Source organism: Thermobia domestica, chromosome 4 (assembly GCF_964235325.1).
Source record: "Thermobia domestica chromosome 4, izTheDome1.hap1.1, whole genome shotgun sequence".
NCBI lineage: Eukaryota > Metazoa > Arthropoda > Insecta > Zygentoma > Lepismatidae > Thermobia > Thermobia domestica.
In genome coordinates, this window is record NC_137457.1 from 302,865,636 (window position 1) to 302,997,378 (window position 131,743).

General features: G+C 37.0%; 1 protein-coding gene across 4 annotated transcripts; it reads left to right on the forward strand.

The window, feature by feature from the left end:
• The first annotated feature begins 30,247 nt into the window (after positions 1-30,247).
• Positions 30,248-107,871, forward strand: LOC145684264 (uncharacterized). 4 transcript variants are annotated; one of them, XM_081756393.1, is made up of 10 exons: positions 30,248-30,332; positions 57,828-57,924; positions 66,777-66,903; positions 71,663-71,801; positions 78,164-78,247; positions 81,860-82,005; positions 86,983-87,192; positions 90,840-90,965; positions 95,552-95,607; positions 107,746-107,871. In XM_081756393.1, exons 2-10 carry the CDS (start codon positions 57,832-57,834, stop codon positions 107,803-107,805), a joined length of 1,041 nt encoding a protein of 346 aa, XP_081612519.1. In that variant the 5' UTR covers positions 30,248-30,332; positions 57,828-57,831; the 3' UTR covers positions 107,806-107,871. The 4 variants fall into 4 exon arrangements, with proteins under 4 accessions (XP_081612519.1, XP_081612520.1, XP_081612518.1 ...); XM_081756394.1 differs by lacking the exon at positions 30,248-30,332 and adding an exon at positions 30,356-30,379; XM_081756392.1 differs by lacking the exon at positions 30,248-30,332 and adding an exon at positions 30,487-30,600 and having other exon boundaries at positions 107,749-107,871.
• Positions 107,872-131,743: the final 23,872 nt, after the last annotated feature.

A 131,743-nucleotide genomic window follows, 5' to 3' on the forward strand; every position in this document is an offset into this window, starting at 1 on the left:
GTTATTCTTAAATGACTGAAGCGAGGTAATCTTACCATAATGTCTTAAAAGCTGGCAATTTGGGGTTCCAGGAAATCATTTGGGGCATAGCTGCAAAACTATGGGACCTACCATAGTCGGGTCAAGACTTCAATTAGGAACAAGTACATACCCTATCCAAATATCCGTGTTTCACGATCCTGTGGTACTTCTACAACAATTTTTATGGAGGTAGTTGGTGTGTACTTCAAATTATATGGCCGTAGCCAAACTCCCTTTATAAAAATTGTTGCGCGAGTAGGTTAAGATTCTGAAACATATTTTTGGATAGCGCATGTATTAGTTCCTACGTGAAGTCTTGATCCGACTACGGTAGGTCTCATAGTTTTGGAGCTATGGACCTTTAAAGTTCATTTTTTCATATTTTTGGCAGCCTATAACTCCGAAAGGAAGCATTTGTGCATCCAGATTGGTCTATACTTTTTGTCTAATCTTGGTATCAGGAATCACCTCCCAAACGTTGTCGGTGTTGTTTTGAAATACCCTGTATATTCAACGAACTTGAAAAGTTCGTTACTGAATTCTCTATGTCTGTGTGTCTGTCTGTCTGTCTCTTATTTGCGATTTTTCAATTTTGAATCCTGCATTCGATAGAGCATCAAAAACTATCAGAGAAAGTGATTAAATTTTTCGCGTCTCTCTCACCGTTCCCGAGATATTGAAAAAAAAAAAAATGGCCGATTTCCAGAGATTTAAGGAGAAATATCTCGTGAACCATGTCATAGAGAGATTATACTGGTGTTGATCAATATCTAAAAGGATGGTAAATATTTTGGTACCAAATAATAACCGATGGCTACTGTCCAACAGGCTACTGGTTTGGCCAATGGCCAGTTGACCAGTGGCCAACAATTAATATCGGCACCAAAATTTACCATCCTCTTAGGTATTGATTAACACCAATATCATCTCTATGAATTACCGTTCCCGTGATATTGGCCAAAAATGGCCAATTTCTAGATATTTAAGGAGCCATAGCTCGGGAACCATAAGTTGAAGAGAGAGGATATTGATGTTGATCAATACCTAAGGGGATGGTAAATATTTTCGTACCAAATAATAACCGGTGGCCACTTTCCAACTGGCCAGTGGTTTGGTCAATGGCCAGTTGGATAGTGGCCATCAATTAATATCGGTACGAAAACATTTAGCATTCTATTAGGGATTGACTAACATCAATATCATCTCTCTATGACTTACCGTTCCCGTGATATTGACCAAAAGATAGATCCGATTTCGGGAGATTTAAGGAGCGAAATCTTGGGAACCGTAAGTCACACAGAGATCACGTTGGTGTTGATCAATACTTAAGAGAATGTTGAATATTTTGGTACCAAATAGTAACCGGTGGCCACTGATTAACTGTCTACTGGGCAACTGGCCACCGTTCTCCACTATTTTGGCCAAAAAAGTTCGAATTTCTAGATATTTAAGCAGTTATATCTCCAGAACTGTAGGTCATAGAGAGATGATATTTTGCTAATTTTTGCAAGAAAGAGAAGAAGGTGCGGGTAAAAAGATTTACTTTAACATCTAGAAACAATGACAGTTATCCTTCCCGCTGCATCTCTCCATTGCTTTTTAAGTTCGTTCTGGCAATGCTCTTGGAGCATTCTCAACTGGTTTTATTATATGGCCACAAACATAGTAGCACTTTCTGCACAAAAATGTTCTTAACCTTTACAAGATGGGGCTCTCAGGGCTTTAAATTCTCCGTGGCGGAGCCCTTTAAGCTGCAAGAAGGAAAAATATAAAATAATGTGATTAAACGTCACGTGATAGGTGTTACATGAACAAAACACAACGTGTTAAGCGAAAAACCATTCATTCTCTTCGTGCTATGCACAATTGTGTGTGATGAAATCTAGACAGACAGGGTTTGTAGTGCCACAAGAAAGTAACTAGTCCCATGAGCAACATGTTACTGATCCGCCAAAACTGATTAACATCTATGAGTATAGGGATGCGCACGAGACGAGTCGAGACAGGATTTTCCTGACAAAATTCGAGTCGAGACACGGCTCTTCCAATATAAAAATATATATTTTTCGAGTCTTGACATCACTTTTACAGCACATTTTCGAGTCGAGACAGCCATAAATCTTGTCTCGTGCGCATCCCTAATGAGTAACATACTTATTATATTAGCCTTGTAAAGGTTAATGTCTTTTTTATATCGTATCCTACCACATTTTTACACACACAAACATATATATATATATATATATATATATATATTACCGTTTACTGTAAATATTGCTTAGCAATTGATCACCACACACCATTGCTACAACTAACCGTATTTTAATTGTATTACATAGTTTCTTTATTGTTTTACTATATTTGCACAAAGAAAATGTACCGCGGTGGTTTGGAGCTGAAGAAAGCTAGTATTTCAAACAGAGGCAGATTAGTAGTATAAATGGTTAGACTGCCGAAAGAATATCATGAACAAAAACAGTGCTCGAAAATTTTTCTTCTGATCTACGTACCAGTTTTCAAAACTTGGCAATATAATAATACAAATACAGTTTGATACATGGACCTATATATTTTTTGGATTTAAATTATGTAAACGCCAGACTTGTATTTCCAGTCATCATAGATATCCGCGGTGCTCGGGACTTTTCGAATATTAGCAAAAATGTTACTCCTTTGAAACTTCAACTTTTCTTTTCAACAATCTCACACGAAATAGTGTTCTTAGCATACGAACATATTTATATTTTTCTCTCGTCATCTCTAATTATGAGTAATGTTTGGAATGTAGTGGTATTCTTGCTATTAGAGCGTTTTGCGTCATTGCGTTTTGTACGTTTTCTGAGATCCATAAGGGAAAACAAAATCAGAAAAATCTAATGCTTGAAGACAGGGATGTATGCAGGGGGTGGGTCCTGATCCTCCCCGAAATTTCGATTTTTGTGTAAATTTAGCCTAATTTTAGGGACAATTTTAGGAATTTTAATATAAAATAGTCTCATATTGAGTTTGGACCCCTCCCGAAATAAGTTCCTTCGTACGCTACTGCTCGAAGAGTTAAAATCCTCTAACTTTCGTTAGTGTGCATTGGTTTCCCTTCTATGAATTTACTCATTGGAACAGAATATTGTGTGCATTACTCGTCCTTATGACATATCACAAGTTTTCGAAGGTCATTCAGTAATCAGAGGACACAGTGGATAAATGGTGCAGTGCTGACCTCTAGTGTGAGGTGTCGCTGGTTCGATTCCAGGCCATGCAAATTTATAGTGGTCAACATTGTGTTCGTGAGTTTTCTCAGGATTCTAGCATTTCCTCCCACATGACCAATACACCAGTTATTTTATAATAATTAACTTTCATTAACAATCCGTTTCTGTTACCCTATAGAGTATAAACTTGAAATTACAACCAATTCATTTGTCCACGTAACCTTACGTAAAAAGTAATAGTTTATTGGAATTGGGAATTCGAGGTCGTAACTGTTAGGTAAGTGACGGAAAATTATTGGTTGGCCATCATACATGCGTTGACCCAACGTATTTTCCAATATTATTTCAGCAATTTCCAACCAATGCTGACCAACAGCTAGGGTCTAATATTGCTCACCCGACGAGAAATTTCTTGTCTAGTCTCGAAAACGAAAAATAACTTCGAGACGAGATGAGAAATTTCACCAACCTTGTGGGCACTACCAGTTACATAATATAAAACAATAACTTGATAAAGTGGTTGTACAAATACAATGAAGAGACATTAACCAAGAAAATTTTGTCGCTTTTTGTGAAGCTGTGTGTTGAATTGCCCTCCCACAGTGAGCTTAATGCGAATGGAGATAAGGCGAAGCTCTGTTGTTGGTGTGGGTATAACCAACATACTACCTGGTTGTAGCAGTTCAGTTACACCCTGAATTTGCGTAAGAACAGACTTTATTATATATGCACGTTTGAAGGTAACATGTTATTACACAATATATGCTCCGATAATAAATATGATTTGAATGTTGTACCACACCTTTCGTAGATCTACCATGACGCGGAAGGGTTCTGATAATTTCTAGATGAAATTAGGGGAAAAAATAATAAACCATAAATTTTGTTCATACATTTACGAAACGAAATGAGACCAGAAAAGTTTTATCGAAAATCGAGACGAGACTAGATTTTCACAAAATTTACGAGAAAATCTTATTTCTCGTCTTGTCTCGTGGGCAACAATACCAACAGCCTACGAAGGGCGTAGTAAATGTGGTGGTAAGGAAATAAACGTTCCGTATAGGTTATCCTCAATGTCGGAAATTCACACTAAACTTCAAATCAATCAGAATTAGTGTATCGTATCCAAGGATGTTATAAATAGAGGATCTGCCCATATGTATCTTCATCCTATTAAATCCGATGAAGCCAAAAAAACAACCGAGCATCGGCACGTGTGATTGGCTACTCTCGTTTCTGCCATCGTCTGATTGGCTACTTTCGTTTCCGCCATGATTGTTGGCTGAAAACATTGCGATCCTATTGGGCGGAGTGGGCAGAGTAGGGGTGGCGAAACTGTGACGTATGGCTTCAAGATTTTGTTGTAAGGGCATATCCTCTATTTTATAAGATCCTTGATCGTATCAACGTTTCATAAAAACTATTGCAAGTGAAAAGTTATGTCACACAGGACTAATTCGGGACATGGGACATTTAAACAAACAAAGAGACTTTCCTCTATAAAATGGTGACAGTTGGCAACCTTAATGTCAGGCAATTGTGCTTTACTGGATGTAACTCTTATATTCACAGTCAGACGTTATTCCACGTGAACAAGTAAAATTGATTACTTTACAAAGCATGTGCTGACACATGCTCTCAGGTATTCCTTCTTCAGTTTGTTTTTCATTTTCATTTTGTCTGTCTACAATAAACCAGGATGTCTATTTGAATTCAACACTTGATTTTTAGTCATTGTGTTAGCTTACTTTTCACATAACCATGATGATTTATTGCTGTTATGTTTTTTCTATTTCGTCGCGATCAGGAAATTCCACTATCACCATCATCTTTTGTCGTGGAGTGGATTACAGAATAGTCTGTGCACTCGTTCTGAAAGGTCAATGTCAATATGACTGTATTCTTTCTCTTCTTCTTCTTTATTTGCTCATGTTAAGTTTTCTTCGAATATCAAATTGATGCAACAATAAATGTGTGACGTGTCAAATACTGTTAATCAACTTCCTTATTTGTGTTCAAAGGTAAATTATTGCCAGTACAAAAGTTCGTACGTTATTCATTGTTATTATGACTTAATTTCAAACAAAGAACAAAAACACTCTTATTTAATTATGTTGGCAAATTGTTAATGCACACAAAAGCAGGGTCGTTTCAAAAAGTAATAGAGAAGGTATTTCCTTTGTGGTGTGATCATACAAGTAAATCCCCGCGAACAGGAAATTGACATATTAATTCTCGCAACTGCTAAAAACATTATTTGTGAACTTCTTCCTTACTCGCAGTCCTTCAACTTTAATTATTTTATGCCTTAAGGAACTCGACCTCTCCTCGATAGTCTAGCACCAATGACTAGCCGGTCTGCCTTTGATGTATGAGATCCTGAGTTCAATGTCTGGGGTAGGACATTGAATGTACTACTATACTGGCTCAGATTCCATTTTTAATCTCCAGGCGACCTCATTCGGAATTAGTTTGTGTCAACGTAACACAAAATGTTAGATTTAACTTGCAACTAACGTCATAGCGGTTATAATTGATTTTTGTATTTATATGTTGCAGTGCGATCCTCAAATTTTGCTATGATCGATCCCAGGTCTCTTCCTATGTAGGACGACCAGTGTCAACGCTAGTTTTAATTTCCTAATGGGGTGCGAATGGAGAAACAAACTTTAGGGAAATAGCTGTTTCTTTTTCGTTTTTTTTCTTTCTTTTCTATACCAAAAAGGATAGTTTTATACTGACTTCATTACAATACAACATATTTGGAGATATATATGTGTATACTTCAGGGAGGCGCTCACTCCCTCTGACGTCATCATTGAGGTCGAGATCTAGTAGCTGTCGCTGCCTACACAGGACGTAAATACTTATCAATCACCTTCAAAGCAGCACACTTGATAGACCCGTGGCCTAATGGTCAGCATGGTTGGGAAATGGAAATTGCAAAGTTATTAAAAAAAAAAAAAAAAAAAAACTGACTCAATGTATTTAAATGTATATTAGCCAACTAACCATTTGTCGTTATTTATCCAACAGTTTGGACTTCAAACTCCAAATTACAATTTTACTTCTTTTTTCGTAGGTTCCTTGAGACTTGAGTTGCTGGGCAAAACAGCCAATTACAACGGAGAACCAATGTTGGCAGGTGGCTAGCCTACCGTTTCCTACTGTTGGGCCTATCGTATGATCTGCTAGAGTAATCTAAATATTCAACAAGGCAGCCAATTATAAAACAGAACCAACGTTGGCAGGTGGCTAGCCTATAGTTTCCCATTGTTGGGCCTAGTGCATATCCTGCTAGGGCACAGTTAGTATGGAAGTTGAAGAGTAAGGCGATGTAGAGTTATTTAAAAAGGACTTAATCGTTTCTACAAAAATGCACTTACCAGCTCTCTATTATTTACATGTGAGGAGTGAATTTTAAAACCGATTTCACATAGCAGTTGTCATGGGCTCATCGGCCAAGGCCAAGAGTGGCTACTATTGGAGGCGGCAATTTTCTCAAACTAGTATTTTTTTTCATACTCCAGTTCTGGAATTTTCTGAGATGTATCATATAAGTATGATACAGCTTTTGAATTTTATAAATTCCAAGTAAAAAATCTGTTTGAGAAGAAAGACGTAAATATTATTTTAGTTATGAATTTACATCGGTATTTGTTGACATTGAAGGGACAGAAAAGAATGTTAAATATAGTCTGGCCATAATATATAAATTTTCATTCAAATGGCAAGAGAATAAACTCTGAAACTTTCAACTAGTTCAACACTAAAGTTATTTTTGTTATTTTTCTGCTTGTGCAGAATATAGGAGACATACTTCTATTTGTTTGCTTGGACATTATCAGATACACAAAAATACAAACGTTTGTACCTTTCCTTGGTGTTTTAGTGGTTGTGGAGCGTGGTCTCGACTCCCTAGTTCGATTAGCGGTAGAAGAGTATTAAATTAATTGCGATGTAGATTCGATTTCCACTTTAAACTATAGGTCCGTGGATCTCATTCCGTACCGCCTCAGTAAAAATTATGGAGCGTAAAGCAATGGAAAATTTACAAAAGTAAACTATAATTGCTATGCTCTATGCAGTGACATAACTAGGGAAGGAGAAATGGGGCTTGTGCCCCGATCGCCGGATTGGGAGGGCGCAAAATTGAGCAAATATTTGGGGGAGAGTTTTGGTTTGGTTGGTCAGGGGACGCTAAAGCGAGGACTTGCCCCGGACGACAACTAGCCTATAACTCGACAAGTTTCAAACCAAAATGCGCAGATCGCTGCGGAGCACTTCGTATTCCGCCATCCTCCCCACTACTCTTCCATCCACTGGTCTGGCTTTGAAAGTTCCAGTGATACTAACTCAGCAAACTTATGTTACAACAAATATCACCTGCTTAAATGTTTGAAGTCCGAATCTTATTATTTTTTTTTTTTTAGTAAGTAAGCAACCTCATGGTAGAGGACTGCACAAGCTCGGGCCTAGAGCCGTGCTGGGCTGTAAATTTTTAAATAAACAATGAGACCAGGTAAGACTCAGGAGCATATGCACACAACGATATTTCTCGGGACCTTTTCGGGCATAATACAACGATATTTTCTGGAGAACTTTTAACGCACACCTAAATTTGTAACTTAAGATGTCCACACTTAAAATCACTGTGTAATTCAGAGAAAAGCTGTGTAGTAGAGAAAAAAACTAAAAGTAACAGAAATAAATATGCTTAGCTTGTCTGAGTGAAAATACTGCTTCTTACACTGAATTAAAGGAACAAGAGCATTGGAAACAACGTGTTTTGGTTTTTTCTTCAAGACAATGTCAGTTTATATTATATGAGAATTTATATAATGACTTTTTTTAAAAGAGAATTCATAGTTAACTAAATATAAAGGATAACCTTTATTTCCTTGTTGTCTCTGAATCATGAAAGCTTTTAAACTGCAAAATTAAACATCTAATTGTTGCAAATAAAAATACAATTTTGCCTTAATTGTTAAGTCTTTGTAATTCGGGCTTATTTCGGGCTCATTTGATTATCACATGGGGTCGGGCCTAAATGCTAAAACATATTTCTAACTGGGGTCGGGCCTCATATTATTAATTCACGGGCCGGGCCCGTGCAGACTACCTCATGGACGCACTGTAAGCAGTGACACTTTCCGACGGGGCGATCCCTTCACGGCTTCTGAAAGGAAAATTTCTCTTTTTGTTATTTTTTTCATTGGTACGAACTGGCACAGTCAATATACAGCACTTACACTCAAATGTCGTAGAAAATCCTCAGACCATTCCGCTCCCTGCAGATTGCAACACTGCAAAACATCATCGTCGTGGAGAAGGGGGTGGGGAAATGTAGGATTAGGTGCGCAACAGCTAGGCTGCAGCGTTCTGTTTACAAACCTTTTTACTTATAGTTTTGTCGCTCTTGCTATGCCTATTATCGCAAACTAAAACGCGACTAATTTTGTGCCACCTTGAATCAAAGCATTATGGAATGGGATCCCATGTCTCACATAACCTCAGTAGGCTATTGAAAAGGAACATTTAAAAAAATGCACACATTTTGTTGTATCAATAATATTGTAATAAATTTTAGGTAAATATTGAAATATTTAATCTGTATTTATAATGTAGGAATGGGGAGCTCAAGTGTCTTATAAGAACAAACAAATGAGAATATTTATGTATAGTGGCGGATCTAGAAGGTAAAAACTAGGGGGGGAGGACAGCCAGAACCCAGACTATGGCAGGTATATCATAAGCTTACTATAAACTTTCAAAAATATATAAATAACACCTTAAATTATTTTTGTCACTCAAAAACTGGGGGCCTAAGTAAGCCGCTCTTTATGTAAGAAAATATGAATTTATATTCATTAGTTTCACTTCAAAATATAATTTAACAGACGAAGGGTATAAGCGAAACACGGCCACAACACTGAAAAAATTGGCGAAACTCAACTGACCAATACATCATATAGAATACTAACAGCACATGTGAAAACTGAACACAGTCCTATATTGAAACGGCCAAAGATACTGTTTGCCTTGTGAGAGTCGTTTTAGCGTATGATTAGCATCATACTAAAGGCCTGACTACTGCAGGATACACATGTTAGTCGAACTATTTAGCATGACACTAATCACGCTTCAGAACGACTCTGCATAAGGCCTTATATATTTAATAAATCTTGTGGTCTTTTCAAACTTTAAAAACGCTCTCCTGCAAACTTTTGCTTTTTTGTGGCCATGATCGTTTCCCCCCTGCACCCTTTAAATGACATTCTAGAAAGTGCTTTTTCCAAGGAAAAACACATGAGAAAGAACTACCTAGAAGGAGAAGGAAAAGAAAAGATCCTAACGGTATAAGACGGAGGTCCCTAATTTTGAAGAATGCATACAAAACAGGACCCTTCGATATATATAGACCTTCTGACGGCATATAATGATAAGTAAGACGTATACTTCAGTTGTACGACGTTTCCTTTTTTCAGTACTTTTCAACATATTTTTTCCAAGTCCTTTTTTAAAAATTATATTAGACCCTACTATCGTTCATATTTCAGCACAAAACACCGCGGTGATCCTAGCAGATAGCTGCTACCTCCGTAACAGAAAAATCTCAGGGTTGCCAGTGTATACAAAGACAAATAAACAACCCCCTGTAACTCACTCAAATCATATAGAACGCAGTAGTAATTTATACTATGATATACATCACCATATTTATATTATAGTTGTGCTGAAGCGGCCTCCACGTTATCAATAATTATTTAAAGATTAAAACACAAATCAAAATTTTACATATTTTCCCATATCAGCTAATATATCACGAGTTACCCCCCTCGGAATATAATGATCTTGGTATCATGTAGTCTACAGATATATACCTTCATATATATATTATCGTCTTGTTGAAGCGGCTTTCAGTTTATCACTAATTAATTAATCAATTAAAACGAAAAGTCAAAATTTTACATATTTTCCCATATCAGCTAATATATCACGAGTTACCCCCCTCGGAATATAATGATCTTGGTATCATGTAGTCTACAGATATATACCTTCATATCTATATTATCGTCTTGTTGAAGCGGCTTTCAGTTTATCACTAATTAATTAATCAATTAAAACGAAAAGTCAAAATTTTACATATTTTCCCATATCAGCTAATATATCACGAGTTACCCCCTCGGAATATAGTGATCTTGGTATCATGTAGTCTACAGATATATACCTTGATATCTATATTATCGTCTTGTTGAAGCGGCTTTCAGTTTATCACTAATTAATTAATCAATTAAAACGAAAAGTCAAAATTTTACATATTTTCCCATATCAGCTAATATATCACGAGTTACCCCCCTCGGAATAAAATAATCTTGGTATCATGTAATCTACAGATATATACCTTCATATCTATATTATCGTCTTGTTGAAGCGGCTTTCAGTTTATCACTAATTAATTAATCAATTAAAACGAAAAGTCAAAATTTTACATATTTTCCCATATCAGCTAATATATCACGAGTTACCCCCCTCGGAATAAAATGATCTTGGTATCATGTAATCTACAAATATATACCTTCATAACTATATCATCGTCTTGTTGAAGCGGCTTTCAGTTTGTCACTAATTAATTAATCAATTAAAACGAAAAGTCAAAATTTTACATATTTTCCTATATCAGCTAATATATCACGAGTTACCCCCCTCGGAATATAGTGATCTTGGTATCATGTAGTCTACAGATATATACCTTGATATCTATATTATCGTCTTGTTGAAGCGGCTTTCAGTTTATCACTAATTAATTAATAAATTAAAAAGAAAAGTCAAAATTTTACATATTTTCTCCTATCAGCTCATACATCACGAGTTACCCCCCTCGGAATATAATGATCTTGGTATCATGGAATCTACAGATATATACTTTCATATCTATATTATCGTCTTGTTGAAGCGGCTTTCAGTTTATCACTAATTAATTAATTAATTAAAACGAAAAGTCAATATTTTACATATTTTCCTATATCAGCTCATATATCACGAGTTACCCCCCTCGGGATATAATGATCTTGGTATCATGTAATCTACAGATACATACCTTCATATCTATATTATCGTCTTGTTGAAGCGGCTCTCAGTTTATCATTAATTAATTAATTAATTAAAACGAAAAGTCAAAATTTTACATATTTTCCTATATCAGCTCATATATCACGAGTTACCCCCCTCGGAATATAATGATCTTGGTATCATGTAATCTACAGATATATACCTTCATATCTATATTATCGCCTTGTTGAAGCGGCTTTCAGTTTATCACTAATTATTTAATAAATTAAAACGAAAAGTCAAAATTTTACATATTTTCCCATATCAGCTCATATATCACGAGTTACCCCACTCGGAACATAATGATCTTGGTATCATGGAATCTACAGATATATACCTTCATATCTATATTATCGTCTTGTTGTAGCGGCTTTCAGTTTATCACTAATTAATTAATTAATTAAAACGAAAAGTCAAAATTTTACATATTTTCCCATATCAGCTCATATATCACGAGTTACCCCCCTCGGAATAAAACGATCTTAGTATCATGTAATCTACAGATATATACCTTCATATCTATATTATCGTGCTGTTGAAGCGGCTTACAGATTATCACTAATTAATTAATCAATTAAAACGAAAAGTCAAAATTGTACATATTTTCCCATATCAGCTCATATATCACGAGTTAGCCCCCTCGGAATATAATGATCTTGGTATCATGTAATCTACAGATATTTACCTTCATATCTATATTATCGTCTTGTTGAAGCGGCTTTCAGTTTATCACTAATTAATTAATTAATTAATTAAAACGAAGTCAATATTTTACATATTTTCCCATATCAGCTCATATATCACGAGTTACCCCCCTCGGAATATAATGATCTTGGTATCATGTAATCTACAGATATATACCTTCATAACTATATCATCGTCTTGTTGAAGCGGCTTTCAGTTTGTCACTAATTAATTAATCAATTAAAACGAAAAGTCAAAATTTTACATATTTTCCTATATCAGCTAATATATCACGAGTTACCCCCCTCGGAATATAGTGATCTTGGTATCATGTAGTCTACAGATATATACCTTGATATCTATATTATCGTCTTGTTGAAGCGGCTTTCAGTTTATCACTAATTAATTAATCAATTAAAACGAAAAGTCAAAATTTTACATATTTTCCCATATCAGCTAATATATCACGAGTTACCCCCCTCGGAATAAAATGATCTGGGGGTAACTCGTGATATATTAGCTGATATGGGAAAATATGTAAAATTTTGACTTTTCGTTTTAATTGATTAATTAATTAGTGATAAACTGAAAGCCGCTTCAACAAGACGATAATATAGATATCAAGGTATATATCTGTAGACTACATGATACCAAGATCACTATATTCCGAGGGGGGTAACTCGTGATATATTAGCTGATATAGGAAAATATGTAAAATTTTGACTTTTCGTTTTAATTGATTAATTAATTAGTGACAAACTGAAAGCCGCTTCAACAAGACGATGATATAGTTATGAAGGTATATATCTGTAGATTACATGATACCAAGATCATTTTATTCCGAGGGGGGTAACTCGTGATATATTAGCTGATATGGGAAAATATGTAAAATTTTGACTTTTCGTTTTAATTGATTAATTAATTAGTGATAAACTGAAAGCCGCTTCAACAAGACGATAATATAGATATGAAGGTATATATCTGTAGATTACATGATACCAAGATCATTTTATTCCGAGGGGGGTAACTCGTGATATATTAGCTGATATGGGAAAATATGTAAAATTTTGACTTTTCGTTTTAATTGATTAATTAATTAGTGATAAACTGAAAGCCGCTTCAACAAGACGATAATATAGATATGAAGGTATATATCTGTAGATTACATGATACCAAGATCATTTTATTCCGAAGGGGGTAACTCGTGATATATTAGCTGATATGGGAAAATATGTAAAATTTTGACTTTTCGTTTTAATTGATTAATTAATTAGTGATAAACTGAAAGTCGCTTCAACAAGACGATAATATAGATATGAAGGTATATATCTGTAGATTACATGATACCAAGATTATTTTATTCCGAGGGGGGTAACTCGTGATATATTAGCTGATATGGGAAAATATGTAAAATTTTGACTTTTCGTTTTAATTGATTAATTAATTAGTGATAAACTGAAAGCCGCTTCAACAAGACGATAATATAGATATCAAGGTATATATCTGTAGACTACATGATACCAAGATCACTTTATTCCGAGGGGGTAACTCGTGATATATTAGCTGATATGGGAAAATATGTAAAATTTTGACTTTTCGTTTTAATTGATTAATTAATTAGTGATAAACTGAAAGCCGCTTCAACAAGACGATAATATATATATGAAGGTATATATCTGTAGATTACATGATACCAAGATCATTTTATTCCGAGGGGGGTAACTCGTGATATATTAGCTGATATGGGAAAATATGTAAAATTTTGACTTTTCGTTTTAATTGATTAATTAATTAGTGATAAACTGAAAGCCGCTTCAACAAGACGATAATATAGATATGAAGGTATATATCTGTAGATTACATGATACCAAGATCATTTTATTCCGAGGGGGGTAACTCGTGATATATTAGCTGATATGGGAAAATATGTAAAATTTTGACTTTTCGTTTTAATTGATTAATTAATTAGTGATAAACTGAAAGCCGCTTCAACAAGCCGATAATATATATATGAAGGTATATATCTGTAGATTCCATGATACCAAGATCATTATATTCCGAGGGGGGTAACTCGTGATATATCAGCTGATATAGGAAAATATGTAAAATTTTGACTTTTCGTTTTGATTGATTAATTAATTAGTGATAAACTGAAAGCCGCTTCAACAAGACGATAATATAGATATGAAGGTATGTATCTGTAGATTACATGATACCAAGATCATTATATCCCGAGGGGGGTAACTCGTGATATATGAGCTGATATAGGAAAATATGTAAAATATTGACTTTTCGTTTTAATTAATTAATTAATTAGTGATAAACTGAAAGCCGCTTCAACAAGACGATAATATAGATATGAAAGTATATATCTGTAGATTCCATGATACCAGGATCATTATATTCCGAGGGGGGTAACTCGTGATATATGAGCTGATAGGAGAAAATATGTAAAATTTTGACTTTTCTTTTTAATTTATTAATTAATTAGTGATAAACTGAAAGCCGCTTCAACAAGCCGATAATATATATATGAAGGTATATATCTGTAGATTCCATGATACCAAGATCATTATATTCCGAGGGGGGTAACTCGTGATATATCAGCTGATATAGGAAAATATGTAAAATTTTGACTTTTCGTTTTGATTGATTAATTAATTAGTGATAAACTGAAAGCCGCTTCAACAAGACGATAATATAGATATGAAGGTATATATCTGTAGATTACATGATACCAAGATCATTTTATTCCGAGGGGGGTAACTCGTGATATATGAGCTGATATGGGAGAATATGTAAAATTTTGATTTTTGTTTTAATTTTTTAATTAATTATTGATAACGTGAAGGCCGCTTCAGCACAATTATAATATAAATATGGTGGTGTATATCAGAGTATAAATAACTACTGCGTTCTATATGATTTGAGAGAGTTACAGGGGGTTGTTTATTTGTCTTTGTATACACTGGCAACCCTGAAATTTTTCCTTTACGGAGGTAGCAGATATCTGCTAAGATCACCGCGGTGCACAAAACAGCAATTTAGTTGCTATAGCAGAGGCAATAAAAAGTCTTCCTCGCCTGGGCTCCCTCTCTACCAGTGATACCAACCCGTGAAAAATATCCCACTTTGTGGGATTTTTCGACTTTAATTTTCAGAATAAAGAAAATTTTCGTTAAAATTTGCAGTATATATGGGTTTTCTCATATGTATATCTCATCAACGCCAACAATTTTTTATTGAGTTTTACGTCCCACAGTTATGTCGGTTAGGCTAAAGAAGACGGTGGTGATGAGAGATGAATCAAATGGTGGAATGAAGAAAGTGGGAGTAAACGGGAGAACCCCGAGAAAACCCCCCACATACGGTGTTTGTTCACCACAAAGTTCACTTGGCTTGCCTATGAGCGGGAAGTAGGCTAATGACGTTCGAATAAAAATGAAACCAGTGTTAAGTGTCAAACTTAGTTATTTGAATAACGGAATAACTGAAGAATGAAGTTTGTTTAGTTTCATTACGTTCAGTAGAACATTAGGGCACAAAGGCGTGATGAAGATGCTAAATTCTGACAACAAAATGTGTTTATTTTCATAAATAATTTCAACAGTCTCTTTTAATTAAAGACAATACTTATTAGGAGTTTAGAAGGTCGCAATTTACGAACAAAGCAGAAGGTGGATCACTACCCGGAAGTCAGTACATATTTTAGCTCATTCCCTTAACTACTGCGCAATGAAACGTTACATATTATAAATATTGCACTATAAGCTAGAATATTGTTTCAGCTACAGTGCAAGATACTGATTCATTTGGTTGTGTCTCCTGATATCGAAAAATGTAACAAATAAAGGAAAATATTTGATTCGTGTTACAATAAGCACAAAAGATGGCAGTTGCTGTTAGATCTTACTAAAAGTACTCCATTTCATGAAAGGTTTATTTGTATGTGTAAAGTATTTTAAAATAATAATCTTATCACGAAATAGATATATTGTTTGACCGTTTTTCGTGTTGTTTTATATTTTACTTAAACATTAAATTACATTTAAGGAAATAGATTTTAAGACGAAACTTGCGCAGAACGCCATAATGCGTTATTGTCAAATTTGTACGTTTACTGTAGTAGTCACAATTAAAAGATTCCTGGATTCTAGTGTTGCAGTTCAAGGAGAGAAATCGCGGTCAGGGTCGAAAAATAATTTCTCCAGTAAGTATCTAAGCAGAATTCCATGATTAGTCCCTTTATAATTTGGTATCAGTAAACACTCGACACTATCTGGCAATGCGCACTATTCAAGAAGCGTTTAGCATAGCACCATTTCAATTTTCATGTTCTATAAATTTTGAAATTTTTGTATTGTAGCGCGTGGAAAATTAAGAGCAAAATAGGAATTTCTGCCTTTCAAGGTGAAATTTTATACGGTTCTAGGTTGATATTACTGCCCTCAAACTTCTTGTGACAAGTACGGAAAGGTTAGAAAATAGATAAAACGTTACGACACCGAAGATCTTGTCCCTGCTACGAAAGAAAGAAAGAAATCCTGTAGTAGATATATTGTTCGGATTCTTTTTATTCTGCCTTCCTCCACTAAAAGATAATTTTCGCTATATCAAAATCATATCATATAAGAACTTGAAGAGCACAAACCATCTGGAAAACTCGCTAATAAAGGAAAACAGAATAAAGAGTATTTTCTGTTATATGCAAAAACTATTTATACAGAATAGCTAAAAAATAAATAAATAAAATAAAACTGCGTAATTGTGAATAGCTTTGAAATGTATCGATGGGAACGTGTCATTTTTGGTAGTGTTATATTTTCTGTTCTGTTGTTACATTACATCTCGATAATCGTTTTCCATCTATTGTGTAGATGACGTTAAAAACACTCTTGTTACCTTGCAACCATAACGGATCCATTGTCGTTGAGTCGAATAACCAACTCCTGCGCTGACTGTCGACATTCTAAACTGGGACTGTTCCATTCAGTCTGTTGCTCGACCTTCGCAAATTGGATCAGCTTTACTGACACATATTCCGGAGTAAATAAAGTCAACACTGCCTCTAGGTCAGCAGCTACTCGATTCGAAATTCGTGTTTGGCATCCGATTCATTCAGCCTGAAAATAGACAGATGTGCAGACAAGGGCGCCCATCAGGGGTCAAGATGGGGCACTCGCCCCCTCCTTCCTAAGAGGAAATTGTACTTGGGAATATTGAAAACTCAATAGAATTTTTACATTAGTTACAGCAAAATTTGAAACTATATTTGAAACGTCGCTTATACTCCCCCCCTTGGAAACCACAACATGGGCGCCCTTGTGTGCAGATATATTTTTTATGATCTATATATTCAGGAAGTTAAGAATATGAGGTTTTAAATAATACGACATAGTAGTAGCCTATACTGATAGCATATTTCATGTCCATAACTATGTGTCAAAGTAAAAGTACTCAGAATTTTATATCATTTGTTTTCAAGAACATAATACATGACGATATTCTACTAGTTATACAAACCACCAGGTAATCATATCCTCCAAGATATGGCCACTTTATTTTGTGCTGCACGAGACATGTTCTATTTAATCACATGCCGCCTTGAATACCGTTTTCCAAAAAGCGTTCAAATAGATTAATTAGTAGAAAAAGCAACCTATCGTGTTTCATACTGTCGAAGACTTTCCCCAATTCTATAATATAGACACTATTCGTACCCTTGTTCTATTGTTTTAGCAATGAAATCAGTATTTACACCGAAATCTGTTATTATCAATATGCCCTTAACGAAACTGTTAGAATTCTTTTAGAGACGATTTGAGATGATTCATTGTATGCTGATATATAAAAAAAGTTTCAGATATTTATGCGAACGTTCTGAAGATCAAAATAGATCTATGATTTTCAACCTCACCTTTATTTTTACGAAATTTCGAAATAGGAGATACTCTATACTTTTACATTTACTGAAATAACTAATTTTCAAAAAGATACGTAAATAATATATTTAATGGTATCATGAAATAATTTACACAGCCCGTCACAATGTTAAGTTGAGACTCCAACGGGGTCTATAGCACTTCCTGATTTTGATTACAATCTTGCTTAGAAATCCATTAGGTGTTTGTCAATTGCAACAATCGTGTGAACAAGTGCAGTTTCATAGTGCTCAGTGAAGGAGGGGTGTCCAAGTAAGATTTTTTTTTTTTTTTTTTACATAACATTACTTATACATGCACTTTATTCACTCTACTTAATACATCACACACTTCATACATTTACACCCTTTCCACACAGATCTATCTTAAAGGACAAGTCTGTAGAGTACTTCTGTCCCCATGAAACCATACGGCGAAGACTAAAATCAGCCTGTCGAAGAACTTGTCCTGTGACGAAGGTTCTCACAGAGGCTCACGAGGCGAGACAATTATAGTGGGGACAGTAGAATATTGAATACTATATACTAAAAACTAAATACTAAAAGAAATATTAAAAACCAAAACCCTGTGGAAAATAGCTTTTCCTACTACCTTATCCCACTGTAAAAAATGAGGTGTTGAAACAACACAAAATGACTTTAGCGTATTTTACTTGTGTGTATTTCAGCACCAAGTTTTTTTAAGGCTAGCCATGGGCTAGCAACCTCTAAGAAGGCTACACCCTCTTTAGGGAAGGGAGTTGAGAGGATCACTATGGTAGTGAAGGATTGGTTGTTGGGCTATGGGCTGTGTTATTTATTTATTAAACTTTATTATTATCTTCATCATTCTGGTGGAAAGGTCTTTATGATCTTTACGATCATAAACATATTTGCGGTTATCCTTGAACATAAACAAGCTATAGACATGAGCATAAATACAACAAGCTTTATAATACAGAAATAGGTGTAGAAGCACATTCATATATAATCACAATCACATACACATTGAAAGGATAGAAAACATTCATAATCAGTTAGAGTAGAAAACACAATATAACGTGTGTGAGAAATTTAATACAAGAGACAAAAAGCAAAGAAAGAGAAATATAAGGCTTGATGAAAATGAATGATGAGGTGAAGTGCACTTGACGCCACAACATAACATAAGTTTGTTAGACGAATGAGGTTATCTTCTGCCTAGGGGTAGCTCTAGGCTAATGGAGACGTGGTGAACCCTGTTAGTGAAATGGAATCACTGTGCATAGGATGGACAAAGATGGGGAAGATGGACATGCAAACGATAGTCTTCGAGGATCTGGAGTTCGAGATGGTCTGGAGGGAATGTGTAACAATATAGTGTAAAGAGAAGATGAAGTGGAGTATTATGGTAGCGTGCAGGTGATGAGTGAAGTGCAAGATGGTGCATAGTTTCAAATAAAAGAGGATGGTGATGAGTGTAGCGTTGAGTGATGAATTCTAAGCGAAGACTTTCAAGATGGTAGCTGAGTATAGGAAATTATATTAAGTAATATAAATCACGGGTTGGGCTGGGGAGAGAAATGCGGAAGGCAATACGGAAAGCATGTCTTTCTAAAATGGTTAGTTTCTGGTAGTATGGGGAAGGAGCGGAGATCCATGCCGGAAAACCATTAGTGAGAATGGGTCGAAGGAAAGCTTTGTATGTGTGGATAACAACGAGTGTTTTGAGTCCCCAGGTTGTGCCAGTGAGTCATTTGAGGAGATTTAGGCGGTTATAGGCTTTAGTTTTAACATGAGTAAGATGAGGCTTCCAAGTTAAATGATGGTCGAAAATGATACCTAAGTATGTAACGGTTCGTGTGGGAATGATGGGCGTATTATGTACATGAAGTGAGAGAAGAGATGGATTCCGGTAGACTTTAGTGCGTTTACGAGGTGGTATGAATACAATAGCTTGAGTTTTTGTGGCGTTAATTTTGAGTCTCCATTTAGAACACCAGTGGGTGAAACGATCGACGGCTATTTGGAGTGAGAGGTTGATATCCTGAATAGTTTTGCCAAGAGCAAGAAAGGCTGTATCATCTGCATATTGAAACAGGTGGACGTCGGTAGGAAGATGTGGAAGGTCGGCAACAAACAGGATGTACAATAATGGGGAAAGAGCAGAACCTTGAGGAAAATTGGATGAGATAGCTGTTCGTTAATGGCAATGTAAGATATGCGACAGACGAGAAAATGATAAATGATGCGAATGTATGCCATCGGAATTCGAAATTTAATGAGTATAAATTAACGCAATATGCCAAACCTTGTCGAAAGCTTTTTCAAGATCGAAAAGGACAAGACAAGATGGTTGAATAAAGTTGTAATGATTTGTTATGAGGGTTGGGAGACGAAGTAACTGATCGTTAATAGAGAAAGAAGGACGGAAACCAGCTTGATGAGTCGGTAGTAGTTGACGGTCTAGGAAATATGGCTGTAGGCGTTTCACAAGAATGCGCTCGAATATTTTGCTGAAAGTAGATGTTAACTGAATAGGTCAGTAAGAAGAAACATCAGACGGTGGTCTAGCTGGTTTGGGAAACATGAGGGTCTTGGATACTTTCCAGTATGTAGGGGAAAAACCTGTGCGTAATATGAACGTATAAATGAATGTCAGAAGGGTGAGTAGTAGAGCGGGGCTTTCTTTAATATGCCGATAAGTGATGGAATCGAAGCCTGGTGAGGTATTGCGTTTGTGCTGGATGACAGAGGTGATTTCTGATACTGTGATGGGAGTGGTAAGAACATGATTGGGAAGTGTATGAGATACATGAAGTTGAAGTGAAAGACAGTTAAGATCAATTTGATCTACTAGATGATTGTTGCCTATGGTATCTAATTCTGAGGGTGTGAAAATAGTTTGGAGATAGTCCACAAAGGCATTGGCTTTTTCGGTGTCGGAATGCAATGGCGTATTGTTTAAAAGAATCGGATATGAAGTCTTCGAGTGTTTGCCAGAGAGGGCATTGAACCGTTTCCAGTTGCGAGTAGGATGAGTTGTATCGGATAAGTGCTTACAAGTTTTAACCCACTGGCGCAATTTGTAAGCAAAAACATAGTTGTGGACCGTGCGTTGAAGTTAGTGATGAAGTCTTAGAGCTTTTGAATTTCTGGTGCGAAGAAATTCGCGGTAAGACTGACGTGATCGACGGACTAAGGCTAGATATTGTGGTGGTAGTTTTGGACGATATGGGATTGATTCAAGTTGAGGGATATAAAGTGCAGATGCCTGTTGAATGGAAGCGGTTATGAGAGCAACCCGGTGTGTAAGTTCGTCTGGTGAGGTAGGGGTTCGGAATCGACCAAGGTATTTTCAAGATAGGAACGATATTGAGGCCAGTCGGCTTTGTCATAACGAATGATGAAGGTAAGGATTGTGCAGGAGCAAGACCAGAATGATACATGAGCTTGATGGGTGCATGATCACTGCCGATTAAGTCCAGAACATCTATAGTGCAACGATTAATGATGGTATTTGAAACAATTGCTATATCGGGAGTGGTATTGCAGATAGGGCGAGTACAGCGAGGAAGATTGAGAATAGTGCCTGTAGTATGGACTGTGATAAAGTCAGTAAAGGAAGTTTGGTCGGCGTGTGAACGACTATGAAAATTGACATCGGCCAGAATAATGAAGTGCTTATAAGTATTTGAAATGTGTGAGAAGTCATGAGGTATACGGAGGCCGGGGCGCACATAGATGGTAGCAAGAGTGAGAGCGATATTACGAAAATATAATGTGGTGATGACATATTCTGGGAGATGCAAGATAGGACATTTCTGTGATCGAAATGGGAGTGTGTGTCGAAAACCTATTGCAGCTCCACCATTGGCTCTGAGGGCTGGTATATGACTGTCGTGGCGGAGTAAAGTGTACCGAGAAATAGAACAAGAGGAAGTGGGTTTAAGAAAGGTTTCATTAAGGAGGAAAGCTGTGACGTTTTCTTATAGCAAGAGTGTTTCGAATACCACTTTCTGCTTAAGAAGAGAGTGAATGTTGAGAAACAGAATAACAATATCCATTATGAATACGATTATACAGATGTTTCGAGTCGAGTTGTGTGGAAGTGGACGTAGCTGTCTGAATAAGTGGGGTATAATGAGACATGAAACGTAGATTTCGCAGCAGCTATGATTTGTTGAAGGACGTGCTGACGTTGAAAAGGATGAATATTTTGTAAAGTTAGGGCAAGAAGTTTGCTAACCGTGACGGGATCGTTAACTGAGTTGTCAGTGGAAGTAGATGACTCGACAGTTTTCAGAGGAACAACGAGTTCAGGGCGGGACTCCTGAGCGGTAGGTTTGCCTTTGCACTTATGCCTATAAGCTGGGTGTTGATCAGTCCAAGTTGGACATTTAGGCTGTGCCATATTAGGACAAACTGGAGTCTGATGAGGTCCAGAGCAAAAGCCGCAAACGGTCGGATTTGGACAGGCTGATGTGTGATGTGAATTATATTGCTGACATTTTTCACATCGTAGCGGCAAAGGTGTAGAAGACCTGGAGGGCTCAACACGATTTTCCGTTCATAAATATATGCTCCATGGGTGAGCAAATTGTCAATAGTGTCCTGGGAGAATGTAAGAATACGCACCATATAGGTGGCACCAGCATTGCTTCTGATTCGAACAGCCTTTTGGATAGTATGCCCTTCATACTGAAGCTCTTTTTGAACCTCCTCATCGGTGTAAGAGGGGTCAACTCCACGAATAACAACTGAAAGAAGTGGAGATCGCTTTGGTGGAGGCGTTTGTTTACGTTTGGTGGAGTTGAGGGATATAATCGTGCCTGCTTGCCAAAGATCTCAAATGAGGCTTTATTTCGAATGAGTATGGCGAAATTAGGATCTGATGATTTTAATATAATGCCATTACGTGATTTGACGACTTGGGACAAAGAAGCACTCGGTAAGTACTTGCGAAGTTAAATAGTCACGAATTTCCGTTGGAGTACTTAGTACCAAAGTTTTGCAGCAGAAATGAGTAAAGTATCGGATGAGTTGGTGAGGAAGATGAAAGATGAGAGGAATGATTGATGTCTGTCGGCTGGGCTTCCATGTCAGAAGTATTCGGAAAATTATCTCGATGTTGTTTCTTTGCCGGATGGCGAGGCTGTTTAACAGAATCCGCATATAGGTGTTGACTATGGTGATCTGGATCTCGTGGAGACATTGGAAGCAGTAGAGGCAGTAGAACTGCCTGATTCCGTACGCTTTCTGTTGTTGAAATCCTTCCGCTTGATCACTTTCACAGCCGAAGCAGATGGAACGGCAAACACAGGAGGAAGGATAGTTCCATAGTTCCATAATTTCTTGAACAATTCTCAAATTCTGCAAACTGGGTGATACACATAATTCTACATAATTATCATATTCAAATTACTGCACTAACTTCATCAGTTTAATAATATAACTCTTTGTCAACTTTATTTCTTTAGAAAGATACTTTCAGGCATTTAACATGTTAATCTATGTTTGTACATGCTTTTCCCCAGGTTCACATGATGTAAGATCAGCCCATTAAAGCAGGTTCAAGAGTAAGTACACTGAAGGACGATATGAGAAACATCAGATTAGGCTATATGCAGAACAACAGAGAACAGGAACAATACAATGCACAGGGGCGTAAATAACAGCCTCGGGGAGGCCCCCTGACAAAGACAGTTATGCCACTGAAAATGAACCTTGAAGTAATAAAGAATTAGATTACAAGAACTTAAGGCATTTATTCCGAAATTGGTCGTCCGCTTTGTTTTCGACTAAAAGCGTAATAACAGGTGCGAAAATTTAAAAATCACCAATTTTAGGACCGCTTTAAAAAAGTGTAACAAAGTAGGCTAAGGTAGGGTCGAGTAGAGTAAGGCAAGGTTAAGTAGGTTAGGGAAGGATAGATTTACTTTAGGGTTAGGGAAGTTTGGATAATTGATGTTTCTCTCCTTATACCCGCAGAGAAAAGCCTCTATCTAAATCTTCAACTAATAGGAATCCTAATGTATCCAATGAACTAACAGCATTGAATCATACAGCTCCAACTAATAGAAATCCTGATGTATCCAATAAACTAACATCATTGAGTCATACAGCTCAACAATTATCTCTTAAACATACCGTGATGATGTATACAATAAACTAACAGCATTGAATCACTGTAAAAAAAATGCTAGCTACTATCTACTCTTACAAAACATAAATGTTTCTCGTTTCTCATTCTTTTTTAGAGAATATTGTTATGCAAATATGTAACACGTTAGATCTTTTATATATACACGATATGGAAGTTGATTCTCGACTGCTTTTCATAATTCATTGGAGCTACCATACAATAAATTACATTTTCTCTACAATCTAATAATGTGGTACATGTTACAAATTATAATGCTGTCTCACAATAATCTCTATTTTCTTCAATATATTCTGAATTTAATAAAAGAAATAAAAAATGATATTAAAATACAGGTATATGAAATGTTAAAATTAAAATATTAAAAGGCCTATGTTTAGCAGAAGGGGTCCAGCTCTTTTCTCTAAAAAAAAAAAAAAAAATGTTACAATTTTGGTAATTTCTGTTCACATTAAGTTAGTTTAGGGTAGTTTCGGTTAGGTTAGATTAGTTTAGGTTGCGTTATATTAGTGTAGGGATCCCTCATAATTTTCCAAAAAAAAAAAAAAAAAAAGAATTTCGCTTATTTCTACTAAGATTAGTTTAGGTTAGTTTATGTTGGGTTAGGTTAGATTTAGTTACTTATGTTACGTCTAAGTACTTCATTATTCCTTTCTCCTGTAAAGTTTCTGTTTTTACGTGCTTTTAGACCCCTTGTACTAAACATACTCCTATTAAAATTTATAGTATTAAAATTATAATATTCTATAAAATTAGTATATTACATTTTATTACTATCTAATTATTATAATATTAAAATCTAATATTCTAATTTTAATATTTTAATTATATATGTATAATATAGTATTGATGCTAAGAGCAACTTAATCCACTTCACAAACTGAAGGGACCTTGTGCAGTCATTTTGAAGTATGATTAGCGTCATGCTAAAAGCCTGACTACTGCAGGAAACATATGTTAGTCGAACTCTTTAGTATGACACTAATCACGAGTCAGAACGACTTTGCATAAGGCCTAAGACATCTATTGCAGGTTTCAGATGAGAAACGATATGGTCTTGTGTTGGCTTCACACGGCGTCCAATTGGCATTGAGCGGTGTTGACAGTTCGCGACAAGCAGTTCTGCACGCTGTCTTCTCGTGCTACTGCGAATCTTGAAAATAACACAGGCGCTACTTAGAAATATTGTACTAGCACATTAACTGCTTACTTAACCAAATAGAGAAAAGAATTACGAACAAATACGTGAAAACTACATCTTTCTATGTCAACTGGTTGTCATGATAGACGCTTTGAAAGGTTTCCATATAAAATAATTAGTAAAACGAGCGTTGAGTCCCGCGTTTAATTTCCAGTGGATTTTGTTTCGATTTGCAAATAGAACTCACAGCTTTTATTACAGGATAATCAGGGGTGTAGCCAGCAGGTTGTTCTAGGAGAACATTACTTTTAGGGGGAGGCAAGCTTTTCACATATTAAAAGCAGAACAAATTACCTCTTTCACAACATGAAAGCATTTTAACTCACCATACATACATACATACTATGCGCATATTATATTTTCACAATGCTTCCTTATCAAAAGACGGATTTTGACAGTACTAAAGTTAAAAACTGGAGTGCAAAATATGAATCAATAAGCTATTCATAAGAAAATAAATGTTGTTTATAGCAGTCTGTTTATCTGACTTTGTGTTTATGTAGGTTAAAATACTAAAGGGAAAAAAACTCGAAAAAAAATATTAACTCCGATATTATTATGCAATAATATAGTAGTGAGTTGACAGTGCGCCCAGTTAGGGAAATGAGAATATAAAGCATATGATTAATTTTAGTTGTTTCAATTAAGTATAGAAACCGTATTGATGATGATTGTTTTTTTTTTTTTTTAAATTTTCATATTTTATTATAAAGTCCTTCATTTACATTAACTGTTAAATAAGTTTATTAAACATATACCAGACGAACCTCATTTTGGAGCTGGAAATAGTTTGGAAAGACAGAGCCCCCTTTTTCCCCCCTAGCTATATACCTTTGCAATCTGATTCATATACTGTATATACGCCTAACATCGTAGGAATAAAGCATGGGAAGTTTGTAATTTGTTTTGAAATTTACTTCAAGACCCTTTCTTATTCGACAGAAGGAACGCAGTATGTTTTCTGTTTCTTTCACGTTCCACTGCCTTATTATGTGCGACTTTTAACACCCTCTTTTCTCCTCTATAAGGGAATCAAAAGCATCAGGCGTCTGGATGGTATCATAAATTATCGTAACCCAAAACAAACTCTATCATATCGAGTTGCTTAGGAATCAGATGGATTACTTTCGTGGCACCTACACCAAGCCCAAGCGGGTTACTTGTTATGAAAACGAGCAAAGGGGGCTAGTTGTGTAGGAACTAACTTAAGAGAATTCATCAGTGTCTCGTTGCTTTCTTTCGTGGTAGTTCGTTTATTCTCCAAAATTATAGTTGACAATGTCTTTAAGCAAACCGAGTACAGCAGAAGTTTTATTTTCTGTCTTCCCTTTTTTCTTTTTCTTTCAAGTGCTACGAAGTCAAGCTCGAAAAATTATTTTTTGTGTTTACAGTTTTTGGAACCCATAAAAATAAATTTACAAGACTCAGATTCAGACAAAGACGAAATATTAACTGACATAGATGATAGTGAAAGGAGGGTTGAAGACAAGTGTTTAGCATTTCCACTGGAAAAGTTAACATATAAGTAATTTAGTTGCTATATATACTTCTAGAATGCGCAGTCAAAATTCTTGAGTTTGCTGGAATAGAACATTTACATTGTGAATAATGTTGCCAATGTATGTGTCATAATCTCAACTGGAGGAAGAGCGAGAAGTGAAAGGGGAGTCCGAAATCCGGCAATACCGCGCGGAATATCGTGCTCCATTGGCCACTGCCCGTGATGCTTTACATCTGGAACACGCTGTAATCAACGATGACTTTTAACATTAATTTTACATTTAGTAGCAAGTATTTTTAGGTTAGTTATTCTTTATATATATGCAAAATGTTATCAACCTTAGAAGTTGCGCGATTCCTGCGGTATTTTTAAATTGTCATGTTTTCTGGTGGATTTCCAGTAACATTTTGTGATTTTTTGAATAGTCTTGTTGGTAGCACTGGGAACAAGAGAAAGTTGAGATAAAAACAATGATGCCAACCCATGCAAAATTCCCATTTCGTGGGATGTTTACTAATTTCCGAAAAAGAGAAAGTGAATTTTCTTCGAAATCGCCAACATACGGGGTTTCATATAGGCCTACTGTATACGAAATCCATTCTGAGGGCCGAAATTAGATGTAATAGACCATATCCAGAAGTGACTTTACGTGTGATTAGCGTTGTATTAAGGATTTGTCTAACGCATAATTATAATTTTCGTGTAAGAGGAACAATTTGATTATGTAATGTCCACCCATTTCAAGTTTGAATCACGGGCGTCTCTGGCGCGGGGGTAGGTCTGGAACGTGTCCCTCCCAATATTTCGAAGTACAAAATATTCAATATTTCATTCTAATTTCATTTATTTACTAACAATAGAATAATATATAAATAATAATATATATATATTTGGAATATAATATTCAGGCTGTGAAACGATTATAACAGAGCTCTTGAGATACCTTAGGATGTCTGTGAAGCTAAGCAGAAACGTAACAAATGAAATCGAAGATAATAAACAGATTGGGCTAAGTAGTAGGGATGTCCAGAACCGGTTTCTGGTGGAACCGGTTTTCGGCTCTGAACGGATCCGGTTCTTTAAGATCCGGTTCCGGAACCGGTTTTCAGATCCAGATCTGTAACCGGTTTCCAAGATCCGGTACGGAACCGGATTTTCGGATCCATGTCCGGAACCGGTTCCTAAGATCCTGTTCTGAAACCGGGTTTTTGGATTCAGGTCTGAAACCGAAACTTTGTGGCCATCTCTATTAAGCAGTACGATTTAAATCACTTTCTTTAATGCCCCTCCTCCAAATTTTACATGCCAGAGACGCCAGTGGTTTGAATAGAGATTTAAGGGAGAAGATGGTACACATTCTTAGAACACTAAATCGATTCAAAGAAACCCTTCTCGCTATCTGCTATTAATTTTGCTCTATGTAAATCAATATTGAATCTGGGGATCGCGGAGGCTGAGTGTTGGAGCGTTTACCCCTGGTGCATTGGGTCCTTGGTTCGATCCAAGTGCACGCCAAGTTAACTTTGTGGTGGACACATTCGGAGTGCGAGGGTTTTTTTTTTTGATTTCCCGTTTCCTCCTACTTTCTTCATTCTACCATTTCCTTCATTTCTTATCATCACCGTCTCCTTTAGCCTAGCCGGCATAATCGTGGGAAGTAAAACTAAGATTGCATTTCATTGAAACCGGAATCTATAGTAGATTTCCGGTTTGAATAGAGGATTAAGGGTGGACATTTAATGTATTCTTGGGACGTTTAGGCGATTGCAGAAAACAGCATCTCCTCTCTATTGCAGTTTTTGTTCTGTAGCAATCACCTTAAAAAAGCAAATTATTAATTTTTACCACTTCTAATTTGAACATCTGCTCAAAAAAAAAAAAAACTCAATTCCTAACTTTTGACGGTCTACATTTTCACCAAATTTGGTGAAGATTCATCAAATAAGTCTTGAGGTTTTTTCTCCTGGACAAACGTACAAAGGAATAAACATGGTAAATATATAAAAGAGTTGCGGTAAACCAAACTCCTTTAAAATACATCCGCTAAAACTACAAATGAGGATCCCTATCTATGCAAACCTTTACTTGCTATTAGTATTCTGGGAAATTTAAAAACAAAATGGGATTTTCCGGCTCTAGTAAAGGGATTTTAAAACTTTTCACGTTGGCATCACTGTGGTCAATCGCGGAGAGCAGTGATGCCAATTGAAGGGAAATTTCCCTTGGCGCAGGGAAATTTTGAGTAAATTTTAGAGAAAAGGGAAAAAGGGAAATTGCTTGTAATATCTCAATATTGCAGGGAAATTTGAACCTCTCTTCAATCATTTATAGATTGAATGTATTTACGTATCTAATTAATCTCATTAAAATTCCGTATAAATTCAACATCCTATTTGTTCCAAACACAATCCGTTGCACATATTTCACATAAATTCTCACAAGTTATCTTGCTTTGCATTCGTTAATATTTATCAACATTACACTTCGATCAACATATTCAGTTAAATTCGATTATTCGAAACATTACAACAATGCTTATTTAAAATCTTTTATCAAAATTAATCTTCCGATTGTTGAATTAAATGCAATGCAATAAGATTAAATATTTCTCAATTAAATTATCACTCCAACTATTATAACAGTTTGGTTTTCCCAATCAGAAGATGTTTTTCCCAACCAAAAAATTGATTCTGAAGAGGATTAATCAATGTAAGAGAAGAAAATCTGCGTGTCGTGAATGTACATATGTATATATGGGCGAATACTGGGTCATTAGTGTATGTGTGTTTGTGTAAGTTTACAGATTTCCTGGTGACTGTGTGCACAGAATTATAAATTCTTAAGAATTCCGCATTTCTAAACTTTGTATTGTACTTACGAACATTCCTCGTGTACAGCCAAAGACAGTAGCAGGTAGAGTTTTCTTTGTAACTTCGTATTCGTTTCAGTAAATATGGGAGTGTTGTTCTTATGTAAGTACATACCAAATATATACTTAATAATTTCTTTGTACCTTAGGTTACATTAATATTAAAATCTATCATGATATCTATAATAAAAATTAGTTACGTAATATTTATTTTATATTTTTATGATTTATTTAGGTTGTCCGTCCTGACCGAGGTGTTTATAGGGTTTTTCCTTAATCACACCAGGCAAATGCAGAGATTGCACCTTTAACTTAGGTCCTGGGCTATACCTTTCCATATCCTTTCCTCTCCTCTATAGTGACGCCTTAGATGCCTAAACAACAAATCAAGTTCAAATTCTGCGTAAGCTCAAAGGAAGGTTGTCAGGTGTCTGCTTGTATGTGATTATAAGATTGCGGTGAGGGGGTGGAAGCGAAAACGATTAAAAATACGTTTACTAAATACAGTACTTGAACGTTTTGGATGAAGGGAAATTTTGTCCGGAAAAGGGAAATTCTGAAGCTTGTGAAGGGAAAATGGCTCTGAAGGAATTGGCATCACTGGCGGAGAGTGTATGTGTATGTCAGGTGTATGCTGATAAGTGCAAGTGTGTGTGGCATATATTACAAGGTAATATCAAATATTTCTTAAGTGTTGAAAGTCCTCTGATTTGTGTAGTAAATGTTATGTATTTGTAGATTAAGTTTGCATAGTTTACTTTATATTTGTGGTTTCCAACGTTTATAGTACCGTAATGGGTAATAGTAGTCATTGGAACAACCTTCAAAGTACTGATATTAGAAAGTATAAATATAAAAGAAATGACGTATTTTAGTTGTTTTCTTCCAAATTTCAACAATAGTCTAAGAAATTTCTTTTTGTGGATTTCAGCTATCAGGTGAGAGGGTCTTGTATGATTTAAACGGGACGTGTAATTGTATTTTGATCACGTTTAATGGAGCAGAAGTAAATATGCACATTGTAAATGCTTCTCTCCTTCCGTAAACGAATGGGAATACAGCTGAGCGTAATTGTGATGTCAATTCACAGTACTGATTAAGAGTAATCCGTCAGAAAAATTGTAATGTTATGGTTAAAGATTAGTAACTGCATATGAGAGGACTGTATTAGAAATTGAGAATAAATTTTACAATAAACGCTCCAGCTGCGCATCGATAAATAGGACCGTTTTAAAAGGGTATAATAGAGTAGGGTTGGACAGAGTAAGATATAGATAAGTAGGGTATGGGGTAGAACAGGTTAGCTTAAGGTTAGGTAAGTTTTGACCCATTTTAGTACAATTAATAGAGTAGTTTTTTTTTTTTGTTTTGTTTGTTTCTGAATGAGTATACCAGCTGGAACGGGCATCGTAAAGTTAACCCGCGAGGCTATATGGGACGTGGACCTACAGCTTAACGTGGGGGTCCAAATCACAAGCTCCCACCAGGAATCGAACCCGGCCTCGCACGCCAAAGGCGTGGGGTTAAGTTACCCCTCCGCTTTTTATAAAAATCAGGAAAATTTACAGGAGAAATGAGGTAAGAAATGATAATTTGAAGTTGATATTTGATGTTTAGGAATGGAAATTCGGCAGGAGAGTTATGTTTAATACGAGAAAAGATATATGGAAGTTAGTACTATTTGCCGGATGCGGAAGCATTCGGGGAAGGTTTCAGCAGCATGGTAGTTGTAAAATATGGCGAGTATGGCGAACAGCTGTAACTGATGCGCAAAAATAATGAAGAAAACCTTTTAAAATTGTGTGAATCCCACGGAGTACTGAAGTTAAGTGAAATATAACAATTTTTAATACTTTAAGCACTGTTTTTTGTATGTTGCAAAGTCCAAGGGCAACTCTGTACTGGAGGGGCAACTCTAAACTTAAGCCAAGGCGTGGATGCTAACCACTTAGCCACGGCGGAGGTCTCAACACAGTGTAGGAGAGCTGTGTTTTATACGTACTACTGTAGGGTTAGGCTTGTCTGAAACCACGATAAGTGCTATTGCACGGATAAAATGATTGGGTGCATATGAAAGACTTCTATCTTAGGTATTACTTCCCCGCCTATACATTATTTTATCACTATATAGGATAGCTGTATTTTATGTTTACAAGTGTAGCATTGATAGTGTGGAACCTTTATAAGTGCTATGGAAACTCGTATAAATGCGAAAACCACATATATAAGTGCTTTTAAATACAACATACAATCACTAAGCTAACTTAACCTAACCATATCTACCCTACTAATTCAACATAAGCTACCTACTAATCAAAACTTAGCTAACCCAAATTAACGTTTCCCTTTACTACTAAACTTACCTAACCCAACCTAATATACTCTACTATAGGGTTGGATGGTTTAAACCAGCTGGTTAAAAAAAAAAAAAAAAAAACTGGTTTAAACCAAACAAAGAACGAAAAATGCTTAAATCGTGTGAACTTCATAGTGATGTTTTCACATATAAAACCATCTGCATTATGTTTATGTACTTTTCACCTTTTAATCAACGGGTCCCGTGTTCAATTCTCGGTCGAACCACAACCCATCTTTCAAGTGTAAATAAAGTAGGGATTCGAGGTGTTCCTTTAAGCGAAAGTCTTCTCCGTGATAACCTTGGTATTTCATAAGGATGTTAAGCCAAAACATACGAAACGAAACCAAATTATATATTTCTACTTGCCTGAATGCCTGTTGTTTTATAAAGAAGCCAAGGTTGCTTAAATATATTGATAGAAATTGGCAAAATTTATCAACTGCCTACGCAGCTTCCAGCATCAGCTTGGATTTGACTTTGTTTTAAATTTATTGAATGATATCTACATACCAAATTTGAAATTTAATACCTCAGTTTTAGCGTAGTGATTATGATACGTTGACCTTAAAATTTTATATACAAATACATTTAAAGTAATAACAGGATTTTCGCAATGGGTAAGGCAGGAGATTCTCGATTTATATATAATTGTATAATATTTTTACTTGTGTAACTGTTTCTTTTTGTTCTTCTGAAATGACTCTTGACAATTATATTAACAACTAGACCTATGTGAAGATCAGGAGTCCCTCTTGAGTGAGTCGGTAATCGCATTTGTGACCAACTAGTCCCGGTTTCGTGTCGAAATGGGCTATTTTTCTTGGATGAAACCGAGAAGCGGTTTGGATTCCGCTTTACGCTTATGTGACCCTATCCAGCATAACCTTGTTGTTGCATAATAACACAAGGCGAAACGAACTAATTTCTGTCCATATCTAATATAAATACATAGAGTAAATTATTTAAACAAAAAGAAAAACGGGTTTAAACCCAAAAAACTTGGTTTATTGTTTTTTTTTTTTCAATAAAAGCCATGGTTTTTGCCAACCCTGCTCTACTATACCATAACATGCTGGTGCGTGTTTTTTTCTGCATCATTAATCGTTTTCATAGCACAACAGTTTGCACGCATATTACGATTACTTGCGCATGCGCCAAGGAAAATGCGAAATATCTACAAGAATCATTTAAACCCATAAAAGTGTAAGAAATTGGGTAATCCATGTGCTTAATCGTCGTGTATTAAAATTTAGTGATTTCAGTGTGTTTCAGCATAAAAATAATGAAACTCTTGGACACACCCACAAAAAAATTTGCCACTGTTTTAAACTAAGTACTCAGTTTGCGGTTATTATGTTCGAATAAATGGCAACACGGTAGTGAAGTCACCCAAGATTAATCTCGAAGGTGGCCAGTCACGACTTTTGTGTAGCGGTGTTAACAGGACGCTTTTTTTACGAGAGTAACATAGTACATAACTTCAGTAGTACTACATGTCATAAAACTACACTGCAAGGAACAAACCAACCTGTGCTAGGTAGCTATAAAAGGCACGTATGTTATCCAAATGAGTCAGGACAGGGCGAAGCTGTTGGATTGCGGAAGCCTCAACAACAGCTTAAATTTCGAAACATATTAGCAACATAGCAATGCAACAAATTGGGAATATGTTTAAATTAGAATGAATGAAAAAAAAATCGTGGATGATACCTACAGACAGTGGCGTATTTATGGGGGTGGCTTCTGGGCTTAAGCCTCCCGCGAAATTTTATTTACTGTATTAAAATAAATTAAATATCTTGCAGAATTTTCATATTTCCAGGACTAAAGTTAGCAAAGTCGCCCCTCCCCTCCGACACAAAATCGTAAGTACGCACTGCCTACAGGCATTTTCATAGATTCCAGAAAACAGTAGCGTCATTCAGATTTCCCAGGGGGTCAAGAATGTCCAACGACGTAAGACTTTTACCTTTTTATTGGTATACAATTAAAAAGCATATGCTTCTTAAACTGAGGGAGGGGAATTGCCCCTGCCGGAAAATATCTCATAATTTGTTTCACTCACTTTGTAGGCATGGAATGATCTTAGTAATCACCGCAGTTTGAAGCATAATGGTTGTCATTCACAGGTTCAGGTTCGAAACATGATAGATATAGAAGAAATTAAGTTTTTCATGGCTGATATGTCCTTCTAGAATCTATAAAATTATAATTTATTTCACTCGTCTGGTAGAAGTATAACAATCTTGAATGATACCATCCAATCCGTAGGCTACATTTAGAAGGATTCGGGTCAACACAACGCAAAGAATGCGTCCAGGTTTAGCCCCAATTTTGTCTCCCCATGAATTTGCCCAAGCGTGATTGCAGTCGATAGCTTCCGATGAGTAGAACACGACTGTAAAGGAACCAAAATGGTCAGATGCACCGTTCCTGAGATATCGCGTTCCATAAATGTGGGATGCTACGAGATAGCGCTAGCATCGAGGTTGAGATCAACGTGACACTTTAGTTTATGAAACTCAATCAGAACAATACCCATCATCGGAAGCATTTTCAATGTGAACATCCTACTTTACGTGCTCCCAGTTGTAGGCAATGATTGCTGTTCTACCTACCTTTGCTTTGTCCGTCAGCACAAATATGTAGTGCTCGGGTCGATTGCGATATCTCGACTTAATTTTTGCCTTAACCAAAATGGGCTCCGCAACGTTGAAGTCTCGGAAATCAATCTGAACGCTAACCTTTGGAACGCGATATCGCAGGGACGGTGCATCTGACCACTCTGGTTCCTTCAAAAGTGTGTTCTACGCATCGGAAGCTATCGGTTGCACTCAAGTTCTGGCAAATTCTTGGGGAGATGAAATTGGGGCTCCAGGGTAATGCTTTGTTGGCCGCACTATTGAATTTAGTTGTGGTACTCAGCATAGACGTATTACGTAAGTATTTGAGTCAAGGCATTTTCTTAAGTGGTTTAATACGATGATTAGTATTTACATCAACAAAAGTGCATTAGTTAATTAGGAGACGTTAACTGACATTTGAATTTAAAGTAATCCTAATTGTGGAGATGCGAACTATAATTAATGGTTTCAGTTCTTCATGGTTTTCAATAAATTCCTAATTAAGAACAGAACGATCTTTGACACGTAAATAAAGGAACTCCTGCTCCAAATTCGCGGCTAGTCGCGTTCGAAATTAATCATGGGTAACTTCACTAATATATTAGAACACGAAAGATTTATTTTTGTGCATTAGCAACTTTTGTGTGCGTGTGAAAAATGAAATGAAATCTGTGAGTTTTACGTCCCACGCCTATGCCGGTTAGGCTAAAGGAGACGATGGTGGAATGAAGAAAGTGGGAGGAAACGGGTGATCCCGAGAAAACCCACGCATACGGTGTTTGTCCACCACAAAGTGTGTGTATGTGTGTCCGCGAGTTTCATTTAGGGTTGGTAAAAACCATGGTTTTTATTGAAAAAAAAAAACCTGTTTTTTGGGTTTAAACCACGTTTTTCTGGTTTAAATAATTTGCTCTATGTATTTATACCACATATGGGCAAAAACAATTTTTTTTCGCCTTAGTGTTATTATGCAACAACCGGCTTATGCTAGAGGGGATCACATAAGCTTAAAGTGGAATCCAAACCGGTTCTCGGCTTACATGCGAGAGAAATTGTCCTCCGTTTGAATTCGGAACTGGGACTTAATTGGCCACAAATGCGATACGTCTGCTGACCAGGGTGGATTGATTTAAATCAGTCTGATTTAAATCACTTGATTTTTTTAATAAAAATCGTTGAATTAAATCGAATTCCGAAATAAATTAATTTAAAGTGAAAATAAGTAAAATCCCGTTTCTGTTCTGTTATTTCGATTATGGAAGTTAATAATCATAATACAGTGAGACTCAAATGTCACTGTAATGCAGAAAACAAGTGTCATGCAGAGGATGATTAGGGAAAATCCCGTTTTGAACAGGTAGCGGAGCAATCCTGCTTTCTTCTTTTCGTAACATTTGGGTTTGGGTTTTAAAATCGTTAACTATTCCAACGGGGAAATCACCATCGACATTTAAAACGAAAATTCTTTTTGTGCGTGTCTGTTTATTTGTTCCCAGATAATAGGGCATATTTAGAGGGGTCCTATCCGCTCTCCTTTTTTTTTTTTTGGTTAATTTTATAACTTTAAGCGAAATATATGTATTTCATGTCGCAAGCTAGTTCTGAGTTTTTAAAAATAGGCCCCTGCCAAATACTAGTAACTTTTGTGAAAAAAAGTGTCATTTTGATAAACGATGTACTTTTTCTGTGTTTTACCTTTTAAATTATATCACCTATTCATTATTCGATTAAAAAAGTACCAATAAGGCTTTTTACTTCGTTTTCTTCAAGACTGGAAGCATTTTAGAACACGTTACATATGCTTTCACGCCTTTCTGCGGTGAGGCATAGTGTGTGATGACGTCATAAATTTAAAAATATCTTTTTGTTATGCGTATTATTATTATTATTAATTGGCGGATTACATTTTGCATTCAGGAGACTGAAATTTTGCACACTCGTTCAGTGCACCCCTTAATAATTTTCAGATCTCTGCGTGGAAACAGCGGGGTCCAGAGGGGCAAAAATGTTTAAAAAAGGATATTTTTAACAAAAAAGATATTTTTCGTGATTTTCCCGCCTCAGATGGAGACATATGAATGGTACCGTTTGACAGGCTGTTCCATTCTGAAGAAAATCATGTACGTACTATGCTCCTAGGATGACTCAGGAAACTATTACCTGAGATCCTGTTTTACACGGGAATCGGGTATTTGGGGAATATTATTTTTCGCGAGCTTACTTTTGCACCTACAAAATTTAAATTTTGCACAATTACTCGGTGGACCCCTCAGTATTTTTCAGATTTGTTTCAGATCTCTGTCTTAAAACAGGGGGAGGAATCCACGGAGGTAAAAATTAAAAAAAAAAATTAACAGAAAATTCCTTTTTTCGTGTTTTACCCACCCCAGATACGTGAAATGAAATGAAATCTTTGAGTTTTACGTCCCACGGTTATGCCGGTTAGGCTAAAGGAGACGGTGATTATGAGAAATGGTGTAATAAAAAAGTGGGAGGAAACGGAAGAACCCCGAGAAAACCCACGAGCACGGTGTTTGTCCACCACAAAGCCCAAACGGCGTCAGCTGGGATCGAACCAGGGACCCCAAGCAGCGAAGGTGAACGCTGTACCACTGAGCCCCCGCGCCCCCGCCCCAGATACATGATGAAGACATTTGAAGGGCGCCGTTTGAAAATTTGTTTTATTCTGAAGACAATAATGTACGAATCATGATCCTAGGATAAATAGGGATGTCTGAGGAAATTTTTATATTACATCCGGGTCATCTGGGGCATTGTGGGAATGTTCTTAGCTCAATAGTTTCCTCACCCTTACTACTCAAGATAGAAGCTTGAAATTTTGTACACACATTTAGTACACCCCTTAGTATTTCCCTGTTGATTTTGAGATCTGTGCTTTAAAACAGGGGAATCCAGAGGGGATCAATTTAAAAAAAAAAAGAAAAAAATGCCGATTAGTCTCAAAATTTCCCGCTTCAGGGACATGATAATGTGGTCGTTCAACGTACAAGGCCGTTCAACGAGCACATTGCCCGGTAACGAGAGGAGTACCCGCGTCTTTTACCTGCAAAATTATTTTGACGAAAGTAGATGATGAAATCTAGGGATGCAATTGGAAACGAAACACCTCGTTCGACTTTCGAGAATATATTTGCGAATTACATATTTACAAAGTTAAGGAATGATATTTTGAAAAGGAAAAGAAAAAAAATTATAGTCAGCTACTTAACTTTCGATAACTGCTGGATTAATAGTCCACTTTCACTTTGTTGGTTATAACATTTTCATGCACAAGTTCAGCACTGTCCAGCTACTTAAGTTTCGGAAACTGCTGGGTTAATAGTCCACTTTCGCTTTGTTGGTTGTAACATTTTCATGCACAAGTTCAGCACTGTCACTTTTCAATAACACATTCCAAACTAGGATCTTCTATGGGCCTCCTCCGCTGCTGCCTGCCGGACTCGAACCAAGACGTAGAAGAAGTAGAAGGGCGAGTCATGCTTGGACTGTCCTTTATAGGTAGTAGACAGCACGTGGCTAGGAGTGTTGCCAGATCCCACGACGAGAACGTGTGGTACCAGCTCCTACCACACGATGGTGCTCCCAGAGGACGCCATCCACTGGACATGGCGAGAACTCACGGTTAATCTCTGTGAAAAATTTGTTTAAAACACAACATTTAGCGATTTTGATACACACACCGTATATGCAGAGTCAGTACATTTTCACAGTTGACCGTATTTTTTTTTATAACAAAGGATTATAATAGTAAAACTGAACACACACACACTAGTAATAGTACCATAGTTCCTACTATTTTCTCCGTCGTATCATATATATTTACAGGTAAGGTCTCCAGTTTTTTTTTTTTCTACACACTGAAACTCACGAATTCCGTTTAAACTACGTAACGCTGTTTGTTTTTTTTTTTTACTGTCACACACAAATTCTCCTGAAAGTTAGGAAGCGTATGTAACCCATAGATTTTTTTTTTGTCGATAACAAGTTCACAGAAAACTTGGCACTTTGGGGGTGTCTAATTCACGTCTAGGCACTTCATGCTGTTAGGAATTCCATTCAATTTTCAAATACTCTATGTTGCATTAACAAACGTCCTTATGGTAGCTGACAATAACTTTTGGGGAGTGGAAAGACGGCGGGAAATGGTGCACGGAGAGAGAAGAAGAGGAAGTTTCAATGTACGTTATGTATATTCGCAATCTTCTTCTCAAGTTGTCGAAGTGTGTCCCCTTTCACGCATTTTGCAGCGAGTTTCAACCAAGCCAACTTGGTTGAAGGTGATGGGAGCCACAACTTCATATTGTGCACGCTATGAGTTCCTATTGATTTCCCTGTAAGCGCGTCGCAAAGCTCGAATACTTTGGTGCCTACTTCTCTGAAACAAAGATACGGTCCCCGAAACAGATCGAAAAACTTCGAAATTTTTCGGTCAAGAAAACTACTCGTCGGGTGCTGACGAAGAAAGACTAGATCGAATGTTTCAACTTTCCGTTTAATGTCTTCTACGGCATTTATCCGTTCATTTCGCCTGCGCTTGCGATCTCTTCTTCTAAAGTCTGCAAGAAGTAACTTGCGATCCCATGTTTCTGTTTCATCCTTTAGACTATGGTTATTCAGTGGGACTTTAAAATATTTCTCAACATCCCGCACGGGATCCTGATTAAGGTGCAGCTCGGCGGGAGAAATTCCCAAGGATGCTGATCCTGAATTGTTAAGCAGTATTACAATTTGTGCAACATATTCTGGCCATTTTTCATGTCTGTCTGAGCAAAACAAACGGAATAAACGGGAAACGTTCGAGTGTTCTCTCTCTACCGGACTACTTTGAGGATGATAGGGAGAACAGTGTTTTATTTTGACACCATGTTTCTGCATGACCTCAAGAAAACGTTTCGATGTAAACTGTGCTCCATTATCGGTCAAAATAATTTCAGGGGTTCCGAGATGAGTGAAATAAAACGATTCCAAATGATTGGCAATTGAAACACTAGTGGCAGACTTGAGACAGTATGCTTGCAAATACCTAGTATAAACATCTAACACAGTCAACAGATATTTTTCGCCTCTGGGTCCACGAGGGAGGGGGCCATACAAATCACACGAGACCAATTCACCTTTGCGAGAAGGTGTAATGGATTGCATAGGCAGAGCAACTGGAATTGTATAAGATTTGGTGCGCATGCAGATCACACAGTCCCTCACATAATTACGAATATCTCGACTCATGAAGGGCCAGTGAAACGCTTTTGAAATCAGGCTGAAATATCTATCTCGACCAAAATGGCCATTGTTATGGTAACATTCGATTACTTTGCTGACAAAAGCACGAGGAAGACAAATTCTCCAGCGTTCCGGGAAATGGAAATCTCTTATGAGTAATACACCACGTTCCAGCTTATATTGGTCTTTCCATTTTCGCCTGCTAGCAGCAGTGGGGACACCACTTTCTTCACTCTTCTGACTCGGCGTAAGGAAAGAAATTTTATCCGCGTACGCTGGGTCTTCACGCTGCATTTCAATTAATTGTTGCGTAGATACGTTGATGACGTCCTCTCTTAAAACTTGAAGGGCGTGTGCGCGAACTATTTTCTGTTCGGGGGTTGGCAACACGCGCGTAAGAGCGTCTGGGTTATCATTCAGCCTACCTGGGATGAATTCGACGTCAAAATGGAATTTCTGTAACTGCAGAGACCAACGCAACAAACGATTATTCCATGTTTTTATTTTCTGCAGATACAGTAAGCTTTTGTGATCACAGCGGATTGTAAACGGGTGTCCGTCCAAATACGATTCCCACTTTTTTACTGCGTATATGATACTAAGGCATTCGAGTTCAGAGATCGAATAATGAGATTCACAGTCAGTTAATAGCCTACTGACGTAAGCAATCACTCGTTTGTCTTCTCCTTCATACTGATAGAGCACTGCAGCAATCGCCCGTAAATTTGCATCACTTTGCAAGTAGAAGCGTTTCTTGAAATCCGGATATGATAACATTACATCTTTGATGACGGCGTCTTTAAGCTGTGCAAAAGATTCATCGTGAGCACTAGTCCACTGCCATTTCTTCTTTGCTTTGAGGAGATCATACAAAGGAGAAGCAATGATTGCGAATCCTTCTATAAAGCGAGAATGCCACGAGAATATGCCTAATACGTGCCTAAGCTCCTTAAGATTAGTGGGTTTGGGAAGAGCGTTGATAGATTGCACTGCATCCGGGTCTTTCCTGTATCCACTAGGGGAAACAATAAAACTAAGGAATTTAAGTTCAGACACAAAAAATGAACATTTTGCAATGTTGAGAGTCATGCCAGCTACTTTTATCTTTTCAAGAAGAGCGTCCAATGCACTCAAGTGATCGTCTGTCGACTGACTCACCAAACAGACATCATCAATATAACGAATTATACTACACATTAAACTTTCTCCTAGAACCTGCTGCAAACACATGTTTAAGGCGCTAGAACCATTTTTCTGACCAAAAGGCAACGAAGTGTATTGTAGCAATTCTCCCTCAAATAAAAACGCGGTGAAAGGGCGGGAGTTTTCAGTAAGACGTAGTTGTAAATAGGAATTGCAAAAATCAAACTAAGAAAAGACTACGTTACCATGGAAACGAGCTAATAGATCTTCCATACGCTCTGACCTAACATGCTGTAATGGTGTTACTTCATTTGGCGCCCTTAGATCTACTACAAGCCTACAAGATATACTATCGGAGCCAGGGGGAGGCTTTTTTGGAACAACATGTAAAGGATTCAAATGACAAGACTTACTAGGTTCCAAAATACCCAATGATTTTAATCTGGATATTTCCTCTCTTACCGCATTCCTATATTTATGAGGTATGGGGTATGGGCGTCGAACGATAGGCCCTGTGGCTTGAATACCAAGATCATACTCGAAATTTACACACTGCCCTGGGAATTTAGCAAATACTTCCCTGTGCGTCATCAAAATATCTAAAAGACGCTTCTTGTCACTTCCGGTAGCCATTTGAGACCGGGCTACCGTTTCAAAAATCTCCTCATCAGATGCAAATAATTCAGGGCACGCATGAAAATCCACGCCTCTACCATTAAAAATGCTTCCACCCTGATTTTCTTTCGCACTATTTTCATTAACAAAACGCGACACAGAAATATTGCAGATAGTTTCGCGATCTACACTCAAAACTTCTTCATAGTAGGAAGGATCACTTTCGTCGCTTAATGGTTCCTTGTTTAACGAATCCATATTGTCATTGACGATTTCCACAGGAGGGGATGTTTCAACACTTTGTATGCCTATCTTATTCACTGGCCTCTGAGGGTCAGCCACAGGTAGAAGCCTACAAATAGCTTCAAATTCAGCAGTGGAAAATTGTACAGTCTGATCACGAAAATTAAGTATTGAGCGTAACTGAGACATTATGTCTAACCCCAGAATAATATCTTCTGACAAGTCCGTCACTACGAGAAAGTGTGCGAATAGCTCAATCTCACCCAAATGAATAGGTAAAAGAACTCGTCCCTTGACTATACTTTTCTTTCGGCCTGAAAAATCGACAAGAGTGACGTTAGGTGCTGGTGTGAGCCGTGGCGAGGAAACAAATGAACTAACACTTTTCCAAACCCTTTCCTTTATCAGTGACGCATCGGACCCCGTGTCCAATAATGCAATATACTCTTTCTGCAAAACACGCATTTTAATACGAGCTGAAGCGTCACGCCGTAAAAACTCCAAAGTCTGTTCACCATTTCTACTCTGCTGCTCATCACTCACGTCATCTTCATCGTAAGAGAGATCTGCACGCTGACACAATAGTGCAGCCCTTACCTTATAAGTAACTGAATTCACACTTTCTTGTATTTCTGAAGATGAGGGATTGTTCTGACTTGAAAATGCTGGACCCGCGGTAACCCTCTTACCCGAGCCATTTACGTGATGTTTAAATTATCATTGCAAGAAGAATTTTGAGTTCGTTGATTTGTGTTAGTGGATGTTTCGTTCGTACGAGAGTGTTGCGTGTCAGGATCAGGTGAGTTGGAACGATCAGACCCCAAAGAATCGGAACTCCGTCGTGACTGGTTGCGATTCCGGTTCCGGTTCCGGTTCCTCCGACGAGTTCGATTGCGCGATTCTGTTTGGGAATTATCTGTACGAATATTGGCGGTACGCCGTTCCATCTGACGTTCACCTTGCCAACGCGACCTGTAAGGCTGATTCTGGACCTGTGACTGTCGGTTATCCGTAGAATGCACAGACAATGACTCTAGTCGCTGAATGCATGCTGCAAAGTCTGAGAATTTTTCGTGATGAGACGCAACTAAGTAATTTTGAAATCTCACTGGCAAAAGTGGAATCAACGATGAAATGATTTCTACCTCAGAGATGGATGGGGATAAGGCTTTCATTTCTTGAAACCTACTCATAATGAATGATTCGACGGATTGATGTTTTCCAGAAGAAAATTTCTCAGTTCGCAGGTTGGTTAACTTATTCGCGACAACAAATGTATTCTGATAATGACTCACAAATTCCGTACGAAATTGTGCAAATGTCACAAATTTCTCTTTGTTTAGCATAAACCATCTCAGCGCATCCGATTCTAACACAAATTCGACCATTTCTAAGTATTGAGACGAATGGATGCTTAAAAACTGCATTTCCCGCTCAAATTTCTGCAAAAATATAGATGGCAAAACGTCCGAGGGGGAGCCTGAAAATTTTGAGAGAGATTTTAAATCTGACAAACTCAGGCGAGGGGGACGCTGAGAACGAACGCTCTCCTCATTGTCATGTTCTGAAATCACACTATTATGTACCTCGTCTTCCACAGAATGCTGGGCCTTTATCAGCTGCGGAGGTGAATGCGAACGGCTGGGCCGGGAATCGGGCTGTGCACGTTCAGATGTTGGCAGGGCAGTACTTCCGGAAATGCCAGCGGTAGAGTGTGAGTGTAATTGTCCCGACTGTTCTGACGGTCGGTTCCCTCCATTAGGATTAATGGGGTTAGCCACAATCTGGGAGACAATATCTTGCAAGGCACGCATCCGACGGTTTGTCTCGACCAGATTAGAGTGCAAATCATCGTGACTCAGTTGAATACTCTCAACCTGAGTCCTTACATCACACAAAGCCGCGTCTACGTACTGCCCAGCCTCATTCGCCGTTGTTCTTGAATAGTGCATGGCTTTCATTGAAAATTGCTTCGAACAATCTCGAATTTCGCACAAAAATTCTCGGAATTTCTGTGCCTCATTTTTTTTGTGCTTCGCTCTCACGCTCTACCCTACTGTTTAATTCCTGCACTTGACTCTTTAAACTATCATGTGCAGCAACCTGCTCTTGCACAATTCCACGAATGACGCTAATCTCCTTCTTAATTGTTTCTTGTGCACTACTTAGGGCCTGTGTATTACTATCTAGCGTTTCGCGAAGTGATGATATTTGCTCGGAAACACCCGTGAATTGTGCTTCAAACTTCTGTGACAATTTTTCTTGCTCTGCACGCTGAGCAGCTACAATATCTTCTTTGAAAGCGTCTAAGATACTGGTTAGAGCAGCAGAATCCATGTTGCTTGTATCTCTACCGCTACGTAAACGCATAAACTAGTACGTATAGAAAGGGGACGATGTACAACGGCACGCAAGACTCACATAAAAAAACCTACACGGTTAGATGGTAGCAAATCTAGTTTCTATAAACAACAAATAATGAATATGCATAGTCTCTAAACGACATATAGGCAATAAAAAAAACTAACCAAAACGCACATAAATTACAATAACCATGTAAACAAACATAACCAAATATATCTAACATAAATGGGCACAGGTTAACTAAAGAGTATTCAAAATACACAAGTAGTAATGTAGTTATCCGAAAACTCGTATATACTGTAGCAAATCCTGCCTTGTACAAAGAAAAATAAACAAATGAATTACGATTCATATAAAGAACAGAAAAAAACAATTTAATAATTACACGAGTTTATGGATAATACTTTACTATGGAATACCTACACACAAATAAAATGAAGCAAAAATATCTACAACACCTGTAAAATTACATGCCTGCAAACCACAGAATAGGTAATCACGAGCGCAGATGACTTGAATTAATTTTACCGCGAATAATAGAGTAATTCTCATAGTAAACCTCTAGTGGTCGGTACTGAATCCAAAAGAAAACTCAATTGCCGCGTGTATATTAATATTTCCGCGTTCAAAGAAAATGATATGAAGATACAAGCTTCACGATCCATGCAAGGGGCCACACCTTTTTCTCAGTAAACTTTTAAGTGCAAGGCGCCAACTATACCATGCGACGCACCGTTATACTAGAACAAAGAATCACGCGTACACAAACAAAGTCGGGCATCCCAATTCATTCGTCGCCCACGAGATTCCATCAACCACTTGCATCACTAAGCAAGAAAAGAACGCGAACACTAAGTCTCATAATCTTAACATGTGGTCGTTCAACGTACAAGGCCGTTCAACGAGCACATTGCCCGGTAACGAGAGGAGTACCCGCGTCTTTTACCTGCAAAATTATTTTGACGAAAGTAGATGATGAAATCTAGGGATGCAATTGGAAATGAAACACCTCGTTCGACTTTCGAGAATATATTTGCGAATTACATATTTACAAAGTTAAGGAATGATATTTTGAAAAGGAAAAGAAAAAAAATTATAGTCAGCTACTTAACTTTCGATAACTGCTGGATTAATAGTCCACTTTCACTTTGTTGGTTATAACATTTTCATGCACAAATTCAGCACTGTCCAGCTACTTAAGTTTCGGAAACTGCTGGGTTAATAGTCCACTTTCGCTTTGTTGGTTGTAACATTTTCATGCACAAGTTCAGCACTGTCACTTTTCAATAACACATTCCAAACTAGGATCTTCTATGGGCCTCCTCCGCTGCTGCCTGCCGGACTCGAACCAAGACGTAGAAGAAGTAGAAGGGCGAGTGAAAGAAACAGAAACAGAAAAGTTAAAAATAAGGACGCCCCTCGGGAAAGCCCGCGCCCTGGATAGTGGGTAAGGCATCAACCACATTCTACATGCCTCTCCCCCATGCAGTTAGTACCCTATAGGTTATGTCGGTGGGTGTGTCTCGCGGTTTCTATCTTTTACGAAAGACATTTACACGCGTATCTGTAGTTAAAGTGTAAATAGAAAGAAAGAAGGGTAAAATAGAAGATAGGAAAGCGCGAAAGAAGATTTTATTGTGTTGATAGAGGGATAAAAAACCTGGAAGCCAGGAAAAAAACCCCTGTATCGGTCATGCTGCATGCAATAGTATTTACATGGCAAAACCACTGCAGAAGGGTGGCAAAAATCCATGTAAACAAGTCTGTAGTAATAAATTAAGTTAAATAACCTATCTGTAAGAGTGTTTATTATAATCTGTGTAGTCTGTATTTGGGAAGTGTTTTGTTAGTGGGGCTTGTTGTTATTTTTTAAGCATGCAATTTGGCCGTTCTCGTGGTCCATCATCTGTGCTTTGGTCGTCATCGGTCTGCAGGCTGCAGCTACTTCTTCACCATGCATTCCCCTCCGCTGCTACTACTGCTTGTTGCTTGAGGCCTGACTTTCTTTCTTCTCGGTTTATTTTCGTCAGTGGTTGCGGCTGGTTTTGTGTTAGCTGGTTGTTTTATTTTCTCTGCGTATGTTGGTCTTGTGATGTGAAGTTTTCCACTTGTTGTTGTGAGAGCGTTTATGGTTTTTCCAAAGATCTTCTTGGTGGTTGTTTGTATGGCGTCCAGTATTTTCTGATGGTTGTGTACAGGTGCTGAGATGGTTAGAACTGATGTAACCCAAGTTATGATCTTATCTGTTGCTATTTCTATTGCTGTTTGGATGTGGTCCTGTGCTGGCTGTGGATAACTCGGCTGCTGCGTAGCGGGTTCAGCTGGTTCGTGCTGAATGGTGCCGTGGCTCTGAACAGGGCCGCTGGGTTGACTTTCCTCTTCATATGTGAAGGCTGTGAACTTTTGTTGTTTGGGAGCCATTGGTCTGGATGGACAACTGCTGCTTCCAGTTCTGCGAGTCTTTGACTTACACGTTGCGCAGAAGCTCTTATTTATTGGGCTTTTGCATTCTTCTTTATGTGGGTCCCCACACCGGAAGCATACACGCTGTGCTGTGTATTGCAGGCGGCGGTGCCCATACTGGTAACAGTTCCAGCAGGGCATCGGTCTTGGTTGCAGTTTCGAGTTCTCTATTTTGTAGTGTCTTGTTTGGGTTTTGAGTCCATATGTCGTGAGGCGGTTTACATCTTCTGGATGTTCGGAGAACAGACGAAGCAGGTCCCTTGGCTGTTTGGATCCGGATTAAACTCGTGAAGCGGATATTTTCATTCATAAGCGCCTTCTGGATTAGGGAAGTATCCGTTGATGTGGATACTCCTTTTATAACACAAGTGTATGTGGTTTCTTTCTGCGTTTTTTCATTCTCTTCTGTGTGGTTGCGTTCTGGGGTTTGGTTTTCTTTTTTCTTTCCTTTTTTGTTCTTCCTTTTCACTTCCTGGAAGCCGTCCTCTCTGTCTTGGTTGGTTTGCATGTCTTCTTGTTGTTTGGTCTCTTCTCTTGGTTTGGTGGTTGTAGTTTCTTGTTGTGCGCTCCCGTGGTCCTCATAAGAGCCGGTTGTCTCGCTGGTGCGTGGTTTCAACACCTGTGTGTGTTGGCTTTTCTCCTGTGTGCTAGCTTGGTCCTCATAAGGGCCGGAGCGATGGCTTTTCACCTGTATGTGCTGTGGTTTCTCTTCCTGTGCAGTTACAACTGATTTTGGTTCAGATATTGGAGGAGTGTCTCTGTGTTTGATGTTCTGCTTGTCCACTATACTTGAGAGTGATCCGAAGGTTGTGGCAGGCTCTGCGTCTTTGAAGATCTTGAGGAAAATGTCTCTTGCTACTTCTGTTTTGAAGTACACATTGTAGTCGTGATCCTGGATGTGTTCTATCTGGAACTGGCTGCGGTGCATCTGTAGAAGGGCGAGTCATGCTTGGACTGTCCTTTATAGGTAGTAGACAGCACGTGGCTAGGAGTGTTGCCATATCCCACGACGAGAACGTGTGGTACCAGCTCCTACCACAATAAGGAAATGTGAATGTTACCGTTTCAAAAGCTGTTCTATTCTAAAGAGGGTATGTATGTACCATTATCCTAGGAGAAATAGGGATGATGCTTTAGCTGCTTGACTGAAAGTCTAAATTTACCTTTAAAAAGAGCCATAATTTAAAAGGGTTAAGAAACATTGTTTGGGATCGATATAGGTTAACGATTTGGGATAATTCAAATTTCAACCCCAGTACTTTCACTGAAATGGCATAATTAGCATTTAATACTAATTCCTAATGCTTTTTCTTCAGTTCGCGACTTGTATTATACGAGGAGAAAGATTTGATTTAAATCAAAAAGATCAACAAAAATGATTTTTTAAAAAAAATCATGATTTTTTCCACCCTGCTGCTGACTTACTAACGACGGACTCCTGATAAAAAATCGTTGTACTAATCTTTACATACTTGTTAATATATTTGTCAAGAGTCATTTCAGAAGTGAAAAAAGATAATCAGTTGCACAAGTAAAACTATTATACAGAAGGAGGCCTATATATGGACAATTTCAAAATATTGCAGAGTACAGAAGAACTAAATTAGTCCAAGTGAGTTCACTACGACGACTTTTAATAGTTCAAGTTAAAGAAGTGCAACGACTTAATTTGCAGATCAGTAAGAAAAGTGAATAAAGATGCGAATTATTTGAGTCCACTTTGACCCATTTATACATAAGTAGTTACAGAAGATACTTCTGATTTCAATAAATGCCTCTCGTGAGGTCTGTATACCCCCCCCCCCTCAAAAAAGTATGGCATTTTGATGTATTTTATCAATAGTAAACATTTAGAAGGAAACAATATTTAAAATTTCTTTGATTGCAATTGCATAACAATAATAACAAACTATAAAAAAAATCACAAAAGAAACATTCATAAACTTATATATTAGAGAAAAAAAGTTGCTTTCTGTATTTAGGTCAGAGTATAATACGAATAATATACGGGAGTGAAACGTGATAACCCACAAATGTGTGTTCATCAAGATTTTACGAACACTTACACTTTTACATTTTTCGTTTTTTGGCTTAAGCCACCTAACCCTGATTTCATTATTAGTATCTTGCAGCACTGAAATCACTAGATGTTAATTCTTAACGCTAAAGTACAGGATTACCAAAAATTGTTTTAATTTTACGATCTATTCTCAATCTGCACGCCTATTCTTACCCTAAGAAATAATTTCTAAAGCACTACAAGTGAATTTCATTGAGGATAAGTGTATATAATAGGATAGCAGAAATAAATCATGTAATAATTTTAAGGGTGCAATAGTTTGCCCGCATATTATCAATAGGTGCGGAATTATTTGGACAGTTCAGAATGTCTTAAAGAATCGTTTAAAGACAAAAACGTGAAAGGAAAATACTTCCTTAATTTGACAGACTATTCTTAACCGTCAACATTGATGGTAGCATGCGGTCCCCGTTTACTCGGAGAAAAATTACAAAAACTTCTAATGTACAAAGTTGTAATGTTTGTTTGTTTGTTTCAACCGACATTGAAAAAGTGCCAGCCAGGGTTGACTGGTTTAAACCAAAAAACGAAAACTGTTCGTAAACGTGTAAGTGTTTGTAAAATCTTGATGAACACACATTTGTGGGTTATCACGTTTCACTCCCGTATATTATTCGTATTATATTCAGACCTAAATTCCCCATTCATTACTCAAAAAGATTATACTACAAAAGCAACTCCTGTCTTTTTTATAAGTTTATGAATGTTTGTTTTGTGATTTTTTTAATAGTTTATTTTTATTATTATTATTATTATGTAATTGCAATCAAAGAAAAATTCTAAATATTATTTCGTTTCAATAATGTTTACTATTGATAAAATACATCGAAATGCCGTACTTTTGTGTGTGTGTGTGGGGGGGAGAGGGGTTCATACAAACTCCACGACGGACATTTAGTGAAATGAGAAGTATCTTTGGTATCTATGTATGTGTAAATGTGTCTGAGCCAAAGTGAATTCAAATAATTTGTATCTTGATTCACTTTTCTTACTGATATGCAAATTAAGTCGTATTTTTTTTAAACTTGGACTAATAGAAGTCGTTGTTAACTAAGTTGGACTAAATTAGTTCTTCTGTACTCTGTAGTACTTTGAAATTGTCCATATGTAATTCTGTATAGTGGTTTCACTTCCACAACTGTTTAGCTTTTTGTTCGTCTGAAATGACTCTTGACAAATATATTAACAAATATGTAAAGATTAGTACAACGTATTTTTATCGGGAGTCCTTCGTGAGTGAGTCGGCAGGCGTATCGCATTTGTGGCCAATTAGTCCTGGTTCCGAGTTCAAATGGAGGACAGTTTCTCTCGGATGTAAGTCGAGAAGCGGTTTGGATTCCGCTTTAAGCTTATGCGACCCCTTTCAGCATAACCCGGTTGTTGCATAACAACAGCAAGGCGAAACAAGCTTATTTCTGTCCATATATGATATAAATACATAGATTATTCATTATTTAAACAAACAAACAAAAAAAAATGGTTTAAACCAAAACTTTTTTTTAAAAAAAAAATAAATAAAAACCATGGTTTTTGCCAACCCTGGTGCCAGCTCATTTAAACATGGAATTAATAGGCATTCAACGTGGCTCAACTCGGAAGCAAAACTTGAGTGAAGTGAGTATATCTGAATTTTATAAATACTTACCTCCTCGGTTACCGGAAACCATAAATTTGCATCGTACGGGATTTCAGTATTCGGCAGTATATATTAGTGTGAACAACTTTTCTCATTTACGAAAAGATCGAGATCGTAGAGAGTTCGAGGTTAATAGACAATCCTAGACCTTCATCTAATCTCTTCTGAAATTCGCTAGTGAGAGCAGTCTGCCTCCAGACATCCGAAAGCTGTCAAGTGTCTGGAAAGAAACAATAGATGTCGATCTATTGTCCAGATTCCGTTATATTCCTTCTATTAAAACAAAAAGAATTACAGTATTAGATAAAATTTTATGGGAGGTCTACAATAGACCATAAATATTGTAATTTTACGGTTAAAATGAGTGAATGCATTTGAAAGAGGACTGTAGGATATTAAATTCCACTGTCGACGCATTTATGCACAATGCGTACGCGCCTTTGGCGTGGGTGGCCCGGGTTCGATTCCCGGCGGGAGCTCATGTGGTTCGGATTCCACGTTAATCAGTAGGTCCGCGTCTCATATAGCCTCGCTGCTGAACGGGACGTTAAACTCAAAATCAACTCAACGCATTTCTGCACAATGTAGGAAACCAGTGTTTTAGGTTCAGAAATATCAAACCACTACAAGTGCTGCACTGCAGTTAAGTTGATTGAGTGTATATGAAAAACTATTGTGTAACATTAATTTCCACTGGCGGAATATTCCTTCACAATGTAAGGAACATGTCTTTATGTTTAGTGTGAAACTGTGACCAGTGTTCTAACAAGTATACAAGTACGCTGGGTTATACCCTATATACTGTTCTTTCCACTATCCTCATTTATGCGCGGGATCCTTGCTGCGCTCCTACCTTCACTCAGTTGGATAAGGTAGCATTCTCGCTTTTAGTAGCTACCCAACGCAAGTTTGTTAGTGTATTTTGCACAGTCATTTTTATGGCATACGTCCGGACTCGTAATTATACCCGAAGGGAAAATCGTCCTAAAGTAAATATCTGAACAGAACTTCTATCGTAAGAAATGATTTGTAAACCCTGCGAGTGAATTTCCACGACAGGTAACACGCATATTATCAATCTGTATGCAATTATTTGGACATGTATCAAGAAAATAAGGGTGGAGAATGCCTTTTTGACGGTCTGTTGTAAACTTGCACGGATTTGTGTATTTACTCACCTTTTACGTAAATCCACAATTAAGTATGAAAATGGATTTTTTTTCCGGCTCGCACTATTGTATACTGATGGTTATTTGGCTCACACAAGTGTTAGAAAAAACTGATTCGAGTAAAGCATCTCTCTTGACAGTGCATTAAGTAGAAAGTTCATTAAATATGAAAGAAATTGCTTGCATAAAATATTAATAAATAGATCAAGATATTTAGAATATTCAATGTAAAGTAAATATTATACATCATACACGATTAATGTAAAACAATGATTGAAATTAACAATAAAGCATAATTTGGAAAAAATAAAGCATAATTAAACAAGAATAAAGAATATGGGTGGCTCTATTCATTAGAATTCAACTCTGTACTAACCTGTGCGTTCCAATAATAATGATCCAATAATTATTAACTTGCCATCGATATTTCAGGCACAATACAAAGTCCCTTTCGTCAGGATGAATTCTAAGCTAAATTGTGAAAACTTAGATTATTCACATTTTATAATGTAACACTTTAATAGCAATAGCCAGTTACTCAGCGTCGGAGTAGTGCAGGATTTCAACAAATGTCGAAAACCAGCCCACTCTTGAAAGGTAAAAGCCAGTGTTTACATCAATATGATTTTAAGACTATACAGTGTAGTGTCTTCACTCTCAGATGTGTTAGGAAAAATAAATGAATAAATAAATAAATAAATAAAAATTACTAGAATTGCAATAGCTAATGAGTATGATATGACTACATTGGAAAAATTGCAGAAACACACACTAACATTTTTAAGGAAGAAATATAGTAATTTGGAAAGGAACCTGAGTCAGTACAAGAATTACTTTGTTGGCAAACTTGTACGTTCATCAAGTATTTTGTGATTGTGAAGAGTCATACGTTGGCATGACGAAAAGAAATATAAATACCTACGTTAAGGAGTACATTAGGGAATCTAAGGAGAACAGAGAATCTTAAGCATTTGCAAAAGTCTTAATACACAGTTCAGGATATTATCGTATTACGACATGCTCCCTCTCACGTTGAAAGAAATGTTTTTCGCGGCATACTATTTCAGAACCAAGAATTCGGGCTTCAGTACTGACAAAAGGAATTATATTGATAAAGATATTATTATTAAGATATGGAATGATATTATTAAAAGTTTTATAAGATTTTTTTTTTAAATTAATAATTCATAAGTTGCTCTTTCTGCATATGGAAATTTGTGTAATAAGTTGAAACGTATATTTTGTAATGTGCATGTATACAGAGAAAGTAAAAATAATGAACCCGATTTCAAAAAACTTATTCTGTGAAATGTAATGAATATATGTAAATTAATTGTGTGACATGTGCTAAGAAATTGAACTGTCAGAGTTTTCTTCGAACATACCACAAGTGTTCCATGTGAACACCTCGCGTAACACGGCACACATCAGGCCAATTTCCTGCGAACTCGTTTCTTTCCCAGTCGACCAGCGTTGCCAGACTCACACCTCGGAATTATTCCAAAACCTGATCGAAATTATGCTAGATTCGGTCAAATTATGCTAGATCCTCATAATTACTAATTCAGGAGTTTTATAAGACAGAAAAAAAAAAACGAAGTTGAGATACTATAACGTAACTTAAAATACGCAGAGCGCAAGGATGCGTGGATAGAACTCAATACTTCACGCACCAAAGCTTTAACTCAACTAAACTAGTGTAGTCTTTGCCAGACTCAATGGCGTATATACCGTATAAATGAATGTAAAGTGTTTGTTTACATATTTTGAAAGAAAATTACCTCGCAGCATAAGCGGAGTTGGGAATTGTCTGCTGGGGAGCTGATTTTTCGTCGGTCTCGGACCTTTCATTTCAGGAATAAAGATGGTCATGAAGTCAGAAATAAAGATGGTGAAGTTGTCAAAAAGTTGGGAGGAAAATGGCCCCCATAGCTCCGCCCATGCCTCGCAGTTAAAGGATTACAAAATTCTGGGTGGAGAAAAAAGAAAAGCCGTTTCTAACTTACTTCGATAAATAAGACTGTATGGATCAATGGAAGAGGATACATTTCTGCCGTTCTTTTTTCTTCCCACGACCAACTTCTTTCTCATCTCCAGGTTTTACGGCTTTTTGATAAACTTGCTGAAATTATGCTAGATTTGGGCAGGATGCTAAAAGCAAGATGCTAGATGCTAAAGACATGCAAATTATGCTAGATCTAGCATCATTATGCTAGATCTGGCAACGCTGTAGTCGACGGATGGCCAGTCGTTTTTCGTGTACGGATGCAGCCGAATCTGTAATGTTCATATCACCTAGGGATGGCGTTCCTCGTAGGTGGATCTTTCCGACATTTGGTACGGAAATGCCGTTGCACACTAATCACAGGCTTGCTTACATGATAATCAAGCATACCGGTATAGAAAGATTTCTGTTCTCCAGTCAACGCCATTTTTCTAAACTGTTCACTACTGACTTAGCGGTAGAAAGTGGAAACTAAACTTTGAAAGAGCCTTTAAAAGCTCATGTCTCTCAATAGCATATGATTATTAGATATCACAGAATAAATTTCTGAAATCGAGTCCATCGTTTCGATTTACTCTGTATATTTAACATATAATTAATGTTGCCATTTAAGTTATTTATATTTCTAAAAGAAATTTTATTATACAGAAGACATTTTTAAAAAATCTGTGTTACAAAAAGTATTTTTTATTGTTTTTTAATTTTTTAATCACCAAATTGTATAAAAGTTTGTTATGGTAACATTGATTGTAAGACTACATTGTACTTAAACGTAAGAAGTCTCTGCGACATTGATGTGAAAGAAATGGGTGCATTGTTCAACGGATTCTTCAAGATTGATCAGAAGACGGGCAAAGACAACCTGAAAAATAGAATACTAATGTATATATACTAAAATAGTGCACTGTTTAGTCATATATATTTATATAATATATAGGAAATAGCTATGCACACATTAATAGTGCGTTTTCGACATTTAGTGAAATACTTACTATTTCGACTTTGAGTTATTGGTTATTGCGACTGAAGTGTTATATTTGAGAATGTGAATAATCTAACTTTTCACACTTTGGCTTAGAGTTCATCCTGATGAAAGGCACTCGTGTATTGTATTTGAAATATCGATCATAAGCTAATGTTTATTAGGTCATTATTATTGGAACACAAAGGTTAGTACAGTGACAATTAAAAAAAAAAAAAAAAAAAAAAAAAGGTTTATATACGTCCAGTTAAGCCTGCTATACCTTATAGGATTTCTCTTACGAGATTTCTTAGGGAAAATTTTATAAAAGATCGTACAGGAAATTTTGTCTTCTCGTGCCATACACACACAGATTTTTCTTTGTTATAACGATTGGCATTGCCAGGTGCTGATCCACAATGCATCGCGGTAAAAATGACGCCTGCTGCAGAACACACCATTACTGCATTCGGAATAATATTATGTACTATATCGCATTTTGTGCAAAATATACTTATTACCTTTAAAAACGATATATGTGCGTAGTTCGACACAATTGCCTTAATAAACTATCTTAAATATCGTGCCCAGATCACTTCGTATCAGGGATGCCACTTTTAGTAATTTCGTACTAGATTTAGTGATTTTACTGTTGAACTAGTGATCTAGTACGTACTTTGAGAAAATCTGCACATTCTAGTGATTTTTGGTATTTCATTTCTGATGCAGAGATACGACAAAGAAAGGGTTCTTCAAATAATAGGAAGAAGTATATTTCAGTTCGAATCAAATACAAAAACTTTCAGTCCTTTATTCCCCTTTGACTAAATGAAACTCCTATTGTAAATGACCGTAGGAAAATAGACACTATCTTTGACCTGCTGTCTCTTTTGTTAACCGAAAAGGGATGGGGTGTGATTGGGAGTTGCTAGAGTGAGTAAGCAGTTTCCTGAAGCAAATGGAGTAATAATTATCCGGCACACTTACGTTTTGTCACGCACACAGGCACAGTCTTTACTTGTTTCCCATAAATTTTAACAATATAAGTAGTATGAATAAAACGTATGCACCAGAAAATAAATAGCAGCAGACAGACAATTTCACCTGTGACACACTTGTTAAGTTGACCACAGTTACATGACGCATTCAATCACACTAAACTTGTCCCATCATTTCGTTTTATTTGTGTAATCAGTGGCGCAGTGGCGTAAGCAAAGGGGTTCGAGGATTGAACTCCATTGTCCAAGGTATTATACAGAAATAAACAGGAGATAATTTCCATAAACTCTTATATGATTTTGCATATTTATACTTTGTTTCTGTATTATTAACCTAACTATTAGGTTCCTAGCTGAGAGACCAAGACAATACGAACAATACTAACAAGGGTTCCTCCAGAAAATTTTGTCCGGAGGCAAAAGCAAATGAGAGTGGGCTCCATTGGGACTTTATTTGCCTTCTTTGTACAAGAGCAGTGGCGCAGCAAATTTGTCTTCAACATTGGGGAGGGGGCAGGTAAGACCGTTCCCATTTTTTTAAAGAGATGTTCAAAATATTTATGAAGTTGGAAAACAATGCTGTAGACGATCAGGAGGGCAGAGTTGTCTTCAACATTGGGAGGCGGGCAGATTTCAGGTTTATTCTGGGGGGCATCAATTTCATCTCACTTTCCTTTGTGGCAATCGGACACAAATAATCACATTTCTCCCCAAAAACGCATTTCAAATCGGATTATTGGGGAAAGAGTCCCCTCAGTTCCAAGATTGGAAGGATATGTCCCCCTCATCCCCCCGTGATTTGCTTTAGTATACAAGAATAACATGTAATTCCAATTTTTATTTATCTTAGCTCGGGTGGGGGGCAAATACATTGAAAGGGTATATAGAAGAAAACAATGAGTACTAATTGCAGTTGTAGTTATCGTTTATCGTTTAGTGATTTTTAGTGATTTTCAAACCTTCGATCTAGTACTAAACGGTGACTGCCTGTTGGCAACCCTGCTTCGTATCGTGGACAAATATGGCAGCTGGCGGGGAGAAAACAAATTTGTTTTCACTTTCTCTCACCTGATGTCGCTTAAGTGTACGGCTTCTCGATGCTCTCGCAACGCGTTTTTATGGCTCATGTGTACGCTTGGAATACGCTGACCCTGTATTTAAATGCGGATGGCTAATCACAACCGCTGCAAACGTGAAAACAATAAAAACGCACAGAATACTTCAGCTCGAGTGTATTTGGTGCGTTTTGGAACAATAGACCGCCTGCTGGTTCGGAATCAGTAAAATATTTCTAAAGGAAGGGGGGGGGGGGGGGAAGGGAAAGACGTGTTGCCAGGCAATTGGATTTTTAGCGAGAAACAGCTGCTTGGAAAATGCTTTGTGCAGAGTATTTGGAACTCTGCTATTATAAAGTATGTGCGTGTATAACAAAATAAAATTTACAAAAATACAGGGAAATTCCGAAAAATTAGCTAATCACAGAAAAATGTATGTAATACAATAGGATTATTTCTCGTGATTCGCATGAATGAGAGTAAAGGTGTGGTAGTAAGGCCTGGAAGCCCTGACTGGTTCACAGTATGATTTACAGCTCTGGCGAAAGTAAAATTACCGAATAGCCATAGCCTAAATCGAAATCTTATATATATATATATATATATATATATATATATATATATATATTAATAAATAGAGCGTTCTCTAAACAAGAGAAATCTCGTAAGATGGTTCGGAAATGACATGCGATCTGATGCCTTACACGTTGAGATTTTGACTCTAGGAAAACTCGTAAGAGACTTCCTAGGATCTATCCTATAGTGTATAGCAGACCTTACTGTCGCTTCGTTAGGTTTAGCATAGGCTAGCTCCAAGCATAACTCTGAGACATCTGTTGAGCATGCAAGGGATGTCAGTTACTGGATATCAGGATATTCATGGGTTGTCCTGTGGGAATTCAGATTTAAGCCGTGCTGTTCTATACAAAACTATACATGGATTCATGGGTTATATGGTTCCTTCATCACAGAATACATGCTTACTACCTTAAGGAGCTGGGTTCCTGGTACAGATTCACTTTAGGAAAGGTTAACTATTGTAGGTATAAATACAGCCTGCGGACATATGCCATACAAATGATAGTGTAGAAAACACCAAACAACCTGTGTTGGGTGGATTGTATGTGAGACGCGTAATTGTAAATTAATATACATAGCAGACATTATTAACAGAAAAAGAAGTAATTTATTTCTTTCATTTACTTACAGCAAGATGTACAAAGAAGTACTAATACAGTGCCCATATGAGAAGGCTCATATGATACTCAAGCATAGGATGCAGTATCATCTTGTGAAGTGTAGAAAGGTAAGGAATACTTTTTGTAGTTAATCCTTTCAGCAGATTTCCTTACAATCGTGAATGCTACTTTCATTTGTCAAAAATGCCAATCAAAGGATTTTAGTCCACAAATTAGCTGCAAGCACATTTGTGAGTGTCGGAATGATAAGTTGTCAGGTACTGAATTGCCATCTGTTGAGTATATTAGAAATCACAACGTTTATAAGTAGTGTGTTCTGCATTCACAATTGTGAGGATATCTGCTAAAAGGGTTAAGGTGCCTCAAATATGGTCGCGTAATAATATTAATTTGATTAGTGAAAGGACATCAAGGAACACGCATTTAATAATTTGAAACTTACGTAATACTCTTCTCTTTGCCGAAAATGAGCATCTGAGTCTTTCCGGGTAGTAAAGACAAAATCAGCAAAGGCCTATGGTCCTAAAAATTCCTCTTATTAGTGCGCTGTGAACGGTCGATTTATAAATGCATTTTATTTTATTTTTAAAGGAAAGACGAACGAATTCGAAAACTGGCTGCCACAGAATAGTTAAGTATTTCGACTGAAAAGACATATTTAATGGGTATGAACAATTATTTTTCGAACATTCAAATAGCACCTAGAATCCTCTCTTGAATTCACCCTTAATCCAGGAACTCCTAATATCTTCGGCAGTGTATGGTATTTCGGAGGACTGTGATACTTCTCTTAAATATTTCGCTGAAGATTTACTTATTTTTGGCATAGAAGACGTAACTAGGTAACTGAAACTATTGAATATTCGATATTCCCTGCATAGTTTTGTTTTGTTCGTTGTACTAATTAAAGAGCTGTTGTACAATAGTTTTTGTTGTAACTAAATAATAGACCTACCTCTGAATTTCGTGTTACCTTCCTCAGTACCCAATTCTGATCGTAGTACTTGAGTTTTTTAATAATCATTGGAAAATAAGATCATACTGGTATTCTCATAATTTTCAAAGCTTTCAACACTGATTGTTTTAAAAAGTCAACTACTGGAAGCAGAATGGGTGTTGAGGAAGGTTACAGAGCTGACCGAAATTAGGAAATTCATCATGGGATACAGAGGCAAGTCTTTTTATTTGTCAGTGGCGTACGCAGAAAATCTTCGATGGAGAGGTTCAATCTCCCAAATTCATATAATTTCAGGTGTTTGTATACATATCATCGTTATCATAGGTATTCTGTCATTATTTGGCGGATTACTTGCTGCAGCTGAGAAACTCCCATGCTCCACGATCTGAAGGTAACCTCTTTGTCTTCACGTACAGTTGTTCTGCATTGATACCGTCCATCAACTACAGCTTACTTTGAACCCTCACTCTCTTTTCTGCTATTATATTCTCTAGCACAGTGGTTCTCAACCTAATTCCTATCACGACCCCCATTTTATCACATCCTCTTGCCAGCGACCCTCTTATAATTTCTGGTTTGTAATAAGCTTGTGTGGGGATTATTAATATATCTATTGCGGAGATTTCACGATATCCATTATTTTTATAATAGTACGTAAAATTCATTTATTGTAAACAGGGAATACAGTATTTTACCTAAGAACGAGTGGATTAAAACCAAATTTATTTAGTTCATTCATATTATATACAAATATCGAATCCGACCCGTCATACTGTTTTAAAATGGAAATTGTTTGAAAATTTTAAAACTTCATAACTCCCTTAATTTTGAGTTATATGATAAAAAAATCTAATTTTGGTTTTAAAAAAAAAGATGGAACAGTTGTTTAAAAAGTTATTGAGTATTTTAATTTTCTTGAGGCCGCCTCTTTGAGTTACCTCATATTATAAATTTGGTGCATTATTGTGCATGTGTTCAGTATCACCAAAAACTGTCAAAAGCAAGTTGTTTATATTTAAAATTTAGGAAACAAATAAAGTCGCACACCAAAAATCTATCTTCATTGTGGCCAGCTTGCTGGAAAAAAAGACTATTTGCTCACACACGTATGTATGTCATTAGCTCTCAATTTTAATTGTATTTCAGTATGCAGTTTTCATTAGTTACGTATCGTACCTCTTTCATTTAAATTGATTTTTAAACAAATCTGCAAAATTAGCAGCAGTTGGACAAAATGGAAAGAAGTGGCAGGAGTATTGTGTGACCTTACCAGGGAACTGTACGAATGGGGTACTCGAGTTGCCGGACGAGGTGCATCACATGTGAAAGAGGATGTAAAAAGATGTCCATATGCAAAATTGTAACGGCTGAGGGCAACATGGACGAGCGTGAGAGGCGGAAGAAGTGGGCCTTACAGTGTGACTTAATAACACAGAAATATGCAGGATCACACGTTTCCTTCCCGAATGGTGAAAGAAATGCATGTCAAATGTATAGGAAGTGGAACATGAGAAGAGGTGCTATATTGTGGGAGATATGGACATCATGGGCGCCATCTTGAAAGTAGCCATCTTGAATTTGAATTCAAAATGTTAAATGAAAAGTGGGGCATGTGGTATATCAATTAAGACTGAATTTTTACCAGAAATGCATTGGTGTGAAAACTGCTATTGTAACTGTCTCGTGAAGTAAAAAAACGAACAGGTAAGAAAGAGCACAGAGATGGGTAAACAAATGTCACATACCCATGAAATAAACCTTAAGAATAAAATATCCAAAGGTAATTAGGTTGAGGCTGACGACTGTTTCTGATTCGTATGTATTGTTTGTTACATTACAAGCCTACAATGATGGAATTTTGGCACGTACGGGTTTAAACACTGGACAACACAAAGAATGTCGGAATAATTGACTGATATTATAATGCTGTGACTTATAGACTTAATTGGTTAATATTATAACATATTGTAATATAAAATATTGTAAATGTGGCTTTTTGTTGCATTACATTTCAATTGTAATTTTAATGTAGATCATTAGAAACTCTCTGGCTAGATGCAAACTAGTTGTGCGTAAGAAACAGAAGTTCCAAACGATAGAGGTCGGACCAGGTAGTACAGAGCCATCTACAACATTCTGTGCTAACAGAGAGAGACTGCGCGAGCGATATGAATAACTGACGTGCGTTAGCAGCAAGTAGAAGAAAATATAGAGACAAGAGAGTGACTAGTGTGAAGTTTAATGTGACCTAGGTCGTTCACTTCCTGGTAAATAAGTGTTATAAATTGACGTTTTGTCTTGTAGTGCTTGAAGTGTAGAAAGTATTTGGGTCCTGTTCGTGAACATGAATCCCCAAGTAGTGGTAGCGTTATTAGTTCGTGAGTTTGGGACGTCCGATGATAATCCCCGTCGAGAAGATCGTAATGCTTTTGAACGCATCAGATGCTTATTAGTAAATAGCGATACGGTGCTCGAAGAATATCAAACGTTACTTATAGACGAATGTCTAGCAGATGAGAATGAGATTGACAGTGAGAGTAGTGGCAGTGACTATCGCGAAGAATCTTGTGTAGCGAATGCGTCAACTCATTCTCCAAAAGATAGCAGTTATGAGCAGAGTAGTAGTTCGTCATACGCCTCTTCTCCACCAAAACAATTTACGAAATGTACGAAGGAACAGTTAGAGAAAACCTATAATTACTGGATTGAGACAGAAAAAAAAAAAAATCCGGTAAAAGAAGAAAAGCATCGTCTGTATTTTCACGGTACAAATTTCTACAGGGGAGTCTGAAGCCCCTTCGTACTTTTGAACGCAACCTCAACAAAACGTCCATCAGTAAAATAAACGACGAGGTGCTATTACGTTTTAAACGAACGCGGGCCATGAATGGAATAATTCACGATCGGACAATTCGAATGTGGGCGATGAATGTAAAGAAAGGCATTGATCCAACTGACACTCTTAACTTCGAGGCATCGTCTTCCTGGGTAGCAAAATTTAAAAAGCGTAACAATATTGTGTCACGCAAAATTACGCACTCCGTGTCCAAATCTGCCAAAAGTGAGCAAGAATTACAGAGAACTGCTGACGTGTTTGTCGAGGAAACAAAGGCTATAGTCGTGGAAGAAAACCTCAATTTAGGCCAAGTGGTTAACACAGATCAAAGTGGATTTGATAAGGAACTGCATTCAGGCAGAACACTGGCAACTAAAGGCGTTAAACGGGTGTATTCTAGCATTGGATCACCGATAGCAGTTACGCACTCTTATATGATAATGCCGATTAAAGCGATGAATGGTAAACTGTTATCACCATTATTTCTAATATCTCCTGAACCTACAGGTAAATTCCCCGCGAATATGCGAGACACTCCTTCGAATATCAAGGCATTTGCTCGAAAAACTGCAAATATGAGCAAGAATGATCTGAAGTTATTTTTCCAAGACGTATTTTGCCCAACTGTGTCGGAAAATGGCCTTTTGCTGCTTGTTGATTCGTGGTCTTGTAACAAAGATGCACAATTGATACATTCTGCTGTTCCAGATAATGTTTTCTTTCACAAACAACTCATACCCCCAAATGCACTGGGCTTATTCAACCTCTAGACGCCGGCGGGAGCTGATGTGGTTCGGATTCCACGTTAATCAGTAGGTCCACGTCTCATATAGCCTCGCTGCTGAACGGGACGTTAAACTCAAAATCAACTCAACTCAACCTCTAGACGTTGGATTCTTTCGCACTTACAAGCAGTATGTACGATTTATCACTGACGCCGCATTGAACATTGATGGGTTTCGTATCTGGCATCGAGACTTCATCGGTCTTCAAGCTTTCACTCATTTTCAATTACGTGCTTCCTGGTTCATTAAGTTTATTAAGTATGCCTTCTACGTAGCTGGATATCTTGAAGAACATTCGGGAAAATTCCAAACTCCAATGACCTTTAGTTTTGATTTTGACATAGGAGCAGAATGTCAGGAAGATCAGTGTACTAAACCCAGCTTCGTCAGGTGTGCACACTGCGAAAATGTCTTTTGCTTCCAGCACATTCTTATCGATACCCTCCACATCAACTGTGTCTCATAGACTGGTACGGTATCTTTTTGCGCCTATATATGTATTTACTTGTAATTGCCTATGTTATAATTCATGTTATTGTATTTCAAACGACTCACAGTGTAATGAAACGTGTTTTAGGCAAGTAAGTATATTGTTCACAGACAAACAGCAATCTTTATCCCCTGCAACATTCCCAGTGAATTGCATGTGAACACACTTTTTGTACTCTTCTTGTACAGGCGCATCCAGTGACTACATTCTGCGAATGGTTTAGATAATATGGTTTTCCACATGATCACTGTCATATGCGTACAGTATATCTTTTTGTCATGTATTCTTTGCTGGACAATTGACTTGTACCTTAACAGGACTCACATGAAACATCGGTTATGTTGCCTATGTCCATATATAACCTCCAGACGTTGTTGCATGTTCGTATTTCTCAACTCACAATAAAGAAACTATAAAATTATTCGCACCAATGCATTTCTGGTAAAATTTCAGTCTTAATTGATATACCACATGCCCCACTTTTCATTTAACATTTTGAATTCAAATTCAAGATGACTACTTTCAAGATGGTAGTCCCATGATGTCCATATCTCCCACAATATAGCACCTCTTCTCGTGTTCCACTTCCTATACATTTGACGTGCATTTCTTTCACCATTCGGGAGCGAAACGTGTGATTCTGCATATTTCTGTTATTAAGTCCCACTGTAGGCCCCACTTCTTTCGCCTCTCACGCTCGTCCATGTTGCCCTCAGCCGCTAGAATTTTGCATATGGATATCTTTTTACATCCTCTTTCACATGTGATGCACCTCGTCCGGCAACTCGAGTGCCCCATTCGTACAGTTCTCTGGTTAGACTACTAATTCGCTTTAAAGGAAAAGTATACTAAGCAGCACTGAAAGCTGCCTTATTATACGGAGCGGAATGTTGGACGACGAAGAAAAGAAAGGGACAGAAGTTGAATATTGTGAAGATGAAGATGCTACAGTGAATGTGTGGAATAACGCGAAAGGACAGAATTAAGAATAAAGTAATCCGGGAACAGTAAAGGTGAGATCAGTAGTAGAAGAGCTACAAGAAAGTAGACTGAGGTGGTTTGGACATGTAAGAAGACAACCTTGAAATACGTAGCTCACCAAGTGGATACCATAGAACCAAATGGAAAACGAGCTCGAGGCCGACCAAAGAAGAAGCGGGCAGATTATGTGAAGAGCGACATGTTACATTGTGGTGTCACAGTGTAAAATGACACTGTAGAAACAGTTGGGGGACAGCGATCCGAAAAACTGACCCTAGCTAAATAGGAAAAAGTGTTAAAAGTAGTTCGATCATAATTTGTTCGACTACAAGGGAATTTGCATTAAAACTTCATTGTTTTTCAACTGAACACATGAAAAAAAAAAAAAAAAAAAAAATGCAAAATTAAATTCTGAGAAATGGAATAAAAAAATAAATATGAGTTTCGCAGAACTACTGACAAAGGGGATAAGGAATGCAGAAACAGTTCAGTGCAATTAAAGTTCTATTGGACGCAATTAATTGTTGTATCTTTAACAAATTATATAAACCTGTGTCAAATCATATCCTTAAATACGAGTAAAGTCAGAAAATCAGTTTCCCCTCTTTTTCCGAGAAATTATGAAGAATTGGGCAAACAGAACATCGGTTTAATACAAAAGCGTCATTTGCTGACATACAACCAAGATCTCTGCAGAGAGCGTTATCGCAGTACTAGTAGAAGTTCGGATGAGCGGCAGACATGTAGGCGTTGTCAAATATTCCTTAGTGGTATTGTGGAACATTGACAGGACTAGATTGTGTTATTCACAGGAAGCGGTGTGGCCTTCTGATATCTTGCGTTCTTCTTTTGGATGACAATGCGAGACCATACTTGGCGGCGTCAGCGCAAAATCATTTTTCCACCCTCGGTTGGGAGCGCAGTGCCTATCCGCCGCACAATCCGGATCTCGCACCCAGCGGCTTCCATCTTTATCTGACATTGAAGAAGTAATGTCTTAGTGGAAGGCACTTTGGAACCAATAACGAGGTGAAAATAGGCATGAAGGAGTTTTTCCGGATGCAGTATCTTGTAAAGGAGTATGACAAATGTATCAACGTCCTTGGTTCTTATAGAAAAATAAATAAAGTTTGTTCTTTATTTTCACGTTATGCTATTCGTTTGCATAAACACCTATGTCATAGCTGCCAGGGGGAAATTTATTTTCCGAAAATCTTCGTGTGCTACCCAAAATATCCAAGAATGTCATTGTAAAAATCAGAAAACTATACTTACGTACTAATGTCCTCCGTCACCTTCAATGTAGTCCTGTCTGGCATGTATTCAACGATTCCAGCGTTGTTCCCACGTTGGAAAACACTCCTGGAATTCCGCAGGGTAAAGAGTGGACCTGTAATTCTACTTGGATGTCTTTAGTAGAGTCAAAACATAGCCCTTTCAATGCAAGTTTCATCTTCGAGAACACTCAGAAGTCGTACGGGTCTAGGTCAGGAGAGTAGGGAGGGAGGGAAACCGTTGCCATGTTGTTTATAGCCAGGAATTCCGTTGCAGCGACTTAGATGTGCGCGAGCGCGTTGTCATGGTGCAGCAACCAGTCTTTCGTTTGCCATAGCTCTGGCCGTTTGTGCCGAACACATTTCCTCAGTCTCTTCGAAACCTCGCAGTAAAACTTCCCGTTGACATTCCGACCAGCTGGAACAAACTCCTAATGCACAATTCCTCGAATGTCGAAGAAAATGATCAGCATCGACTTGACATTGGTTCGAACTTGTCGAGGTTTTTTTCGACCTTGGAGAGGATGGCGTTTTCCATTGTAATGATTGCTGCTTTGTTTCGGGGTCATGACCATAGACCCAAGATTCATCACCTGTAATAACTCTGGATAAGATGTTTTGGACACTCTTAAACACTTTGTTGCAGCTCAGTGCACGTGTGGATCATGATTTTTTTTTTTTTTTTCGGTGCTAAGAAGGCGAGGGACAAACTTCGCTGAAATTTCCCTCATGTTCAGTTCATCGGATAGAATTCGTTGACGTGTACCGGACGACAGTCGAAGATCGTTACAGACATCGCGAATTGTCTGCCTTCTGTCTTCGCAAGTCACATCACGCACTTTCATGATCATTTCCGGTTTTGTGCATGTTAACGGTCGACCATAATGTTTGTCATCTTCCACATATTCGTGGCCTTCTTTGAAACTATTAAACCACGCTATCAAATGTTCTTACTTGACTCAATGCACTCTCACCAAATGCCTCTTTTAGCATGCGGTGGGATTCGGCTGCAATTTTCTTCAACTTGATACAGAACTTGATGAAGATCCGTTGATCCTTAACATCAGCCATTTGTCAAATCGCAGAAGCACTGAAACACGTCCTGACATGCACAACTATACGTCATAATGCACAGCTCTACGTCATAACTGAATGCGCCAAAGATAACGCAACTTCGTGGTGTAGTAGCTAATACATGTACGTCGTGACATCTAGCGGCGGAATGTAGCAATTCTCGGATATTTTGGGTAGCACCTTGTATGTAACTTACTAGGAAATACTAAATATACTATTACTCTACAGAAAAGGAATTAAACTTGAAGCGCTTTCACTGAATTTACCACCAGAGACTGAACACTTCATCCTGCACCTCCTTCCCTATTTGATAAAGCATCTAGTGAAAGTGTGTATATCACTAGATACTTTTGTGATACAGAAGAATGTATTTACTATTATTTGGTAGGCAGTTTGTTTCTTATGTTCCTGTCAGGATTTCTTTTCGGACAATTTGAGCTACTCTGCGACTCTTTTAGTAGTTAGCTTGCACTAGTATTTCAGTTTGGATTTCTCATTTAATAAAATAAGAATGATGGTATTGCCTTTGAAAGTTAGTGTAAAAATATTTTCTTATTGCAGAATCACCCTACCTCTGAAATGAAAGTCTGTCCTTTTGATTCAACACACCATGTACCTGCTCCTGAGTTCAGATACCATCTAGAAAATTGTACAAATCGAGGGGTCGTTGAGAACTTTGTCTACGTAGGTAAGTTCTTAAGGTTTTCGTTCATCTTATTTGAATTGCAGCAAGTTTTATTATTTTTGTGTCTCCGGCTCTCTGTGGGTTGAGATTAAAATCACACTCATGTGCTGGAGAGGAACTAGCTTGTTCTAACTTGTATTTCAAATCTTTAAATTTTAATGAGTTACACACGAAATATATTTACAGTTTTTATTTGTAATGCAAACGCAAGTTGAATTTTCTTGTAGAAACAGTGAATGTTTAGGCATGATTTGATAACTGATATGTTTGGTTTGTAGTTTATCACATTAATTTTCAAACAACACAAAGTATGAACAGTTTAAGCTCATATTTCTGTTTTCTTTGTTTTGATTAACAAATTTTGAAGATAAACTAATGGTTCGATGATGCAGTCCTTCAATAAACAAATCAACAATATCACTATCCACTTTTCACATATGATCATCAATAATAATAATCAGATGTAGTTCATGTTGTTAAAAATCTTTCATCCGTAAAAGTTCTTTGTGAAATTGTACTAGAACTGGCGTCGTATATAAATGTTCTTACCATTTTGCATAGTATCAGTATATCTTACGAAATTTTGTATTTATCACACCAGACAGCAATCATTTCACAAAATATTTTATCACATTTACTAAACATTGTTCGGCGTAAGCTCTAAACTGCGATAAACAAAGCCACGTGAAACTAAATCTCGCTGATTTGCTGTTGTCCTACCGACGCTTGTACTCCTCCGCAAAATAGTTCATGTGATTGGATTATTACTTTTACTATGAAGCTTCATATAAAACTGCTATATTATTATAAATGACAAAAATATAATACGGATTATCTGATAATACTGCAATCAAGTATGGCTAATGAAACAATAGAAATAAACACTAAGCATGCGCAGTAATTATGGCGCCAACTCAACTGTGAACGGGTGTTCTGCTTCTTTTAAGTCTAGACGTCTGACATGAATCTCGGTTCCGCGAATGTTGTGGTGAACCTTTGCTCACTAAGCAACAATTATTTATTTACCAGCGAAATTAAAATACTTTTTTTTTTTTTTTTTAATCTTTCGAGTTTTTTTTTTTCTTTCTTTTCTGCTGCTGCTGTAAGTATCTGAACAACATGAGAAAGTATTGTCAAAATGCACGTGTGTAATTTGCTCCTCCCCATGGGGAGTGGAAGTGATACATCACTAGCCAATCGTATTTGTGACAAGAGGGAGGATACAAATATTTTGTTTATCGGAGTTGAGCTTACGCTGAACAGGGAATAGGTCCATCGATAATATATGTGAATGGATGTTTCCACGGCATATTCATGGTGAACACTAACACATTGTTTGAAGTGCCTCACAGGTTTAAGAAGTTTTATTAAATATCGATGATTTATTTGAAAATTTCTAGTTTGAGTCTAATAGTTGAAAACTGTTTATTTTATTAAACGAATGACTGCAAACAGTTTGTTTGTTAATAGAATAGTTGAAAACAGGTTAAAGTTGAACGGCTAGTAGTGGAACACTTTTCTTATCACAGTATTTCCACTTGACAATGTTTAGCTAATTTCTTTCGTAGAAAATTTCTAGTTTGAAAATTTTTGTTTAAACATGTTTAGTTCGAGAAATTTTGATTGGAAAGAAAACCAAATTTACAGAGGTGTGTGTATGTGTCGTAGAAAACATTTTACTTTTTTTGACAGTACTCAAATTTGAGAAGTCGTCTTATATATCCGTTCCGAAATTTAAGAGAAGTTCACCAGGATACCTATTCCCCTTTCAAGAGAATGAGTACCTAATGCATCCATATAATAACATGATGTACAAAATAGGATAAATAAGGTCAACTCCTACCCTGTGGTAGAACGTAATACAGTGTGTCCGCAAAGCTGCGCAACCCAAAGTTTGATTGCATATATATTTTGAACTAAGAACGATAAAGACTTGAGATTTGAAACGAATGCAAGCATATTCTGTGTAGGTATTTGTGAGATCATGACTAATGTTGGAATTCGTAACTTTTTTGTGAAGTAACGAAAGAAAACACCGAAAGTGTAAAATAAAAAAACATACAAAATGAAGAAAATCAATATTCAGTTGTGGAAAACGGATATCCTGCGAGTGAATCTCTGTGTATATGTGCAGTATGCATCAACATTTATCCAGTGGTGTGAAAATGTGACAAACTTGATGTGGTGTTGCCATGTAAAACAAAGCTATTTAATGTAAGTCCGTATTTTTTTTTCTTCTTTCTTTTGACCGAAACGTGGCCCTTGTCAACACTGTTGTTGTAAAATTACTGCACAGGCGTGTTTTAGGTTAATTAATGATAAGCAATGAGAATGTACACATAATTGATAAGCTGAGATTTTATGCAAAAAAAAATTGCGATCTCGCGATAAAACACATATCTTGTATTAATTTTACAACATTGTTGACAGGGGCCGCGTTTCTCTCAAAAGAAAACACTCATTTTACGGACTTGCATTAAATAGCCTTTTTCATGACAACACTGCATCAATTTTGTCATATTTTCGCACCATTGGATTAACGTTGATGCATACTGCACATATACACAGGGATTCACATGTACATTATTCGGTACTTCCTTTCGTTACCACACAAAAACGTTACAAATTCCAACATTGGTCATGATCTCACAAATATCTACACAGAACACACTTACATCTGTTTCAAGTCTGAGATCTTTATCGTTCTTAGCTCAAAAGATACACGCAATCAATCAGGGTTGCGCAATTTTACGGACACACTATACTTACTTTTTTTTTTTGACAATTTTTTTTTTTTAACCCATAAATGGGGACAAACTGAACCAGCCAAATTTACAGTGGTATTTATTTGAGTCCTATAGAGCATTTAGCAATTTCTATTTTTTATTTTTTTAATTCATAAATTTGAGTTGTTGTCCAATATACCCTCCCAAAAGTTATGCATCAAAATACCATGTCCTATAAAAGGGAATGAACCCCTTTAATCAATCATATAACATATGTGATAAAGCCTCGTCAAAGAAATTAGGTCAATAACCGATCACATGGCGAACACGTGGTAATATGTCTCTTTTTGGCAATTTTTACTCATGGATAAACTGGACCAACCAAACTTATATAGGTACTAGAAAACGTTTACCATTTTTTTTTCTTAAATTCCCAAATTTAAGAGAGGTGCGTCAATGTACCCGTGTCTTATACATCGTCTGTATTCATCCATTTAACCATCTATATCTATATTAGAATGCTAGGTTTATTCGTTTGTGGTCAAGAAAAGTTTATATGTTTGTGACCAGTCCTTTTGACAGTGAGTTCTCGAAAACCATGGACTCTAGAAAGGTGCCCTTTTCACTGATCGATTACAAATTTTGTGTAGATTGTTTAGTTCTAATTGAATATTTTTTTTTAAATGTCGTTATTTCTTTATTTAAAAAGTAAAGCACCATATCCTACGAGTTATACACCCTAATACCACACATTTGTATACGGGGTTAGTATATCTCTCCGGCTTTTGTTCATGGCCAAATGATACTGTAAAACGAAGGATAACCATTTCCCCATTCTAAGATAAGTCTTTATTTTGCCTAATAAACACCATATATCACTGACATAATTAATTGTGTGTGTAATGTATTTGCTTATTACATACTGCATGCAAGAAGAAAGAAACCCTGATTATCCATGAATTAGAAACTCTAAGCAGAAATAGGCTCAAATCTTGCAAACGGTGCGAGATATTGAAAAAATCTCTCCTTTATAGTACATCTTGCGGATTTTTAACAACACGTCTTGTGTTTGTAAAGACACATGTACATATGTTATGAGAAATGACAAGGAGATTCATGCTCATATGTGAGTGATGTGCTGTTCAGCGCAGGTTCAGCTAGTATAAGGTAATAAAGACTCATCAAAGATGGCAAATGAGGTTAATAACCTAACATGTGGTACAACGTAATGCTTCGTTTATATTTGTGGCAATTTTTTTACCCATAGAAGGAAACAAACTGATCAACCAAATTTACAGTATTATACAGGGTGGCCCAAAAGTAGATTACACCCTTGCATTGATCAAGTATAACGTTCTGGATTAAGGATTTATTTGCTTTGACTGTTCCGGGTTTAAGTTATAAGAAAAAAGATGTTAAGAACAAATGATAAAGAAACTAGGTCTATCTGTTTGATAACAATTAAGAAATGATATTAAATACAGTTCGGGACTGTATACCTGGTTTTGGGCCACCCTGTATATTTGGATTCTAAAGAACGTTTATCATATTTTGTTTTTTGACGATTTCTAAATTTTGAAAGGTATGCGTTAATGTGCCCGTGTCTTATGAAAGGGAATCGACCCCTGTACTCATCGGTATAACCATTTAAAATAATAAAGGCTCATCAAAGGTAACGAAATAGATCAAAAATCTCCAAAATTTGAGTTATTTGGTAACTCTTTACCTATAACAGGGAATGAGATAGATCAACCGAACATACACCAGTCCTATACTACTATACCAAATTTTTAAATTTGGCAATTTCAAAAATTTAAAAGGGATGGCCCTATGTACTCCCTGCCAAAATCAAGGTGATATTAACCCCTATTATTAGGTCACGTGACGTCTCAGCCATTTAGAGGCAACTATTGCAAAATCGGCCAAACGACATCAGTAGTATCATGAGTACATTGAGGGTTTATTTATGACTTTTTACATTAATTGCTTACATTAATAATGTACCTGCCGTCTTTTGACATATATATCTATTTCAGCTGATGACACACCGAGATCTGTAGCCCCTCCTAATCCTACGAAGATTGACATCCCGCCTTGCGAAGAGAGCTGGGATGATGTTGATCCTAAGAATACCTATGATCCCTCCAAGAGAATCTCGGCTCAACCAGTATACAGGTAAAGCTATCATATTGTGTCATTTTTGAGTCTTGTTAGTAGTTTGATTGTTTTTAAGAAAACTTCGCCATTAATTTGGTTAGGCTGTCATGAGATCTTTGTTGGGCCATGCTTCTAGTTGATTATCTGTACACAAGGTTGAAAGAAAGTTCCTTATATATATATATATAAGGAAAAAGATGAAAAGATGTTGAAAAAGATGTTCAAATTGTTTTAAACCGGTTTTAAAACACTGACACACACACACACACACACACACACAAGCATGTTTTAAACATTTTGAACAGTTTAGAACATGATCTTAAACATATATTTCAAAATCTTGTTATAACTTATTCGTTAAGACTTTTTGCACTTTACTTGCAATCGACCTTTCCATTTATTTTATCCTCGTTAAGACTACACTGTGTTGGGTAGAGAATATTTCAGTATAGATTAGTAATTCTCAACTTACTTGATATCGCGACCCCCTTTTATTAAATCCTCTTGCCAGTGACTTTCATAAGTACTTTCTTGGTTGTGATAAGCTTTTTAGGTAGATTTTAAAATCTACCTGCTATGGACATGTCACACAATCTATCAATATAAATATACATGATGAAACAAAAGTCCTCACCATCCTTGTGTATTGAGAACGGGTTGAGGGAGATGATAAAAGTTGGAAGTGGTCTGACACATCAGATGCTGCTATCAAGCGTCATGGCGGCCATCTTTGGTATTCCAAATGCAAAGGGAGTCATGTTACATGTTTTAAGGCTAGAATTTTACCAGAAGTACGCTTGTGCGGTTATTGTAGCCCTAAAACAAGTCATTTCGGCTTCTGAAAGTTTCCTAATTATGCCCTTAGATGCTAAGTTCGCGTTTCGTGCAGGCGGATGAGATTTTAGTTGCAAAATTTGATTACTATTTCAGAACACTGATGCTAATAAAATTATTTTAAAATAGTACATTTTCGAAAAGTAATGTTTGAAGCACACTTTATGTTGCGGTAACGTTAGAATATTTTCTGCAAGCCTGTGTAATTGGTTGTTTATTAAGTCAATAATTTATTGAAGAAAAGTAATATGGAGCGCTCAGAGCATAATGGATCTGTCCATTTTCATTAAAATTAAATTTTGCTCAGCAAATGAAGTCTATTTCCAAACGTAGTATCTTCGCAGTCAAGAGTCTGAAATAAATGTAACTAAAACCACGTGAAAGATGTGGGATAGTTTCATATGACAGACGCCGTCAGTGAGGCAGGAGGGCAGCCGCCCTCACCCTGAATTTGAGATTTTGGTGGGCCAGTAAGGCAGTTTTAAAAATCTTTTGATAAGCAAAGTTCAAGAAAACAAGCTTGAGGTGCTTACCCCGAATAAATACGGAGGAAATACAGATGATCAAAGCTGGAAAGTTGCTTAGGACCAATTTCCAGAATTTTAAGCAGGCTTGAAACTCGAAAGTATGGCCACCTTTAGAATCCCTGGGCCAAAAAAATATACAAGAGAGCAATATAGACCTATAGCTCCTTACGGCCAATGGAAATGGATTATGACTGATCAAAATCCGTATTTATTCGAGTAAGGACTACAGTTTTCTTCTGTTTTACTTTGCTCAGCAAAAGGTTTCTAAATCTGCATTACTGCCCCCAAAATCTGAAATTCAGGGTAGAGGCGGATAACCTCTAAGTGGACGACCCTCTCTAGCGCCAATAATATAAAACTCTAGATTGCAACTTGTCACGTAGTTTTTCTTTCTTTCATTTTGGATTCGTGATTGCGAAGATAAGACGTTTTCCGTCAGTGTATTCTTTGACTCACCTTGCATTTATTTATCGTAATTATGCATCATTGACTATGGCATTCAGAGCTTCACTTGTTAATCATTCCCACGCTGCAGAGTACACAATATAATGTTAATATCTTAAATTTATGAGCAAGGAGGGAAAAATTAGCCCTCCTTTTCCCCCGTTTCATCAACGCCCTTATCTAGCGGGTGTCCTATGAAACTAGTCCACACTATTTCACGTGTTTTTTGTTTAATTTATTTCGGACTCTTGGCTACGAAGATACTACGTTTGCTGAGCAAAAGTGGACCTTTCTGAAAATGGACTTGGATCCCTTTGCTCTGAACCCCCCATATCTAAAAATATTTTTAAGAAATTAAGTTGGAGCCAAATTTATCCTGCAACCCAAGTTTGTACGAAACGCATAAAATTAATTTGTTTAGTTTCATTATTTACAGTTTTGCATGAGTAGCAAGGCTATATGAGACAGGGCTTATTGTTTAAAGTGCGATCCGAACTGCTGATTTTGAAATTTTATGTCGGATCGCAGTCAAAATCTATACAGCAAATTCCGGACGTCTCGTGCCTCTACCCCGCGCCTTGTAGTGTGGTTCACACATACAGACAAAGAAAGAAATGTAGATCAAGTCGTCCCAGGAGCCTCACTGACGTTCGGCAATGATGTGAGAATAAGTATCACACTTGAATGGTTGGTTACGCAGATGACTGAGATATGTGCGCTTTCTCGCCTGGTCCCTACATACAAGCTATGCCAGGGTGTCAAGTTTTTTTAAGAAAATTTAAGACGGAGGTGGACGAGAGGGGCGAAATAATATTTGCATAATATAATGAAAAAGATAATGGTGGTACAAAATTAATTCTTACCTGAAGTTCCCAGTTACATCTCAATCACATCACTGACGCTAGAATCATCAGAAGCAATTTTCGGACCAACACTTCTACCATCTGTTTGGGTTTCCAGTTTTTTTCACAGTATTGCATTTTTCATAATGATTCTTTATTCTTTGAACTAAACCTACTATTTCGTACACGATTTACAACGAGCTCGTATGGTCGTTTTCTTATCTGATGGAGTTTGAGTTACTTTAATAAATTTGCTCCAAATGATGTCCTTAAAACTCATTTTAAACGATTCCAAGTTGTACGGAGACTGAGAACCAACATGTACTGGATCAACGAATGCTTGCGGTATTTTAATTTCAGAACCGCAATTTAGCAAAGAACCCTTTGTTTGTTTTCTGAATACAACACAAAAACTTGTTTCCTTGACAGTTCTCTTATTTACTTTTTAATATCAGTTTGACAAGTAGTCCAACCTTCGACTACGACATTTTCTCGCAAGTTAACTGATAAGCTTTAAGCAATACAATAAAACAGGAGGACAAAAGAGACAAAATAAATTGTAGATCATCACATTGACCTGCTGAAGCCACGAGAAATCAAAACATTCACACTGGAAGAAAATAGTCTTTTGAATGGGAAGGAAGCACTTTTTGACAATTTTCTTTCTCTGGCAGATTTTTTTTTTTTTTTTTTTTTTTAACAAAAATATGTTTAAAACAAGTTTTAAAATTACACGTGTTTAAACCAAATGTTTAAAAGGTATATAAAATTTGTTTTAAACTAAATCAATTGTTTAAAGCAAGTTTTAACCATTTCGACGGTACTTTGCATCTAGCTCGTACCTCAAAAAAGCAACTTTACTGAAGAAGGAAAAAAAAGTTTGAAAAAGTTATAGATTAGTTAAAAGTCAGCGATTTTTCTGATGGAGAAGTCAGTCTGTTATCGTAATTGACTTCTCCATCAGAAAAGTAGCTGATTTTCAATTAATGTTCAACTTTTTCAAACTGTTTTCTTCTGTAAAGTTGTTCTGTTTTTAAGATACGAAGTGCTGCAAAGTAGCGTCGATTTGTTTTAAACAAATCAACCCTGTCTGTACATTCGTATAATTGACTGATCTAGGTAGGAAGATTATCTAGTACACTATCACTAATAATTAGTTGTATAGTGGGTCTTCATAAGGAAAGAACAGTTCTTATTATTCGTATTCGTATTTATGTAGAGTTTGGGCTTGACGCACACGGCACTAGATGTTTTGCTATGAAACCTGTATCATATTTCCAGTATGAGAGGCTTTCTGTTACGACATTTTAAAAGTACATATTTTCATGTTATTAGATGAGTGTGTCTAACAGCGTATCATCGTCGGCAATTCAAAACCTGCTGTGTGAATTTTTATAAAATTTTCAGGAGAAACGAAAAACAGTATCCTGGTTAGATTTTTCGCTTTATAAAAGTGATGTTATAAGTAAAATTTGATGCTGCACGTACCTTGGTACTGTTGGATATTAAAAGTGGCACAAAGTGCTTTTAAATGCTACACATACAGTTGAGAAGTTGAAGATAGAATATAGCATGTGATATAAAAAAAAAGATATATGGATGTTTGAGACAAGTGTCATGGAAGATTATAAAAGTTAAGTAAGAAGATTAAGATTATGATTTTTAGTTTTGTGAGATAGATTGATGTGAAGACTCGTGATTATAGAAATAGTTAAGATATAGAATAAAGTGGTCAATAACGATATTGTGTTTTTTAGTAATAGAGTTATTCTGGACGTGACAGTAATAGTCACACACTTTATGTAACATTTGATATTCAACAGGTACCTTCTCAAGTAATAATAAATTAGAGAGTCTAAAAGAGTCTAAAAGCTGCACCAGATAATACTATTATCTCGAAATGGCCGAAAATGTCACATAGCAGGTTTTGAATTGCCGACGACAGTATGCTTTATATTCGAACTCTTACTAATGACTATTGTTGTTAAAATAAAACTTTTGAACCCTTTGCTGATAGATATCATTGTATTTGCTATAGGATACATAACTTTCAACACCTTTGTGGTGGACAAACACCATGTGCGTGAGTTTTCTCGATGTTCTCCCGTTTCCTCCCATTTCATTCCACCATTTTCATTTCTCATCATCACCGTCTCCTTTAACCTACACTGCATAATCGTGGGACGTAAAACTAAGGTTTCATTTCATTCCATAACTTAAACAAGAACGTACTTACCTTGTATCTCGAATTTTACTGATTCGCTTAGAAAATTTCAGTGTACTTGCACGTTAGTAACATCTTAACATTACTAAGCAGCGTAACGGAGTCTTCTGCGATTATGAGGGTCTTCTAGAAAGAATTATGGGGTTTTGTGTGGCTGCTGTGCAGAAGTGATAGCACTCGGTAATGAATGGTACACCGTTTTGTTTGACAACCTAAATAGATTGTTGTTGTAAAGTCATGAACAACTTTCAGGTAGCGTCGCGGTAGGGAGAGCTTGTCCAAAGCTAGTTGGAAGCGTAAACTGAAACATGTTCAGAGCATTGAGTGGCGAGATTGGAATAATTACGGAATTGACGTATACGAACATATTTAAGAGATTTATCGAAGGTCGTTTAATGTTGTCCGATGAGGAATCAAGTCACTAGAGCCTTTTTTCTTCCTGAAGAAATTTTCACCACAAATCCATATTTGGACATGTTGAAACTATTTCTTTTCTCACAAATTTAGGACATGTAAACCCACCTACCTTTAAAATTACTTTCCACTACTATGGGACCCTACCCACGTTGTTAGAATTGTTTTAACGTACTTTGGATGTTCAGTTTGGAGACTAACCAATCGGATGTCCAAGAACCCATTCCTTGATCTCCAAAAAATCTCGATCGTACAACGGGGGCGCGGTGGCTCAGTGGTAGAGCGTTCACCTCCGGTGCTTGGGGTTCCTGGTTCGATCCCAGCTCGCGCCGTGTCTACTTTGTGGTGGACAAACACCGTGCTCGTGGGTTTTCTCGGGGTTAACCCGTTTCCTCCAACTTTCTTCGTTCCACCATTTCACTTATCTCTCATTATCACCGTCTCCTTTAGCCTAACCGGCATAACCGTGGGACGTAAAACTTAAAAATTTCATTTCATTTCATTTTTTCGATCGTACAGCATTGTTTATATATATAATTTCTTTTATCTTGTTGGGTTTTTATAAAGTTGTATACGGTGTCAAAATCAATAGTTTGAACCATTTAAAAGCAGGAATGAGATGTAATTAAATCTTTAAAATCCCACGATTATGCCGTTGAGGCTGAAGGAGACGATGGTTAATGCAAGTAAATGATAATGGAAGAATTGGTAAAATGAGAATGTAGGAGGAGACGGGAGTACTTCGAGAAAACCCACGGATACGGTGTTGTCCATCACAAACTTACTTGACCGGGGATCGAACTGAAAGCAGGAATCAACGAGACAATTGGCACTGTTAACGTCGTTACATGCTTGACAGGGTTTGGTGGAAAATTCATTCTCACCTAGACGTGTGTCAGGTGTGAATTGTGCATTCATAGAAACCTATTGATATCCAAACACATTGTAACATTTTTGTATCACATATAGTGAATAGCACTGTTTCCAATTGAGTAAACTATTTGAATTATTCAACTAAACGATGTCTGAACTACACACATTTTTAACTGTAGCATAATTTTTTTTGTTTTATTTTTTTTGTTTTATTTTCTTCAGGAAACTCGAAGGTGCTACTAAGTCTGAAAGAAAGGCCTTTAGATTGCAGGAAAGAGAGCGGCATGAGAAATTGAAAGATGGAAGGTATATAGTTACTTGTGTTGTAGCGGTAGCAAAAGTAGAATCAAAAGGCATATGAATGAAAGAGTCGCGGAAGTCGTGTGTATGTGGTATTTTGTTGTAAATTAGTTATTTGTGGTTTTTCGTTTTTTTTAATGCTTTTTCTTATTGTACAAATATTTTTCTCTGCAAGTGATATTTTTTATCTTAAGATCCCAGTATTATGCACTGAGACTAAGGGAGGCGATGATAATAATATGAATGATAGAAAGTGGAAGGAAACGGGAGAACCCCAGAAAACCCACACACACGGTATTTGTCCAGTACAAAGCCCACATGACGGGAGCTGGAATCGAACCAAGGACTTCATTCACCATAGATAAATGCAGGGTGTCTATCGGTCACGAAAGTCACGAAATCAGAAAACGGTCATGAAAGTCACGAAATGTAGCTTTTGGGTCACGATTTTTTAAACTGTGAAAATGTAAGTACAGATTGGCAAATTTTATTCTATAAAACGTCAAAATTCACCACCAGAAATGTTTATAGTCGGCTTAACAAATCGCAAGCAAAGTGCGTTTCTATCGCATGGATGAAAATTCGGCCTCGTTCGTACCCAAATTCGCTCTTAAAAATGTTAGAAAATTTTATGATTGGGTACAGAAAAGGTCACGAAAAAGTCACGAAATTTCATTTTGGAATTTTAGTAGATACCCTGTAAATGGAAAAGTTGATTGGGTTCAAGTCCTCATAAAATTTAATATATTGTCAAGTTTCGTACCGATTTTTTAGACAAGAATACACTCTCTTTATATGTATATAAAATAAATAAATAAATAAAAAAGTGAACTACTTGCTACCAGGACAGTTTTCAACAGATGCTGAATATTTTCTAATTACTATAGGTCAGGTATTAGTAATTTCCCACTATAGATGATGTGTGAGAAAAAAGATTTTTTTTTTTTTTTTTTTTTTTTACCTCAGTTTACCATATATAATATATCATTCAACCCTCAATGGTGATCTGTAATATGGTCCAAGCAGAACAAGAATTGTGGTATAATCTATGTGATCTGAGTTGCTTAGCACCTATCTCAAGAATGAAAAGGTGTCTAACTGATCAATGAGTGGACTGGTACCGTAATGCTTAAGACGACGGCACTTTAAACTGGACTATCTCCTTTAGTATGAAGAACATAAACATGGGACGTTAATCTTAAAAAATAAATAAATAAATAAAAATAAAAAAAATAAATAAATAAAAATAAAAAATAATAATAATAATAAAAGAAAATGTTAACCTGTAGACCCGGTTTTGATTTTTGGTCCATTCATAATTTTTTTAAATTTATAAATGACATTAAATTCGCTTCTGTAGATATATATAGGTCAGGTGAAAAAGTCGAGTATTTCTCCCTCATATGTGTGGTAACTTGGGAAGCCGCCCTTGGTTGTAGGTATTGAACAGTTATAACGTGTTCTAATTTTCTACTCCTATTCAAGGTGTTTCGATATATAAGCGTGGAATAATGTTCTGCAAAGGAGACGAAGAATACACACCTTTCTTTGCAGCCCTGTCGATCAGTAACTTCCGACACATGAGGGGGCACAATGGCCTTGTGGTCGAGTTCTCACCTCTGGTGCATAACAGGAACCTTAGTTTGATCCCAGATTATGTAAATTCTTGCTGTACAATATCATGGTCGAGGATTTCTTTGAATTCTTCTGTTTCCTTCCAGTTTTCAGTCAATTCTGTCATCATTCACTTTCATTTAACGGCCGTCTGTAGCATTTAATGTGTTGCAATCGTTGGCTAAGCGAATTTATTATTATTATTATTATTATTATTATTATTGAACTAGTAATTTATTTTATGCAGTGTAAAACACAGGGGAAACTGCTAAACTACAGTATAATTGAACTGAAAGGAGAAAGTAATTACATTCACCTTCATAACCTTTCAACCATAAGAAAAGTCCCGTAGAAGACTCTCCGCTGCATGGAACAGGAAATTGGGGGCTATCTTATCATTATTTAAAATCTTTAAACAGATTTGATTTGGAGATCCTCCATTAATGTCCTTGCTTTACAAAACTGCCTGTTGTCATTCTATATTAATTGTAGAAAATAAATACTCTAAATGTATTACTTTAACTTATCTTCGTTTTGTTATTTGTTAGAATACTTTGAGCAAAGTACAGTATTAGCAGGTATATAAGACACTCCGTTTTCATACATCCTACATTTCATTTCTCCTTGAAAAATCAAGAGTAGTATCTACCTTATGAGTTCAGCCGAACTCATGCGATCGGGACCAGAAAATGAAAAATGAAATGAAATCTTTGAGTTTTACGTCCCACGGTTATGCCGGTTAGGCTAAAGGACACGGTGGCTATGAGAAATGAATGAAATGGTGGAATGAAGAAAGTGGGAGGAAGCGGGAGAACCCCGAGAAAACCCACGCACACGGTGTTTGTCCACCGCAAAGTTCAGTTGGCGGGGGCTGGGATCGAACCTGGGACTCCAAGCACCAGAGGTGAACGCTCTACCACAGCCACCGCGGCCCCACGATCGGAATCAGAGTTGGTATAGTGGTATACTTTCACATGCTATATAAACATATAAAATATTATCTTGTGCAAGCTTACAGTTTCCGAGTTATGAGCAGTCGAATGTATTCGAAAACAAAACCCATACACCGAACTCATTCAACCCGGATCAAACTTGACTAAGTGATAGAACTTTAACTACTGTAAAAGCGTATGATATATATTGGTTGTACAGGCTTTACGGTTCCCGAGTTATGAGCAGTAAATTTGGCGTCATATTTTCCAAAACAAAGCCAATATACAGTAAAGCCTCGATTATCCGCGGACTTGGGTGGCAAGGGCACCACGGATAACGCGAAAAAAAAGACTAAAAATAAGGTGCAAACACGAAAAAAAAATATTTCAGCATAAAAACGGTTTTATTGTACAAAAAAAAAAAAAAAAAAATATGTACACTCATGTCCAAAATTATTGTCGCATGTCTATAAATATGTTGGAGGAATATAATTTGATAACGAATTCGCCCGGTATTTCTTATAATGTTAGTATGTGTATAATCAACAATGACATGTATGTGGCTAATTTCATGTCAAAAGAGCAGTAAATAAGAACAATAAAACGAAAATAAAACTTTCTTGTCCATTTAGCAACATTTTGTTTTACTCATTTAATTTTCGTTCTTTTCTTATGAAATTTACCATAAATATACATTTCCCGATTATACACGTAGTATCAGTATTAAAAGTACCTGCAAAGTTATATTCTTACAAGAAGAAAGTTATAAGATATGCGACAATCATTTTGGACATGAGTGTACAGTACAGCAGAAACCTTTGCTCTACGTCTGAATCACCAAAATAAAGAACAGCACTGTAATACTGTACTGTAAACAAGAAAGTGTTCAGTTACTTTAAAACAAAATGATTAGTTTTTTTGCTTCTTGCTTTGGAAACGCCTTTTATTTATTCTAGATTGTACCTTTCTTAAAATGAGTTTTTCTGCCATACTGTTCTCAAGTAGTTATAATTTCAAGCTAGCATCATATCCTACAAGATCAATTAATATACCGTCTCATTTTTGATTATAGCCTAATTCCAGAGCCAGCGAGTGATGACATAGGCTATAATTTTAAAGATGAGTACTGCATTGATGATGAAAATAGACAAATAAGGATGCCGCGAGGAATATCGGAAGCTGTGAAACATTTTAACCCTAGTATGGGTCTAGGCAGAGGTAAGATTTTTTTTTTATAGTGTTTGCGCCACGTTTTCCACTCTCATAGGTTGTAAACTAGCCATATTTAGATCTGGTAAATTGAGTACTTTTCGGACATTTTTTTCCTGTAATTATATAATCTGAAGTTTTATATTTTTTGTCTTAAGTACTTAGATTCACAGTCTTGGAACTGATGTAGTTAAACCACACATTAAACTCGTCTTCTTGCCTCTTGGCCATTTAAAAAAATAAAGAAAGAAAAAAGTTTCGGCGGTAAAAGAAACACGGCTATTAATAGCAAATAAGCTAAGAAAAGTTAGGTTCTTAAAATCTCATTTACACCAAAATAGCCGATAAGTATAACTCATCAATTGTTTCTTGTAAAGTATTATATTCTATGGTGCAGAAACAACTGTTATGAAAGAGCGGTTAATAATTACGAGGACTATCCAGAAACTAACAGACGTTTTGAAATAAAAAAATAACAGCATACAATACCAAACCAAATTGTATTATATACATTTGAAAGGTACACTCTTAAGGTATTTTTCTATATAACCGCTGTGCAATTTAAGGCAGATATCATACCGTGACACAAGTTTTTCAATACCGTCGCGGTGCGATTTCAACCACTGGCTTACACCGGCATGCAGTTCGGCGTCGGTATCGAAGCGTTGTGTAGCAGCAAGCCATGTCTTCATTGTTGGGAAGAGGTGGTAGTCTCGGTACCAAAGCCTGGTTGTATGGTGGGTGATAGAACACCTCCCATCCAAGAGCTTTTGGGACGCTTGGCCGTGAGTGAACTTGCGTTGTCGTGGAAAAACATTGTTTCCATGTCCGTCACGCAGTTTGCGATGGATTTTTTTTTTCCCCAACAAAAACCTAATCACAGAACGCACCTCACAAGATGCGGGATTTTCTGTTGCAGCCCACATTGTAATACGTCACAGAAAGCACAGTAATAGCGTCATAGTCCTCGCGCTACCACAGCTGGATGCGTATTGAGTGTGGCAACGTTTTGACACCAAGATGGCGACTCTAGCCCCTCCCACTGCCGTGATAGGCCAAAATGTATTTTACTTTCTGGACAGCCTCCGTAAGTTTTTGAAATATGATTATGAAAAATGAGAAAATTTCACATTGTCCAAGTAGTCCAAATTGCAGGTCATGGAGGTAAATTATCCGATCTTTGTTCAAAAACATATTGTTCTTTCAAACTCTGAGTTCCAATAGTGATGATCTAATATTGATTAACTTTTCATATATGTTTCAGGTAAAATACACGAATGCCTTATGTTGGGATTATTTTTAAGCTAAATTGTGGGAAGTTAGAATAGTTATTTTAGAATAGAACACTTCAATAATGATCACCAGTTACTCAGAGTCGAAGTAGTCCAGTATTTCACCGAATGAGAAAAATACTCTATTAATGTATTTAACGAACTTAAAAAGTTCGTTACTGAATTCTCTGTCTGTGTGTCTGTTAATTGCGAATATTTCAATTTTGAGCCCTCATTCGATAGAGCATCACAAACGATTTAAAAAAGTGATGGAATTTTTTTGGGTCACTCTTACCGTTCCCCAGATATTGCCAAAAAAAGTTCTGATTTCGGGAGATTTAAGGAGCCATATCTCGGGAACCGTAAGTCATAGAAAGATGATATTTTGCGAATTTTTCAATTTTGAGCACGTGTCTGTAAAATAACATCGTAGAACGTTTTAACAGAACTCTCAAACAAAACATGTGGAAAGAAATTATAAATGGATAGATATATTACAAGAATTATTTAATGAGTTTAATAATATAGTAAGTACACAGAACAATTGGTATAAAGTCTGTAGAAGTTAATAAGAAAAAATAATTCTTTTTAAGTTCGTTCTGGCAATACTCTTGGAGCATTCGTAACTGGTTTATATCTATTTCCTATATATTTCTCAACAGTGCACTAATTTATTATATACACACACTAATACTTCATTTTCGCAATTGGTGTAGAAGAAATGGATGGATTGTTCAACGAATTTCTCAAGATTAGCCAGAAGACGGAGAAAATAAAATACTAGTATATACCAGGTGTGCCGGTTAATAATTGTTAATTTTCTATTAAAAAAAAAAAAAATGCACTTCGGAGAAAGCTAACAAACGTTTTATTCAAAGTATGTGACATCGCTAGCTATACACATGGCCCATCTGTCCTTCGAAATGTGGATGCCTTCCCAGAAAAATCGTTCCCCTTTTTGACGTGATCCAGTCACCAAGAAATTTTTCAGCATCTTCGTAATTCTAGAAGTATTGCTGGGAAAGTGCGTGAGACATCGATGCAAATAAGTGGTAGTCCGACGGGGCGAAGTCGGGTGAGTGCAGCGAGTGCGGCAATACTTCCCAACCCAGCACAGAAATGGTGTCTTTGACGTCTTTCGCTGTGTGTGATGAGGTGTTGTCTTTGGTGCAAAATCACTTTTCAGTGTCTTGTAGCCCACTCTGGGCGCTTGTAGTGTAATGCTTTGTGCAAATTGAGCAATTGTTGACGGTAACGAGCGGTATTTACTGTTTCTCAGAAGCTCAAGATATACCACACTCTTTTGATCCCATCAAATGACAGCATTTTTTCCTGCCGAAGCGATTCGGTTTTGCGGTCGATATGAAGGATTGCCCTGGGTAAACCCATGCGTTTTTGCGTTTGGGGTTCTCGAAGTAGATCAATTTTTCGTCTCTGTTACTACCCGATGCAAGAACGACTTTCGTTCATGACGAGCAAGCAGCACTTCACACGCCGTTTTCCGCTTTTCCATTTGTCGATCGTTGAGATGATGTGGTACCCATTTTCCTTTCTTCTGGATCTTTCCCATGGCATGCAGACGATCAGATATGGTTTGGCGACCAACATTCTACTTTTCTGCCAGTTGTTGTTGACTTTGCGTAGCGTCTTCGTCCAAACAGTGATTGAAATTCGGAGTCTTGAAATTTTTTCTTGTCTTTTCAGGTCAAAATCACCACTTTTGAAACGTCGAAACCACCGCACACACGCGTCTTTCGTTAGCACATTGTCACCATAAGTTTCCACGAGGATACAATGGCTTTCACTTATGTTTTTCCTTTGATTGAAGAGGAAGAGCAGTACGTGCCGCACATGCTACTTATTTGGCTTAAAACTAGATATGTTTAACACATCAAACACTACCACGTTAACTCGAACTCGGTAGTGATTCATCGGTGTTTCCACAGGCACAGTACTAGCAACACACTGACATACCAGTTGAGACTATGAACAAACTTGTGCTTCCAGCGTCCTCGAGCGACGAAATTCAGAATTATTAACCGGCACAATATACTGAATTCGATTCTCGAGTTCGATTCTTAGTGGGAACTCATGTGGTTTGCATCGCACGTTACGCTATAAGTCGACGTCTCATATAGCCTCGAAGGTGAAAAGGACGCTAAACTCAAAATCAAATCAAATACATTTAGTGTACTATTTAATAATTTATAGAAAATATATATAAAATACCCTCTCTTATCAGTAAGGGTAACGAAAATAGATATTTAAAAAAAAATACCCTCTATCGATTTACCGTCGTAAGTAACTCCTAAACTTCAAATTTTTACTGTAAGTGGAATTCTAATAGGGTCCAAAGATAAGAAATATACCAGTCGGTAGATCATATCAAACTGAGCCAAATGAGATGCTTGAAAATACGTAGTTTTCGAGAGAATCGAGAAGAAGTAATTTTTATGGCGCTAAAATTTTTGTCGCTCGTTGTCAGTAATAGCGGATAGTATACTGCTGGAACAGATTCTATGTTTACTGTATAAGTAAAACAAAAAAAAAAAAAAAAAAAAAAAAAAAAAAAAAAAATCTTGTTTTGACTTTTGAACCCTCTCCATCTGAACTGGAGCGGTGACACATTCCTATAGACTTTGCTTATACGTCACAATAATGCTTCAAACAATGATATATATATGCAGACGAAATGAATAAATATTTGTATGAAACGAGGGTTTCGAGATTACTTTGTACGTCTGTGGGCCGTGCTTCGTCTGAGAAGCGAGAAGAACGACGCGTCATTGCAGATGATGGCCGATAAATAGAAGGACCTGCAATCTAGGCTCAGTTCAATTATTTTATAATAAATTATTATTATTATTATTTGTTTTAAATTATACAGTCAGCGACATAAGTTCTGTCTATTTAGTAAAATTTATTTTGGAAATAACGCTGTTATGACTGAAACGTACAACGGTGGTTATAGTTGGAACGTAAAGAAAATTACATTGTTTTTAATTTACTGAAAACTGTACTCAAATTGCCCTTCCATTTTGAAGGTATTTACGAAACTAATTTCATCGAACGGAAAGAACTTTTGTCGCTGACTGTATAGCATAACGTAAATATGTAGATTACAATTACCAAAGATATAAATACAAGAAATCACATGTGTAATTTCTTTAATATTTTCCGTGGTGCTTGTCATGTGCATAGCCTGCCTATACTAGGTTTTATATTATGTTCTTTACAGTGAAATCAAATTGCGGAAATTATTGCTTTCAATCTTTCTCTCAATATTAGGGTTGATTGCGGTTGTCTGTGTATTGAGGTTGGAACAGAGCTTCCTTTTTGTTTGAAGCACATCACAATTTGCGTTGTAACAGCGTTTGTGTGCGTATAACTTTATATGTATTCAGTTTGTTATTGGCAAAGCTGTCAAATGTACAGACGCTGGATGGATCTCAAGTTCGATTCCCGAGCTTGTTTATTATGTTCCTTTCTCCTGCCATGCGCAGTAATCATAATAAAATACTGTTAAGTAGTAGATTGTATCTGTTGGTATCTTCCTTTGATGACACACTCGCTTAACAGTGACACTTGTACTTGAAACATTGATTTCGTGTACTACTTGTAACTGTTTTGTATGATTCGAATATATTGACAATTATTGATGCTTATACAAACTTTATATACAATGTTTTTCTTTTTCTTTCTTGTCTTTTTATAGGTAGTGTGCCGAGCCGTGTGAATGTTCCAGAAGTGCCAATTGGAAAGAAGATGGAGGAATCGGTGGCTAAGCCGGTAGAGAAACCAGTTGCTAAACCGGTGGACAGACCTCAGAAGCCTGTAAATAATAAGAATCAAGTGCCAATTGAAAAGAATACTGCAGTGTTGTCAGGTCTTGCAAGCCGTCTTGATGATTTGAAATTGGACAGCGGTTAGTTCTACAGTTCTTTACACATACTGTTATCTTCCAGTATATCTAATGCTATAACTTGTAGGCTTGAGAGTTACCTACCTGATCAGGATAAAAATTGTACTGACCCTTTTGTATTTCGAGTAGCTGAAATAATTTCCAGTATTTCAGATACTTCGGCAAGTGTCTGTTTGCAAGGAATATAGAAGCTTAAAACATATCATGGAGTAAGATGCTCACATACTTTTAGCTTGAACAGCTGAGACACTTTTTTTTTTTTTTTTTTTTTTTTTTTTTAACTTATAACCTACTTCATAACCCTAGCGTTGGAAAAGAATGTTGTAAAACATGTACACAAAATCAAAACCCTCAAAGCAAAATTATATTGCATTACACACTAATAACATTCAAAATTGATTTTAGCTTATGAAAGACACCATGATTTTTTTTAAATGTTATATAAAGCCTAGACTTACAGATTTTCTGGATACCATAAAATGTATTCTACAACAAAAATACTCACTTGTGTGTTCCTACAGTGGTGAGTAATGTATAGTCTTAAACTTCTCATCTATATTTCGAGCGTTAATTCTCCAAGAATTATATCACATTTAAATGCATAGAAGTTGCTGGTATTTAAGATTAGGCACGCGTTGCAACGTTAGGTGTCGTTAATCTAAAGCGATATAAAGTTTAAGTTACATATTGACTGAAAGTGCACTTAGGATCATAAATAACATAAGCGATATATATAAATATATCGCTTATGTTATTTATATATGTCTTATGTTATTTGTCTTATATATATATATATATATATATATATATATATATATATATATATATATATATATATATATATAACGTTGCAGTAGAGAGTCTTGTTTTCGTTTGAAGATCAGGGGTGAACTAGAATTAATGACATGTTCAGAATTTAGCTTAAAATATCCCAAAGAAGAGCGTTAAAAATTTACACTCGAAGTATAGATGAGGAAGGGGGGGGGGGACACGGTGACTCAGTGGTCGAACTCTTACCTCTGAAACGTGGGGTCCCTGGTTCGATCCCCCGGCTAAGTAAGTTTGTGGTGGATAAAATCGTGCTCATGGATTTTCCCGGAGTAGTCCCATTTTTCATTCCACCAATTGTTTCATTATCATTCACTTGGTTTAATCATTGTCTCCCTTAGCGTAACGTGCATAATCGTGGGACGTTAAAGATTTCGTTTTTCCTTTTTGTTTCGAAGTATAGATGAGAAGTTACTGATCACTAGGGTTCGGGTTTTTATCACCAAAAACTTCAAACAATATGCTCTAAAATATAACCAGAAAACAGACTTTTTTTTTTTTTTTTTGAGTTGAAAGAATGGGAGAATTCAATCAACTTGGAAAGTATACCCTTAAAAATGGTAAAGTATGCCCTAAAATATAAGCAGAAAACAAAGACGTCTTTTGAATTGAAGGAATGGGAGAATTGAATCAATACTGCATATAATAGTATGCTGATTAAAAATGTGAAATTTATGTCAACGAATTTTTCTCCCTGTGCCCCATTCCCCCAATCAAATTCTGAAATGACGCTACCGCTACTCCACGTTTGACCTTAGACATCTTAAAACTATACTCAATGTTGACAGATTCTGTGACAAAGAATTCCAACAAATGTCTAATATATCTCATACTTGAAACATCTCCTTACGCTGAGTGTAAAAAAGTAATGAGTTTTATCATGAGTACTAGTGATGACGTCAGTGGGTGGCCCGAGGGAACATTCTCCCGATGTCATGTCTGGTCGTAGTTAATCTGTGGTTTACCATTATTTTCACAGCACTGCTTTCAATTTTCAACCCCCATGTTCTGAAAGTCTTTCCTGGATGCAGATGAGAAAATTTGTCCACTTATATACAGCACAGACTGGTTTTCAACAGGAATTACTCTTAAGAAAGGAGACAGAAAGGGTCATTTTTTAAAATGAAGATTTATGCTACGCCAGATCAAGAAGAGTTACCCTTCTCATAGTAAAATATTCCTCCAAATCCCGTTATACAAGACCAAATATTTCTAAGAAAGTTGCTAATAACTTTGTTGACAATACTGGCAAATATTTTTCAGAACAATAGTGAAACTGCCTATGTTATATCAAAAGATATGCTCTTTATATCATTCGGCCAAGTGCTAAAATATCGTCTAAATATGCATTTGTATAACCAACAACTATATTTTGGTGTTCACAAGAACCAGAAATGTGTGGCCCCGCATAGCGTAGTCGCTAACGCTCTCGCCTTCGGTGCGAGCAGTCCCGGGTTCGATTCCCGGTGGGGTCACTCGGTCGAAAAAGTGTAACGCTTTTTCAAGCCAGCCACCCTGAATGAGGTTTTCCCGGGTTTTCCTCATTCACACCAGGCAAATGCCGGGTTGGTACCTAACTTATAGGTCCCAGGCTGCTTCCTTCCTTCCCTAATCCTTTCTTCCTTTCCTTTTCCCGGATTGTGTGCTCGCCGAGGGACGTCACCCCTCAAATCGCGAGGGCTAAATGACCTTAGACGCCAAAAGCCCAGAAATCTAAATCCTAAATCCCGAATCAGAAATGTATTTATTTATTTATTGAACAAATTTGCAGATACAGCATAATTTTGCCATTTTACGCAGGGAAATGTTAACAAACAGGAAAAACAATAAAATATAAAAAATAAAGTATCAACAACAATAAAAAGAATGCAAAAGTAATATTATTTGGCCAATATGCGTTTAATTACGCTGTCATACCGGGTAGCTTAAAAAAAATGTCCATATCAATTGTTGGATCATTATAATATTTCGGTATTCTGTGAAAAAGAGACCTCTGTATAATTGCCAACCTACGGCGTGCAAGATGGAATAGGTGGGCATTCCGGGTTTTGCGGGAAGCAACACATAGGGATAGTTCGTGAAGTAGGGTTTCCGATCTTAAGTTTACATTAACTATCATATGAAGAAATTTCAGGTCAGAATTATTTCTGCGTATTCCCGGGATATGGATATTAAGATGTCGCAAGAGTTCCTCCTTAGGTAATATTCGAAATGCAAGAACACGAAAACGTACTATAGCAATAAACAAATTGAGAATAGAATCAAGTCTAGAGAGATGTGTAGGTGCGGCCATGACCCATATGGGAGAACAGTATTCGATCTTGGTCGCTATTAATGTTCTATAGAATGTTGCTAGTGATGCCACAGTGTGTAGTTCAGTAATTCGATAAAGAAGCCCCAACATACGTATTGATTTCTTAACTATTGAGTGGTCAGAGAACGTGAGTTTCGAGTCAAAGATTACATCAAGATCATTATGACTAGCAGAATGTGTTATAGGGAAACCGTTAATATGGTATTAGAAGGGAACGAGAGAATTTTTCAGAGTAGTACTGTTGTATTTCATGCTGTTAAGTTTCAATTGCCACATGGGTACTTAATTAGACATGCAAAAATATGGCGTTTCATAGAAATCAGAGTCTTCCATCACTGTAGGAATACGTAGTTTATTAGTTTTGTAAAATTGATTCTTAAATTCTTAGGTTTCACGACGTAGCGGTTGGGAAAGGCTGTGCTACGCTACAAATTAGGCCTTTAAAAATGATTAGACACTCTTATCAAGAGTCTTTCGAAATCTATAATAAATACATTTTATATTCCAGATGCGCTATCAACAGTGTCAGGTACATCATCTTGGACTGACTCGTCTGCCATAGTCTCTCAGCGAGGAAGAGGGCGAGGTATAGCGATCAGCAAAGAGTACACAAGGTCTATGTCACCACCAGGCAGTAAGTATCGTAAATAGTGAAGTAATTAGGAAATAGAAAAGTAAGAGAGGACCAAACAAAGTAGAAAATACTTCAACACATACCTGTCCTCTGCTGACTAGAATTCTACTTTTTTTTTGGAATACTGTTCCCGAGTCCATCTTCGGGACAGTAAAGAATAGATTAGCTTTTTAATAGTTGAGAAATTTGAATCTATATTTTAAAATGTATTATTTACTGAGACGGTCAGTAAGTACGAGGGTGAGTCCGAAAATAAATTTTCCCAAGGAAAGCGAACAGCAATGCGGGAAACAAGACAGCAGTTGCACGCGCAACACATCCAGACACAAGTGGGTATCGTTCGCCCGCGATGCTGTAGATGGCGCAGTTGCAGCGCCTGCACAAAGCGGAGACGAGTCTCTCAGTCTGAACCTGGTAGCTGTGGAGAGAAGGTGCGTTTTGACGACGTGGTTAAAGGAGGAAGCGCGAGCAGTTGTCCGCTATGAATGGGCACGTGGCGTACCGGAAGCAGAAATCCATAATCGCCTCGTGGAAGTCGCATCTGGTGTTGTGTTGTTGGATGACAATGCAAAACAACACTCAGGGACGGCAGCGCAAAAGCATATCGCAACTCTTGGATGGGAGCGCCTTGCCCATCCGTCATATAGTCCTGATCTTGCACCCAGTGACTTCCATCTGTTTCCAGCTTTGAAGACGACTCTTGGCGGCAGGCGCTTTGGAAGCGATACTGAAGTCTCAAAAGTTGTTCGACGCTTCTTCTGTATGCAGAGCCCTGATTTTTTTCCTGGAAGGGTTTTCGAAGCTTATAGATCGGTATGACAAATGTCTCAATGTACGTAGTACTTATGTGAAAAAATGAAGGTACGTCTGATTTTTTTTTTTTTTTTTATCTTGTATCTCCACCTCTGTCCACAGTCGCCTGGGGAAACTTATTTTCGTACTTCTCCTCGTAGATATACTGTTCTTTAGATACTACCCTCTATTCTGTAGCACAAAGTATATATATTAAAAATTACCAAGAAAATATGAAGGTAGCAAGTTTAAAGATTTTTTTCAAGTTCACCAAAAAGAAAATGTTTTAAGCAAAGGTCAAAGTTCCAAGAATGTGTATGTACAGTACATGGTAGTGGTTAAAATATGTAGCTGTTATTATTTACACGATTTCCTCCGCTCTAAGTCAAGAGTAAATCTAATAGCTCTTTATTTATATATATCCAGGACGCGCTTTCAGTTCACCAATGTAGGATATTTTTGGGGTAGTGCAGCATACATCCGTTCCAACTGTTCAGAATGAAGGTCAGCGATGATGGTACGACCATTAGGAACGAACTCGGAACTGAATTAGCCCCTTGTCGTTCCAACACACACAAAGCATGATTTTATGCTCGAAGCGACCCTATTTGATGACCGGTTATGGAAGTTGGCCCTTGCTCAAGCACTGCTTTTGCACATTCAGAACTCGGAAAAACACTCACATTTCGTCACGTGTGAGAATCTGTTTCAGGAAACTCATATCACGCGGATTTTGCAGCAGTTGCCGGCACACATCCACTTCCCTCTGGGCCAGCTCATGTGGCTTCTGATGGTTTTCCCAAATTCGTGAAGGTGACGCACTACAGTGGACTAGAACATGCCTTGTTTCACAATAAGTGTGTGTGGGTAGATGGATTTTCCTCAGTGGCATGTCGTATAACCGCAGAATCAGTTATCCTGAGGCGGCCGGATCTTGGCTGATCTTCAACATTTTCATTTTTATAATCTGCATGAATTTTTTGGAAACAATGAGTTGCTGTGCTGTGATTTACTCCGTCTTTCCCTTTCGCATGACAAATATTTCGAGTTGCTTCCATAGCGTTATGCCCGAGTTTGAACTCTCAATAATAGTTCAAGTATCAGACGTTGTTGAGCACTCATCGTCATTGCTACTCAAAACTAATTGAAGATGCTAACGAAGTGGCGGCCACCGTGGTAAATAGTTCGCTTTCACACTACCTTTTGACCCAGTTTGACCTTGCTTTCACGGTCAATGACAGCGTATACATGTGTCTGCTCCTCGTGTTGTGGAAATATTGTAAGACTTATGATTCATCCTTGTAATTGGTTAATTGTATGGTGTAAGTGTTTCTGTGTGTTTGATGTAAGAGTAGGCTATGCAAGGTTTATGCTCAAACAAGTGTTTTGAAAGCCAAACGACTCAATAGCAAATGTTCTGTCGTCTTTGGTGCGAGTGGTTCCGAGTTCGTTTCCCGGTGAGATACTCGGTCGAAAAATATAAAATCTTCATTAGGCTAGCCATCGTGGATTTTCCTCATTAACACCAGGCAAATGCTGGGAGGGTACTTAACATATAGGTCCCAGGCGCTTCCTTCTTTCCCCAACCCTTTCTTCCTTCCCTTTCCCCGGATAATGTGATCGCCGAGGGACGTCATCCCTCATACGTGACGGGCTAACATGGCCATAGCTGCCGAAAGTCCAGAAATCTAATTCCTAATCCTAGTGAGAGGCTATATGGCAAAAGCTGCCGAAAGTCTAGAAATCTAATTCCTAATCCTAATCCTAGTGACGGACTAACATGGCCATAACTGCTGAAAGTCCAGAAATCTAATTCCAAATCCTAATCCTAGTGAGAGGCTATATGGCAAAAGCTGCCGAAAGTCCAGAAATCTAATTCCAAATCCTAATCCTAGTGAGAGGCTATATGGCAAAAGCTGCCGAAAGTCTAGAAATCTAATTCCTAATCCTAATCCTAGTGACGGACTAACATGGCCATAACTGCTGAAAGTCCAGAAATCTAATTCCAAATCCTAATCCTAGTGAGAGGCTATATGGCAAAAGCTGCCGAAAGTCTAGAAATCTAATTCCAAATCCTAATCCTAGTGAGAGGCTATATGGCAAAAGCTGCCGAAAGTCTAGAAATCTAATTCCTAATCCTAATCCTAATGACGGACTAACATGGCCATAGCTGCCGAAAGTCCAGAAATCTAATTCCTAATTCTAATCAATAGGAAATGTTTGCAAATACAAATATACTCTCTTTTTTCTGTAATCTTTAAGATTATGCTTCATTGTATCAACGTGCATTCATTTGAATTACTTATCCAAGTTGGATAGAAAATTATGAGAAATGAGCCTTTAAATGTAGCTGCACTGTATAAGAGAAAGAAATAACTAATACTCTTCAATCTGGAAACATTTTGTTATGTCAAATCACAATATTTTCTTGTGTAACAGACATCGTCAATAGCATAAATGAACTAAAGCGTTAACACGAAATTCATTACTTAGAAATCGCTTGCATGAACATTTTCTTGTAGTGTTATTTCATCTTACATTTGTTTTAAATTACTTTTTCTTGCCTTTTCTTAAATTACTGCTTAGAGAAATTCCTATTAATTCTTGAATTTCCTGTAGGCAAAAATCTTGTATGTGCATCGATGACTTCTATCCAAGTTTTATCCAAAATTACCTCAAATTTGCATTTAATTCTGATTTTATGGTTCTTGTGAACAATTTCAAACGCGTATCATTTTTTGGTTGTTTTCGTATTGAGGACTATTTGGTTGTGTCCTTATATTTGACTAATCGTCTGTGTATAATACAAAAATGATTGAAAAAGTTCGATTTACGAGGGGCGCTCATTATACACCGTGCTTGTAAAAAAAAAAAAAATGACCTGAATTTGGACGGTAATAATTACGGAACGTGGAACGTGCCAGGAGGAAATGAGTGTTGTTTTAATGGGCGTGGCCCAGAATTTCAAAAAATCGCCGTTAGATGTCAGTCAATGTGTCTTCTCAGTAAGTCAGTAAGAAGTAAGATGATGTCCGGTCAACAGAAGGCGTTTTGTATGCTGCGGTTTGTAAAGACTTAGTCAGTGATTTCAATCCAGCGTGCTTTTCGTCGGCATTTTGGCATTAATCCGCCTGTGTTCATCTTCCGTTAACCTCGTGACATAGAAGTAGTGAAGAACAGAATAACAGCCGCAATAACTTCTGTAAATGCAGATACATTGTGTAAAGTTTATGACAAATTTAGCTATCGTCTAGAAGTTCGTGCTTTTACTGGTTGTGAGTATTTTGCAATTTATTCCATTTTTGTCGTGTTTTTATCAATACACATGGACTTTTAAAATCAGACCATTCTTTTTGAAACACACTGTATTCTAAGCATGAAGGTGGCACAAAAATCGTGGAACGACGAAGCTCGGTGAAACAATTGCTTTATCCTTGCTTAGCATAAAAACAAAAGAAGGCGCTGTCTCATTTATCGTTCGGTTTTTAGTAAGGCGCGGAACAATGACACCGAGCGATGTCTTCGAAAGCTGCATAACAACACTCCTGTGCACAGAGCGCTGTTTCCAAAGCTGCTATTCAACAATACGGATTTCAGCCTCTTTCACATCTCTCCTAAAAACCGAACAGTAAATGGCAGCGTTTTAATGCTAAGGATAATGCAGTCGTTTTACTGAATTTCGTTTTATCTCACGATTAGTGAGCCATTTTTAAGCCTAAGCTTAAAATAAAATGAAGGCTTCTCGTACCAATATGAAGTATTAAATATTTTTTCTTGCTTTTTCTCTTCTTTAGGTGATATCTGTGTAGACTGGTCTCCAAAATACATAGGAAGAGGTGCTATTAAAAAGGTAAATTTAAGCTTTGTCTATTATTCGTTATGTATTATGTGATAAATTAAGAACAGATTTTATTCTCATACCATGTATATGAATAATATAATATTCTGTAGGTATAGTCAATAATGTACACGAGAGTTTTAGTTAGTCCCTTCATCTTTTTATTACAAAATGTCTTATAAAGTTTTTTTTTTTTGTACAAAGTTTTTATAAGTCTCTCTTTGATTACTTTAAAATGTTTTCAATGTAGGTTATGCATACTCGATGTTGGCCCAGGTAGAAAGGAAATTTGTCTTAGCTCACAGCAACCTCAGACGGGATAGGTTATACTCCGTAGCTCATAGCAGCTTCCGGAGTAGGTATTGAAGGATAAATCTCCAAAGCCCATGGCGGTCTCGGGAAAAGGTATTGTAGGTGAACAATTAGCACTGGCGATGATGATTTCTTGGTCCCATCTTTCACTTTTATAGCCGTCCTTTTGGAGGGGGAACCTGTGGAGGGGTTGTCGGATTTCTTCGTGGTTTCCCGTGTCCTCTTCGTTTCTTTCTGAAAGTGTAGTTTCCTTCTGTCATCTGCCACTGATGGTTTATAAGTCGTAAAGACGCGAGTTTATAGTGAAAATGTGTGGCTTATAGTGCGTGTGGGTGCATGGATCCTTGCAATAAAAAATAAAAGCGATTGTGTTTGTGATCGCATCACAAGAAAGCTGGTAAATCGTTTGAAATCATTTTATATTAATATAATTTGTGAATATAGTTAGCAGATTAAACTCAGTGTATATAAACTTTTCATAATAATAATAATAATAATAATAATAATTAAACACGTTTCTGAGCATTTTCGAAATTCCGTTTCTAAGAGAGGGAAAGGGGCAGTTTTTGTAGTTTTTTTCTTCTTCTTTCTTCACATTGAAATGGACGTTTTCTGTCTCTTCATCACGGGAAAACTTACGAATCGTTTGAAATGAATTTTCGAACATGTTGTCCACTTCAAACTAGAAGGAGTGGAAGTCTGATGAAGACACAGTTATTGTGTTGAAACTGTTACGTGATACTGTTTTTTACATATTATCACATAGCCTTGCTCAGTGTGTTATTGCGTATTAGTACAAAATGGAAACAAGGCCTGATAGAATAGTTTAAAATATGCCTAAAATAAAGTATTTTGCGAGCACTTCATGTTAGAAATTTGAAACGGTATATAAGTTATTATTGAAAATAAGTGGACATGTGCTCCAACCTTTTAGAAAATTCTGGAGGAAGAGAGCAATTTTTATATAAAATTTTACTTTTTCTACTTTCTATTCATAAAATGGTGAAAGTGAAGAAATTATTAAACCGTTTAAAGTGAATTTGCGAGGTGAGTTGAGTTGGCCATTTATAATTTAATTTCCGTTCAATACGCGCTCGAAGGGGAGGAGAAAGGTATAAATATATGTTTCAATTATTTTCCGTAAACTCTTTTATCCATGAGTAAAACGGACATTTTAGCTGGTATCCTTTATAGTTGGGTTGGTCAGCTGTGGTCTGTCTCATACTGTTCGTATCGATCACTTATTCTTTCAGAATACCTTTTAGCGAGGCTAGTGACCAAATAAGTAGACCATCATTAATTTCTGAACTGAAAAGTTGCCCCCAGACCAAAAAAGATTTGACCACTCGTCCTCAACAACTACAACTCAAATGACAAAGGATGAAAAATGTGCGACTGGGCCTAGAATCAATCTAGGGTCTCTTGAGTTACCATATGCTGATGCGTTAACCACTACGCTACCCAATCGATTTGAATATAATTCAGTTCGAACCTTTCTCCTCAGTTTTTTTATTTATTTATTTATTTATTTATTTATTTATTTATCGTATCTAAAATTGTTTTTTCTACGTCAAAGAATATTCTCAAATCGGTCTAGTTATTTTCAGTTTTCAAGAAACACATACGATATAAACTTCCACTAGTAGTTTTACAGAGTTCACGTAGTTTGCTTTTTTTTTTTCCTTTTTTTTTCTTTCTTTTTAACCTTAATATTCACAGGGCTTTTCGTAAGTTTTTATTTTTAAATTCCAAATTCAACTGGAATTTTTCAGATCTGGAATAAGACATCTATGTTAATGGTATTTCATTTCATTATTATTATTAGTAGTAGTAGTAGTATTAAAAATTGAGACGTGTTCCTTCAGTATAGCTTAGATTTTTTTATCTTCCAATAATTTCAGTCTCTGCTCTCCGGTCTGCTTCGTGGAGGCTAGGTGAGACTTTACGGACATATCTAATATATTCTTGATGTTAACATCTTTTTCTCGCTCACTTAACTATACTGAGATACTTATGCAAATATGACACTTGGAGTAGATGATGATTTGTAACGTTTATTATGCGTTTGATCTATTTGTGAAGACGGCAAGATTGCAAAGTAATTTCGTTGTTTCAGGTTAACGTCAGACATAACAGCAGTGTTGCGTGAGCTACTGCTTTCACCTATAATTCCTTGCATGTACATAAATTTAAAAAATAATGTTGAGCCGAATTAAATTTGTATGAGAACAGTCGTGTACTTCAAGTCATTTTGCGTTGAATAATTAAAACTGTTTAACGTAGGATCCAACTTTAAACAATACTGATGGCTACTAAGTTAAGTGTTCTATATGAAGAAGAAAGAACTTCAAAAATTATTATTATTATTATTAGGGCAACCCAAAAACATAAAAAGCATAATAGCAATTTACACATATGGTTGGTACCTTGAACATGGTTGTGGTTGTCTAAGCGTCTAGAAGAAAGTAATTTTAAAAGGATAATAAAGCATAATTTTAGAAAATAAAGCATAATTTAAAATATATAGTACAATTCTTGGAAAATTCTATTAGAATAATTCTTGGAAAATGCTGTTTAACTGCTAGTTTAACATACTGTATTAATATTTAAAATCAATATTTACAATGAAAAATCATTGGGAACATAATGCAACAATGAAAAGCGTATTTTTATTTCTGTAAACTTTTCTATGTAATCTTTAAAGTGGAGAAAAAAAAAACAAGGAAAAGAAGAAGAAACCTTTCTGCCAACAATGAATAAACAATAGTTTTCTTCCAAGTGTAACTGCGCAGTTATGTAAGATCATTCGAAATGTACAAAAAATGCACAAGAACTGCACACTATACTGTTATGTGCACCTCTTGAACTTGAGCACTTTCTGTATTTTTCTGGTAGCATCTTTTACTTTCCCTTTCTGTATATATGCTCCTCTAAGGCGCACACATGTGATAAGAAAAAAACTGACTCCAGTAAAGCATATTTCTTTACAGTGCACTAAGTAGAAAGTTCATTAAATATGAAAGAAATTGCTTGCATAAAATATTAATAAATAGATCAAGATATTTAGAATATTTAATGTATAGTAAATATTACACATTATACACGATTAATGTAAAACAATGATTGAAATTAACAATAAAGCATAATTTGAAACAAATAAAGCATAATTAAACACAAAATAAAGCATAATTAAACACAAAATAAAGCATAATGTGGGTTGCTCTAATGATTATTATTATTATTATTATTATTATTATTATTATTATTATTATTATTATTAAACAAGCATTCCATTAATACTTGAACTGCTTAGTGTCTTTATTCTCTACAAAATTTCAGTACGTTATCTGTAGTTTTTCCATTATCGGTCCGAATTATTTTGTGTGGAAATTTGTGACACGTCTATTGTCCTTTTCAGACCATAACAACGTATACAGTAAACTGTTCTTTGTATATATTTTTCCAGGACAAATTAGGTATACGGTATTATCAGGTTATTAATGAAATATTTATGTAATTTAAACAAAATCAGGTCCACGTGGGCTCAGTGCTAGAGCGTTCACCTCGGGTGCTTGGGGTCCCTGGTTCGATCCCAGTTCGCGCCAAGTGAACTTTGTGATGGACAAACAACGTGTGCGTGGGCTTCCTGGGGGCTCCCTCGTTTCCTCCCACTTTCTTCATTCCACCGTTTCACTCATTTCTCATCTTTACCGTCTCCTTTAGCCTCACCGGCATAACTGTGGGACGTAAAATTCAATGATTTCATTTTAAACCAAATCGTCTGAGTCGTTTTTGAGAAAATCGTCCGAAAAAAGTGTGCTTCTGATAGATTTTGCGCAGAAAATGACTTACAGGGTTATTAACGAAATATTGATATATGAAATACTAACTTCAATTACCCGCTTCGTTCGGTTAAAATAAAAAAAAATAAAAAAAAAATAGTAAAATTGTAAAATTAGTAAAATATGTTTCGGTAGTCAGTCACTTTTTACTATTGCTGAAGCGCTCTCAAATCAATAGAAACAGAGAAAATATAATGAAAAATCAGGAAATAATAAGTAATCTATATAAATATAAAGCTGAATTTGGATATAAACAGGATAGTAGATGTCACTATTCTTCTCAGCGACCCCGAAAACTATGGAATCGACACTAATATCGGTTATTTTCGATCAATTTTATGTCTTCCCCCTCCCCTAAGTTGCACCGTCAAAGTGAAATGATGATAACCATCCCAACCGCAAATCTCATCTATGTTAAAAATTTGATCGAGATTGCTCGGATGTTCAAGAGTTATTAAGCTACAAACATAGTCACTTTTATTTTTATTTATATAGATAAACATAATCGTTAGAGCCATTTTTTGAAGAAAAAAGTCACAGTAAACTACCTTTTTTGGGGGGGAAGGAGGAAGAAAATTCAACTCCCCCCTTTCTTATAATCTTATAAAAACTTGATCTTGAAAATTTGATGCGGATACGTTGAACCGTATGGTTTCTAGGCGAGTGAATACATTTACATCGGGATGAACTAACGGATGGACGGGTGGACAGATACTCTTTGTCGGTATTATGGGTTATGAAATATGTAAATCTGTTGAAATATCGAATTCGATTTTTTTCTCTCTTTCTTCACAATCGCCATATTTCTTTTTCTCCTATCGTCGCTTGAAAGTAGTATCAAAACAACCAGAAGTAAACTGTGGCTACTGATTTTTACTGCTCTGACGAACCCGTAAAGTAATGCAGAAAGCCACCCACGTCTCTTGTCTTCACACTTCCATTATCCAGTAACATCACGTAAATATAGCAGCACGACTGTACTAAACAAATGCAGTAATTCATCAAATTCGTAGTATTTGTGCATAAGCTAAATTTATAGTTGAAGGAACACGTCAAAACTTAGCCGTATTTATGCATGGCCCAAGGCTAGAAGTTTTGAAGGGCGGTACATTTTCTGGGACCAAAGAGTTGAGAAAAAGACTTATAGAATGCTTCGTGTGGAGTATTGTGCTGTATCGGTCGGAAACATGGTCATTACGCAAAATTGATGAAAAACGACTGGAAGTTTTCGAAATGTGGGTGTAGAGAAGAATGGTGAGGATTAGCTGGATCGAGCGGAAAACGAATGAGAGGGTGTTAGAAATGGTGGAGGAAGAAAAGAACAATTTTAGATATTATTAAGAAGAGGAAGAGAAACTGGTTGGGACATTGGGCAAGAAGGAATTTTATCATGAGGGACGTGCTAGGGGGTATGGTGGCAGGAAAGAGAGGGAGAGGGCGAAGGAGACTACAATTAATGGACGATGTTCAAAAAGAGAAATCGTACGTGAAGACGAAGAGGTTGGCGAAAAGACCGTGGAGCGTAGAAGCTTCTCAGTTGCAGCAAGTGACTTGCCAATAATGGCAGAATATCTATGGTGATGAGATATTGTCTGAGAAAACGTTGTTTTCAGATTTTCCGCTCCCACTTAAAACATTGATTATTCTTTTTCACTGTCTCAAATTCTCTGCACCTGTATTTATTGATAGTGAGAGGACGGCAATTTCTTAATGGCTCGGGATAGCAAAAATGTTAAATATGGCCCTGCTTCAAAGCGATAAGTATTTGTATAATGGAATGTGTCCCTTGCATTCCTGCCAATTATAGTTTTCAAAATAAAATAGTCACAAAACGATGAACATATTACGCCAAATAAACACTGTTTCTGCGAGATGTCTTATTTATTGTTAAGGAATTTCTTACAAGAAAATGTTAAAGTAAAATATCCCTTGTCGGGAAGCTGTCTGGGAAAGTTGTGTAAGAACAAAATAAATAAATGTAGGAAGCTTAGCTTTCGATAGCATTTTCATATGACATGTTATAATGATATCTTCATTTATGGCATCTGGTACTTAATTGTCCAGAGTAACTAATATGTTAATGTTAATATACAGTTACATATAAGATTAATTATTTTGGAATAAGATTAATTATTTTGGAAAATAAGTATGGGATACATTATTTCGAAAGAAATCAAAGTTATTTTGCGTTTGTCGTTGGTGTCCGTGCTGGTAAAGTAGACGAAATACCATTATAAAAGCAGACCTAAATACTTAAATAACATTGATAGTAATATCATTTTATAAAATTAATTACTTTGAGTGATTTTATTCTCTGTTGCTTAAGTTTACCAGTTCAGTAATTGTTTTTGATTTTCAAATATTCCTTTTTTTAAAGGTTTTTATACAATTGACGTAGTAAAAATGTACAGTGAGTTTCAAAATGAGTATCGGAGTTTGAAGGCTGTGCAGTATGTATTACAATTACAAATAGTATGTCAAATGAAAGAGCAACTGTTTTGTACGCACGCATGTGCATGTACTGTTTTCTCTGTCTGCCGCTAGAAAGCACTAGTAGCAAAGATGGCGACTACTGAGCAGAAAGCTTTTTTGTGTTTTACATTTTGAAAAGACTGAATCTGTAGTTACAGTGCAACGTGCTTTCTGTATTAAATTCAGTTACAATCCACCAAGTGATGATAACATCCGTAGATGATATCATCACTTTGAAAATACCGGTTGTCAGTGCAAAGGGAAGAGTACGGGACGACCAAGAGTATCTGAAGAACGTGTAGAACGAGTGAGAGTCTTTTACGCGTAGTCCCGAGAAATCAATTCGAAAGCCTAGTCGTGAATTAGCCATTCCAGTGACGTTTGTGTGGAGAATTTTAAGGAGATTTAGTAGTTTACGAAAGAGAATTGAAGCAGTTGTGGCAACAATTACTCCAAACACACTGATCAACGTTTGGGAAGAACTCGCCTATCGACTTGATGTGTAACGTGTGACGATTGGTGCTCACATTAAACACTTGTAACAAAAACTTGCTCTTTCATTTGGTGTATTATTTATAATTGTATGTCAAATGGAATAAACAACCCTGATATTCATTTTAAAACACCTGTATTTTTAAAAAAAATGTGTAGGTAAATTCCGAGTTTTCTACCAAGTTACATCCTTGTTCAAAATCACTTTTTCTTTCAATTTGTACTTTTCTCTTCATAAATACTGTTACAAAGTTGCAGTGTCACGCTCTTCAATTTTACATGGAAATCAAAACAGTGATAAGATGTTGTATTTAAAGAGGTATTTGCTCCCTCCTGCCTATACAATTAGCGTACGTGTCTTTGGCGCGGGAGACTTGGGGTTCAGTTTCCGGTGGGAGTTATTGTGTGTTAGGCTGAAACATCAACTGTAACTAAAAGTTATATGTATCAAGTAAGTTAAAAAAGCCTAAACCCAAAGTAACGTTTCCTTTGTAATTCATACAGCTCCTAGTTTTGCTTACGTGTAAATATTCAAGCTACTGTGGCCCCGCGTGGCGTAGTCGCTAAAGCTAGGTGCGAGCGGTCCCGAGTTCGATTCTCAGTGGGGGTACTCAGTCGAAAAAGTGTGAAAGATATTTCAGGCCAGCCACCCTGAGTGAGGTATTTTTCTGAGTTTTGCTCATTCATACCAGGCAAATGCCGGGATGGTACCTAACATTCAGGTCCCAGGTCACTTTCTTCCCTCCCCAATCCTTTCTTCCTTCCCTTTCCTCGGATATTCTGATCGTCGAAGGACGTCATCCCTCACACATGACGGGCTAACATGGCCTTAGATGCTGAAAGCCCGGAAATCTAATCCCTATTCAAGCTACTATCAATTAACCACCAATTATATTTTATACCCCTTTACTTTCATTTTCATAACTCGTTAGTACTACCTGAGCCTACTGACTTCTAGAACCTGTACTCTCTTTCGAGCTAACGTATAGTACTTCAATAGAATTAATCTTCTGGCTTTAGTCTACCAAGAGCACGCAATAAGCTTAAACATCTAAAAACATTTTGCATAACAACGCTTCTTATATGTTCACTTCTTCCCTTCTCCTCAGTTATAGTTTGGTGCGCAACATGGAAATTTTGAAACTTTTCTCTCCCTTGGGAGAGCAGTTTTATACTTTGATAATGTCTCTTCTTCGTACATGCATTTAAATATTCTTGTATCCTTGGTATTCTTCTTTCTGGTTTTCCTTCTGCCTTTCCCTCTATCAACACTGCGATCCAATCGGAGTGCCGAATAAGATGGCCAAGAGTGCTGTTTCTTCTTTTTCCGATTATGTTCATGATCTGTCGTCCTCATTAGCTTCCCTTAGTACGTCTTCATTCCTTTTCCTTTCGATCCATGATACGCGTAACATTCTGCACCAACACTGCATTTCAAATGCTTTCAGCTTTTCTCAATGTCCACGTCTCTGATCGGTAAAACGCCACGCTCCTTACCAGAGCCTTAATAAATCGTTTTCGAATGTCCAACGACACATTTGTTGATGTTAGCAGTCCTCTTTTCCTATTGAATGCTTGTTTAGCCTGCGCTATTCTTAAACTTACGTCTTTTTCACTTCTTCTGTCCGAGAATATTAGGATTCACCGATATTCGTGTAACCCTGTGTCACTTGTAGTGTGTGGGACATAAATGGTTCAATGGTCCTGGTATTTCCATGTTATGAGCCATTTCCTGTTACATCCTCACCAGATTTCGCCAAATACTTCTTTGAATTTATCAGCGAAGCGTAGAGATTCTGTACACAAATATTGGCTGATTTTGAGCTACTGTAAATCTCCGACGTTGTTACATAGCACTATCACTGCCACTTGGTTTCTCATAATTGCTCCATTCCATTACGGGCTTTATACGTTCCTTCGTCATTCAACTCAATGATGCTTAAGAACAGTGGAAAGAGAAAAAAACTTGGCGGGGGGGGGGGTAGCTCTCAAAGTTGCATATTATATGCTGTCCTGCAGTCCATAATCTACATTCTCTTTGTCCTTTTGCCTTCCCACCAGGGGAAGGGGAAATTAACCTTCACATATTAGATATTTTTTTTATCCCTAGGGGGAATAGTATAAGGAAGGAACATTGTTTCATAATGAATATCTATTTTGCATCTATTATTTTTGTACCGAAGTCTAGCGCCATCAGGCCACAGAGAAGCTCATCAGTGCATGGAATTTTCATAGGGAGAGTTACAGTTAACTGCCACATTTACACTGGATAAAATGACTTGATTGGATTTTACACTACATAAAACGGCATAGAGTCCCTCTCTCTACATAAACACACAATTAACAATCTATAAATAACACACTGGATATAACACCAATTTAGATCTAAATAAGATGATGGAAAAAAAAAGAAGAAGAAAAAAGCAACAAAGATTTCTACTTCGTATTTGTAGGTCGGACTAGAATTTCCTATATTAGTAAGAAGTAAGTCGGACAACCATTAGCGTTCTATCGTTTTCGGGTATAAGCTACTGGTGGTATAATTTCGAAATAACACCGCATTGCCTATAAGCAATAAATTAAATTTTTAGATTATGATGTCTTCCCTTTGTGTTACAACGTTGTTGATACTGAAGACTTCTAAAAGGTTTCAAAAACAGAAACTGTTGTGTTACATAACCAAAAAAACAATAAAATAACTACTTGAAACTTGCGGTAAGAAATTAAAAGATCGTTTAAAACTCGACGAAATGCAGTTTCTAACATACACTGTAACTCCTTCCCCCACCCTATGTTAATAATAGAAGTTTATCATGGAACACTTCATTTCATATTAAACTTCTTGAAAAATAAATATTAACCCTGCAATACGCGCGTGGATTTTTGTGACGTGGATAGTCGCGCGGGCTACCACTGTAGCCCATTTGCTTTTATTCTATTATGTTGCATAGCTTGGTTAATATTTCTGTCTTTCTTGTAGAGAATTGTTTTTATAAACTGTTTTAAGGGTTTTATACACAATTTGAGAAATTTGTTTATTTAAAAGCTATGTATATACAAAGAAGACCAACACCATTCATTTTTTCAAAAGTGATACAGCAATAAGACTGTAAAAGTTATTTGTATTTCTCAAGAAATGGACCAATCCGGTGCATTTTTACCTTTCCTTCATCTTAAACATGTGTGTTAGAATTCTTTAAAAATTAAGTATAATTTTTCAAAAATTTTACAAATATTACAAATAAACGTATTATCCATAAAACATATACCTTTTCAGCATAACGAGTTGCTGGTATCAAAGTTTAATTACGATTTTGCATAATTTTACATATGCTATTTACACTCATATATTTTTCTTTTTATGTTTCCGTATTAATGTCCTTCTAAGCATGTTCTGCACACAAGTGGTGAGTGGTCAATGCACACTTTCCTTCAAGCATTGACCACTCATGAAAAGCACCAAAATATCAATAAGGGCACGTACAATCTCGTCTTTAAATTTTGCATCACGGTTAAGTACAGATCTCAATCTAACACTGTCAATGTAAATATTTGTAAAATCAACCTTAAATCTCAAAACTTTTGCATCTAAAAGCACTTCTAGATATTCAAGCTCCTATAACGCAGACCTACCCCCATCTTTAGGTCCTGGAAAACAAAGCACAATATTATGAGCACGAACGCAAATATTATGAGTAGGAGTGACTTATTTCGATTTGCGATTGTCTTTTACTACATAATAATTTACTTCAGAACTGTCTTTACTACTATTATCAACAGGTATCAGTGATTCCTGCCACCCGGAATTCTCAGTCACATCTTCTGAATTTTCACTATTTCTGTGTAGGAAAAATGCATTTTTGCGGTCTCAAAATATTAACTATCGCCATCTGGAAAACATTCCACATCAGAATTGGCATTTTGCAAACTCATTGATCATCTGATCAACACCCAAACTATAATGAAAAAACTTTGACGCTTTGGAACAACTGTGACATCAATAGTCGCGCGGGCTACAGATGTAGTCCATGAAACTTTCAAGCAGAATAACAATGAGCTCCTTTCGATTTTACGTTTGACCACAAACTAAACACGCAGAATGATAGTTGATAGAAAGGTACACAGACACCCTTTGAGTTATGATCTCGCATTACTTTGCGGCAAGGAAAACAAAAACGCTGGGCTACAATAGTAGCCCGCGCGCGTATTGGAGGGTTAATCATACTAAATATTTCAAGACAATTGAAAATATTTATCTTCAGAGCAAAAACCTCGGGGGAAGGCTAGAACCGCCACTGCTTAAGAAGACGATTGGCATGTGATCTTCAACACTTGAGCTACAAGCTGATGCAACTTTGTTACAGTGATTACGAAAAGACTAGATATAATAATAACCAAATCGCGGATGCTTACACGGAGTGCTAGTGAAGATTATTAAGGGGACAGACTACTAAATATTTTTCAAAAGCTAACAATTTTCCTTTTGGTAGTGTTTCATAAATGAAAAGATATAATGAAATGTAACTTACCTCAATAATATGTGTATTTATTTTGTAATAAAGAGTACAAAATAAATAATTTTTAATAAACAGTAGAATTAAAATACAAATATTATTTAAAAAGTAGTTAACAAGGAACATAGACAGCATGATAAGTCATCAATTGCCGTTGATTTCATTTTTCTAGTCGCTGTCATAACCTAGGTTTTTGGGTAATTCAAATTCTGTTCAACTGTAATTTCTATAGATGGAAACATTGAAAATTCTTCCGATTCGTATTTTCGGGTGTAGAATAACATTATCTATTATTGAGGTAAGTTACATTTCATTATCTCTTTTCACTTAGGAAAAACTGGCAAAAGAAAAATTGTTAGCTTTTGAAAAATATTTAGTAGTCTACCCCCTTAATCCTCCCTCTTAGATTATTGATATAACTTAAACAATTACTGATACTTTCCATACAATCATATTAACTTATGTTAAGATATAAAACTGAAGTGGAATTTAATTTGATACGATATCATGTTTTGCAGCAGCCTCCAACTGCGAAAGTAGGTGGCGGTAGTAACACTTATGATGACGATGATGATTAGATGTCAACTAAAGAAATACTTGGCAGCTATGAACCAGACAAATCCTAATTGCAGATCAGAACTCTGGTAAGCATAGCTTTTACCAATTATTATTTTTTCATATGTACAGGGTGTCCGTAAAGTTACTGTGCACTGAGTGTATGTTTCTGTGTAAGTAATGTGTAACTTGTAAATAAAACTTCGTCTGTGTGTGTATATATAGCCTGAGGAAGATCTTCGTTACACTAATGTGTAGAAGTTTATGCAAACATGTTTGTACGTCCGAAGAAATTCCTTTTTAAAATCTTTTATGCAAATCATTTCAAAATGATTGTATTCCTTTCATAGTACAGAAACTTCCAGAACTGTTTATACGGTAAGTTGGAAGTATGAGATGTAACTTAGTGTCAAAGCATATGACTAATCTTAAATTTTGATCTTCAAAACGTATGTGGTATACAGGATGTCTGAGAAGTCCCCTGACATAGGATAACTCTGTTATTATCAGAGTTACAACAAAATGTAAGAGGAAAAACCGACTACAAATATGATGTTTTCAATTTAAAGTGAAGGATTTTTCTTAAATCGGACGAGCTATTTGGGCTGTACAATCTTTATGCGCCCAATGTTAAATAAAAATGCAACGTTACCATCTACCGGGAGGTGGATAAATTTTGTAAGAGTATGGTGAATGGAAGCATGTTTGAAATGGGGGCTGACCATCTACACGTTAGCGTAAAAGACAGTGACTTCATTCACTTATGTTGTGAATCCCGGTAAATGGCAACGTTGCATTTTCATTTAACATTGGTCGCATAAAGAGTGTATAGCCCAAACGGCTTGTCCGATTTAAAAAATTTCTTCACTTTAGATTGAAAACATCATATTTTGAGACAGTTTTCCCTGTTACATTTTGTTGTAACTCTGATAATAACAGAGTTAATCTATGTCGGGGGACTTTTGAGACACACTGTCATGGTTTTAAAAGAATATTCCTGAACTTTTACTATAGAATTACGGTCGTGAGCAAAATTACATACTTTGTTTTTTATTATTAGCTTCCGAAGAAATTGATTGTTTGAGTATAATTTGCAGTACAGAAAAATTCATGTTATTATTTATATTTTAGAGAAACTTGTACTCAAAATGACAGATATGTGCTGGAGTTATTGATGAGTCATTTTTCTTTGCAGAATTTTTGGTTTATGTATATAAATTTTCTGTTATTTCTACTAAGTCTTTGTCCTAGTGGATACGGCCATACTTTTGATCGACATTGAAGTTTTCGTCCTTATGTCAGCAGGGACTATGATTGTTGCAGTAGGTTGTTCCAGCTGAATAGTGAGTTCCGCAATCACGTTTGCCACATTAACTTTACAGTCCTTGGTGACAGTTATCTTCAGTGATTGCCATCAGTGTAACTGAGGGATCTCTTTCGTTCACGATTACTCTTCTCGATATTTAGCCTTGAGTTCTGTAGGCCCTAGGCTCTCATAACCTTTGGACAATGTTCCCTCACAACCATGGGCGGATTAAGGCTTTTGGGGCCCTGGAGCCAACTATTTCAAGGAGGCGCTATGTTACGAATAATTCCAGCGCAGAAATTTTCATTGCTGCCTTCCACAGTCTCATAAGCTTATCAAAACACCGAGAACTATGCTGTAGCTCAGAGAGCCCAACTTGATTTTGAATAGGAACGTTTTATTTAGTGCTGTTGAATTTTTGAGACATTTGCGGTTTTCGGTTTTTAAGAAAACCGGTTTTCTGAAAATCGATTTTCAAAACCGAAACCGCAGATGCAGTTTTCAAAACCGACATTTCGGTTTTATGAAATTTCACTTTTTTCAAAAACCGTTTTTCGGTTTTTTCAAAAACAGATTTCGACAACACTAGTTTTATTGTTAAGGAGATTTGGAAAACTTCTTGGATTTGCTTTAAGCAACAACAGAGATGTTTCAAAGGAATAGTCACTACAAGCTAATATTTTGGTTTCTAATAGAGGCCCAAAATAGCTCACTCCCTCATAAAATAAGTATCGCGAAGACTCTGGTGGAACAAGACTTAACTGTAGCGATGCCGCGAGCGCGAAAAAAAAAAAAAAATAGCATGGGTCTGAAGCGTATAATATACTATATTTTAGTATAGTATATTACTATAAGTTGATTACTATATTTTAATATTAAACAGAGGGATTTGGGGGCCCTGGATCCAGGGCTCCATTTGCTCTGCCCTTAATCCGCTCCTGCTCACAACACAACTAATACACTTGCCATCTTGATACACATTCGCCAACTAACGCTTACCCATACGAGGGAAATTCGAAGAAAAAGAAAAAAACTGTCTGCGCATGTGCGGGAAATGGGCGGGAAGAAGGACGTCAGTTTCGTGGCACTGTGTGCAGTAGTTCAGTAGACAGTGAACAGTGGAAGGAAAACGTTTTGTTAAAGTTCACTCGTCCGCTATAACAATTGAAAATGTACGCTCGAATAGAAAAACTCGCCAAATGTGAAGTGTGTGCAGTAATACGATTTCTGAGTGCGAAAAACCTTTCGCCAGCTGCGATTCATCGCGAACTGTGTGGTGTTTACGGACCAAATGTGACGAGTGAAGGTGTCGTACGTGAATGGTGTCGTATGTTTATAAAGATAGACGAACTGCGGCAAGAAGTGAGCGCCCACCTATAGTCACCAATGTACTCGTACAAGAAATTGACAAAATTGTTCATGAAGTTTGTCGGTTCACGATATCCGAACTTTCTGTTTGCTTTCCCCAATTTTCTCGGATTGTTTTGGATGTTAGTTAGCGGACGTGGCTTCATTCCCAGGCGGGAGATCATTTTGCAGAAGGAATTTCAAACATTGTAAAACGTTATGACAAGAGCCTCGATTTGAATGATGAATATGTTGAAAACTAATGTAATGTTGTACTTTTCTGATGCGTGTAATAAAAAATTCTGTATCTGCGAGTGTGTCATTGATAACCGAACGGCGTTTCTTTCGAATTGCCCTCGTACATCATCTGCCCGCTTTAACACACATCTCCGTTCTAACTCCCTGACGTACTATAGACGATCGTCTATAACACACCACTAACAGCAGCCAGGCACTGCATACTCTTCCTCAGTGTTACCATCTCACATCGTACATGATGCGAATTACAGGTGTTTCCATTATTTTGATAACCATCTGTACTTTGTGAACTTTTTTTAACGTGGGCGCGGCGGCTCAGTGGTAGAGCGTTCACCTCCGGTGCATGGGGTCCCTGGTTCGATCCCAGCTCGTGGTCGTGGGTTTTATCGGGGTTCTCCCGTTTCCTTCCACTTTCTTCATTCCACCATTTCATTCATTTCTCATCATCACCGTCTCCTTTAGCCTAAGCGGTATAACTGTGGGACGTAAAACTGAAAGTTTTCATTTTTTTTAACTAGTGATTCTCCAATATCGGTTAAGGTTCCGTTCAGAGATTCTAATGCACTTGCTTTGGAACACTGTTCAAATATCACTTACCCGCTTTAACGCACGTCTCCGTTCTAACTCCCTGACGTACTATAGACAATTATCTAATACACTGCAAACAGCAGCCAGGCGCTGCATACTCACCCTCAGTGTTACCATCTCACATCGTACATGATGCAAATTACAGGTGTTTCCATTATTTTGATAACCATCTGTACTTTGTGAACTTTTCTAAACTAGTGATTCTCCAATATCACTTAAGGTTCCGTTCAGAGACTCTAATGCACTTTCCTTGGAACACTGTTCAGATATCACTTTCGTTAATACCAGTACTGTTACTGATAACAAATTTTGTTGCGAGTTTCTTGAGACATCAATGGGAACACACTTCTCAGATTTCTCTTTAACATTTCCATGTCCTTTAGCATTTAATGGATGAGAGCACACTGTCTTCTTAAATCTAGATGATGACATTCTAATAATAGTAGTAGGACACTTGTTATATCAACAAATAAATATGGAAAAACTCGCGTTATAATCTAACTAGACAAAACATTTGGTGAAGAGAAAACAAGATATGCGCCGCTTACAGTAAATATTACACTGATGTAACGTCCCTAACGAGGAGTTCACATAATAATGCAAACACTAACAGAATTGTATAAATCGGTGGCGACAGTTGCGAGTTTTTGTTCACTTGGTATGGAATGACTCATGTACCGACCAAGAAAGGTATTGTCATAGTGTGACGATTAGCAAAAGGACTGGGTCTGTTAAAAAAAATATTGAATAGCTAATGTAATCAATTTACTTTGGTTTATTCCAAAGCAGAAAAATTCTTTGTCCACGCTTAGTTTTGCACGATCTGTTTAAGATCCTCGTTATTGCTTTCTGGATGGTGGAAATATCGTCAAGAAAGAAATCCTGCAGTGGAGGTTTTATAATTTGGTGAAAAGGAAGGAATGATTAGAGGGGTCTGGGGGAATAAACGTTGTATTGTAACACAAATCCTTTTTCGGGGCATAAACTCAGAACAATCTTTGCGTTCTGTTCTCCAGTTTCTACTCTTTCGTTAAGGAATGGGGCACGAAGTATGCACACAGCGTCTGTTCCTTTAAATCCTCCATTATTATTTGGCAAACAGTGTCATTCACTCCCATGAGGTTTGATATTGCTCAGAGACTTGCATTTAGATAATTCAAAATAACTTAACTAACTAACTAACTCTATGGCCTATGGAACCCGGAGGTTCAATGCCGCGTTCACAAAAGCTCTCCACTGACTTCTATCCTTAGCCAATTGGATCCAGTTTCTACTTTGTATTCCAATCTCTGAGAGATCCATCTTAATATTGTCCTCCCATCTGCGCCTAGGTCTTCCTAATGGTCGTCTTCCGATTGGTCTTCCAGTCAAGACTTTGAAAGCGTTTCTACTTTCTTCCATTCTAGCTACATGACCCGCCCACCAAAGCCTCCTAGACTTGACGACCCTCACAATGTTGGGTACACCATATAACTTATGTAGTTCCTCGTTATGAAGTTTCCGCCATTCCACAATGGTCCTAATTCAAAATAATATCTCGAACTTAGTCAATCACTTCAGTTGTTCTAACCAACCCGTTTTGACCAGGGCGGATTAACCCACTGGAGACACGGGGCTAGAAAAAAATATGTGGCCCCTGATGACTTCGCCTAATACATTCTGTGAAAGTACAGTAGAAAAGTTAAGAGGAAACACGTAGTTTTACATCATCAACCATGCCATGCACTAGATGATATTATACCGTTCGTTCGTTGAAAAAAAGTACTTTAAGATCTTTCCAAAAGTTTTTTTCAGATTGATAATACACCGCAGCAATTCAGAGATAATGAAGTCTCACTTTTTACTAAATAACAAGAAAATTACAAAGTGTTGAGTAATGAAATTTTCAGAACTTACGGATAATAGATGCACGTATATATCGTGCACAGGAAATTATTTCACGTGATCTCGTTTCCGAGATATAGTTCTATAAACATTAAACTTCCAATGAAGTACGATAAAATACGCACTTTTTCATTAATTTCTACTTTTTTTTCTCACGACACACTACAAAGAAAAACTTTTGTGTCTTAAGTATTGAAAAGAGAGCATTCCAACAATTCCAACGAGGTACGACAATGCAATATATGTTTTTAGTAAACGTCACGGCAACACCGCGAAGTCAGGGGCCTATCTTTATGAAATGGATAGTAGTCAAATATCCAGCACGAAAATTTCCCTGCATCTTCAGATTTTATCAAAAAATTCCCTTTTCCCTAAATTTACATATGAAATTTCCCTAGGTTAGGGAAATTTCCCTCAAACTGCGAACACTGGTCACGACATACAACAACACTAGTCATTATTTGGCCGCGTCGCACGCCACCTGGCAACCGGTAGAGCTGAAAATTTCTGCACAAGTTTCCAATGTTATATGCAAGAATCATCATGACAAAGAACTTCCGTGCCAAAACTTACTTCACAGGGAAAAAAAATCAGTCTAGTTTCCTATTTGTTACATTTTGTGTGGATACTTGGTGCTATTTTTAGTTCTAAGCTTAATAAATATGAAGGTGATTCAGAAAGTAATACCTCCAGGGTGATGCCTTTACTTGTGTTTGACAGATAGCAACGATACAGGTATCAGTGGAAAGCTTGCAATGTCAGCTACAAATGGTGGCATCAATTTTCAACATAGTCCCTATTACAAGCAACACACGAAACAGGTTTTTCAGACCGTCTGTGGTAGCTGCTGGTGACATCATTCCCGAACTGTTGCCTCCACCTCCGCGTCATAACTGTAGCATTGACCCTTAAGGTGATCCTTAAATTTGGGGAAGAGCCGAAAGTCACAGGGAGCAAGATCCGGACTATATTCAGGATGAGGCACAATGTCAACAACAATTTGCCAGCAGATGGGAGAAGCTTTTTGTGCGGAGGAGAGGACGTGTGGCGATACTCCATCGACTGATGCTTTGTTTCCGGGACATAGTGGTATATCCACGACTCGTCGCTGGCGATGAATCTTTCTGGGCGCACAACTTTCTGCAATCAGAAATTCAGTGACAATCCGCTGTTTCAACTGGACGTCACCACTGAATGTCATGGTTTGCTCCATTACTCTGGAACGAGAAGATATTGGAAGGTGAAACAAATGACATTCTATAGCTTAAACGTCAGTGCATTCATGATGAATAGTTCAGAATGTTTGGAGTGCTATTGGTCAGGTAGTGGGCTTAGAGGCATTACTTTCTGAATCACCCTCGTAAATTTTGACTTTGACTCATGTTTAGTTACATGTTTGCTTGTTTGCATTTGTTCCATTTCTAACCATTATATTTCTCTTGTCTTTTTCAGAAAATACAAGAAAACTGAGACATATGTATATATCATCTTTTTTTTCTTTCTTTTTTAATAAGTATCTGCGTTCAAGCAGGGATCTGTCCTTTTTATTAGTAAAGAACAAATGTATATAAGATGATATATTTTTTTGAAACCATTCAATGAAGTATAACAGAAACATAGACACTGTGAAGATATGGCAGCAAATAGACTTTCTTTTGTAAAGAAGAGAAAGAACATTATAAATATATCGGGAAAAAATCTTTTTATTATTATTACTAAATTTGTGTTGTGTTTATAGTTTATTAAGTGTGCATTTTGTAGTAAGAACCAAATTTTAAAGGAAGTTACTTTTTGTGTGGAAATAAAAGACTGCTCGATGTTTAATCCTTGTGATACATAGTGAAATGAACTGCAAATAAAGAAGAAAAAAGGATTTGGACCATTGAACAATGGTGTGTGTTTAACAATATAAAAAATAATGTGAAGAGAACGTTTTTCGTTTTGTTTTAATGTAATTACAAAAAAAATATTGTTACACAATAAAAAAAAATTACAAGTACAGTCGGCAGAAAAGTGCATACCCGTCCTATAAACGTTCTGTTGTCAGTAGTCTTGAAACGAATACACTGGTTGGAGTTTTACAGCAAGAGAGGAATGTAATTTGCTTTCAGTTCTGTTCCGTGCAGACACTACGATTCATTTTAGAATTGTTTTTGTCCATTTTGTTCGTGATTACTCTAAAATTGTTTACTTTGTACAGTCACCAGAAAAGTACAGGGTGGTCCAAAAGTAGGTTTACAGTTCCGTACTGATCAGTCATGACATTTTATCAGGCATCGACTTAGTTTGTTCCTTATCTATTATTAATTATTTTCACTTGTACCTTATGCTCAGAACAAACCAAAGCAAATAAATGCATTATCTTAATAAATTAAGATGTCATACTTGATCGATGCTGGTCTGGACATCTACTTTCTGGCCACCCTGTATACTCAATCCATCTCTCCCTGCATGTTATTTCATCAATACATTCCGAGCTATTTTAAGCCTAAATAAATAGTAGGTACTCACTTTGTATCCAAAAAGTAATTAAAGTTTATATAATTTCTGTTCTTACTGGAACCTTCGGAAATAACATTTCAATTCTTCTACAGTTGCCCTTCCGTACATAATAAACTTCGAAGAGGATTTTTCTGATTGCTCTTTATTTATGATATACAGGTGGCTACAAAGTCCCGTTACCCTGAAAATAAGTAGCTTAAACCACTAAACGTACGTAAATAACTACACGGAGAGAACTGAATGACATGAACAACAATGCTTTCGAAAAGTTTTATTAAGATAAGAAAGATCAAGTGTCCAAAGGATCAGTCTATCGACCGTCATTCTCATAACAAAGGATAATACGCCGCTAGGTTCTGTGCGACAGTTTGTGGAACACTGCAGGTGTAACTTGAGTGAAAGCTTGTTTCACAGCTTCTGTCAGTTCGGCAATGGTATCATAACGGTTTTGTGCAACGATGTCCTTTATGAACCCCCATAGCGCATTATCACAGGTGGTGAGGTCTGGGCTTCGTGATGGCCAGACAAGTAGTGCGGGCAGATCCTGACTACCACGACCAATCCAACGCCCAGGAAAGACTTCCGTAAGATATTCGTGTACGGCAAGGACATAATGGACAGGTGCCCTATCATAAAATACTTACATTATCATTTATCAAGGGGTAACGGCACTTTATGACTATTCTGTATGCATCCTGTAGCATCCATTCGTAAATACTTTAAGCATAGTTTTTATGTAACTTGGAGATTTATACGAGGCAGTTCAATAAGTAAGAACAACGTGCATTTTATTGAGATTCAAACTTCACATGTGATGCTGCTTTTGTACGTATTCACGCATCCATTTTTATACACTTTTCCTGCAATTCAACAAGTTTTCCTATTCCAACAAAGGAAGAGAGTTTTACTATTTTTGGTTGGGTGCTGAACCAGAAATGCTCCCTTTTGGAGCAGGAGAACTAGGTTGAAGTCTGGGTGGAAGTTCAAAATGATTCGGATCTCACGTTAAGCTGTAGGTCCATTGTCTCATATAGCCTGGACGCGAAAAGCATTTTCAACTTCGGGCTAACAAAACAAAAATGCAGAGGCTCCAACACTACACACGCTTCAACTTGTGTTGATCAGTTACGTGCCACTTTAGTTGTTATTGTTTTTTTCTTCTGATTTTGGCACTCCGTGCAACAAGAACACTTGGACAGTACACTTGATTGTGACTTGCTCATTTATCCCCAATCAATTGTGTTCGTCAGTCAGCTGTCTTGGCCTTCCGGTTTTGTTTTCTCTTGTACACTCCTCTTTCATTCAAACAGCTTACAACTATACAAAATCTTATGAAATAATGGATAAATGACTTTTAAAAAACACGGAAACTATAGAAAAATAGCATAAGACCTTGCGTGTATGCTTTGCATCTCAATAAGATATATCTGGAACTTGCATTTGAACAAAATACAGTTTATTTTTTGCTTATTTGATTATTTTAGTGCTCTAAAAGTTACAGAAAATTGTACTACTAGTGGGGTGAGTTCTCAGTTTTTTTTTTTTTTTTTTTTTTTTTTTTTTTTTTTTTTTTTTTTTTTTTTTGTAAAAAGGACTAGAAGTAGGGGGTAAAAGTGAGGGGGAATGCAAATGGATGCTGTTGCTCCACTTCCAAAAAATATCTATGGTGTTCCCCTACTTCCTAAGAAGTACAATGGACAAAGACAGGCACGAGGGACGGCATGACGTCATGCGTCCCCCTACCTTTTCAGATCCACTTTTACCCCTGACTAGAACATATAAAAAACCTGTATGCAGAACTGATTGCGAGATTTTCTCAATCCTAGTTTCCAACGTTAAACGCGCTTGCTAGTCTGCTGCCATATGTGCCTTCGGTTCATTTGATACTGGGCCGCGGTGGCTCAGTGGTAGAGCGCTCTCCTCTGGTGGTTAGGGTCCCGGGTTCGATCCCAGCCCCCGCCAAGTGAACTTTGTGGTGGACAAACACCGTGTGCGTGGGTTTCCTCGGGGTTCTCCCGTTTCCTCCCACTTTCTTCATTCCACTATTTTCATTCATTTCTCATCATCATAGTCTCATTTAACCTAACCGGCATAAGCGTCGGACGTAAAACTCAAAGATTTCATTTCATTTTTTGATACTGGGATCAATTTCAGATGAGAATGAACTGACTGGTTGTTTCTAATCTGTTGTAGCCGTCACCTTCCGTGTTGACCTTTGACGTTAAGAACCATTGCTATAAAGTTAACGAAAAGCTGTACTTCAGTTATAATGATGAATGGGCATGTATCTTTCTTTGGCAAATGTTCAGGAAAGCTAGTTACCTTGCAGTGAAAAGAGTTTTATTTCAACCTCACAAATGAAATCAAATCATTAATGCTATCTTTACTAGCAGCAAAAAATATTAAAATAACTTAAGTATTGTCATCAAATAGTGTTTGAAGTGCTTATTAGTCCGTTTCTACTTTTAACTGTTTTCAAAGTATTCTACAATTTGAGATTAATATTTTAGTTGGTTTTAAATGCAAAATTGTCTTCTGTAAACAGTCAGTTCCTTTGAAAAAGTATTCATTCCACACAGTAGCGTAGCCAGGATGTGTATTTGGGGGGGGGGGGGCAAGTGCTGTTATAGGTACACATAGAAAAATTACAATCAAAAAAATATATAAACATAAAAATACATCAAAAATTACAAACATCAAAGTACCAAAGTACATTGTCGGACCTCTTTGGGGGGGGCCTCTGGGCTCCCCCCTTCCCTACGCCACTGATTCCACATTCGTCTCCAGAGCACACAACATAATTGATTTTCAAGACTTATTCCGTGACAATACAGAATATAAGTACGAGAAGAAATCGAATGTATATATAGTATTCGAAGTGGGGGAAAAAAAGGTATGTTTTATTACGATTTTGACTCGACATACTAGCTATCTAAATGTTCCCTAAAAGATTGCAGTCCTATTTACATAATGACTGAAAACCATTGCAGAGCTTCTCTTTAGTTACAGGGGGGGAGGACTTTGGACCCCTTTCAACAACTTTCTGAAAAAAATATTTTTTTAGAATATCCCCTTATGTTTTATTATAGAGAATTACATATGTATACACGAAAATGCTCAGAAACCGAAGGTTTATGTTAACAAGTCACCCTACTCGACTAAGGGGTATTCCAAACCTCCAGAAGATCCGCTCCCCACAGTAGACAACCCCTAAATCCACCCATGCTCGAAACATGATATTTATATACATTAAAGCAAGAAGACACACATATAAGAAAGTAACACACATCACATCAAAATATAAACTAGATTAACTTTTCGAAGACACCTATTAAAAAAAAATGTAAGGTATAAAGATAACAAAAATGTTGGTGTTTTCAACTTAGAATTGTTTGTACATAAGAAATAAAATCTTTTTACGTGCAAAGCTGTTCGTCAATTACTGTGTATAAAAACGGATTTATTAAAGTTATTTAGAATCTACTCTCCAGTGACGATATGTCTTCACCAGTGAAAACCCAGAGGCGGTATGGCATACCACCACATACCTTCACATTTCGAGCACTATATAATATATATAAAGATATCGTAAAGCAATTCGGCAAACAATACATTGATTTAATGTAAGAGCCATTCGTATCATTTGGTGACATACGACCAACATACAGGGTTTATCGCAAAAGTTCCCGCAATAATGATTTTAAATCATTTATTCAATATCAGTGAACAGTCTTTTCAGAACTTTTCAAAGTATTCTCCCCCCTGCTTCGATGCACCGTTCCCGACGCTTCATCCAATCATTGAAGGCTTTCTGGTAGTCGTCAACGGGAGTCTCCAGTGAGGTCGTCGCGGCTGCTTTTACTGCCGCCAGCGTAACATGCCGATTTCCTTTCAGGGTTCTTTTGATTCTTGGGAACAAAAAAAGAAAAATCCGTTTGTGATGTCGATGGGCGTCCCGAACGGTCGGCGTCGTTGACGGACTCCCGACCTTCCCGAAATCGCTTATGCCACAGTTTGACTTTTTTGATCGCTCCGTTACCATAGGCTTTCCGAAGCCTTTCGAGCGTCTCCGCCCCGTTTTTACCCAGTTTCACACACAATTTGATTACATAACGTTGCTCCAAAAACGGGTTCATTTTTTGCTCGACGAAGCTGCAGTAGATACCTCGGCACGGAGCGTGATCCTGCCTCAACAATTGCCCGCAGGTGACTGATACCGGTCTCGTTTTCAAGCTTAGATTCCCCACCAACTTCTCCGCCCCGTTAACCAGCGTTGCCGACTACAAAACCATTCCGGGAACTTCTGGGACAAACTGCATTTTGGGAGAAATTGTGTTTAGAAGTCACGGTCAAAGGAGAAAGTGTGAGTTTTGTGCGGAATATAAATGGGCCTGTGGAACGTTTTGTGCTAGATTCCAAAACTGAGTCGTGAAAGTGTAAGGTCCACATATCGTCGTATGAGAAGCAAAGGAACGTAACTCCATTTTCGTAGGTTTACAGAAGAGAGGAAAAAAATTAAATAAATATTGTTTTATTAAGATGGTAAACATTATTGCATAGCAGACAAGTCAATGACAAAGTCAACTTGAATAACACCAAGTGGGGCTTTCAGAATTATGTTCATAATCCAAGCAAACAAAAATTCAATTCTTGAGTTACGTTCCTTTATTTCTCATACGACAATACGTAGAAGCAAATAGTGCTGAGAAAGTGCTGGCAGTCCAGTGAGATATGTGACAATGTGGTATACACACCGAGTCTTGGACAGACGTCAACAGCCATTGCAGAGGAGAGCATCAGACTTGTGTGTGAAACGATTCAAAGGGACAGATGTCTCACAATCGATGAGATCGCCAGAGTAGTTCGAATCGTGCGTGTGTCACGTCATGAAATCATTCACGAGGTTATACGATACAGAAAAGTTCCAGCGCGATGGTTGCCTTGCCAACTGACTTCGAATCACATGAAACAACGAATAGGTGTCTTGGAACATCTCATGCGGTACCATCGGAACGGACATTAGTTTCTATAGAGGATTATGACGGGAGACGAAACGTGGGTCCACAAAGTGGAAGGCCGCGTCTATACAGTGGAAATATCTATCGTCCCCTGTCAGAAACAGGTTCAAGACAACAACTGCGGCTAAGCTCCATTTGACAGTTTTCTAGGACGCTAGCTCTATTTTGTTGCAAGACTTTTGGAGGATGGAACAAGCAGTGCTTCGTGATATTGTCAGACACTTTATCCTATTTCGGGTATCTTGTTGATACTATACGAAGGGGTATCAAGAAGTGTGCAATCACGTAGAAGAAATCCAGTCTGGAGAACTCGGACACCATGATAGTATTAGTCTTTCTATACTTAGTCACCGTAACCAATGATACATCTTTGCCAGCAGTTCACTTTTCGTAAGCCAGCTTTGTGAAAGTGCAGTTTGGTTTTGAAACCACAGTTCAGCCTCAGAAATGGCGTCATCCCCACTGTCAAAATGCGTTTTCTAAGTGGACGCTTCATTTCTGGGAAGAGAAAGAGGTCACAATCAGTGGAGGATGGAACAATCAGTGCTATTGTCAGACACTTTATCTATTTCGGGTATCTTGTTGATACTATACGAAGGGTATCAAAAAGTGTGCAATCACGTAGAAGAAATCCAGTCTGGAGAACTCGGACACCATGATAGTATTAGTCTTTCTATACTTAGTCACCGTAACCAATGATACATCTTTGCCAGCAGTTCACTTTTCGTAAGCCAGCTTTGTGAAAGTGCAGTTTGGTTTTGAAACCACAGTTCAGCCTCAGAAATGGCGTCATCCCCACTGTCAAAATGCGTTTTCTAAGTGGACGCTTCATTTCTGGGAAGAGAAAGAGGTCACAATCAGTGGAGGATGGAACAATCAGTGCTATTGTCAGACACTTTATCTATTTCGGGTATCTTGTTGATACTATACGAAGGGTATCAAAAAGTGTGCAATCACGTAGAAGAAATCCAGTCTGGAGAACTCGGACACCATGATAGTATTAGTCTTTCTATACTTAGTCACCGTAACCAATGATACATCTTTGCCAGCAGTTCACTTTTCGTAAGCCAGCTTTGTGAAAGTGCAGTTTGGTTTTGAAACCACAGTTCAGCCTCAGAAATGGCGTCATCCCCACTGTCAAAATGCGTTTTCTAAGTGGACGCTTCATTTCTGGGAAGAGAAAGAGGTCACAATCAGTGGAGGATGGAACAATCAGTGCTATTGTCAGACACTTTATCTATTTCCGGTATCTTGTTGATACTATACGAAGGGTATCAAAAAGTGTGCAATCACGTAGAAGAAATCCAGTCTGGAGAACTCGGACACCATGATAGTATTAGTCTTTCTATACTTAGTCACCGTAACCAACGATACATCTTTGCCAGCAGTTCACTTTTCGTAAGCCAGCTTTGTGAAAGTGCAGTTTGACTTTGAAACCACAGTTCAGCCTCAGAAATGACATCATCCCCACTGTCAAAATAGCGTTTTCTGAGTGGACGCTTCACTTCTGAGAAGAGAAAGAGGTCACTTTGTGGTAGGTCTAGTGAGTGTCGGAGTGGAGCAATATTTCATATCCTAATTCCACTGCCTTCATCGTAGATGCATGGGTGGAATGAGCTGGTGCGTTGTCTGCCAACAGCGGCACCCCTTTTGTGACCAAACCTCGACATTTCTTCTTCAGATTCTCTCGTAACTTAGTCAGGAGATGGATATAATAGATACTAGTAATGTTTTGCCCCTGTGATAGGTAATCTGTCATGATGACCCCTTCACAGTTAGAGAAAACAGAAGGCATCATCTTGGCGATAGACTTCTGCACTCGTGCCTTTTTAGCGATGGGGCGAGGAAGGTTATTTCCATTGTTTGCTCATTTTCTTTGTTTCTGGATCATAAACGCAACTTTCATCCATTGTCACTAGCAGTGATCTATCCAGAATTTTGAACTTAGGGGGATGTTCAAAAACTCTCGGGGGGGATGCAATTTTGTATTAAGGTCGTATACTATTATCGTCTTTTTAGTTAGCTTTTCTTTTTCTTTCTTATTACAAACTTTAAAATTCGTTGATGCAACGAACGATTGAATTGGATTTCCTTCCTCAGCCAGAGCCAATTAGCGTCGACTTTCTCATGCTTGGTGTGACGTCGACATGAAGTCGTTGGCAATTGATTGATCAAACGTTGTTGTGATGATCACAGCTGTGTAAAGGTTGATTTCCATTCAATCTTGCGTTGCGTGCTTTGCTTGAAAATTTATCTTGTCGAAAGTAAGTTTTTTTTTATTGTATTGGCACTTAAAAACAAGAATTCAAAATCTTTTAAAAACCAAAATAGCAAGATGTTTAATGGTGTATTCTCGTTCTACCTAAAGGCTCTCCAGCACTTTGTAGAAAATATTTTGAATGATCTTATGTTTAGGCAGAACGGGAATTCTCGTTCTCCTAATCTTTAGAGACGAGGAATTTCGTCCAGGTAGGGGTTTCTTCAAGAGAATTTTTCATTAGTAATTGAAGCAGATTCTGTAAGAAGAATAACCTTTTCTTTAAGTTATTTCATAAATTTTAGATGTTATTCTGCTTTTTCTTCTCGGAAAAATGATTAGATACAGTTCTATTATTAACAGTGTTATTCACATCTATTTCAGTAAAAATGCATGTGATTTAAAAGAAAGCTACCTGGAGAGAAATGGAAAATTGATTGATTCAGTTGCAAGAAAGCCGTTTGACATTGTAATTGAAATGAAGATAAAACAACCGTACTTCGGTCTAGTATCATTTCACAACAATACTTTATTCAGTTTTCTAGTAGTTCACCTCCAATATGCTAAGGCTTGCAGTCAGAGGCCCGCTACCTCGCATATGCATACATATTCACACAGTGGCGTATTTACGATTTTGTTTCGGGAGGGGCTTTGCACTGATTGTGAAAATTCTGCAAGATATTTCATTTACTTTACTATACTAAGTAAGATTTCGGGGGGGGGGCTTAAGCCCGGAAGCCACCCCCTAAATACGCCACTGTATTCGCATTTGATTGATTAATGACAATAGGAAATTACTTTTACAGTAGGCTCGTGCCTACCCGACATACCCACTAAAACCGCCACTTAAAAGATGCCACAGTTCCCATCCTCAAGACATGTTTGGCCATATATTAAGCAAACAATGCAAAAGGATGCGTAAGACGGCCTTTATCCCCGATTATCTGATCTTTTGATTTGATTGAAACTACAAAAAACATACAAGTATTTCAATATTGATATTGATATTTTGTATTGCTGATATTTACATTGACAATATAAATATGAAAATAGAAGTATACAATGCGTTCCACGAATAACACTAAGACCCGTCTCCTGAAAATACCAAGGCAGATGAAAACATGAAGCCTTTTGTAACCTTGAAGGGACACAAAAAGAAACATTATGCTGATAAGGAAAATCCCCTATGAGGGGGGCCTAAGGGGGTTACGAGAGGTATACTTCGACCGTACTTACGGATGGCCACCATGATGGATAGAGACAACACGATAGCGACAAGTAGTTTCCAGAATTGGTCTCTATACGTCATTAGCTTTCAAAGGAGGTACTGCACGATGGGGGATGCTATTTAAAGTTTTATAGTTATCCCCCGTAACCCCTTGAGCGCACCTCATGGGGGTTCTCCATATCAGCATTATGTTGCCTTTTATTTCCCTTGAAGGTTACAAAAGGTTTCATGTTTCTTCAGGAGACGGGCTTTAGTGTTATTCGTGGAACGCACTGTATATGATACCATTGCATATAGTATAGAATTATGTATATAAGACAAATTAGCTGATAAGGTGATGCCGAAAAAGGAGTTGTGATATAGAACACGAACTTTCTTTCTTAAGAGTCGCTTTATGCATCTTCTTGCATTGTTTACATGTCTTGAGGATGTGAATGGCACCTTTTACGTATTGCGACTTTTAGCATGTTAGAGATGAACTACTGAAAAAATGAATAAAATCTTGATGTGAAATGATTTGATATATCGAATTAAGTTTATTTTATGTTCATTTCAGTTACAATGACAAACAGCTTTCTTGTAACTGAGTCAATCAATTTTCCATTTGCCCACAGTTTTTTTTTCTTTTTTAAATCGCATTTTGGTGTTGACAACATTATTGACAAACGATCATTGTGAGGCACAGTTGATGGATGGACGCAGCGTTCTTTTCTATGCGCAGAATGAAACTTGATTTCTTAGAGCAAAAGTAAGTTTTCACTTACGCCTTCGTAAGCTTATATTTGTAATATGCACTGGATTTTTGAAAATTTATGTATGTTCATGAAATAATTTCATTTATGTTCAGTTGCCCTGCGTTGAGTAATTTTTCAGTTATAGGAATTAATGATAATGAAGTTCGGTTGGGGCACATTAGTACACATGCATGTGGGGTGGATTGGTACGGACCTCACTGTTCTGTACTAACTACCCCTACCATTTGTAATTATAAGTTTAGACTACTCTTTGTACATTTCTAATGTATCACAGTTTTCATTGTGATTAACATCAAGTAGAAAAAGTTACTAATAATATTGGCTATCTCTTGTGATCGCTTGATTTCCGTAATCAAAGTATAAAAATAAATTAACCAAAATAATAAGGAAAACTTTCTTATTATTATATTTCCGACTTTCCGAAACTATAGGTATAGCCAATAGCTACACAAACTTTCGAATGGATTATTATTATTATTATTATTATTATTATTATTATTATTATTATTATTATTATTATTATTATTATTATTATTATTATTATTATTATTTAAACCATTTGGGAGCTATGATAGCAAAAATGTGAAGATTGTTCCCCCCAGGTCATAACATGCGAGTGATTCTAATAGGCACATGTCTAACAAAATCAACCTAAAATATATATTTGTACATGGATGCTAAAAGCCAGTGTATGTTAAGCGTGATATTTATTCGACTTTCAGCAACCTATTTGAAAGTTATTCGGCGAAGTTCTTGAAACTTTAATATTGTAAAGGTAACCAAGAAAGTTCTGTCGCTTTTTGTGGAGGTCTGTGTTGAATTGGCCCTCACACCGTGAGTTGTATACGAATGGAGATAAAGCGAAGGTCAGTTGTTGATGTGGATATACCCAAAATACTACGTGATTGTGGCAATTCAGTTACACAGTAAACTTGCGTAAGGACAGAGTGAACATGGGACCTCCCCAGAGAGCCCTAAGGGCAAGTATGCTGTACGAGTTCAAACTGGGGTCAAAAGCCGCTGTAGCAAGGGGGAAGATGTGCCAGGCCTTTGGTGAGGGAGTCGTGACTACACGGACAGTTCAACGGCGGTTTAACAAATCTAAGGACGGTGACGAAACACTGGAAGACGCACCACGTGCCGTAAGACCAACACATGTAAAAAGTGAAGATCCTCAGCCAGCTATTAAGGTGAGCAGTGGCGAAACATGTAAGGAACTGAGGCTACAATTCGGTCAAGAAACAGTTCGGCAGCACCTTCAACAACTTGGAAAGCACTACAAGTTGGGTCGATGGGTTCCACATGATTGGATCCGGGCCAGAAGGCAACGCGAGCAGATACCTGTGTTTCTTTGCTGTCTTGTCTGAGGAAGCAGCCATTTCTGTACAGGATGTTGACATATGATGAGAAGTGGGTCCTATACGAAGCTCCACGGCGCCGTCATCATTGGATAGCATCCCATGAACAAGTTTAAAAACAGCCAAAACCAGCACTGAACCAAAAGAAGGCCCTCTTGTGTGTTTGGTAGAATGATCGTGGCATCGTGCATTGGGAACTGCTACCAGCTTGTCAGAGCATCAATGCAACTGTGTACTGTCAGCAGTTGGTTTGAATTCAAGAACAACTCAAGACTCTGGAGCCAGCACATCTGAATCGCGAAGGAGTCCTCCTGTTACAGGACAACGCTAAGCCCCACGTGGCTAGGATGACCCGGGACACCATTCTATGCCTTGGATGGGAAAAACTACTGCATCCGCCATACTCTCTGGACATTGCACCATCCGATTATCACCTGTTCTACCGCGATGGAATCCATGGCCTTCCTGAACGTTGGCAGAAGGTCGTCGATACCGATGGGATTATTTTTGATCTTCCAGGCATGACTTAGGTGACACATTGATGTTCGAAGTTTGTGGTTGAAAAAGCGAAAGAACTTTCCTGGTTACCTTTATAATACTTAAGTTCCGCCTCCTTTAGAGATAAGGGGACGCTCGAACCAAAATTATAACATCTTTTCCAGTTAGTAGTTGAGGTATGAAAGATTTAAATTTTGATGAGAACTCAAGCAAGCATTGGACTTTTTGGGCCTTATGCAGAGTTGTTCTGAAGCATACTAAAGAGTTCGACTAACATATGTTTCCTGCAGTAGTCAGGCTGTTAGTATAACGCTAATATCGACTCTGCATAAGGCCTTTTTTTATTTTTATTTTATTTTATTTTATTTTATTTTATTTTATTTTATTTTATTTTTGTAATAGGTTGAACTAGATCTGTTGAATTACTAAAGATTCTTACAAATCTTCAGATTCTTTTTATGAAACATGTTTTTCTTTTGCATTTTTGCTGCTGCAGGTGCTTAACTTTATTGTTAAAATACTTGACATAGTGGAAGTTATATTATATCTCAAATATATTTCATGGAAAAATAAAACAAAAAATTGCGTTTTCTCTATTACCAAAATGTCTGTCTGATATTTCACATTGCTCGTACCAATCTGCCCCAAGCCAGTACCAATCTGCCCCTACATGGTTAAGATTGGTACAAATTGCAGACATTTCGTGAAATGAAATTTACTCCAAGTAGGACATTGATATAAATAATATTGTACGTTGCAAATGTAGCTAAAGAATTACAGTTTAAGTAGGAAAAAATCATGTTTTTCAAGCTGACAATATGTTCTAAAATCTCAAGTAAGTAAAAATCGTGCCAATATCCCCCCTCCCCCTAATCGGTTTCTTGGGCATGAGCGAAGGTAATGGGAAGTTGACGAATGGGAATACGAGAATGACAGCACATTTTAAGTCCCTGGGAATTGCCTCGAACATCTTGAGCCTCGTTCCGTAGCGGTTTTCGCCAACCCAATGCAAATTTTGTTTTAGAGAATTTTCTGATAGTCGACATAGTTATAATTAGTTGTTTCATTATTTGCGTTACGTTGAGAAGTCTTTTACGGACTGCGGCTCCTTTGTTGCAAATCGCTTTTTTCAGAGTTCTTTATAACTCGCACACAGTGGCGCACCCACCGGGAGTCCAACGGGTCCTGACCCCCCTCAAAACATCCTAACTCAACATACATTTGTACACAGCCTACGGTTACAGTGCATCCGATTTTTCACTCTGGCGATTACGGCCGATTGGTCGGCCGACCGCGTCTGACGACTGCTTAGTCACACTGCAACCGATACGTCGTCAATCTGTCTTCTTGTGGGATGCAGTACGGACGAGAAATTGCTGCTATTAGAAAATCCTGTGTTAAAAATATTACTTTTAGAGGAAGATAGGAGCGAATATGTTATACAATTTTTCAATAAAGAGAGAAATATGGCGAGTTTTACATGCTATTTCCAAAGTTAGTGGAACAGCCACAGAAGTTTTTTCAGTACTTTAGAATGGAACAAGATACATTTTGGCACATCTTACAGAAATTTTCGAAAATGTAGGCCTATATCAGCAGAACAGCTTGCTGTAACATGTAAATGGGAGTTTCAATACTTGCGATGAGTTGTAAACCACCCACTAGTCTGGTGTAGTCTGACGACAAAAACAAAATAATTTGTTTCTGATCGGTGGTCGGTAGAAGTCGGCCGTAGTCACCAGACCATGTCAGCGCCAGTCTGACCACGTACACTTCTCTCAATGCATTTGTTTATTTCACCGATGTCGTCAGAGCATGCCAGACTAAAAATCGGTGGAAGTCGAATCCACTGTGACCATAGGCTAACTCAATAAAACTATACTTGTTTAAGATAAAAATGATTGATGGTAGCATGAATTCATCTTACACTTGATCTGTACTCTTTCTCATATAAGAGGCCGCGGTGGCTCAGTGACAGAACGTTCACTTCTGGTGCATGGATTACCTGGTTCGATCTCCGCTCACACCAAGTGAACTTTGTGATGGACAAACATCATGTTCTGGGTTTTCTCAGGGTTCTCCCGTTTTCTTCCACTTTCTTCATTCCACCACTTCATTCATTTCTCATCATCACCACCTAGCCGGCATAAACGTGGGACGTAAAACTGAGACTTCATTTCATTTTTCTCTATTATTATTATTATTATTATTATTATTATTATTATTATTATTATTATTATTATTATTATTATTATTATTATTATTATTATTATTATTAACTTTTCTTTTTTTGCTTCAGCGATATTGTGTAGTAGTATTTGAGTGTGTACAGACGATATAAGCAGTTGCAAGATTTATTACAGGTTTCTAGTAGTGTCCTAAACTTGGTGTAGTTACCTGCACGTGTTGGTAAATACGCCACTTTGTAACACTTTTCTCTTTTACCTTGGGTGCAAATCGAAGTGTGTCGTATTATTGCTACATTATATTCTACACGCGGAAAAGGCTATTCTGCAAGGGACATGGCGTGTTCTCTTTGTTTCATGAAATTAAGGCCATAAAAATATAACATCCTGAACATGGCGTATTTACCTGCACCTATCTTACTTTTCATATCAAAACTGTGATAACTAAATGGAACAGGTGTTTGTTACTCTTCGAGAATTGAGTTCTTGTATTTAACAACAATCAAGCAACTCATGCTGGAATTTGATCATGTGCTTTAGCACTGTCCATATGATTAAGATGACTAATACAACCTAAACAGATTTATGAATGTAGTATTCAAATAGAAGGTGAGTTTAGTAAATTTAACTACTATCATCATGAAGTCTGTTTCCAACAAGAGATATTTATTTTATATTATATAGTTATGACAGATTGTGCCGTTCCGTGCAAATGCACGTGTTGCCGGCCCCGAGGACAACACAAGTAGCTGTGGTAGAAAGCCCATCATCAACCAACCGTCCGAGGGTCAGAGGAAGTCTGAGAGCCTTGCCGTAGGTCAATGGAAAAGCACATTCATCTGGGGGTGGAACCAAACTAGGACCTCTTGGTCCACAAGAAAGCGGCCCTGATGTCCTGAGATCGAGAGTTCGCTTTGCTACACCTGCACCTTGATCTCTGGGTCGTGGCTTGAGAGACGATTCGTGATATTTTACTGGTTCCTGGACGCAGGCCCATAGCCAGCCCAAAAATGTTGGGGGGCCGGTCGAAGTTAAGAGGGCGATCCAAATATACAGTAGCTCATCAGCAATTAATAGTTTATTTGCAAACCTATCGTGAACATTTTAGGGGGCCAGTAAAAATTTAGTGGGGCCCGACCTCATGCTTGTTGCAGCGACGCTGTAACCCGAGAAGTAACAAGCTATCCTTGTAATCCTTCCCCCCTCACACAACCCCATGTTTGTCTAGTCACCTATATTCTGCACACTCTCTAAATTAGATAGCTGAGTATCAACTTCGTATTGATTATTAATTTACACTCTATCAATCTATTTCACACGCTCAGCCTTCTAAGTTTTGTGCTTTGTCTATTGTATTGGCTACATCTTTGTTAAGGTACAGAACTGAATCTCTACTTTCCTGTTAACCGGTCTATAGTCAAATGCTGTAGATAGTCAAATAGCTAAAATATATAGGCTATTAACAACTGTCAGCTATACCTTCAAAATGACTCTCTTATGAGGTGACCCACAAATACCCCTCTGCATCGGAGCCCCGGTGAGATTTGTTACGGCACTGTCCCAAGCAGTGGCGAAGCGTGCTGTAAAAAACTGGGTACACAGATACACACACACACACACACACACACACACACACACACACACACACATATATATATATATATATATATATATATATATATATATATATATATATATATATATATATATATATATATATATATATATATATATACATTTATTTATTTATTTATTTATTTATTTGTAGGGTATTTGCTTTTTACTTTTATTTTTAGTTCTGATATTTCGTACTGTATAAAGGATGCTGATATACACTAATCACAATTCCAAGTAAGATGACCCCTGATAATTCATAAATATAGTATTAATGTATGGGTTTTCAAAATTCTTTGCAATAAATGTTTACCTTGTTCCTTTAAGTATAAAATTTTATAATTAATGAAATTTGGTGTATAGTATTTCTTTTTCTGAAGTATAGATTTCTGAATGGTACCACATTTGCTAGAAATGGGGCATTAGTTCCCCATACCCTCTTTAGTGATAGTCATTTCTAAATGCCTTAGAAATGAGCTGTAAAGTAAAAAAAAAAAAACGATAGAAATAAAACACCTTACAACACCTAACCTAACTCCAAATAGGGCCTACCTTACCTAAGTCTTGTAAATGAGCTCCATACCCTGTTGTTCATTTCGGCGAAAATATTAATAGCTCTTTCTTTGGATTAGATATCCTACAAAGCTTCCACACCAAGTTCGTTATTGTAAGTGCCCGTAATTCAGGAAGTGTTGATAATTTGTCCTGCTGTTCGTTAAGTAAGTTTTCACTCTTTTCAGGGCACTCAATGAATATTTTCAAAAAACTGAAGTTGATGGAATGCTCAGTACCATATTTAGCAGCTTTGTTGTCTCCCTGATACATGTTTTGAAGTTCATTACTGAGAATGTATTTAAAGTTTCGGGAAGAGAAATGTGTTGGTTACTATCGGAACATAAGTTGATAAGTTCATTCTTAAGCTGATCTGAGCAAAAAGTGTTAGGAAAGTGGATATCAAGTCATTCAGTTTGCCGTATGGAAGAATTTGTTGATATATACAAAATTTTCTATAATTTATTAGTTCTACAATGACCTAGGTTTTTGTATTTTTCAAATCTTTCATCTGCACAATCATTGAGCGAAGAATCTAATATAAATAAAATTGAGTTTGTTTGTATGTGCGGCCTGGGGATCAGACGAGTGGCTTTACTCCTACGCTTCT

Bases quoted from the DNA above. Each gene is read 5' to 3' on its own strand.
- LOC145684264 (XM_081756391.1), top strand. From the start codon at position 30,524: ATGACGTATTTTAGTTGTTTTCTTCCAAATTTCAACAATAGTCTAAGA. The intron at 82,006-86,982 runs GTAAGATTTTTT...GTCTTTTTATAG, and splicing joins TAGTATGGGTCTAGGCAGAG to GTAGTGTGCCGAGCCGTGTG. The intron at 90,966-95,551 runs GTAAGTATCGTA...TCTCTTCTTTAG, and splicing joins GTCTATGTCACCACCAGGCA to GTGATATCTGTGTAGACTGG.